Source organism: Cheilinus undulatus, linkage group 21 (assembly GCF_018320785.1).
Source record: "Cheilinus undulatus linkage group 21, ASM1832078v1, whole genome shotgun sequence".
Lineage (NCBI taxonomy): Eukaryota > Metazoa > Chordata > Actinopteri > Labriformes > Labridae > Cheilinus > Cheilinus undulatus.
The window spans coordinates 18,907,854-19,052,032 of NC_054885.1; the positions used below are offsets into that span (position 1 = coordinate 18,907,854).

The 144,179-nt window shown below is 39.9% G+C and overlaps 4 protein-coding genes across 5 annotated transcripts; 1 reads left to right on the top strand and 3 right to left on the bottom strand.

Moving 5' to 3' along the window:
* Window positions 1-3,175: 3,175 nt before the first annotated feature.
* Window positions 3,176-7,522, bottom strand: odad4 (outer dynein arm docking complex subunit 4). Its single transcript, XM_041778254.1, has 11 exons — window positions 7,347-7,522; window positions 5,521-5,652; window positions 5,234-5,387; window positions 5,119-5,156; window positions 4,771-4,930; window positions 4,397-4,612; window positions 4,117-4,324; window positions 3,945-4,031; window positions 3,659-3,855; window positions 3,419-3,519; window positions 3,176-3,331 (listed from the first exon to the last, which is right to left on the bottom strand). The coding sequence occupies exons 1-11, from the start codon at window positions 7,470-7,472 to the stop codon at window positions 3,296-3,298; spliced, it is 1,455 nt and encodes a 484-aa protein (XP_041634188.1). The 5' UTR covers window positions 7,473-7,522; the 3' UTR covers window positions 3,176-3,295.
* Window positions 7,523-7,703: 181 nt separating this feature from the next.
* Window positions 7,704-16,214, bottom strand: dnajc7 (DnaJ (Hsp40) homolog, subfamily C, member 7). Its single transcript, XM_041777950.1, has 14 exons — window positions 16,120-16,214; window positions 13,474-13,562; window positions 13,229-13,353; window positions 12,364-12,477; window positions 12,017-12,091; window positions 11,785-11,903; window positions 10,652-10,805; window positions 10,327-10,491; window positions 10,003-10,094; window positions 9,779-9,852; window positions 9,554-9,700; window positions 9,307-9,459; window positions 9,095-9,157; window positions 7,704-8,975 (listed from the first exon to the last, which is right to left on the bottom strand). Exons 1-14 carry the CDS (start codon window positions 16,191-16,193, stop codon window positions 8,938-8,940), a joined length of 1,482 nt encoding a protein of 493 aa, XP_041633884.1. The 5' UTR covers window positions 16,194-16,214; the 3' UTR covers window positions 7,704-8,937.
* On the top strand, window positions 16,215-19,925 carry nkiras2 (NFKB inhibitor interacting Ras-like 2). Its single transcript, XM_041777951.1, has 4 exons — window positions 16,215-16,269; window positions 16,680-16,796; window positions 17,647-17,888; window positions 18,021-19,925. The coding sequence occupies exons 2-4, from the start codon at window positions 16,703-16,705 to the stop codon at window positions 18,261-18,263; spliced, it is 579 nt and encodes a 192-aa protein (XP_041633885.1). The 5' UTR covers window positions 16,215-16,269; window positions 16,680-16,702; the 3' UTR covers window positions 18,264-19,925.
* A 10,296-nt stretch (window positions 19,926-30,221) lies between these two features.
* Window positions 30,222-111,800, bottom strand: znf385c (zinc finger protein 385C). Of its 2 annotated transcripts, XM_041817046.1 has the most exons (9): window positions 111,674-111,800; window positions 75,001-75,143; window positions 63,279-63,389; window positions 53,653-53,866; window positions 41,403-41,789; window positions 41,104-41,291; window positions 38,359-38,457; window positions 37,728-37,817; window positions 30,222-34,587 (listed from the first exon to the last, which is right to left on the bottom strand). In XM_041817046.1, exons 1-9 carry the CDS (start codon window positions 111,681-111,683, stop codon window positions 34,357-34,359), a joined length of 1,473 nt encoding a protein of 490 aa, XP_041672980.1. In that variant the 5' UTR covers window positions 111,684-111,800; the 3' UTR covers window positions 30,222-34,356. The 2 variants fall into 2 exon arrangements, with proteins under 2 accessions (XP_041672980.1, XP_041672981.1); XM_041817047.1 differs by lacking the exon at window positions 37,728-37,817.
* Window positions 111,801-144,179: the final 32,379 nt, after the last annotated feature.

A 144,179-nucleotide genomic window follows, 5' to 3' on the forward strand; every position in this document is an offset into this window, starting at 1 on the left:
AATGCAATGATTTGCAAATGGCTTAAACCTATATTTTACTTGCAATAGAACATGAATTATCAGATGTTGAAATGAGACATTTAACCATTTCATGAAAAACATTAGCTCAGTTTGATATTGACAGTGGCTACACATCTAAAAGAGTAGGGACATGGCAACAAAAGGCTGGAAAAGTAATGTTACTAATGAAAAACAGCTGGAGAAGGTTAATTGGAAACATGCCAGTAACATGACTGGTTACCAAAAAAAAAAAAAAAGCATTTTAAAGAGGCAGAGTCTCTCAGAAGTAAAGATACACAAATTCACCAATAGAAAACCTTCAGAGCACTATGAAATGATATCAGACAATGAAGACCCAGCCCTGTTTAGCAGCTAGAATATCACGGTAGACAAGAATGGGACAACATTCCTCTCCCAAAACTCCAGCAAGTGGTCTCCTCATGTCCCACACATTCACAGACTGTTATTAAAAGAAAAGGGGATGTTACACAATGGTACACATGCCTCTGTCCTTACTTTTTGAGATGTGTTGCTGCCATCAAATGTTCAACAAGTTTCAAAATCTGATATGCTATTTTAATTAATTATTATTTCCAGGTCTCCCCATTATACCACTTGACTATTGTAGAGGAGACTTTCTCAGGTCATGTTTTATCATTTAATCTGAAAGAAGCTTAAAGAGGATGTGACTTTAAGTCATAATTTTAGTGTTGTGAATCAAACAAACTGACATAAAAACTGATAAAAGAGTAAACCCTGCAGCTAGCTGTCATCACTAAGTAAATCATACCATGCATGCTTGGCAACAAGTGTAAACATGTGAAAGGGGGAAGTTCCCTGCAGCAAGTACACATTTGTATGGGGTGCTTTGTGTTATTAAAAGGCAAAATCAATTCACTGACAGGATGTATTTTATATCAAAGTCATTGATTAAATGCCTTCTTATTTTTTAATCCTAAGTGTCCTATCTTCTCAATAATTTCTTGATAAAAAATACATTTTTTATAGAATTCTCAAAAGAAAAAATTTAACGCAAGAGTGAAACAAACCATATTAGTGATAGTGAAAATAACAGCATCTTTTGTTCAAAGGTCAATCTGTTACTGATGTCAGTCTGATATGAGACTTCCCTTCAAAGAGATCTTTAACAGTTCAGGGAATCTTTTACTTGTTTGAAAAGTCCTCTGTCTATAATACTGCAAGACTAATGCCACTTATATGAAATTCACGGTATGACCTCATAATGACTCACTTGAAGATCTTGTGCTTGGTTCATAACTGTGTTTCATAGTGGACTGTTAAATTTTTACCCCTAGGAAATCACAGCTAGAAACATCTATCTGTGCACATAGACCTATAGGCAAGTATGGTTTAATGTATTATCCAATGTCTATTTAGAACAAAATTCTATAAAGGAATTTTACACCAGCCCCCCAAAAATGCAGTATAATACATACATATAAAGAAGGAATTCACCATTAACATGACTTTGTCATCTTCCATTAAATTTTAACTGATTTTGTTTCACTCTCAGATAAACTAGTGTTAGTTGTTCTTTTCTTTTTTCAAATTAACCTCCTAACATCCTGCATGTACATATGAGGACTTAACATCTTGGCTTTTCTATAACAAATACTAATTTCTGCTGTTACAATTTGTATCTAATCATCTGGAATGTCCATTAAAGTTTCAGTAATTTGCTTGAATTGCTGGAATGATCTGCTTTGAAGTTTTCAGGAATCTCATGGAAATTAGCATAAATTTGTTCATATATTTAAGGGAATTTGCTTGGAAATTTTCAAGTTATTTTCATGGAAATTTTGGAGATACGTTTGTATATTTTGCAGGATTGGAAGCTTTGGGGGATTTTGCTTGATTTTTTTTCTGCACCTTCATATGAATTTGGGAAATTTGTTTGGAGGAATTTGGATATTCTTAGGAATTTCCATGCAAATTTAGGAAATGTATTTGCTTTTTTTGGGCATTTGGTTTAAATTTTTGGGGGGAATTTATGTTTAAATTTTTTTCATGTATTTTCATGGATATTTTTGAGTGTTAATTTTAAATTCAAAGGAATTTGATTGGGAATGAAGCAGGCTGTTGACCTTTGAAATTTCAAATAAATTCCATTGAAATTTCAGTGAATTTGTTTGGACGTTTGGGGATTTTTTGGATATTTTCATGAATACTTTTAAAATTTATCTACATTCTTTCGGGACTTTACTTTGAATTTTTTAAGGTATTTTCATGGAAATTTCGAAAAATTTACTCGTTAAACATGGAAATTTCATTTCATTTCATTTCATTTATGTATGTGACTCAGACCATGTTTACATAGTATAGAGCACAAACAGAACATACAATACAAATAACAAAAAGATAGCACACGGCATATATATCACAAAAGTATTACTTAAAAAACGGAAGAGTATTAACTGGAATTGAGCACGTAAGAATTTTCATTGAAATTTCTGGGAATACATTTGGATTTTTGGGAGAATTTTCCATAATTTTAATGGAATCTTGTGGAATTTATTTCAAATTTTGAGGAATTAGCTTGAAAATTTCCAAGATTTTTTCTATGTTAAGACTTTATGATTAAGTTTTATTTAAACATTTGGGGAGTATTTTAATAAATTTTGGGGTACTTTTTCATTAGATATGTTAAAAATATGTTAGGAATGTTGTCAGACATTTTAGGGAGTTAATGTGGATTTTGGAAAAGAAATTTATCGATATTTTGTAAACTTATCAGATCAAATGAAATGCGTTGATATGCTCTGGTCTAAGGAGTTTAATCTTTATTAATTTGGTAAATTCTATTTTGATTTCTAGAAGTCCCCATATAAAACCCTTACACTATTCAGTGTCTTCTCTAAAGGCTCTTAAAACACACTTGGGTGGTCTTTAATACCTTTTGATTGTTTTTTTTTTTAACTTTTTATTCAGGGTTGTAGGTGAAGAAGTCTAAGAGTCACTTTTACTTAACCCAGAGTCTGAAATTGGCTTCATGTACTCTGGTTAAATAATGTACAGGAAGAAGAGAGATCTTGTGTGGCCAATCTCTTCTAACTAGCATCAGTGTAAGTCTACAAGAGAAGCCACTTATAGTTAAAATATTTAACATTGCTTTCAGAAATGAATGCATCCACTTATTAAATGTTTCTATAATATTTTTACTAGTCTTTTTATTCACACAAAAACTCAAATGACACAACTAACCATTAGAGGAAGCAGACTTTACCACAAACTGCATCAACTTTTTCATTCAGTAACTGTTTTGTGATGGTCATCCTCACTTTTGCAGGTGTTGTTTAGCTTCATCAAGAGCCTGAAAACAGAATAAAAATGTCAGTGATCGAAACTATAATTATATGGAACCAAACAGACAACAAAAGAAAAGACAACACAAGGAAACCTTCTGAATGGCGTTCACAGCAGAGTGGTCATCTTGCAGTCTTGCCTGGGTCAAAGCCCTCTCAAAATGCGAGACAGAAGTTTCAAAATTTCTGAGTTTTACTGACATAAAACAGAAAGAAAGTCACATTATGAGTTCAATTATGACAGCTATGCAGTATGAAAAGGCTCACTGAATATCACACAAATAAGCTGATTGTATGAAGACATTTTCTAATTATATTGCGAAAGGAAGACTTACATTCTGACTGTGCCACCAAAACATTGGCATTTATCTGCCATTTCAAATCTGCAATTTCATCAGCTGCAGTGACTGAATTGATGCCGTAGTCTCTTGCTTCGTTGTAGCGTTCCAGCTCCAAATAACAGCAACCAATGTTATGGAGCAACCAGGTCTTCTCCAAACCATCACACACCAGGGGAATCTTCTTCTCCCAGCTTAAGTTTGAAGACAAGGAAAAGGGAACTACCACTTACTACACACATTGTAATGTAAACCATTGCTAAATAAGAGGGCTGGTACTTACAAGCCAATGGCCTGGTTGTACTGTCCAATCTGGGCATAAATCTGCCCGATGTTGTCAAGAGCTCGCGACATTGCCTCTGAGAGTTTGCTGTTGGCAACAAAGATCGCTGAGCATTTGCTCTATTACTGCAAAATACATTCACTCCTGTTGTGTCATTTCTAACGGTTCTTACCACCCTGAAGCCAGCTCCAAGTCTTTTTGATGATGTTCCAATGCTTTGTCCAAGTCTCCCAAGTCAAACAAGGCATTCCCAATACAACTGTGCAGGCTGCCCATAACCTCTTTCTTATCTGGCATGTCTTTCTCTGACCACCCCTGAACGATATTCATGACCTCCACTGCCTTCTTCAGACTACCCTCCGCATTTCCAGACGTCAACTCTAAGACAACAAACATAACTGAGCATTTTTAAGTTCAAACAAAGTGAGAAGGTAAACAGAAGCCTGTTTTACCTGCATCAATTTCATCCAGACTTTTCAGCAGAAATGGAACAAGATCGTAGGATGGGCTTCGATGGGGCTTGGTACTTTTTTGCTTGCGCTGCCCCTCTGGTGAACAGATTGGTTTCTTTTGACTCAAAAACTTGGTGCAAGTGTCGAGAGATGTGAGGCAGCTCTGAATGACGTCTTGCAGTCGTTCCCCACCTTTTGACTTACTTTTTGTCAAATCTGCAAATCATTCAGTCAAACAGAATAAAATGTTTATGGGATTAAATGACCATAAAGAACAGAAAAGCCTGAATAAGAAACTAGTTGATTTTGAACTACATCAACAAGTGAAGAAAAGACAAAGATAAACAAAAACATACTACTTTACTGCATACCACCTTCATTATTAAGCAGGTTTTCTAGAAACTTCTTGTCGCTGTAAAACTCTCCAAGCAGTTTCTTGGTCGTCTTCTCACTCTTTGGGATCTTCTGGTTTCGCTGTTTTTTCTCTGTGGTCAGATGCTGAGTAGCAGTGACAGGCTGTTCCATCTTAGTAGTCTGTTGATCAGACACATAACAGGACTGAATTTCACATTAAAACAACTCCAGAACCTGCTTTTTAAAAGAGTGGGAAGTGATTACAGTACCAGCACATGATTCATATCTGTTCTGTTGAGTCACTATTATCATATAAAATGTTCCTTTAAATCCTGATTTATTGAAGTTAGAAACAACAAGAGGCTTACGTCCTCATTCTTAATCTCCAATTTCATAGAAGAAGGACCTACAGGAAAGCGAAAAATGGATTAGATTGTAAGTAAGAGGAATATCTAATTTGCTGCAACAGACTAAAGTACTTACTGCCAACAGAATTTTCAATGGCTCCCTCTGCTTTCTGGATACCTAGTTTGAACTCCTGCATTAGAGGACGTAGCTTTTGTCCTCTGTGGTAAAACACCAGTGCAAATTCAAATTTTCCCATATAGTACAGAGCTTCTGCTTTCTGGTACAACCCCTGAAAAATTACAATGAAATAATTAGTCTTACTTTTTTAAAAAATTCTGAAGACTTGATAGTGGTTTATTTGGTAAAACAGGAAAAGTAAATGGTGTTTTTTGTCTGTGTGGTGGAAGCAACTAGCAGTGTACCTTAAAAAATGTCTTATCTTCTTTAAGGGAAGCTTCAGCATCTTTCAGCGCATTTTCAAACTGCCCCATCCTCAGGTAACACTTGGATCGGCCGACAAGGCATGTCTTATCGTCAGGTTTCATAGACAGCGCCTAAAGAAAACCAACAGCAGTGCAAGCTTTTAAAAGCAGTGTTGACAAACATGAGCCATATTCACATTTACACAGAACTCCAGACAATTTCCTGAATTTGATTTTCCTGAAATGTACCCATCCAGACTTTCCTGCTAGCCCCCTCAATTTTTCCCTGTCCCTACCAATCCATTGCATTGACAAGCAAACTGCAGTAAAATTACCAGCTGTGAGGGACCAGTGAGAATGAGCAGAGGCAGACTTTACCATTTGGCAAAGATAGGCAATTGCCCGGGGCCCCTGTGAACACATAATTTAGATGACCCCTTTTCCTTGGGAATCTCAAGGAGTTAACACACTCATTTAAAAGTTTGAAATTTAATGTTACAGTGAAAGCTTTGTTAAGTAGGAAGTGTATCTAGCTAATCTAGCTTCTTTAGCCCTAACTGTGGCTATGTTAGCTGCATTAGATTTTGGTGTCATGGAGAACAATCTTTTTTCCTGTAAGCAGACTGTTTGCTGGGTTTTATCAAATGTTTTGTTAATAAGTTTTTCAGGTAAAGTTTTGGCATTTAACTTTTGGTATCCTATCCCTTACCCTAAATGGCAGAAGTTTAGATTAACTTTATTTTGACACTTTTAGTATTTACGTCCGTTCTGACCAAGGATGTCTGTGGTCCGTTTCCTCGTGTTGTCTGTCTTGTTAAAACATAACCAAAAAAGAAGGAAAGAAAGAGAGAAAGAAGAGAAAATCCAAAATGGAACAAAGATCTTTTTCTTTGAGTTAATTGTAATTATTTATTAAAATAAAGATGCATATTTGTTATTACATTTCTCTACTGTAATTTGGTTGTCGGGTGTCGACTAAGGGTCTCCAAATGGACATTTTGAAATAGGCCTTGACATTTCTACACCAAAAATAAATAAATAATAATAATAATTGCCAAAAAGTATTTTTTGGTTGGCTTTTACATCAAGTAACAAAAACTTTCTCTGATAAGAATTTCAAAAAGAGGAGAACAATTGATGTGGAGGACTCCATGCCTGTGTTCACTTAGGGCCCTAAAATTGCTAAAATCTGCCAATGGAAACATGAAAGTAAGAGAATTTTAAGTTACCAAGAAAATGTCTATGTAAAGGTTGCATTTGTAGGAAAAGGCTATTGAGAAAGTATTGCATTTTTGTCACTAAGGGATGATCAACTTGTGTCAATACAATTATCATTCATTTCCCATTCTGCAGCAGCTGAACCCAACAGCATTTCAATGTGCACTTCAATTTTCTGCTGTAACTATGTGGGCATAAAAAACTGTTTAACTGCTCACAAAAGTACGGAGCCCAGGAGGTGACATGAACGTGTTTATTTTTATAATACGCGCGTGCGATTTCTCTGTATCTCGCATGCGCGTTTTACTTATATAGTATAGACTAATTCGCGCGAGAAACTGTAAAATAGCGCGCACGGCATACGAATAAAACGCGCGCGCGAGACACTAAAACGCGCGTGCGTATTAAAAAAAATAAACATGTTCATGTCACTTCCCGTGCTCCGTACAAATAATAAATGAGTAATGAGCACTTAAACGGTTGTTATAATATGCAGTTCGCCGTCATAAAACCTTAAAATATTGTTTGAGTTGGTATTTTAGATGTGTGGGCCTTGTATCAGTACAAGGTTTAATGCACAGCTAGCTGATTATTAGCTCCTAACTTACCGCAGTGTAGCTGTCTATCGCCTTGTTGTACACTCCTTTAAGGTACAAACAGTCCCCAACAGCTACGAGAGTGGAGAAGACGTCCTTCGGCTTTTGAGCTTCGTTATCCACGTCTGTGTCTGACATATTTTAGTATTTTTGTTACACCACCTGCAGAAAGTTTAACTCGGGGTTTTCAGCTGGTATCACAGCAACCCCTCTAACAAACCGTGGGGGAGAAACAGCGCCACCCTCTGCTCAGCCCTGGATAATGCGTCTTAAAATTTCAATCTCAATTGTGATTGTAAACTGCCTAAAATGTGGATATATTTCTTTATGCTTAAGTTATAACGCAAAAAGAAGACAAACAGCTTAGGGGAAACCCAGAGGAGGCCAACTTTATTGACATGGCTGGTACTTTCCAAGGGCAAAGAGAGGATGATTTCACCAGAAGGTCAGAAACGATGAGCAAAGATGAGGACACTTTTCTACATTTAGTGCACCAACACAACTGAACATTACAAGTTTCCATCATTGCACAGTGCTTCACCATCTAGGACAACAGCAAACACATATCATATGTCATATTTGCTCTATTCTTATGCCCACCTGTTGCAGTCAGCCTGCATCATAGCCATTCAATTTCTATTTCTGTCTAAATATCAAGAAAAACATCTCCTTTATTTCCATCCTAATAGACTCTTCTTCACAAAAGAAAAGTGTCCTTATCTTACACCAATGGTTCTATCAGACAGCAAGTTTACAATAAATATACATATCAAATAAAAAAAATGGAAAAAAAAATATTCAACTATCATCACAAATCAACACTTTACATTCCAGTAAAATGTACAATGCAGCAATCTGTGAATGGCAACATCAAACATAAAACCTGTGACAACAAGAAGGAAGAGGACTTTGCTGGCTCTAAAACCAGCACAGCGGTCTCCACGGTGGTCTTTCTCCTGTGCTTCAGATGTAATGTTTGTGGAGGTTTAAGCTCCACCTGTAAATAATAAAAAAGGCTCCTATTTGCCTATGACATGGATGCAGTTTTCAGTGCGGATTCACAGCAGCCAACTTTCTGTCTGACAGATTCTTCATTAAGAGAAGGAGGCTGCTTGCTCAGTGATTTTCATCAAAAATCATTAAGCAAGGGACTCACTCTCATGCAGAGAAAACCTCCTCAGCAGCAAGTTGAGACGAGCTGGGTAATAGCTTGCTAAGTTGCGTCTCAAGAGTTTCCCCAGGGCGTCACTTCCTGCATGGATCCCTATAAGCTCTGATACAATAGCTGCACAATCTCTCCTATCTCAGACAGAAGAGAATATTTGGACCAGTTGCTAGCCATTACTGACTTTCAAGTTTGTTTCATCCTGCAGAGAAGAAACCCAAATCAAGAACCAGTAAAACTATCAACTCAGTCTGAGCCGTCTTGGTGCTGTTGCTATACGGGATTGCTGCGTGTGGTCATTGGGTTGCATTCATTCAGTCAATGGCATAGACAAGAATCTGACTTGCAATAAGTCAGTCATTAAATATGGATGGTGAGTCAGGGGGTTGACGTTGAAAAGTCCTGATGTAGTATCTTTAAGGTTGAGGAATCCTCAAATTAACCAAATTGGAAGAAGAAATTTCCTGGTCCAGATGCTGAAACAAACAAAAATCAACAACAATGACAAGATTTAATCAATAATCTATACTCTAAATCAAGGTTTTATTCTAACCAGTGAAGCAGAAAGGAGTGCATGTTTCTTGTGTTACTTTACCTTCAAAACTGAAACCTCCTGGACCTCCAAAGAAGGCCTTGAAAATGTTGTTGGCATCAAAGTCTGGTGAAAATTAGATATGAAAAAGGATAAACATCCAAACAGAACATATTTTAGCCAGCTACTTGTAATCAAAGCAGCTTTTTAAATATAACAAGTCAGGTATTTTCAACCTTGAGACCTCCTACACCAATGCTTTCCCGTATACTGACCTCCCATGTTCATGCCGTCGTCCTCCAGATCCTGACCGCTGTCGTAACGAGACTTCTTCTTTGGATCTGAAAGCACGCTGAAAGCCTCACCCACCTCTTTAAACTTCTTCTCCTCTTCTTTCTGCACCTCAGGACTAGCTCCGCTGTGACGATCTGCAGGGAAAGAGAGGAGAATAAACAGAGTATAATCATCTGGAATGGGAGAAAACTCTAAGCATAATTATGTAAAATAGCACAATGTTATCACCTGGATGATGTAAAAGTGCACGTTTGCGGTATGCTTTCTTGATCTCGTCTTCTGTGGCATTTTTATCCACTCCGAGCACTTTGTAATAATCTTTCCGCTTGCTTTTCTTCAACTCCAGCTGGGCATTTTTCAGGAGGTGCTTGTGTTCTAAACAAAAAATGTTTTAATTTATTAAAACACTGTGTGGGAGTCGAATATATGCTGGTAGTTGAACCTAATTCTCACCCTTTGTCTTCTCTGTCTGGTAAACCTTCTCATAGTCACGCACAGCCTCTTCATACTGCTCTGTGTCCATGTAGCTGCAGCACAGAATGCACAACTCTATGAGTGCCTCTCTCTCCAGTATGATCAATAAAGAATCAGTATGATAATGGCTCTTATCTATCTGTACCAAAATACAATTCATTTACTTTGTATGCTAAGAACCAAGTTAGAGAACCTGGGCTTACCACTGCGCTCTCCGTAAATAGGCCTTTATGTAGGTCTCATCCAGTTTAATGGCCTTGGTGCAGTCTTCAACGGCCTGTTCTAGTTTCTTCAGCTTTCGAAGACAAAGAAAAAACATTGATTGTGCAAAAAACAGAGAGATTAACAGTAACCTAATTCTACTGATTAGCATGGCAGCTGGAAAAACAACACTACTACACATTTATACAGTTAGTGAGATAGCAGGAGCCTGTATAAATGGATGTTTTATGCTTACTTCAGAATCTCAAAGTTAAAAATGTGCAAATAATGCCCAAGTATTCCAGCATACAAACTTGTTTACTCACCTTTGATCCAACAGTGGCCCTGTTACAGTACAGCTTAGCATTAGTCTTAATGTTGTTGGGGTCTATTGTTAGTGCTTCAGAGTAGAGCTCATAGGCTGCATCAAAGTTTCCTTCCTTGAACGCCTTGTTCCCTTCCTCCTTCTTTGCTTTTAAAGCTTTGGCATTCTAAGACAATAAAAAGGAAAACAACTGAGTTATTCTGACCTAACAAGGTGAATGGCAGTTCAACAGAAGAGAACACCTCACAGTTATGTTTTAGATAAATTAAACTCACACTCTACTAAAGGGTTAGACACTTTTGGTACTTTCATTCTGAGTTACTCACTCTGCACGCGAGTCGGGCCTTGTCATGATCAGGAGCCATACGCAAGGCTTGGACGAAGAACTGGACCGCTTTGTCGATGCAGTCCTCATAGTACAGGCAGAGACCACGCACATACAGTGCATCAGCATTAGTGGAGTCCATCCGTAGAATATCACTAAACAGGAAAAAGTCATTCATTTTAATGCCAATAAAGCAACTATGGGACATCAAAATAAAACTCTACGAGGGCTGATGTCCAGCCATGATTTATTCCCGATGTTCAAAGGTCTGTTGAGATCCAGAAGATAACCTAGAATATCTACAAATTAAAGAAATGTCAAGTAACTGTAATGTGTAAAAAAAAAATCACACTCTGGTGAATAGATAATAAAAAAATTTTGGCAATCACTACCTTCTCTAGATGTCAGCATACACTGATTTAGTGGCTTAGTAACTGGCGGTCAAAGTTATTAATTTCCTCTTTTAAACTAAGAGAATGCTTACATATTAGACAATAATTTTCAAATGATGACAGTTTTACATATACAGTCATGTACATAAGTTTTAGTCATGTAAGGAGCTAAGGATTCATTATGGGGCCTGATGTGCTACAACCCTGGACGGGGCAGAGTCAAGCTCGATAAATGTACACACACGTGTGGCTCTTGGCAGCCAATGTCAGATTCAACATAATTTTTCTAGTTTGAGCCTTTTCACCTCTAGTGATACGCACAGAGACCTTTTTCAGGATTTTGGGGCATCCACAGCATGACCAGGAGTTTGTGGCAACCTCACTACCTACCCCAGGCCATGCTTACTCACCACATCCACTCCCTACTCTGCCAAATTATTTTCACGGGCCCCTGATAACATGCAAGGACATCCAGAGCATGACCTGGGTTGTGTCAATCCTCCTTTCTGTCCTCAGGAGGGCTCTCCATTACATGTCTTTCTTCAGCCTCAATTTTTGGCCCAAACATGCCTTAAATTTCTGCACAGTACTGTATGCCAGTACAGGTTGAGTTGGTGTTAGGCATTACAGCACATGCACTTCACCTCATCTTTTTCTGCTTTCACCTTGAACTCAATTTGACAAATTCCAATATGGTTTAAAAAATAAGTTGATATCAGTACTTTGGTAACTGATGTCTTACCTGGCAACAGACTGAGCTTCAGGGTAACGTCCCAGCAGGGCTAAGCACTCTGCCTTTAGTATCTTGAATCTGTGGCATGCCGGGGCGGACTCCAAGGCACGATCCATGCAAAAAACCACCTGAAGACGACCACAGCACACTTTCACTTTGTGCTAATGGACATGTCTGTCCCTGGTGAAATGGATTTCACAAAAGTGTCAAAATACAGTAATGTAGCCACTATACAGCTTACCATCCTGTAGTCTCTCTTCTCAAAGCCAATCTCTGCCATTCTCTCATATTCAAGGATTGAATCTGCGTTCTTTACCTGATAAAGAAATTGCAGTTGTTCAGTATCTGTGAAACACATGGGATTTTTGGTTTAAAAACTACCATGTTCTCTGTGCCAAGTGTACTGCTCATACTGTACTGCTTTTTCCATGAATAGTCCGATTAGGAATTATCATAAACTCTAGTTTATCTCTTCTTAAACCACTCAGTGTCAGATCTTTTCACTTTACTTGCACCAAAGCTAATCTGGTAGTGGATAATCTGAGCCATGTTGTCAGATCATGCTCTGTCAAACTGAGGTTATCTCACCTCCTGCTGGACTTGGCTGTTGTCAGGCTCTAGCTCCAGAACCCTCTGGAAACAGCGGCTGGCAGCCATGGCATTACCCAGCGACAGGTGGCACTTGCCCTCTCGCAGATGTCCCTGTGTGTAACAGACAATGAGTTCACACACTGAAGTGAGACTGTGTCTTAATATACTCTACTGGAAATCATACTTCAACTCTTAAAGATATGGTGTAGCTCTATCTAAAATCTAAACAAAGCTGGCATGTCAATCGGTTCTACCGGGCATTTCTTAAAAAGGTGGGACATATGAAATGCAAATATAACAGAACAGGGTGATTTTCAAAAGGGCTGAAACCACATATTTCATCAAAATAAAGCACAAGGACTATGTTTTGAATGATGAAATTGAGAGAAAGCATTGATTCTGGAAATTTATATTTCCTAATTGAAATTTGACTCCAGCGACAGGTTTCAAAAAAGGTGGGACAGTGGCAACAAAGAAGGGAGAAGCTGTGAAATGCCAAAAGAAATATCCTGGTGAGACATCTCATGATGAATCGGGTTAACTGGTAAAAGGTTGGTAACATTTTGGGTGAAAAACAAGCATCCTAGAGGGGCTAAGTCTATCTGAAGTAGAGATGGGGAAGGGGAAAAGCACTCTGAAAGACTACACTGGAGGTAGGTTGGTAGGTATAATGTTACATACAACGATTAAGGATCAAGGCTGTGTCCAAAAAAAAAAAAAAACTTTTAATTGTTTTAATTCATTAATGAATGAAATTTCACATGCCAGATGAATAAAAAAGTGAAGATAAGAATTATTCTAAAGCAAGTTTCGAAGAGTTTTCCTTCTCAGAGAAAATACTGTCATGTCGCCCATAACCTGCCTTCATGAAGGAGTTGTCTAGTCGGACTGCTTGCTGGCAATCTTCTAAAGCCTCTCTGTACCGACACAACATCATAAGTGTGGCTGCCCGGTTTCCATAGTAACTTGCATTCTTCGGACACATGTCTATAAAAAATAAAATCAACGTAGAGAAGGAATTCAAATTTTGAGATCACATCAAACATTAAAATAACATCATCATATCAACTGGCAAGAAAAACACACAGTTTCTTAGGTGATGATTACCTATGGCCTTGGTGTAATAGTTGAATGCTTCTGCATAATCCTTCTTGATGTAAAAGGCATTGCCTTGCTCTTTGAAGCCTTCTGCTTCCCTGTAAAAGCAGAAAGCAAGAGCAAAGGTTAATGCAAACTTGGAAGAAAAGAGTCTATGACAAAACGTGTAAAGTCACAGGGGTTAAAGCTACCCGACTATTCGACAGTGAACTTGTGGGGGGGGTGGGGGGTGGGGTGGGGGGGCACTGACGTAGACTAATTCATGTCTCTTCTCTTACAGACAGGAGTTGTTAAGTTCTATTTTAGATACAACTGATAAAAACGTAGCACAAAAAGTACAGAAATTTGTGTTTGGTAGAATATTTCTCTGTTGTAACATTGCTTCTTGACAATAAATTTTAGCCTGTTTATTTTCCTCTTAAATGGTGCCACATTTGTAAGGAACATGCATTTGTGGGATGAGCAGCAGAGCTGAGTATGTGGGTTGTGTCCGTGAAAAATTAGCCAAATCTTCTCTGCCAGTGCCAAACAGCTTATTCTGCCATTGACTCTTGTTTGGTGGACTGGATGATTGAAGTTTGAAGAAATAAGACATATTGGCAATTTAACAATTTATTAATTTACCAAACAGGAGCCTCAGTAGCGTGTGAAAGAACCATACACAGCCACAACAGACTGGCACCTCCTCCTCATGCTGGTCACCAGCCTAGTCACACACTGCTGTGGGATGGCATCCCATTCTTCAACCAGCATTGGTCACAAGCCAGCCAGCGTGGTTGTGTTGGTCTCTCTGGCATGAACAGCACGACCAAGCTGATCCCACAAGTGTTCAATGGGGTTAAGGTTAGGAATGCTGGCAGGCCATTCCATCCTCTCCACTCCCAAATTCTGGAGGTAGTCTCTGATGAACCCCACTCTGTGGGGGCAAGTGTTGTCATCTTGGAGAATAGAGTTCGGTCCCACACAGTGCAGATATGGGGTTGCCACTGGTTGCAGAATCTCATATCCATATCTCTCTGTGTTGAGATTGCCTCCAATGATGATAAGCCTCATTTTTCCAGTGAGGGAGATGCTGCCCCACACATCACACTGCCTCCACCAAAAGATGTTACTCTGTCGGTGCAGCAATCAGCATAGCGCTCTCCACGCCATCTCCACACTTTGACCTTTGATCCAACTGCCATAGGCAGAATCTGGACTCATCGCTGAACATAACGTTCTTCCACATGTTCAGGTTCCAGTGCACGTGTTGCCGGCACCAGTGCAAACGGGCCTGACGGTGAAGGGCAGTCATGGCAGGCCTCCTGGCAGCCCCTTGGAGACTGGAGATTGGCTGCGTGCAGTCTGTTCCGGATTGTCTGGGCAGAGAGCCATCAGCCATATCGTCCTAAAAGCTTGACTTTGAATCTGTAGAAGACAGGCTACGGTGCCTAAGTGCTGATAGGGTGATGAAACGGTCTTCTTGGGCTGTCGACTTCTTGGGACGCCAACTTCGTGGCCAGTCTCTGACATCGCCCGTTATAAGGAACTTGGCCTTCAGTTTGGAGATGGTACTAGGGTTCACTCCAAACAATGCTGCAACTTGGTTTTGCGGAACACCAGCTTGAAGTTGCCCTATCGCATGGGCCCTATCCAGATCAGTCAAACGTGGCATGCCAATTCTTGGAGCAGACACCTACTGACCACTGCTGCCAATCAGGTGCCTGATTGGCAACATCTGGGGGTACCAGAAGCTCAAAATAAGAGTCAACAGCAAAATGAGCTGTTTGGCACTGGCAGAGAAGATTTGGCTAATTTTTCACGGACGCAACCCACATACTCAGCTCTGCTGCTCATCCCACAAATGCATGTTCCTTACAAATGTGGCACCATTTAAAAGGGAAATAAACAGGCTTTCCAACGGTATAAGTTTTATTGCCAAGAAGCAATATTACAACGAAGAAATATTCTACCAAACACAAATGTCCTTACTTTTTGTGCTGAGTTTAGAAACTATATAGTTTTAAACATATATAATGGGAAAAGTACTGACACATTTGGCAACCTTACTCAGAAGGACAGTCATGTCACATCGTTACATTTGTAATAGTAATACTAATGTAGAGGGCATGTCCAGGATTGTAACTGGCAGTGAGTAACAGAGCTTTCTGGCCCGAGTTAGCTAAACATAGAAAGAGTCAAAGCAGCAGAGCATGAGTGTCTACTCCAATCAAACACGAGGCTATTTTGTGAAGCAGGCCGGGGGGAAGAGCCAGGAACATATGACACCATGCTGTGGGCTACTGCCATGACTTTTTTTGGAAACCTTTCATGTTTTACATCACGACCACACAGTGAGTGAGTGATGTCAGCTTACTAGCTTTGTATTTAACAGTAAAGCTATATCCTTATCCCAATTGTTTTGACACTTGACGGTTTATGAAATATAGTGGCTCTAATTAAGCTGACAAAAACCCAAAAACCAGGCACAAGAGCTAGCTAGGTGGAGGACAACCATGCTAAACGCTCTCTGAATTTGGCTAAACAGTGAGCGGCTAGTTTTCAGACAGAGACGAGAATTTTAACACACTAAAGACCTTTTAGTAAACATGTCAGTACATGACATGGTTACAAGTATATCACATCTGCTGACAACAGAGCCTGGATTTTCCGTACCTCTCTAATTCTTCGTCACTAAGCAGGTCCATATCAGGGTCCATGTTCACAGAATCACAGCTCTCCGTCGCCATTTTGCCGTTAACGGGGAGGGGCGGGGCTTCATACTGCAGTAGTTACGCGTACTGTAAACAGGAAGTAGTTCACGGGGTAAGGAAAGCGTTTTGCTTACATGTTATAACTGTTTTAATAATATTTACCGCTCAACTTACATGTAACTAATACCAGTTTATTATGTATGAAGACATTAGTTTCATTTGAATCAGCCAGTTTTATTTTTATTTAGCTGTCTTCTTAGTGACATCGCTATTCTGTATCTCCCGGAAAGCTAATGCTAAGCTAACCTGACAGACGTTAGCATCATTGACAGTTGTGGATACTGATAAAAGCATGGCAAGCATGAGCTCTTTCATTTTTTATCGTGGTTGTTTATCAAACGTTTTCTACAATTTTAACAATGTTGATAAACGGAGCTCTAACATGGCTCTGCTATGCTCCTTCACTGTGAAATTAGGGTCGTGCTTGACTCAACAGTTTCTTATTTGTGTCTCCAAATACAGATTTTCAACCCTAAGGCGGAGTCATGGGTAAAAGTTGTAAAGTGGTTGTTTGTGGCCAGGCTGCAGTTGGTAAAACTGCTGTATTGGAGCAACTTCTGTATGCCAATCATGTTGCAGGTATGCCTGATCTTGAGTAATAACACTGATGTTCACTTATGTAACACTCTTAACCTGCATGGGATGCACCTATATGAAAGTAACTGTTGATTGGTAATTATATGATTTCTATGGAAGCCCTTGAAGGACACGCACCTAAACATTTGATTTTACTCACAAAGAAGGAGTCTCTTGTGCTGTGAGGTCAGTGCTCTGTGGGGACTAGTAACAAACAAAAGATGTTTTAATAGATTCTTTCTCAAAGGCTGATCCATGCAAGAAACTACTTCATCAGGGAAGAGGTACTACTACTGTTTGACTCTGATGAAGATGCAGTAAGCATCGAAACTTTAGTCCTGTGCACCTGATGAAATTGCTAAAAGTAACTTGTGTGCTCCACTTTCTTCTTTTGATTTGCCTGTGAGAGAGCATCCATTGAAATCTATTTTGTATATTTGATTTTACTCCTTTTTTCCTGTGATAAAGAGCACATTTCACTTGCTTTCATAAGATCTCAACTGATTTATGTCTTTATCTCAGGAAAGCAATACGTCTTTCATGATAACATGTTAATATTAATGCTTTATTCATGGAGTAATTGACTCATTATCACTAGAAAAACAGTGTTAATGAATTGAGATCTTGAGATAACGCCCACAGTTTCTCAGTATCATAGCAAAACTGAGTAAAAATACCCAAAGATGCATCTCTTCTTTGGGCTTCCATAGATAGCTTCATTTTTATGCTTTAAATCAGGGGTTGCCAAACTTTTCAGTCCAGTCACTTTTCAGTGACCCTTTAAAATACAGGTCTGCTCTAGAGGGCATATCTACCATTGTCCCAGCATGTGTGTTTGTATGTCTAATGTTAGGCTCAGAGCCCATGGAGACCTTGGAGGACATCTACATTGGCTCCATAGAAACTGATCGCGGCACACGGGAGCAGGTGCGTTTCTATGACACCCGAGGACTCCGCGATGGGATGGAGTTTCCTCGACATTACTTCACTTTTGCAGATGGCTTTGTGCTTGTCTACAGCATTGACAGTAAAGAGTCGTTTAAGCGGATGGAAGCCCTAAAGAAAGAAATCGACCGTCACCGAGACAAGAAAGAGGTGAGGACTGAACCCATTTGACTAATGTTCAATGTTAATTCTCTTCAAGTCACATGTACTAATGGCACTCTGATGTGGACAGAGCCAGAGTTAACACCAACTGGATTCTAATCTAGTGATCCTGATCCACAGGTGACCATTGTGGTGTTGGGTAACAAACTGGACAGGCAGGATGAGAGGAGAGTCGATGCTAACATGGCCCAGAACTGGGCCAAGAACGAGAAGGTGAGGCTGTGGGAGGTGTCGGTGGTGGATCGGCGCACGCTGATTGAACCCTTCGTCTACCTGGCGAGCAAAATGACCCAACCACAGAGCAAGTCCACCTTCCCTCTTAGTCGCAATAAGAACAAGGGAAGTGGTTCAACAGACAGCTAAATGGGCAGATGCTGATGCTACACTGAAGTCAGAGAAGGAAGGAAGGGAGAGGAGAGATTTTAGAGCTTCAAACCTATTTGTACATACTGATGTATAGAGGTAAAAGGAGCTGGTTTCAGGAATGTAGAAAGAAAGTGGGATGATTGTATGGATTTTTTCATAGAATGGGTGCTCTTGATGTTACAACGGCATCTAGATTTGATGCTTTTGAGGAATAAGACATTATCTTAACTGAGAATGCTGATCATTTTTTATATCAGCAAAGAAATCAAGGAACTTAATGCGTTTTATTTTTCAGTCCCATTTTATTTGATTGGGATTTGGTCCAACTATTCACATGCAGTCTTTGAGGTGATGCTAAGTTCTTGAACTACTGACAATCCACATTTCGAGCTTAGTTTCAACAAGACATCAGACTTTCACTGTATAAAGAACTCATCTCACATGTTCACTGCTGCAGTTTTATCTACATGAACACTACACGCATTCTCAAACAGAGTTCACTATGTTAACTTATGGTTGCATCTCAAAAATGCTGAATATTCATGTTGTAAAGATACAAAATATGAAGGGATTTTATTGATAGAGTTTTGATGATGTACGGTAACTTTACTGTATGTTGATCCAGAGATTTGTCACACCTTTTATGTTTATCACTGATTAACATTCCTTCGACATGTATTGCCTTCTGCACAGTCTTTATAAATGTATATGTGGTCATATGAATCGATGTTTCTGCAGGCACAGGTGCTACGTTTCTGGTTGGAACACATGAATGACATTGAGGGTTTTTTTTTTTTTGGTTGACGAAAATGTTAAAATTAATCCAAATGTTCTTCGTCACCAACCACTGAGCCAAAATATGTGCAGCTTTCAATGTTTGTTTTTTAAAGAGACATCAACATTGTGTTTGTGCCAGAGTTAATCAGAGTTCTGTACTGTTTATGGAACTTTTTTGTTGTATAAAGTGAGGCTTTTATGCCAAGAATCAAGCAAATGATAGTCACTGGAGTTTTGTTTGCAGTTCATGTTCCATCATTGTCATATTTTGTAAAACTAACTCACTTAAAAAAATGCATATCCACTTTATTTTAGGATGAAATGTTATTAGGCATTTAGAAATTTAAGGCATCATAACAGAGAAAAACACATTACTTTGGCCAACCATTAGGGAAACTCGACGAGATGGCGTAAGATAAATTGTTACACTCGGGGTATTTGTCCCCAAAAATGGCAGCAATACATAAATGACAATACAAATAATCTACATGAATTTCTTCCAACTCTTTTTTGCTTTATTTTTTTTTTAATCAAGTGTAGACCAGATCCTAAAGATCAATATGAATTGATTTTTTTTAGGAATTTAGCCCTTTAAATGACAGTGTAAGTGCAAACCCCTGTGTAAAGTAACCATGTTATTAAACATCCCATTTTTTTTCATTTACTTTTATGCAAATTGAATTTCCTTGACTACAGCCTTGAATATGTTAAGAATGAGCAGCAACTTTGATTTATTTAGAAAAAAATAACTTAAGATTTTAATAAATTGTTTCACTCAGCGTGTAAGTGACCAAAAATGAACACCATACAAAAGTAGGAGAAAAAATACTATGCATAAAAATAGAAACAACAACCTTTTTGTATTTATTTTTTAAACAAGATTGGACCTGATCATTAATATGAAATAATAATTCTTAGGAATTTAACATTTAAAGTTTTAGTTTAAAGCAAAAACCCAGAATTTTTGTCACAAAAAGTAAAATATTTTTCATATACAATTAAGATTATCTGCGTTGTTTTTTTTTTTCAACTTTTTTTTCTTTAATTTTTTAATCATGATTAGACCAACTCATCAATACCATTTATATATAATATATATATATATATTTAACCCTTTAGATGCCAGTTTAAATGCAAAGCCATGACATGTATAATGGAAAAAAAAAATTAAAATAGACCTATTTTTCATATACAACATACAAACTGAATTCTTTTGACTGGGATTATCACAGCCTTGAATATGTTAAAACCGTGCAATATTTTTGATTTGTATTACATTCAGGGCATAAGTGTCCAAAACTAGATACCATACATAGAATGGAGTTAATATATTACACGTGTAAAAAACAACAAAAAAGACCTGGTCATAAAAATAAATTATAGATGAATTCTTATAAAGTTAACCCTTTAAATGTTTGTTTAAAAACAAATTAACAAAAAACATTTTTGTATATGGGTATTTCAGTTTTCCTCAAAGGAGATTATTACAGCTGTGGCTATGCTAATAATGAACAACATCTTTTATGTATTATTGTGTAAAATTGTAAGATTTTAATAAACTGTTAAAATAGTAACTCTATTGGAAACCCAAAAAACCCCATGCAATTTCCCCTCATGGCAAATATATGAAAATGGCTGATATTTGATGGCGAACAGGAAAATCTTCAAATTTGAAGCAAAGATGGTGGTTTAAATGAGTTTTAATGGGGCATTTTTGATCACAAACACCCTGAGTGTGTACAAACTACAGACAGTAGTGCATACAGATGTTCAAATGTTAATTTATTTTGAAGGAAATTTCCTTTTCTAGATAATTCTGGGAAAAAGAAGTGCAATCATATCAAGTGGTAGCAATGTAAGAGTATAGTATGTTGATGTCCAAGACAGACATTAGAACTTTTGATTCAGACATTTTTAAATTAAGTAATCCCGTTTATGTATTTACTAATCTATTCTACCATGTTTACTTTTAAAGTGCTTGCCAAAAGGTTGAGTTACTTATCTGCCTGCCTTGTCACTGCAAAGAACATCAGTTGCCACCTGCTTTACAAAGAAAAGTTTTTGTCCTTTTAAAATAAAACAAAATACTGTTGTGAAAAAAAAAAGAAGGAAAAAAAATCCACAGTAACAAAGTAAGACTGTTTTGGTCCATTCACTAGTGTGGTAGCTGCTTCAGTTTTTCCCCTTTTGAGGTGTTTAGAAATAAGTGTACACTGCCATCCAGTGGTCACAATAGGAAACTGCAATAGCATACGCCAGCCAGCATCACATTAGACCACATTAGAATACTTTTCAACACATCCGGCAAAACCCTTCAGATTAAAAGTACAAAAGAAGGTGGAGATCATAGGTGGAGAGTCAAAGTATCTATATTTCTTTCAGTTGTTGTTAAAGTAGAAAGGAAACTGTCACATTGATTAGAAATCCAGGCGTAAACGGTCCTGCAACTCTCTCAGTTTATTTATTTAACCTTTATTTTAGTACTTTTTATACGGTGCCAGTACCTAAATGGCTCTTGAATAGATAGCCTACTTGTGAGGGGACAAAACGCATGTTGAAAGTCAGTGGGAGAATAAAAGCTGTCTAGGTATCTTAAAGGATTTGCAGAAATATCTTTATAAGAGGCCAGTAAAAACACGGGATATAAAAGGAAACCAATGTAACTTAACACATAAATCACAAATTACATAACATATTTCTTGCCTCTCATTGGGTGGCAGGATATCAACATGAAGTTTAGATGTCTGTGTTGTAATTCGGTTCAGTAGGTATCAGATGTGCTGGTACCAGTACCATGTCTGTACCGGTTTTCAATACCCATCCCTACATGAAAGAAAGTCCTCTGCAGCCATCATTGGAAATAAAAAAAGAGAAAGAAATTGTTCATTTATACTTAACTTTACTTTGTTTTTTGTTAACATTATAACCAAGTTCAAATACAATCACACTGTGCAAGCACAACACAGAACAAATCAATACAAATATACAAAACAAAAACATTTTGCCAGAGAATAAAGTTTAGTTTGTATCAAAGTAATAGCTTGCTTAGGAACTCACAATCACTGTTGCTTACAGAGGTTTTCTGCCTTTTAATTGAACAATTCAAATTAATTTCACTGATTAAGCATTCAACAAACAATAAGAGGAAATTCATAAACTAGGTTACGTGTCTCTTTTGAATATATCCTCTGATTAGAGTCCATGGTCCATCTAAGCCATCACTATAAAGGCCCCTGCAGGGGGGAGGCTGCACACTCCATCATCATTAGTTCTATGAAGTCCTTCAATCAGTTATTAAAAAAAAGAAAAAGAAATCAAAAGGTGAATGCCAATATTAACAGACATTGTGCCGTCCACTGTAACTCCCACAGACACACTTCTGAACATACTGGAACAGCTTCATTTAATATTACACTTAACACATTTGGACTCTACCAAAATATTGTAACTTCTGTGCAATCCCATGACATAGTATGTTTTAAGGAGCCTCTCTTTCTGCAACCATGCCAGTACAAATATGACAAAAAATAGCAAATTTTTAAAATCTTATGTGGAGTTACATGTGCTCCGTTTAAAATCTCCATCTGCATGAGTTTGTATCATGCACATTTTGATAGGTAAAATGTATTAGTAACCCACTGTTCAGGTGGTAGGTTTTAACCAAATCATGCTCCCATTTTTATTTTACTTTTTCCATCCTTAGTAGAAAAGGGAACAAAATCTAGACTTTTTCTTTTTTTCTTTTTCTTGACTGCCTTTTTTTTGTTACTATTTCCCTCAGTTTATTATCAGTGTCTTTATTAGAGGCCAGTAGAAAGATATGAGTTTATGTAGTACAGATTTCACCTCCAGATATTCCAGAAAACATAAGGTGTTAAAATTGAAAATAGCTTGGATTTCATTAAATGACATTACCCTATTCTGTTTTATAATTTGCCCCAGTTTTTTAATGTTATGTCTTTTCCACTCCTTATTAAAAATGGTCTTCCCACCAGCAGTGAACAATCAGTTCTTGACATGAAGGAAGCAGCCGTTCATTAGTTGTACTTTTCTTTTGTATCTCTTTGGTACTGTACCACAAGGAAGATATTCATATGTTCTTTGGATTCCTCTCAACAATGGTCTCCTCCAACCAAATCCAGCTTCCAACCTCACATTGCTCATGATAGGCCCAAAGCAAGGGGAATTTACAATTAAGGCCAAATACATTTCCCTTTATTCCTCTGCCTTGTAAGTTTATTTCAGTCAGGAACACTCTCGTCATACATTATAGATCATACAAAATAGATATACAGTTTTGTTTAGTGGAGAAGGCTCTGCTCAAAAGATCCCCGGGTTAGTCAAGCAGCATACTTTGACTTTCTAGGAGCGCATAGCTAGAGATCTCCATATGGATAGATACATTGATGGCAATGCATACTGAACAAAATAAATCAAAAGCAAGTAATCCATAGTAGCATGAATCTGAATATGAGGGTGAAACAAGCTATCTGCTATATAGGAAGAGGCTGGGGTGGACGAGGTTAAGCTTTGCCAGCTGCAGCAGCATCAGCATAAATCCAAGAAAGGATTAGTGAGATAGATAAGTATGCCATATTTAAATGGACCACTGTGTTGAGAGAAAGGGCTGTGATTGGCCCAGGTAGCTGGGAGGTGATAATTAGGATCAGCTGGCTCTCGGATGGCCATGGCTGGGCGAATGACAACAGTGTCCTGCATGAACTAACACTGAGCTTCATGTCATTTTTTTGTTCCCCCAAAGAAACAACTTAAACATTTTGTTGATTTATTTGAAGCAAAACTCAGGGATTTTCAATGGGGTTGATGAAATTATGTAAAAGTAACCTAGGAAAAACATTCATTTTAAGTATTTCTGCTCAACCCCACATAGATAATAGGAGTGGTCCCCATCTACTAAGATCTTCTCTTTTAGATTTAATGTTAGGTCCACTTATTTAAGGTGAAATTATATTGATAACCAAGGTATTTCAGTCCCTCCTTATTCCATATTTGTCTAGAGTTACTTCACTCTTGGTCCAGTTAGCTTTATACCCTGAGATACTGCTAAAGTCATGTAAAGTTTAAGCAAATATTCACTGACTTTATTGGGTCTGACAAGGTTAATAATATATCATCTGCAAATAAATGCATTTTAGATTTTTGAGGAATGCTTCCAACACTGTTTTGAAACTATGCCATGAATAATCAAGGCAGTCTGAAGGCAAAGGCAGGTTCAAGGTGTACCTAATAAATTGGCCAGTGAGTGTTGATCCAAAGCCATATTTCCCCAATGTATAAAATAAATATGGCCATTCAGTCCCACTAAATCTAGTGATGACATTACTGCTGGATGCTGAAAAAGTGAGGTAGCTTTGTACAATTACCTTCTCATTCTTTGAGCTAAGGCAACCAGAACAGTGTTTAGTTTGTGAAAGGCATACAGTAGTGATGACAGATAGCATGCTTATTAATTAAGAACTCAAACACACTTGGAAACTTCTTTGAGCAAAAGCCAGATTAATCTCCATTAATATAAGATCATTTATTCATCTGAGGATTTGTGACACTTTGATTTAAGCCAGACAGTGTTTGTTTGATGAAAAGTAATAATCAGGATTAAATTGAAAGCCTTTGCCTCCCTCTTGGGAAAAACAACAAAGCCATAATTGTCTGAAAATTGTCCCAAGACATCACTTAAACATTAATAATGTTAGCTCTGTATTTCTATTAAAAAGTCAAACTGATGAGTTGTTGTTCCCGGTGTCAGTGCGGTTGCAGCAGTGAAAACAAGGTGACCCAGGTCTGAGATGATCAGGCTGGGGAAATGATATTCTATCTCCATGTGGAGACCTTAACTTGAGAGGTTAATGTCAGATAATGAGAAAACCTCAAGTGGAACCTGAATGAAATGATATTACCCTCACCTTACTTTCCCCAGAGGGTGCTCACATGTACCATCTCATTTCAATCATGTTCTTTTTAATGACTAGAACTGAGCTACTGTAGCACACATTTGACTACATCTGCACATCCTGATGTTCATTTTAGCTCCCAGTGGTGTAGGAGAGACTTGTACTTTGTTTCTGTATTGATCCACATAAGAATCAGAAGACACCACAGTGAAATACAGAGGCCAGAGTGAGAGGATCGATTTATTACTTTGTCTTTGATTCATGAGGTGTCCTATTCACAGAAGAGAGATGATCACTTCTAGTCACTGTTATGGGCCAACAAGGTGATGCCTTAGTGTTGCAACCAGTGATGCTTTACTGTTGCGTGACAGTGTGTATTATGACTGCAGCCGAGCATCCCAGAGGACTTATTAAAAGGATAGCAGTTTACTGGAGTACCTGCAAAGATAAACTAGACTAGAAGCTGCTGCAGTGACATCGTTTTCACAGCCAAGAAGTGTCAGATTAACAAAAACATCCCACACAGGAGTGAGCACATGCAGTCTTAAAGCCAGGTCTTTCTTTTTTTCTCTAGGTGTGAAATATCAGCTGCCTTAAAGTCAACAATGATGTCAAATGTTAGTTATCACGCTGCTTCCCACAAGCCACATGACCAGGATGATTCAATCTGGGATAAATCAAGCCTGAAGTGTGCACAAATTGGATCTTTCTCATAGTTTGTGCATCCAGGCAGCGTGCTGAACAAGTTTGACACTCCTGATGAAATCCAGAGGGATGTGCTGATACATTGTCTCCTACCAATCAATAAAAAGACAATTTCAGCTCAGTGAAAAGATTAAATGAAGTCTCAGTAGAAGCTGAAAAACCACACTGATTTATTTTACTCCTCAACTAACCTAATCTGTCTTTCTCTCTCAGCCCTTTTTATTTTCAAGCCTTGATTTGCAGCATCAGTGGAGAAATATTGACAGCTCTGTGTTTTACGAGACTGTCACTTCCTGCCCTAGCATTCTTAAATCGAAGTTCACACTTGGCCATTCACACAGTGATGGTAGAGAATGCTATGTAAAGTAGCCATCAGTACAGTGCTGTAAAAAGGTATTTGCCCCCTTTCTGATTCCAGATTTTTTTATGTATACAGTGCTTAACAAGTTTATTAGACCACCTGTCACATTTGTCTCAGAGACCATCCAGTACCATGAAGTGCTTTGATGCGGACTCTTTCATTTTCAGTGAGCTCTTGACGTTTTACAATTTTGAACAGGAACGAGGGAGTTCAAACTGAGTTCACCTTTTTATACCCAAATTTGAGCCGGCTCACTGGGCTTCTCTGAGAAGTCAGAAATTAATCAAGCATAACATTCAACTGCTAAAACTATTTTTTTTGTTCAGGAATGCAAGTAAATACCTATAATTTGACATATTAATCAAGAAATAATAATGTGCTTTACTATTTTTTCAGTTTTTTTGTAAATCATTAAATTTGAAAATTCATGGATAACAATAATAATTTTATTTTAGCATAAAAAATATCATTTGGGTTAAAGAGCTTCTACATATTGGTGTATTAACCATTGCAGAAACATAAAAAATGATTTTGGTAATTACCAATGCTGTTAATTTAGGGCAGCTGTGGCATAAACCTGACTTTGGGTGGTGGTCTAATAAATTTGTTAAGCACTGTATATCACACGTGTGTCTCATGTTTTGGATCATCAAACCAATTTTAATATCTTACAAACGCAACCCCAGTAAATAGAAAATGCAGCTTCTAAATGATGATTTTTATTTAAGGAAAAAAAAAATCCAAACCTATCTGGCCCTGTGTGAATAAGTAATTGCCCCCCTGAACCTAAAAACTGGTTGTGCCACCCTTGGCAGCAATAACTGAAATCCAGAGTTTGCAATAACTGGTGATGAGTCTTTCACATCGCTGAGGAATTTTGACCCACTCTTCTTTGCAGAATTATTTTAACTCAGCCATATTTTGGGTTTTTGAGCATGAACTGCCTGTTTAAGGTCACACCACAGCATCTCAATTTGACATAAGTCCGGACTTTGACTTGGCCACTCCAAAACCTTAATTTTTTTTTTGAGCCATTCAGAGGTGGACTTGCTGGTACGTTACGGTCGAATTCGTTGTTCCATCAATCACAGCAAGTGGTCCAGGTCCTGAAGCAGCAAAGCAGCCTCAGACCATCTTGTTCTTTTTATCAAATGCTGGATGTAACGGGCCACGCACCTTCCAAAAAGTTCAACTTTTGTCTTGTCAGTCCACAGAATATTTCTCCTGAAGTCATCAAGATATTTTTTGGCAAATGTGAGATGAGCCTTTGGATGTCATTTTTGCCCATTGTCTTTCTTATGGTTAAGTCATGAACTCTGACCTTAACTGAGGCCAGTGAGGCCTGTAGGTCTTTGGATTTCGTTCTGGGTTCTTTTGTGACCTTCTGGATGAGTCGTCATTGCACTCTTGGAGTAGTTTTGATTTGCCGACCACTCCTGGGAAGGTTCCCCGCCGTTCCCAATTTTCTCCGTTTGTGGATAATGGCTCTGACCGTGGTTCACTTGGGTTCCAAAGCCTTGGAAATGGCTTTGTAACCTTTTCCAGACTGACAGATTTCAATCACTTTGTTTCTCATTGGTTCTTTAATTTCTTTGGATCGTTGCATGATGCGTTTCTTTCTGAGATCTTGTAGCCTACTTCACTTTGTCTGACAGCTTCTATTTAAGTGATTTCTTCATTCAGCAAATCTGGCAGAGATCATGCCTGGGTGTGGCCAGTGAAACTGAACTCAGCTTTCCAAGAACTGTGGTTGTAGAAGAAGAGGATAGAGAAGAGGGATCACTTTGGTATTTAAGAATCCTGCCCAGTTATTCATGATAGTGACTCCAGGAGCTTTATAGTCCTTGTTGGTGTAATGGCCAGATAGACTAATACTTTTGTCCATATAGTATTTGTAAGAAGCCATTGTTGTAGCTTATCAGTTGCAGTGGTTCTCAGCAAGTCTTTATAGAAAGTAGACACATCATGATGGCGTTTCTTTTCCATCTTATAAAGTGGTTTTATAATTATTATTATTTATTTATTATTATAGGGCTTTTGTAAGCTCAGTGCATCACTTTAGCTCTGTTAGCCTTAGCTAATGCAAACATAGCTAATCAGCTAACATAACTACGTAAGGCAGTGTAGCTACATTTAGGTTAAATAGCAATAGTCCAAGCTATTGAAAGTTAAAGAGAGTCACTGCTAGCTTAAGAACTTCTAAAACAGGTCTAGTTTTAGCAAACATAGCATAAACTAACGTAGCTTTGTTTCTTTAGCTTTAGCTTCATTATTTATGTAGCCATGCTACACACATAGCTAAAAAAGCTCTGTTAACTTAAGATTTAGCTACGAAACATGCATATCTAATGTAGCTAGCAAAGCTTTGTTAGCTTTAGATTTAGATGTATAAGCTAAAAAGCTAAATAAGCTACTTTATCTACTTAGCTAACAAAACTTGGTTAGCTTTGGCCTTAGGTACGTTAGCCGCGTTAGAGTGTTTTCATAGAGGACAAGCTTTTTTTTAAGATCTGATTTTGGGCTTTTAATGACTTTATTTAGATGAGGAGGACAGTTGATAGTCAGAAACAGGAATGAGAGAGTAGGGAAAAAACATACGGGAAAGTAGCCACAGGCCAGACTTAAACCCAGGTCGCCCACGAGCATGGGGCATGTAAGCAGACTGTTTTACACACCTGTAGCTATAAAACATCTTGTAATCAGGTTTTGCAGGTCAAGTTTTTGCCTTTGACTTTGATAGCGTAACGCTCACCCTAACCAGAAGTTAAATCCTATTTTATTTTGAAAGTTTTAGTGTGTATTTCTGTTCTGACAGATGCGGTGTCTCACTGGTCTGCAGGGGCAGTGACAGAACTGAGGTCTAGAGCCAGACTGTCTTGTACAATCCAGCTATGAAGCTAATTTTATCACATCGATTTCACACAACAGACAACTGCTTAAACAGGCCCACAAAAAAAGTTAACAAAGAACCTTCATGATGATACTTATAAGCCTTTACCTTTAGCTTTAAAAGAGGCCTTGGCTGTCACTTACCTTCACACACACACACACAAGGCTGCGAGTGTGTGGGGTCACCCTTGAGAAGAGAGAGGGGGCAACCACCACAGCAGGAGATAAGGATGTCACTCAGCCAGATAAGATGATGGATCAATACAACGGATACGCTGGTGTCACAGCACAGCAAGGTCATCGTGTCCTCCCACCTCGTCGTCTGCTTTTTCAGAGCTGGAGGATGCCTGCCTGTCTTTGACTGGCATAGCAGGAGGGGCGGGCCTTGATGCTGTGCTTATCTGCTGTTTTTACAAAGGACAGGCCGACTTGATGGCCTATGGCGCACAGGACAATAAATAATCCGAGAGGAAACAAGGAAATTATTACAGAGCTAACAGAGATAAATACATGATTATCCACAGAGGTAGACAAAAACACTGAGGCACAGCTTATCACTTCTCTGCTGATTACACACTGGTAAAGCTGCTTTAAGACAATCCAGGAGGATGCATTGTTTAGTGCTTAATCTGTCTGCAGAAGGAAAGACCAAATCCAAAGTAAAATGCACCCTAATGTTTCTAAATATAGGAGATGAAGCTGTGTCTAAATTGCATCAGGTGTGTTGTGCCATCAGTCCTCCGTGCCACAGATGCAACAGCGCCCGGACGCAGCGGTCTTATCTCATTTTTGTTGTTTCCACCATTGTACCCTGGCTTAACTCCAGTCCTGCTGTCACATGTTGTTTCCTAAAATGACTGAAAATGACTAGCTGTGTTGCCTCATTTCAGCTGGTGTGTGGGAGCCAGAAAATTCTGCACCTGCAAACTCCGGATTACGTATAACGCTGTTTCAGTTTCATCAGAAACAGGGCTAGATTTCTCTTTTCTTTATGAGATTTTTGTACCAAACATGATTTAATCAAAGAGTGAGTGCAAAAACCTCTCTGTAAATGTGAGCATTCATGTTGTCACTGTTTATTCATAAGCAATCATCTGCCTGAGCTGTTTTTTTCCTTTTTATCGCACACCCACGCACATATTGTTACTGCAAAAAATGTCAATCTGAATCAAAGCAATGCCTTCTGGGATGTTGCTGTTTTTCATTTTCACTCTTGATGCAGGAGAAACATACACACAAACATCATTAAAACCATTTTTACAAGTTCTAAAAGCTTTATTTTCCAAAATCCATCACTTTGACTCCCTATGGTACAGCACTGTAAGTTTTTTTGTCACTCCATCCATGCGTACAGTGTTTCCTGCTCTCTTGAGCCATGGAGGGATACCCTGAATGGATGGTCATGTTAGCATTTGCTCAACCTGTCACCCCTGAGAAGGCCTGGCTAATGTGACTTTAGGATATTGTCTTAAAAAGGCCTTGAATTATATTATTAACCAACAAGGAGAGAGAAAAAAAGCTTTTAAATATCGCCTCTTGTACTTAAAAAAACATATTTGTAAAACCACGTAAATAAACAAAGAAAGAAATACTTTTTCCTCTTCATGTATGCTGCACAGAGCCTACAATAACATAATCTACCCTCTTCTATGATAGCAGTTATGATACAGATAACAATAGTAACTCTGATAAAATCTCTATAGTTACTCTATGATTCTACATATAATTTGCCTTCTCTAGAGTCTTTATTTTAAGAAAGTTTCACTTCTTACAGTCAGAGTTCCCACTGAATGATAGAAACAAACAAACAGTGAAGATTAAAGGCTGGCTGGTTCACTGAGTAGTGAGACTGGGGGGGGGGTCACATCAATATGGCAGATTGATTACCCAGAAACACTTAGGGGATCCTTAAACAGAAATATAGATCTGATGAGATGTTCTGCAAAAGCACTAGCACTGAATGGCAATAACAGGGTTCGTACGACAGATGGCACTGCTGCATCACAGACGAGTTTACATATTGCACAATGAGAGATGCATAGGATTGCTGTAATTTAAGAGAACATGATTTGGTATGACGGGAGGATGATGCCTCAAGTCCTTATGAGACCTTGCCAAGAGTCCGATTTGGCAGAGAGGGGGGAGGGGAGCGGGTGCAGTCGATTTCCTGTGCGGGAGAGGAGGGAAGAGAGACAGCACACGGCATGAACAGCGATATGACAGTCGATGTTGCACTTGTGACACTCAATCCCAAACACTTGTCTCTGACGTAACAATGTTTTGCTCAGTGGAAGTCGTACAAAAGTTTTCTTCCCGCTCCATTTGAAAGGGAAACAACAATGTCATATGGCGCTGAAGCACCCTTTTTCTGGGAGCAGCTGCGAAGGGAAACTTGTCAGCCTGGAGTCCCAACACTCAAGACTGACTGCAAGCGTCGAGGGCGGCACTGTCAGACATTTCAAACGACTCCCTGCTGACTGTTCAGAATGGCCCTTGGCTGTGTTGAAGTACATCATACATTGTTACAGGTGTGTACAGTATAGAATAGATAAAGCCATTGACACACTAGAAACACATTGTAAATAAAACATATCGAATGTATTGCTTTAAATGTGGGACTTTTCTTAAAGTGAGCATTTTCACCTGATTGTTTTTTTTTTCTCAAAGCAAAACTCTCACCGACATTGGATTGGGAAAAATGAACACACACCTACAGCAAAAAAAGGTGAACATTAACACAAATTTTCATTGCTTTTGTAAGTAAATCAGTTTTAAGGTGCTTTTAATGTGGTTGCCATGGCACTGTGCTTTGTTACCTCCCACGCTGTGTCCATACTCTGCAACAGGATGTCAATCAAGCACCAGCTGAGCAGCCGCCCCACCCACTGTCACCCAAACTTTCCCTCAGAAATCCCATCAAGTCATCTGTTTTGTTTATTGTTTGTGCGATTATCTCGTAAGAAAGGGGGTTCTTGCTCTTCATCATCGTCTCATGCGCCACAGAGAAGGTGAGGACAGAGGGGGGGAAGGAGGGAAAGAAAAAGAGCAGTCACAAGGGGGGATAAAAAAACCCAAAAATGTCATTTTTGCAATGCGAGACATATGAAACTGCAAACATGTTGTCATGCCGCCAGCTTGGCAGGAGCAGAGCGTCGAAGCAGCACTGCACAAATGATGCACTGAAGCAAAAGGAAAAATCACTCCAAAAAGAAGACAGATCTGCAAATTGAAGCAAAGGCGAGCTGACAAGTTGACCTTTTCTAGACCTTAATGAGTGCTTAATCCTGAGGATACAGGAGCGGGAAAGTAATCTGACTGTGGCAGTGACTCAGAAAATAAAGAGAGCAAGAAATGTTTTAATTATGTAAGTCAAGGGCTCAGGGAAGGAGTGTTAGGGAAGGCAAATATAGACTTTATAAAAAGATGGACGACATAAAAATCCTCATGACTGATTCGCTCCACCTCCTCCATGTTAACAATTGGGAAAAGAAGAAAATAAGGCTATCAAAATACATGTCAAATACATATTTATCAGACATGGTGTCTTTATTTTGAGCTAGCTCTTACAAAACGATATCATGTCCCAGAGTTATTTTTTTATATAAAGGGTATAATACCATAGTTGACAGTTCAGTTGACTTGTGTGGCTCCTGCTGTGCTATGTGTTCTGGATTAGCAGAGGGGAGAAAGGACAGGAAACAAAAACTAATAAGATTGCTACAAATTGAAACAAGAGTCTGTTTTGCTCTGGACAGTCCTGACTTCTATAAGCCAATCCCTACAGCACCCAATAGCTGGTATTTTGGTTTCACATTGAGAGGTGCATGGCTAAAGACCGTATATTTCTGATGGTCACTCTCAAAGAACGAATTGAGACATCATGTATCTCACAAAAGGGAGTGCCAAAATTGGCTGGTACAATGCAGGCGCAATGTAGATAACATAGATACCTAGCTTACATAGCTGTGTTGTGAGTTTAGCTTTAGCTATGTTGGCTATGTAGTTCCATTAACTTTACCTAAGTTAGCTTTAGCAAATGTAGCTAAAGCAGTTTTGTAAGCAACATAGGTAATGTAGATATGTAGCTTACAAAACTGCTTTGTGAGGTTAGCTTTAGCTATATTAGCTACAAAGTATTGTTATCTTTAACTAAGTTAGCTTTATCATTGTAGCTTTAGCAAACATAAATAAGGCTAACATAGCTACATAGTTAATATAATATGTAGCTTACATAGCTGCTTTGTGAGCTTAGCCTTTGCCCAGTTAACTACATCGTTCCATTATCTTCAGAAAAGTTATCTTTAGCAACGTGAGCTTTATTGAATATAGTTAAAGCTAACTTTGCTACACAGAAAACGTAGATATGTAGCATGCATAGCTGCTTTGAGAGCTTAGCTTAAGCTATGAACACTTCACACATTTTCTAGGTAGCTCATGCAGCTAACGGAGCTGTGTAAGCTATGCTGGCTGCATTGCAATGTTCTCATGGAGGGTGAGCTTTCTTCCTTTGAGTGTTTCTTAAACATTTTTGAAATAGGTTTATCGGGTAAGCATTTTGACTTTTTGGTTTCCTAACCCTTACCCTAACCCTAGATGGAAGTTTAATCAGGTTTATTTAGAAAGTTTAGCATGTATTTCTGTTCTGAAAGTAATGAATGGTCTGCAGCCAGACTGTCTTGCTCACGTTTTTACTAGGAGGTGGAGTTGCATCGTCCATCTTTTATACAGCCAACAGTTTAAATGATATGAATTAGGATTTAGAATATGGTAATATGTGTGTATGTAGATGTTTTCATGTAATAATGGCTAATAATGTTAAAAGCTGACATGTGGTATTTGTCCAGAGTTCATATTTGCCATACAAAGATGAAATGTGACAGGATTTGACCTCAGATGCCTCTTAAACTTGTTGAAACTCTGATGAGTTAGACTACCTGTTCATATACAGATGAATGCCGCCTCTTCAGCTGCTTAAATGGTCCATAATCCTCCCACCATCCATCAAACCCCCGCACCAATAAGTTAAAAACATTTGAAAAGAGCATCAAGTAAAGGGACCTTATTTTGTGGCAACCACACTAAACATACATCTAGACTTGTCTATATTTGATCTCTAATAAATTACACAATAATATCCATAATCTGAACCATGATGACCCATAAAATGGCTATAAAAGCGGCCTCTGTGCACCAGTCACTGTCTGGAGGCCGGTCCTGCTCCTTAGGTCATGATAAGAGGAGCAGAAAGAAGGCATGATGGGGGATCTTGGCCTTTAGGATAAGAACAGCTCTTCACAGAGCATCAGGACTTGTGCACTTGTTCCGGTAAGTCAGGCGGGCTGCATAGTTTGCGTGTGGCCTTTGTCATGTAGGTCACACTTGAGGAGGGCCTAGGGTTTGGTAAAGGGACAGGGGTGGATCTTATGTGGGTAAGGGGGTTAAGTCTTTAGTAAGGGGAGAAGATGATGGGTGTGTGTGTGGCTCGCAGCGGCCCAGGGGCGGGCCGGAACAGTGCGGGGCCCAGGAAGGGGGTCTGGATGAAGGTGGTGGTGCCCACTGGGTGGCGCAGGGCCAGTGGGTTAGTTGCCACTGTGCACAGAGTTGGCGGGGTGAGGGGGCTGGGCAGGAAGCCAGTTGTCAAGCTCTTGGTCAGCTGCTTCTGCAAGGCCAGTTTGGTCTGGAGAAGACAGGAGGGGGAGCGGTGAGAAGTGAGAAAAGAACACAGTGAGGGCAGAGCAAACATGTCACCCAAACTTAGGGGCCGTGTTTGCACACATAGAGGAATGCATGTTATACATTACTCTGTACTAAATACCATCAACAACTGGTTTCCTGATAGACTGTTACATGAACACTCATCAGACAGATTTACACAGATTAATGCCAGGTCTACAGCGAAAAGAAAAAAATATTTCCTTTTTCAGTCATGAAAAGGTTTAAATGACAGCCATTCATTCTAAGAGATGCTTCAGGTGGTTTTTCTTAACCCAAGGTAAAGGCTGCTCTCACTGACCACGACATAAAATAAAATAGGTGGATCAGTTTGGATGAAATTTGCCAATGGACAATTTCTGACTAAAAACAATAATGCAGCTCTTTTGACTTTTAACAGCCAAATAAACTACATTTTTATTATTTTAAACAAAAACATCAGCTTTAGTTATGTATATCAGTTAAGTATCACAAACAGTTTCTTCCCATTTGCATTTTAAACAAATGGCAAAGCCAAAATTTGCTTGGAACAATTAGCTTGGGTGTATACACACATATAAGAAGCTTTGCTGCGAAACTTTAACATCTTATTCTTGCTGTGTTTCAGGGCTGCCAGTTTAATCCAGTGTATCTGTTCTGAACCCAAGCTGACTGCAGCTGCTTTTTTCTGCAAATGAACGAACCTTTTCAACCTGATGAGGTTGAAGAATTTGATTCACAATGCAGACCTCTATAGCATGAAACTAATAACAAACAAATTGTTTCATGCAACAAAGAGGTCAGTGAGAAGAATCAGACATGCAGGTCGCAGAACCTTGACTGTACAGTCTTTGAGTAAATTAACTAGGTTAATGTCTGTCCACAGAGCTGTGAAGTGGAGGGAAAGGTTTTGCCATGTTGTTAGCCTACAATCTCTCTTTCTCACATATTTAATCTGTTTCCCCCTTTTTTAAAACAAGGTACTTTGTAGCAACTCAGCTAAGTAGCCTTAGCAAGGCCAGCTAAGTAATACTACTGCACCTCAAGATGTAAGTCATAGAAATGCCTGGAAACTTGAAATTTATTATCATTTTAATGCTTCCAGATTTATTGGTGACTAAAAAACACTGAACATCCTGAGGAACAGAACACTTTTAAGTTCAGCAACTTATTTGACAACCTATAAGCTATTGGTGCTATCGCTAGCTAAGATAACAGTTAGCTGAGAGATGACTGAATGCTAAAGTTACATTTTTAAGTATTGCATGCAGCTCATATGAGCGTTAAAATAATTCCCAGCTGACGTTACAACTAGCCAAAGCATCTTCAAGACACAAAAAATGGTTATGAAATAAGCTAGCAGTAATATTAGCCAGTAAGTGGTTGAACGCTAACATTAGTCACTGAAAGAAACTTCTTTGTTGACAAATATACCCAAATGTACCACAAGATTTTTGTCCAATGTCTTTAGAGTTTTTTATCAGTCAACAGATGATGAATTTATGATGATAAGGCAGATTACATTCTACGTACAACACACAACTAACAACATTTAAACAGCTTTTTAGCCTCCAACTTTCAGTGAGATGTCAGAGGAAAACTATATTTGGCACATGTAAAACTAGAATGGGAAACCTCCACCTAAACCTACAGGCAGTAGAAGTAGATCCTCCCAATTCACAACTCCATGTACTATACATCATCACCAGTGAGTAAACAGAGCTCAACAGTGTGGTTCCAGAAATAAAAATCCCATTCATTTTCTCCATAACAGATTTAATTATTAGCCATAATGTCATGTTTAGTCAAGATAAATGGTTTGTTCCTGTTGGGATGTTCCTGTAGAAGATGAAAGTTCATGCGATATTAACTTTGTTTGTAGCTAGCTAGCTAACATGTTATGAGTGGCAGCAGCAGATTTCAAACAAGAAAAGGGCATTTAAGGCAAAATACATACTAGTTGAAATAAACTGAAAACAGCCATCAAACTTTGATAACAATTGCTTAATGTCTGTCTATAACTTGCTGTTTAAAAAGAAGCAAAGGAAGAAGAACTGTTGTCACTTCCTGTAAGTGCAAAACGGAAGGGCACAATTTGAGACAATACACTGTGATTAAGTGCTCTCTACTGCATTTACGTGTACAGGATTACAGTATTTTGTGTGCGATTTGAGACACACTGTTAGGGTGTCACAGTGACCTATCTGCTTGGTGGACCCTGCTGTTACCATCAATGCTTGCCGTCTCCACGAACATTGGCTGTCAATGATGGCATTACAGTATGATATTTGGCAACATTACTAATACTACAGGTGTTAACATTAATTCATTAATTGTGACTGCAAAGGTCAATAATTGGTGAATAAATTTGTCTAAATTGCAATTCACTGCATGCTTTATTGTGCAGACTTTACTTAGGCCACTGCAACATTACCCTCTCAGTTTAAAAAACTCCCAGACAGATTAGCAGACAAGTCAAAAGTCATCTGCATGTTGTGTTATTAATTATCTCTTACTGTTCCCTTATTTCTTTTTTAATCCACAACAAGTTCCTTATTTTCTGTCAAAACAAAGCAGGTCTGTATCCAAACAGAAAGTTATTACCCTTAGTTTACATTGGGGCAGAAATATGTAATTAAACAAAAACAGTTTGTGATTAACAACAACATTTCTGAGATTAATTAGGATTAAAAAATATTATTTGTTTGACAAGCCTAATAATCTTAAATGAAGATTGCTGTAGAAAAAAAGGTCGTGAACCTTTAGAGAGTTTGGAAAGCTATAAATTTGCAGTGAATTGCTCATCTTTTTTCAGTTTTTGAATGCCATTTTTTATGCCAAGGCAGATGTCTGGTCTTGGTTCTCAGATTAAAAATGTTGATATAAGAATCTTGCTGAAGTCAATGGGGGATCTGAATGGAGAAATTTACTCCTGGAACCAGAGCTGCCTACAAGGTGGGCAGACACAGTTGAGCTCAACAGAGTTAAACTTCTTTTAAAAACAAACAAAGACACAAAAATCAATGATTAATTCATTATCTGTGCTCAGTCCCCTGCCCGTGGCCAGGCCTAAAGTTCAGCCATCTCTAAAATCCAACCCCAGACTCGGCCTCTCCTGCCACTGACCTGCGAGGAGAGGGAGGTGAGATTGTACTGGCTGAATGCTTTCTTCATGGCAGACACAGCCACGCCTGCATAGCCACTCCATCTCACGTTCTGTAGGATGGAGGAGGAGGAAGAGGAAGAGGAGGATTGTGGGGAGAGGGAGAGATGGGGAGGTGTGTATATGACAGGAGCAGAGAAGTGATTAATCTGGAGTGCTGATTCAGGCTGCTGTTGTCAGAGCTGGTCAAGGGAGGGGGCTGGAGAGGGTAGGACTATTTTAGACCTGTCTCAGGGGTAGGGGACTCACTGAGTACAACAGTGTGCTTAACCTCTATGACAGCAGGCACACAAGAGCAAGACATAGAGGCCCCTGAGAGGCATGTAACAAGATCTGTGTTTGTGTGTGTTAGTAACTGTTTGTCTACTGGGACTGGGGTCAAATCAGTTAACTGTAACAGCACTAAATGAAAACTGTTTAAAGATGCATTATTTCACAAGCTAGGCTGGATTTATTCCAACATGTGTACAGCAAGTTCAAGCATATTTGCTGTAAGAGAAAGGCAATTATGACTTGTTTGTCTCCTCTGAGTGAGGGTGTGTGCGTGCATATTTGCAGAGTTTTGTTTGTCTGTGTCTTCATGCTGAGACTTACCGCTAAGCTGGAGCTCGGCTGGCTCTTGCTGTGGGGGGTAAATTTGGGTTTGGGTGGTTTTCCGGCCAGCCTATCCTTGTGCCTTCTGCTGTTCATGTGCTGCCGAAACCAGCAGAAATACCATCAGAGGGCTACCATGTATCTGTGATACCACAGTGGAACAACTTCAAATGTTATCTGCTAAATAAATAATGGCTACACATCGAGTATGACTGAAGAGCACAGAAATTACATCACTTTACTTTATCCTCCGGCTGCATCATCTTTTTCTGGCTGCAGCCCTTAAACAGGCTTATGTCCTCCTGGGAGAGGGGATGTTTGTATAAGACCCGGTGGAATGTGTCTAAAGCTAAAGCTGCCTGGGTGCTCTGCTCACACATCCCAGCCTATCTGCATCATTTTCACAATCCACTCCATGCATGTTCAAAGCCTCCAAGACAATCCCCTCACTCAGATGTAGCATTTAATGAACATAAAAAGGGGGAGAAATTACTTCACAACCTGGTTTGAGCCAGTGTGAGCATTAGTAGCTTGGGATAATGAGCGGTTAATACGCACTTGTTCAATGGAGAGCTTTACAGTTAGTTACAGCATCAATATTTGTCTAATGTGGAAAATGTAGCTGTAAATTTTATGTTGGTGTAACTGCTGCTTTGGATTGAGCCATGGAAAAATAAAGTGATATAAAAAAGGCTTAAATTTGGTTTACCATACCATTTACCACACCAAGGACTTAACTGGGATTTCACTGTCACCCAGAAGTAAAAAGTCAGTTTCAAAATACATGTCTGTGTATCGGCTGGCATCTTCTACTCATCACTATATGATTTCCAAATCTTAAAGGTTTTTTAGACATAAGGACCAAACACCTGCCATCTGTAATATTGATCTCATTGTGAGAATTCCCAGCACACAAGATCTCACAAAATCTGGTGTGATTAAGGTCTTGCGGGCCACTGCCGCTCCATAAGAGACGCAAACCTGCTGCAGATGTCAGCGCTTCTGTGTAAGACCTGGTTTGGGTTGGTGGGGCATTTAGAAAATTGCAGGACGTTGTTGTTCTCACTGAATTAGCTGGATTTGTTTATAGAAATAAATAAATAAATCCTCATAGACCTACCACTGCTGTTGACATAACTCCTTGCAGCTTGTATAAATGTGTTTCCATGTGGCTGAAGATGTTTTAAGTGTATGTGGACTGGATTTATTGTGCTATATAACCAATTATCAGTGTCAGAGGATGATCAGAGCTACTTCACCTTATTTAGATTAATTGGTGGCATTGCCTGTTTATCATTAGGACAAATTCAGATCACTGGGTTCTTAGACTTCAACACTACTTTAAATCACTATTTGATTTGTTACTTACTTCGTTTCCATCAACCACTGAAAAAGTATTGTAATTTCTACAACATTATGAATACATTTTGACTGTAAATCAAGGCTGTTGGCCTCCAAGACCTTAGGAAATAAATTGCCTTGTGCATTGAGAGGGGTCTAGCTGCAGATCATAGACCTCATCTCTTATAGACCACTACTGTGAGATCCCACCTCTGTCAGAACAGAAGGAGTGTAATATGTAAGTGCAAAGTTTAATTTTTATAATTATTTTTTTAATTTAACTTTATTCACAAAAAAAGTCTGGCAGTTACATTCATGAAATAACCACATCGCAAAAATGAGAGACTATGCAACATTTTATAGTTACATAAAACAGAGAAAAGGTCTGATGTCTAATACTGGATTGAAATTGTATAGACTCTTTTTTAAGAAGTGTTTATGCTCGCTAGCTTTAGCGAAAGCTAACACAGCTTTGCTAGCAACATAGTTACCACTGCTACGTAAGCTAATGTAGCTACTTCGGCTATAGCTGAAGTTAATGGTGCTGAAGCGAGCCACCATTCACATTTTACTTCTGAAACAGGGCTAGCTGTAGCAAATGTAGTATAATCAAAGCTTCAATTACTTCAGCTACAACTACATTACCTTTATTGCTAAACTACCCATGTAGCTAACGTAGCTTCATTGGCTTTAGAGCTCATTAACTTATGTAGCATATGCAGGTAAGCTAACAAAGCTACATAGTTAGCTTTGTCAGCTTTAGATTATCTATGTATCTAGCGTAACTTGTAGCTGTAGCCTTAGCTACATTATATAACATTTTGCAATCAGGTTGTGCAGATCAGGTTTTTGACTTTTAACTTCTGGTCACCTTACCCTTACCTTAACACTTACCTGAACCTAGACCAGAAGTTTAATCTGATTTTATTTTGAAAGTTTTACTGTGTATTTCCATTCTGAAAGATGCTACGTTTCACCATGATGGTCTGCAACGGGTGGCGTCTCCTCCAGTGTCATTAGAAATGCTACAATGGCCCTTTAAATGCCATTTTAGCGACACCCTCACTTGGCATGCCTTTACAAATCTGTAGGACATTTCTGAGCTCTCTCTCTTGCCTGCTCATCTTTCACTTCAGACAGCACAGGAAACCTTTTGTAGTGTGAAAAGTTCACCTAGTTCAAAGGCGGTCAAAAGTTTAGCTGTTCAGTTCAGTTTAAGTTTTACTGTCAGACTACATTTTAGCATTTACTCCACACCAACAGGATGATGGTGTGGAGTAAATGTGAATGGTGGCTCGCAACTCTCACCTTAATATACAGAGGCCGATGGCAAAATCCACAAATTACAATAAATGGTCTAAATATTTATGTTTCTAAATATTTATGATCTGTTTTGATTCTTACCTGGCTCAGCTGTGTCTCTGAGTTGACAAAAATCTCACACACTTCGCACTGAAAGTTCTTGCTGGGCACCCCCACACTGCCTTTGCTGCCCAATCTCTTGCTCTTGCAGCCAGCTCGAGCTGCCACCACCTTCCCCCTGCGCCGTGGCTGAACACTGTGACCCTCCAGCATCAGTTTGTGCTTTGTACCTGGTGGACCAGGAGGAGATGTTTGCAGTAAGTAACATGCATTTGATTGTCAGATCACCAGATTTATTCAAACGAATGAATCCCCTCTAAAACCCTTTAAAAGCCTTTTACCACTGTTGTGTGCTTCCAGTTGGGAAAGTGAGTTGACAGTAACTTTACAGACAGGACAATGTAGGTGAGCCTTGCTCTTCTTGGGGTCCTTGTCCTCGTCTGAGCGGGACTCCCCATTTGTGCTAGATGAGTCTGCGTGGCTGCCGGACTCTGTGGACTGGCCTGCGGCCTCAGAGGCCTCTGCTGCCTCCGCTGCCTCAGGAGCTTCAGGGGAGCTGGTGTCTGAGGCCGTCTCTGAGAGGTGAGAGGACGGGGATATCTGGGAAGAGGACATGGTGACCAACTCTACGGAGGAGACCTCGGACACCAGGGTCAGCATCACAGAGCTCCTTGGACTCTTCTCTGGCTTCATTTCTAGGTTGTCTGGTTCCACATCAGACTGAGGACCTGAGTGTCAAAGGTAAAGTCAGTGGTTATAGTTCAGTTAAATGCTCATTAAGTGATAATTTGTTTGACTTTTGATTCAACTGACCACAGAACAGTTTTCCATTTCGCCTCAGTCCATTTTAAATGAGCTTTTGCCTTGAGAAAACAGCACATGTGCCTTCTTATTTTTTGTTCCAGTACAATTATTCATCACTATGAAGTCTTTCCTGCTTTTTCAGTCTTTTTTCATTAGTTTCTAAGTCTAAAAAGACCCACTGATTTTTTACACCAACAAAGATGTCAACAAATACTGATTAATAAGCCTAAAACAAAGAGCTTGCATGCTTTAGATTGGCTTAATTTCCTAAGTACAAACATAAAGTCAGCTGAATTAATCTCCTAACACTCTCTCTTTTATCAACATACAGAAACAGACTTTAACAGTGCTTTTCCACTGCTAGCTTTGTGGTATTTTCTGATAAAGTATCAGCTTTCGTTTAAACCTTGTGAAGCGGTGATTAGAGCTGGTTTAGGCAAGCAAATATCATCATTCTCCTCCCTCCCTCCAACCTTCCTTCCTCCCTTCTCTCTCCCTCCCTTCGACTCACTATTTGAATATCAAGTGAACCAGAGTCTCAGTCAATATAAACAAACCAATCGACTCCTGAGCCCGGCCGATAAGTCACCAGAGTTCCATTACACGTCTCCCCTTCACCCTGCTGCTCCCTCGGGGGAGTCACACACTTCACCCAGGAGCACCTTGTGTGACGCCCGCTAAATATCTCCATTTTATTTAGTGCACACACACTCTGAACCCTGCACAATGCAACAGTGCTCCATTGATTTTTCCCTTGAACGTCTTAGAGTAAATTCATCATTGGAGATAAGGGCTTTCCTCTCTCATTCCTGTTAGAATAAAAGAACCTATATGGCACTGAGATTAGACAGTCCCCTCGCTGTAATGAGAGTGACCCCTGAGGGATTTGGCTTCCCCTGCAGGGGCCCTGGGGTGTATATGATCCTTAGCTCATGTGAAAGACAGGGCCACCTGAGAAGCCTCTGGAGGGATCTGATACAGATCAATGGATTAAGCAGGAGCCTTGGAGAGGAAGACACAGTAGCAGAGGGGGAATCAAAGTCCTAAGAAATCTCAAAGACTTAGATCATGAAGGATCTAATTTAACAAAGAATCATTTCAGCCATCTTCACTGAGTTTAAGGTATCCCCTCTTTCAAAATAAAAGCCTTTATCTAAACAGCCAAGAATAAAAGGAGTGCATTCTATACTTACATAAATGATAAAGACAATGATTAAAAAAAACATAATAATTTCAGTGCAAGCCTCAAAAAGGAGAGAGCCCCAGAAAAGAGCTTTTTGGACTCTTATCAGTGTTTTTATGCCTCTGCCACAGCCCTCTGATTTTCATAAAACTAGGTCTCATAAAAAGGTCAAAGGATCTGATATCTTACTACTAAAATTGGAAAGCTGTCTGTCTGTCTGTCTGGATGGATGGATATCTTGCTTTGCAAACCTCCCTGTTGCTCCAATTGTCATTCATACCTCTCAGAGGACTTCTTGGGTAAATTGGTTTCAAACTGGAACCATGACAAAATCATAAATGTGTATAGATTTTGTATAAAACTGTAATGATACATGTCCATCACATCCTCCCACTTTGGTTCCACTTCAACTAGGGTTTACGCATGCTGGTTTGCCTGAAAGCACCAAGGTTCTGAACAGAGCCAGAACCAGAACCGTGTCCGTCTGAAAGCACCTGAGTTTGTGGAATCAAATTGTGTCTTTGTGTAAACTTTGAACCTCTGAGTAAAATGAAGTGTCTGTCTCAGTAGCCCAGAGGCATAGAGGACTGCTTCAGATATCAAAGATCCTGTGTTTGATCCTTTGGGGGAATTTTGCAAGTCCGAGACCAAAGGAAGGTGAAAAAACTCTTGGAAACACTTTCTATTGTCTGGTTCAGTGGTGAAAAAGACTACCTGGCAGTCTGCAGGTTGTGTGACTGATTCTTTTCACGACTGGTGAGTTTGAAAGTCTAACATCCAAATAAAACACTGAAAGCTTTGGAGCAACTTGAGCGAGTGTCTGATCCTATGGCTGAATGTGATAGAAAACTGACTGGCAATTTAAATGGTCCTAACCTGGCACACCAGATGGATTTGTTTCACACATCCATGATACATGTTATATTTTTGCAATATTTTGAAATGGCCTCTCAGCAGCTGAAATTAATTTGGCCCCAAATGGCACTAGTTTGGTGATTAAAATATTCTGTTCTATTGGATTTTTAATAAAACTGTATGCAGAAAGTAAAAATCAATATTAAATTCAGTAGTTTTATTTTGAAAAGGACTTCATTCAATCTTTGACTAATAAATCAAAAATACATAAATCATGAAATACTCTGTATTTTACAGCGGCGTGTTGTGTTACTGCTGCCGTTATCTCGGGGTCATCTTGCTGTGTATTTTAACTAATACCGCTTGAGCTTGACCTCCTCCTTTTCAAAACTGACGACTGCTCAACGCTACAGATCCAACGCTGTTTCTCATTATTAGTCTTTGAAGGCATCTAAAAGAGATCTAAGTAGCCGCTAACTTACAACGCCGCTCTGTTTACCTTCCTGTCCCCTGCTTCTCTTGCCGCTGATACAAAAACGCGCATGTGTAGAGTTTTTCGGATGGCCAGTGGAGACAGCTCTCTGCTGTGAGAGATGCATTCAGGGACAATGGGAAAAGCGAAACTCCAGCGAGAAATGCACGCTGGCGGCTCAAAACTTCCACATAATTTATACTTGGATATTCGCGATATAGTCATTTTTCGTCATGCTGCATTCGCAGAGTGAGGGCGAACAGGTAGCGCCAAAATCTATTTGTGGCAGGCCTAATTTATTTGTGGCGGTCCGCCACAAATAAATGAATGTATGGGACACACTGCAAAGCTTGTACACATATTAATCTTAATTGGAACTCCCAGTTAGGGTAAGGATAGCAAAAGTTGAAAGTCAAAAACCTGGATACAAAACATTGAATAAAGCTTGTGAACCTTTTACAGTTTTGAAAAATCTCATAAAACCATATTCTATTTACGTAAAATAGCTACGTAGCTAACCTAGCTACATCTAACAAAGTTAAGATGGCTTATGCTAGTAAAGTTAACAGCATAGATAGTGTTGCTATGTTAGCTTTAGCTAAAGCTAAAGGAGCAACTGCTTGTGTTGCTGTTTCTAAAACGGTACATATAACTTAATACCAGATTAGATCTGTCTGTTGCACCAGCCATGAAGTTTTATCTTAAATGATGACATCACGTCCACACTTAACCCTATGTTGAAACAGGTTCATTATTTGGCTGTGCCACAGAGACATAAGGTCTATCTTAACTCGTAGAGCCTTACATCCAAACTAAACTAAATATTGTCACAGATATGTCAGTTTTGCTTTAACCAATCCAAAGCATTTTAAACCCAGGGTTTGTTCCAGTGCTGCCTCTCAGGTTTAGTTGTCTCTAAACAGGCTAATGGACTAACTGACTCATGCTAACTGACACTGATCCTCAAACAGCGGCGAAAGTGTATGAAAAATATGACAAAATATTTCGGATAAAGTTGAATTACTAATCACTTCTGTCCTGACAGATGCAACGTCCCTCAGAAGTGGTCTGCAAGAGGGGGCATCTGAAATCTGCAGTCTGCAGCCAGACCCCTCTTCCTGACTCAAAGATGAACTGGAGATTTTGAGGTTATAGGTCAGAAGTCAAGGTCATTGGGCTTCATGAACATCCCTTACTTTTGAACATGATATCTCAAAAACGCTTTGAGGAATTTATTCAAACTTTGCACAAGTGTCTGCTCTGACTCAGGATAAATGGATCAGATCTGGAGGTCAAAGGTCATTCCAGGCATCAATTGACTATATAGTGCAAAGTACATTACAAAACATGAACCTATATATTTTAAGGAATGAGATTTCAAACTATGACGCCTTCAGAAAACCCACTTCAGTCCTACTTCTCACGTAATACTTATAAAACTGTGGATAGACACAGAGTCTCTCCTACCCTCTTCTCTCACGACAGTCTTGTGTCTGCTTGTCACTTGTCCCATTTGCTCTCCGACCGTCTACATGATGAGAAAACTGCCACCAGCATTGGCAAACTGTCAGAGCAAAGGCCAGCGTATTGGCAGTAGAGTGCCCGCAGAAGACTGTGTGGAGAACTACACAGCAGCGAATTATAGATATCTGGATCAATGTGATGCTGGCAATCATCAGTTTTCTTTCACATGAAGAGAATGTAATCCACGTTTAACAGCCCAATTAAATTTGACAAGCTTTAAGAGAGTAAACACATCCAGAGAAATATCAGTTCAGCAGATTGATCCGTAGTGAACTCAAAGTAAATGAATACAGGGTTCATTATGCACACACAGACTCTAGTCTAGCAGTCGAGTGCTGATCCAGAGACTGCCTCAGAACATCAACACCTTCCCTGGGGAAAAGTCCTTGCTTTAAATCATCATTACAGCGTGACAGACAGAGTCTCTGCGTCGCGGGTTTCAACAGCAGAGTCAATCAGAGCTGAGGGTGATTGATGGTTGTCACAACTGATGCAGGCCCTCTGTCTCGAAGCACTGGCCTGCAGCTCTCCCACTCACTTACTCTCTCCTCTTTTGCTCTGTGACAAGGTTTACAGGCATCGATTGGACTCGTTTGTGGGATTGAAAAAGCCTCTGCCCTTCCCTTTTTATTCAATCTTTATAAATTGTTGTGCCACATTAAAGAAAACAATCTGCAGTGAGTTATGCATGTCTACTAGAGGGGTGGGGCAAAATATTCGTATAGAAAAAACAGCAATTTCTAACTCTTCTAATGCAATTAGCAAATCACTGGTACTATATATGGATATTAAAATGCATAGCTGTCAGTTTGTCTCACTGCATCACCACTTTATAAGTCCTCACAGTGGCACTTATGACATAAATGAGGGTCTAATGGGAAGTTATTTAGTTGAAGAAGATTTCAGCAGAGAGGTGAGAATGAAACAACATTGCAGAGAATAAATACATTAGCGCCTGTGTTCATAAAAGCCATAATTTGCACTGGCAGTGCCCATTTTCTTAAAAAACAAAACCCTTTCAGCATATCAATTTAAAATATGCCCCTTCACATCGGCTGTTTTCTCTCACTGCCCTCACAGTTGAAAATAAATGACACCGTGCTCGTCAGTGTCACTTCTTCACAGACCAATCAAAATGAAGAAGGGGTGGGACTTTAGACATCAGCTCTGTCAACAACAATGCTGCATGAGAAAATGATCTGATTGGTCTTTTTGTATATGTACAAGTGTTCTCATGCTGGCTCTGAATATTTTGGCGTCCTTAGTGGGATACGAATTTTGGGCAATACCACACTACCACACCTGTATTACCTCGTCAATAATGAGGTCCAAATTTTCTATATTTGATATATCTCTTACTATAATGTTCTTAAATTTGAGAATTTGATTCCCAGCCTGGGGTGATTACTCTTGCTGTTATTCATATACACAATCCACAATCCATTTTACTGTAGTCATATCCAAGTAGATGAAATTAACACTGTTTTGCATGATATAGCAAAAGTAATGATACCACTCTAATTGCATAGTTTGTTCAAATGTCTGTAGAAAAAAAATTGTACCGAGTGCAAGTTTTAAAGTTTTAAGTATAAAAATCATATACCCAGCCCTCATGGGCTTACATGACAACAAGAATTAATCATATTCCAGGATCAGAGTGCTTAGTGGGTCTTTTCGTTGTCATGGAACAAAAAGGGAGAATGAAGACAAACTAAAGGCTAATTAAACAGACTATCACATCTTCTTTTCCAGGCTTCTGAGACCAAATTATCAAGCTTAAACACATCAGATTTAAACAGCCATATCAGCTTTTTCTCATCAGGTCACTACAGCATTTAAGGATTTTGACAAGCCATTTCATGAAGGAATAACTTTCCTGGATCATCAAATTTTACACATCCAAAGAAAATTGGATCCACTTTCCATTTCAACCAAACCACTCAACTCACAAAGTCTGGCTTCTCTTGGAAATTTCTGAATCGACCAGCCTCAACAGTCAGAGGAAGAAGTTCCGATCTGACCTTTGACCTCTACATAAATGAGAGGTGACACAACTCAGGTTTGAAACTGAGGTTGATCTGCGCATATGTCCATACTTTTGATGTTTAAAGAAACACATTAAACAATATGTTTCTTCACAAAAGTTTCTTTCTTTGAGTCAACATCAGTGGCAGACTGCCCATCTGGATTTAGGCAAATACCAGAAGGGCTGCCCAACTATGGGGCCATTTGGGCCAATCAGAATGGCTCATCATTCTACTGATTTAAAAAACAGGGGAAAAGATGTTAAATAACAGATTGCTCTGTTTGTTACATGTACTTGCTTTTTGAAATTAATTGTCCCAGGAGAGTTACCACAGCTGCCATGAAGCATTTGTTGTTACAATCTGGCTCACCACATGAGTTAGTTGAAAGAAGCCACAGTTGGAGACACTACAAGTCTTTGTGCCGTTTATACTTTTCTATTTGATAATATCAGTTAGGCAAACCTCCAAAAGCTTGGATACACCTGTAATAAGAATTTTCTCAAGAGTATTTTTTTTATTAAGAAAATGATTTTGTTGAAGCCAAAAAAATTTAAGATAAGCCTAACTTGATGTTTTACCCCATTGACCACACCAGACTGTATTCAGGCTGTTTGGAGAGACGGACAAACTCATGCTGCCTGAATAAAGAATCCTCATGTAATCCCATAAGTCCACTGAATGAAGAAATCTATAATAAATGCACAATGCAGACATAGCTTAAAGATTTTGTTTAGCTCAGGGGTATTTTCTATATTTTGACAACTTAAATGTACATCATATCATGCATCTATAGCACAATTTAACACTCTCCTATCCTGAGGGTGAGCGGTCTGGTCGTGACAATTTAGTGCATGTAGGAAGAGATAAGTTGTTATTTTCTGCAATTTACTTTGAGAGGGAAGAAGGGAATTGTAAAGCCAGAAACTCAACGTGGATGAGTTTTACATTAAATCAGTATGTCAAGAAGATTAAAGTAGTGTCTGCGGAGGATGATGGAGATAACGTTGACAGCAGTGTGGAAAATTAAGTCTAAGGGACGTTTAGTTTAGTAGCATCATATAAAGAAAGAAAGGAGGCAAAGGGATCACCAATCATGGGCCGTTTGAGCCTCCCAAAAAACCCAGACAAGCTCACATTTTGATCTTTATTCTCTGCTGTGCTGTGACATCTTAATGATTAACTGGAAGATTTAAATAGTTTGGTTAAATGAGTGCTGATATGATGCTGTCCATGGTGCTGGAGACTGAGACTGACAGCTGTCAGAGAGAGAGTGAGGGATTGATAGGCTAACTGTAAATAGCTTATTCCACGCTTCTCTTCTGTACATTTTGTGTGATTATTGTGACTGCATTGGCAAAACATTTATAGGGCTAAATGCATGGTTTGGACAGGTTTTGAAAGGTTTTCGGTAGATAAAGCATGATCAAAAAAATTTAAGCATTCAGTTCTATGTTTGATTTTTCATGTGCCTCCATATGGATTATATAGCATGTTGGTTTATTTGGCTCTGTGTTGCTCATTTATCAGTCAACTCAGTCTGTAAGGGTTCAGGTCAAGCTTGTTTTATCATCCGGTTGGTGGTGGTTTTGGAAAAAAAAAAATGCCAGAGACATTTTTTGATGCCAGTCTGTCTCTGCTGAACATTACACCAGATAATTACTTCTCAAAAATCAAGTAAAGCTCATTTTCTCCTGGAGACATTTTGCTTCATTTCCAGTCATCAGTCACAGAGTTACCCTGCTAACCACTTAAAGGTCGCATATTATGCAAAAGTCACTTTTCAGGCTTTTCTAACAAAATATGTGCCCCTGGCCTGTCCACAATCCCCTGAACTACCAGAAAAATCCATTCCCTGCCCCCCTCTCTTTCTCCACCTTTCAGAAAATGTGTGCTGTAAAAGCTGTTCTCCTATTTTCCCTTCACGATGTCATGTGGGGAGTAAGCACCGCCCACAGACTCGGTTGGCCCTCCTCAGTGGGAAGAAAGTTCCGCCCTCCTCTCCTGAGGATCCTGAGGATCAGGAGAGCCACATCCATTTTCTGAGAAGGGTGTAGTCAGGGGGGGGGTCAGACAGCTCATTAACATTTAAAGCCACAGACACAGAAATAGCTTGTTCTGAGCAGGACTGAAACAGAGGGTTTTTTAGACATACAAAAATCCAAAACTCAAGTGTTTTTTCAGCAACAGACTTCACAGGAGTGTTTTGGGGACTTCTGAGACCAGTATAAACTTGTCTTAAAATGGTAAAATATGTGACCTTTAACAGTCAAATCAGGACAAACCTATGAGCCCCTTGACAGAATTATGTTCATGTGATCCATTCTCAATCACCAAAGGGAAGACATATCATCAACTTTTACCCCATTTAATCCACCTTCTGAACTGAATTTACTCTCAGCAGGCTATATGCTCCACACTCATTAGTTAGATAAAATATATAAAGATAATACTTCCAGATGTACTTTCAAGGTATGGTTAAAATTTCAGAAACAATTCAACTCAGCAAAACCACAGAATTTCCTTTGAGTCACCTTTGTCCACTTCAACATCCCTCTCATCATGTTTGGACACTTGGGACTGATCATTTGATCTTGTGTTCTTTAGAAAAGGGTGCATTCTGACCTGCAGCCCCACACTGTGAGTGGTTATTATTATATGAATGATTGCACCCTCCTGTGTCTCCATGTGCATTAGCAGCTAAAGAGCCTGACCTTGTTGGTTTAGAGTCTGTTTATTCAAAGCCAGACAGGGTGCTTAGGAAGGGAAAGGAAGAGCCGACAGATGTGTTATTGGTTCCTGATGGCGGACAATGTGGACATTAGCCCCAGACAGCTCCCCAGCAGCCCTCAGCATGACACACATAACTCATTTCAGAGAGTGTTCATTTGGAGTGCTATTCCATTTCAGGTTGGCATTGTGGTGCATGCCAGCACCGGCTCGCACTGCTGCATTTCAATTTCACATTAGGCCAATCTCACAATTGGGCTTATTAAAGAGTGTTCCTTCTCACAAAATTGCTTTGGAACTGTAAAATTATTCGCAGCATAAAAACCAGCTCAGATTTATCTACTTTCTCTCTCCAATGACCCCCTCTCCTCTTTCATCCCATCCTCTTTTTCTGTCCCCCTTCATTCATTTCATCTTATCTTGCATTTTCCACTCATCATCTCATTTAGTCTCCAATGCCGCTTCCCTCTTTCGGCGCTCCCTTTGCAATGGCGGGATATTAAAATGAGATTTGATGAGAGCGTTATCAGGCTCGCAGTCTTTTGTCCACTTTCTCCTTTCTGAAGGAGACTTTCAGAGCTTGAGGCAAAAAGTGTGTGAGAATCCATGTGTGTACACGTTTATATGGGAGGGTAAAAGCACAAACTGCCTCCCTCCTCTCTCGGTAGCTTCATATCTCTTCTCTGATATTTCATCTAGCACTGAAACGCATTTTTTGAAATTCCACTCAGATAGAGATCTTCTTGTGGGAGTGGGGGAGGTTGAAGGGAGGATGAAGTAGAATAGAGAGAGGGGGGAAAGTGCTACAGCGCTCCTCCACTTCCATCACCTCGGATAGATAAATGAAAAGTGTGGACCTAGACGAGTGCAACATGAGAAGGTAATGGGATGGCTCTGCAGTCAGAATGCCATCAGAGCAATTCACGCTCCCTGAGCTGAAGCTGTGTGTGGAAGAGTCAACATTCATCATCTAGTGAGAGAAAAACAACACATGCCACTCTCTTTCTTTTTTAAAATGTTAAAATATCTATATTTAAACCTTCAATGTGAAAACGGTTGAACTGTTTGAAAGACGATGAGTGCCTTTGATTTCTCACAGCTTTATTTTCTCTTTTGAAAACTCTCACCACTATTCTGCTCCCTCTCAACTCAGCTGGCATGATGTCAAGTTCTTTTCGTGCCGCACATATACACCAAATCTGATCCTTCAACTCTAACCGAGGTAGGAGCCAGCAGGGCCGAGTTGAGGGGAGTCAAGCAGTGGATACTAACCTTTATATTGTACTAGGGTTGAACTTGACCTGTTTTAATTTCTTTTTATAACAAATATGTATTTCTTTGATGAAACTGCCTAAAAACAACATGGATGATTCCCGTCAACACCCTAAATACCATCATGATCAATAAGTGCAATGAATTACAATGCAAAAAATAACCTAGGTAGACTATGATCATAACTAGAACCAAAATAGTTCACAATTTCCACTAAATTTGACACTAAAACAAGGTGAAATGTCATATAAATTACACAAATTGCCTATTAATTGCAAAAAGAAGTGAAACAATTGTGTTAAAGAGAACTAATCTATTCCCAAGTTGTGGGACTTACCAGACAGTTGCTTAACTTTAAGGGCTATAATGCACTAACATAGAAATGGATATGGCTTAATGGATGTGGCTCTCCTGATCCTCCTCTCAGCTGCCAGCTAAGAGGAAGATCAGGAGAGGAGGGCTAAACTTTCTTCCAAGTGGGGAGGGCCAACTGAACCTGGGGCGGAGCTAATTCCCTACATGACATCATGAAAATCTGAGTACGGCTTGTTTTAGCATATTTTCTGAAAGGTGGAGGGGGGGTGAATTTTTCTAAATTCTTGGGGGCATTGTGGAAAGGCCAGGGGCACATATTTTTGTTAGAAAAGCCTAAAAAAGGGTATTTTGCACAATATGTGACCTTTAAGTGCCCTTTCTGGAGCCTTCCCAGCGGAAAAAAACATAGGGATTTAAACATGGTCAAGAGCACTCTGATGCCCTTTTAGAGGACAAAACATGGTAAAGTACCCCACAGTGCCTTCCCAATGCCTAACACATAGTAAAGTGCCTTCTATGTTTCACTCCCAGTGCACAAATAATGATTCAGTGCCCTCCACAGTGCACTTTTAGTGGAAAAAGTGTGGCAAAATGCTCTGCAGGGTGCCCTCCAGGAAGACAAAACATGGTTAAGTACCCTCTAGGGTACCCTTCCAAGGGAGACAGCGGGGTTAAGTGCCTTCTCTTTGGCGCCCTTCCAGAGGGCACAACATGGTTTAGTGCCCTTGTCAGTGGCCTTTCGGTGGAGAAAATGGGACAAAATGGCATGTTGGATGCCCTCCCAGTGGTCAAAACATGGCAAACTGTCCTCTAGGATGCACTGTCAGTGAACAAAACAAGGTGAAGTGCCCCCTGCAGTGCCTTATCAGTGCATAAAACATGCCAAATTACCATATATGGTGCCCTACTTGTGGACAATTGCCCTCCAAGTTGCCACTCAAGAGGGAAAAACAATTCATTGTTCCCTACATTTCCCTTCCTGTCAACAAATCATAGTTTAACGCCTTCTAGGGGCCCTTCCAGTGGACAAATGATAGAATGTCCTGCTTAGTGCAACTTCCCTTGCATAAATGTCTGACTAGTTCATGATTATTCATCTGTTTTATTACAGAGATATCAAAGGTATATCACATGATTGAAAAAAAGATCCTAACCAGGATTTTATACTATATCATTTTAAATATATGACAGCTTTTGTGTGCTGCTGGCCCACTCTATACAACAGGCACCCATTCTATCATGCCCTCCCCTGCCCACAACCCCACAGCTACTGAGCTCTACATCAACCACAATGCAGTGGGACAGAAGGCCAGGGCAAGAAAGGTTTTGGAGAATTTAAGCTTAAATGAAACACAGATAAGACGTTAAGTGATAAGAGAGTTGTAAGTGTAGGAGGAAGCGTGTTTACGTACCTGTACCTTCCACTAAGCTTGTATCCATTAGAGCGGGAAGTGTTGCCTCGGATGTTGACGTCTTGCTCCGGTCTCGATCTCGATCCCGCTCTCTGTCTCGCTCCCTCCCTGTGGACGAGGCCTCCCCGGCTCGTCGCTGCCTGTTCTTCTGGGCCTCCATGGCTTTGAGTTTTCTGGCGTGCTTGTGGCCCTTGTAGTGGGCCTCTGCTTGGTTCTGCAGGAAAAATGGGAGGATATCAGGTTGAGGAGGGAGAAAAAAAAGCAGAAAGGAGTGTTGGATTTTATGCATTATCTGCTGGAGAGATGGGAGCCCACGCACTTTAAATGTTAAAAATTCATAGCTGAATATTCTGTTGCAGACATACACAGCCTGAAAACAGGAGAGTCTGTTTCCACCTGATAACAGCAATGGCACATTGGGAGGCCAGAGGTATAATTGCATGTGTTATATGCAACAAGAGAGAGGATCCCATCTCCACCAACTACCCTATTAATGTGCACTGTGAGAGCCAGCCTCTGCAAGTCGTAGACACGTGAATATTGTACTAATGTCAGATGAGCACAAATCAGGCCAAAAACACATTCCTACTGACGGCAATAAACACTTTCATGCAGATTCCTCTCCGGGTGGTGGATCACAATTTACCTTTGCATTCTCAACATTCTCACGGCCTCATTCAATCCCAGAACAAAGCTCCTGTTGTCAGGGCAAGCGTGGATACATAAGAAAAGCAGAGAAATCAATACAGAGATCACTCATTAAAAGCTAGAACAAACTCTGGGGGATCAGTGCTCATTGGCTGCTGCTTGGATAGGACAAGTACTAGAACTAGACGCCTCTACACATTATGGAAAATTATCATCATCCTTATTCCTGACCTCCATGATACCATAGGTGAATACTGGGGGTGATTTCTACTGCCTCGTGTTCTTTTTTTCCTGTAGTAATGAGACACTAATCCTGATTATTAGAACGATTCAGAGAGAGAAATGTGTGAAGGTCATCTATTAAACCTGTTAGGAGTAGTGTGAGTATTCCTCTACCTCCTGTTATTGATGGATGAGAGGAAAATATGAAGAAATGACCTCAGATAATGGACAGAAGCATATTTAGCTAACCCTACTGGTAAGTAATAAGGGTGACTGTGTTTTGTTTAAGGAGGTGGGACATGACCTTTTATATTTTAGAGCTGCCCAGTCAGGGCTGTAACACTTCATCAGGCCTGGCTTTTTTTGTAACTTTCAAAGCATGGAAAATTATGGGGAATCCAAAATTTCCCACGGTATACAGTATTACAGTCATGTGACTAAAAAATCACCTTGTACAAGCAGATTAGACCAACATCAATCAACATTGCTCAATCCTTTGAGAAAATACTTCCTTTACTGAGTCTAAAGACACAATAAGTACATCAGACAAGATAGTGGCAAGATAACTTTTTAACCGCCTTTCTCCCTTGTTAGGCCATAACCATTCATTTAAAAAAAACAGGGAGTATATTGCAAAAAAAAGAAAAAAAAAAAACATTCTAGTGTGCTGGTTTGAGCTAAAAAACTCCTGAGTACGGACAAGAAACAACATGTGGAGGAGGGCAGAGGGACTCACAGGCTGTAAGTCTGGCTTATCTCACAGGCTGAGAGCTCAGCTCTAGCTAGTAGATGCGCAAACTCCATATGGTGAAAACAGATGGTAAAATACATAGTGCCACGCCTGCACGGAAACTGTAAGTTGTGGGCTTTCCCAAACGCAATGAGAGTCATCACTGAAACATTTTTTCCCCGTAGGAGTTCCCTGAAAATAGACTTTGGCTTATACTGAGACGACTTATATCCAGGATTTTATAATGCCAACTATCTACTGCTTGATTACTGGCTGACCTCTGCTACAGTGTAATCAATGAACCCTGAACTGTTTCATGTACATCTATATTACAAAAAAACAATATATGGACATAAATCTCACGGACAAGACAAACGGAAACATATGAACAAAAGTATTTGGCCACACCTGTTAATTATTCAATTCAGGTGATTCAATCAAACCCATTGCCGCTCGGCCATGAAATCAAAGGCCATCTAAAATCACAGAGTGGGTAAGGCACATGGTGGGTAAAAGTCCCAACACTCTGCTAATTCCATTCCACCATTTCACTGGCATTAATGTAAGCACAAAACTGTGTAGCAGGAGCTTCATGGAATGGATTTCCATGGCTGAGCAGCTGCATGCAGCCTCATATCACCAAGCCCAATGCCATGGAGTGGTGCAAAGCACACGGCACTCGACTGTGGATCAGTGGAAACGTGTTCTATTGAATGAATCATGCTTTTCTGTTTGGCAGTCACATGGTCGAGTCCGGGTTTGCAGGGAGAACATGACCTGCCTGACTGCATTGTACCAACTGTGAAGTTAGTGTGTAGTGCCATCACAAGGCACTATAGAAGAGTGTGCTTTTACTGCATCTTCAAAGACAGGAAGTGATGCTATTGCTGCTACTGCCCAGTATTAGCCCTCAAAGTTACATCTAGCCCTCAGGAATAAGCCATAAGCAATGATTTAGCACAAATTAAATCAGAAAACATGAACGCCCTCAAGAAAAAACTTGGTGATGTGGACTTTTTAAGCCCTCAATATTTAAGAGAAAGATGGATTAGGGATGACAGGATTAAGCATTAAAAAGCCTTTTCCCCCCAGAATGGTGTCTGTTTTGACATTCAGAAGCCAGGTAAGGCTCTCATCCTGTTTTACTTCCTCTGTAAAGGAGTAATGCAAATCCTCAGACACCTTAAGCAGGGAGACTGGACTCTGCTTTGAAGTCCTAAGTGATGATTAATAAATAAATTCAATGACTTGCAAACACTAAAGACTTTTTCATTACCAGGAAAATGTGGAGCGTTCTGATTACCTGAGCATCAGCAGTAAATGAAGTCCCAATAAACAAGATGAATGCATGTGCAGATACAAGGTTAAAGACATACGCACCGCCCGTCTCATGTGTTAGCTCTATGTACACAATGGCTCTCTGGGGATGAAGCTACACATGCACACTTCACATTAGTGAGCCTAATGGTGTGATATAGTAGAGACCTATAAATAATGCGGCTGTCAAAGCACCTGCTAAAACAAGTCGGATACTTGAGCGCATCGTGTGACTGATCTGCTGTGAAAAGGCTTCAGAGATTAGCGTGATGAGACAAATTCAGCCAGCGCCTTCTCCACCAGCCGTCTCTCCATCCAGCTAAGTCTCAGCGGAGGTGGAGGGACAAGGTGTGAAATGAGCTTTGGTTTTCACATCAGCAGCACAGCCAGCAGCATACAGCACACTTCTAACTTGGCATGCTTGGCTGTCCGGTGATTAAGCAATCCTACCACTAAAAAGAAAACACTGGGCTATATCTGGAGCAAAGACATTTGTAAGGTGGGTGTGGAACAACTTCCAGAATCCTCTCTGCTTATAATAACTTACTGGAGCCAAAAATAACAATGACATGAAATAAAGTTGGTCTGCCACATGGTTTGCTTAATTTAACATTTGCTGAGCTGTAAGTAGTGAATTTGAAGGAGCATGAGGCGGAAAAATTTCCTCTCAAGTCATAAAAAATGTGGGTTGGTGGTAGAAAAATATTGCTTTTACTAAATTTGTCATTCTCAGTGGTTGCTGTGGTATATCTCGGCTCTGTGCTGTAAAAATAAGTACCCTAATTATGTTCTGTTGTGCCGAGACAATGTCAAATCTGAAATAGGACGAACAAGAAAAAGACATAATTAAAAGATTAATACGGGAACACACTGAGAAGTTCTCATATACACTCACATGCACAATCACACTTTTAGATTATAATCATACACAAAACTGCATAATTATACAGAAGGTGCTTATTGATCTAGGAGCTTTATCAACCTCTGTGAGAAACACTTTCAAACAACCTCTAGTCTCCTTCAAAAGCCACTGACAGAAAGAGAAAAAATCTTCCCTTCTCCTTGGTAGGTAATTAAAATAAACAACAAGAGAAGAAATACAGCAGAAATGTCACATATCCATAAAAAATACAGTAATAGCAGCATTGTTTTTCTAATCATATAGTCTGCTATGTTTCCTTTCTGGGAATCAAAAAAGGATTTTCACTTCACAGCAGAGGGCCTGAGGGTACAAAGCTGAGAAAGAAGCAGTTGGACAGCCACGTAGCACCCAGGTGCCGAGGTGATCCTCTGGAGTGACATCAAAGGAACATTTGAAGAAAAATGATTTTTCTTACTATAGCTTAACCTAGCACAAAGGAAGGCGTCATGTAGCCAAATGGCTAAAGGTCAGAGAGTGTAAGCTAGGCTAGGTCTCAGTGAAAGCTCCTATGTATGAAATCAAAGACAGCATTTAGCATTTGAAGAAGTTAGGAAGCTTATTTAGTTAGCTTAGCATAGTACAAAGAAATAAAATAATATAGCAGAATCTGTGTTGAACAGTTTTAGTAAGGCTACATCTCAGTGGTAGTAGATTGGCTTGAAATCAGAGAAAACATTCAACATTTCAAGAAAATACTACTTTTCTTCTTACTAAACTTAGCTTAGCCTAGCATTAAGAAAGGGAGTCATATAGCAAAAAAGACTAGCCTAGGCTGGACAGTGTGAGCTAGGCTACATCTTGGTGTTAGTTTCTTGCCATGAAATTAATAAACCACTCAACATTTCAAGAAAATACTATTATTCTTTTTACTAAACTTAGCTTAGCCTAGCATTAAGAAAGGGAGCCATGTAGCAAAAAGACTAGCCTAGGCTGGACAGCGTAAGCTAGGCTACATCCCAGTGATAGCTGATTGGCTTGAAAGAAAAGAAAAAAAATCAGCATTTCAAGAAAATACTATCTTCCTTCCCCTAGGCAACATCTTGTTGTACAGTATGTTTCTGAGCATGAAACCACTCCCAGCTGTGATTGGGTGAAAGCCGGGTACACCCTGAACTGGTCAGCGGTCAATCACAAGGCTGACATGTAGAGACAAATGAGTCACATTCACACCCATGGGCAGTTTCGCATCACCTGTGAGACTGACAAGCATGTCTTTAAAGCCCACATGCATGTGGAGGAACCTGACACGCCAGATGGATGTGTTTCACACATCCATCTGGAAAGGTTCAATAGGAAACCTTTGAGAGCCTTTTAAAAAAAAACTCAGTGTGATTGGATGAACGCTCTGTCAATCACATCTCTACGGGCTAATAAGACCAACAAAACATGTGACGTAGCTGCTATCGAGCTGCGTGTGCACAGCTACTGACGAATAACGTGAAACATGGCGACTATAGACATGTAAGTACTCGACTTTTGTCATTTTGAAGAGAAAACAACTCACTGCTGTTCTTTGTTCTTCTTTTAGAAATGCTGTCAAGTTCTGATAAAACTGGCGCTTTAGCAGCATCCACGCTAATCTCTTCCTCCTTAACTGCCCCAGCTCTTGCTGCTGCTTGTTTACGTCATGAGTCTGCTGCGCCTGAAATTACTGCCCCTCGTCGCTGATTGGTCCTGTCACTTTCTAACCAGACCCAAACAGTTCAGATGGGAGCTTTGCAAGATGGATTCGCCAGTGAAAAACAAGGAAACAGGCAGATCCATCTGCTTTGCAAGGTTACATGTAGAGAACATGCCAACTCAACACATAAAGGCCCTAGACCAGTGGTTCACAAATGGTGGGCCAGGGCCAGAAAATGGGTCACAGAGCTGTTATCAGAGGGTCACAAATGTATGCTCAGGAAAAAAGCTAATTGTTGAAGAAGTTCTATCATGTACAAATGAAATATCAATGGATGATTTTACTTTCTTTTGTTGTGATGATAAGTTAATTATAGTTTTGTTTTTATTTTGGCTCATTTATCTTGGGATTACAAAGCTGGCTCTCCCATGATAATGTGTTAATGTTTTCTAGATCTAGAAAATGATTCAAATATCCAGGTTATAATTTCTTCCCAGAGAAAAATAAAATTCAAGGCGCACTTTCTCAGAGCATCTGTACCAATGTGCTTGTTTTTCCTTACTCTTTGTTCTATCATGGTTTTGTTCAATCTCAGATCCCAACTGTGATACTGTTAACTGAAAATCTTAAGTGGTGTGTTTTTAAAAATCGGTGTCACTGTCTTCTGAGTTGGTGCAGGTGGGTGCTGAGGCCCTACACAGCCAGGGCAGTGGTTGAACCTTCTTACTGTAAGGCAACATCAGTAACAACTGTGCAGCCCGCACCAAACTGCAACTATGAATCTCACTAATTACACATTAAAACTGACAGATAATGATTTCAAAGGGGTTCAAGGCATGGCTATTTCTTGACCAGGCACATCTTTTACTCGTAATGGTTGCCTGTCACTGTCACACTTGAGCATGAACAGTAAAGGTCTATGAGGGCATCCAAGGCCTTGTTCACAGGTCTTATTATTTCTGAGACATTACATTTTTTGCCAAGAAAATATAACAAATTAGTAATTTACAATGTTATTATGAAATGATAATCTAAAATAAATATTTAAACTTAATTTGATTGTAAAAATATTTCATCTTAAGATAAAAAATCAGAATTTGATGCTGCCTGTGCTTCTGTCTGCCATGAATAAGCCATAGGAGTTTGGATAGGGCCTTTGGCCGCAGTTGTAATATAATAAATATGAAGTGACAATAAAATTAACCAGTAATGTGGGGATAGGAACAGCCCTGAGGCCTTTCAGAGTGCTCCCAATGATGTCATCAGTATCAACCAATAAAAATGCCTGTTTTATCTTGCTGTGGGCTGTAATGCTTAACTGCATGTTTATAAAACTGAGAATAATGCCAGTGCCAACATTGTGGCTGATTTGCTTTAGAAACCATTTACCAGGAGAAGTTTTTAACATAAAAAGAAATATGTGATAGAGAAAGAACAAGGCCAAAGCTGGTCAGGTTCATGCAGGCAAAGGCTTTGGATTTTGTGAGGGACAAGTGTATTTACAACTGTATTTCTTATTTATTATTATAAGGTTGTCGATAGCAATGGACAATGCCAGCCTGGGCAATATGTCTCAATTTCTATCTTTCATCTTTAAGGCTTATAATGCACAGAATATTTCTGATTTTGTTCTACTTTGTCCAAGAGGGAAGGCTTTTAGTTCACAGCAGGCAAAAATGAAACAGTGTTAATTGTTTCAGCCTCTTGGGTGCTGGTTTAACTCAATTGGTAGAGTAGGAGCTCATATGCTGAAGTTTTAGTCCTCAACGCACTGGTTGCATGTCTTCCTCACTGTCTATTTCTGTGTTTCTTTTCCCTCTTCAGTTGTCCTATCCAATAAAAGCAAAAAGCACAAAAAATGGTTTAAAGAAAAAAAAGTTTCAGCCATTGGAGCTGAGGAACATCTCTGATGGCCCCTCTTGCAGACTGTTCATTTGAAAGGGTGTCCCTGTCAGAACAAAAAAACACGCCCAAATTTTCAAAAAAAAAAACAAATTAACTTCCATATAGGGTTAGGGAAATCGGTGAAGGTAAGGGTTAGGATACTCAAACCACAGAACTTCTAATAAAGTCCAGTAAACAGTCTGCTTACAGGGAAAAAGCCTGTCCCCCATGAAACATTCTAACATGGCAAATGTAGCTTACACAGCTCAGTTAGCTACATAGGCTACATAGATCATATAGCTACATAGCTAACATAGCTAGCTCTGCTAGCTGTGTAAGTAAAGTAAGTAAAGTAAAGTAAATCTAATTTCACTACACTGGCTTATGTAGCAATGGTAAGTAGCTAGTACAGTTGTGTTAGCTTTAGCTAATGCTAAATTGAGGCAGTGTTCATGCAACAACTTCTTAAATTAGCTGACACATAATCTAGTCACATATTTGACCTATGACCTTGTCTCTGTTTTATTTATGAAATGTTGCTTAGTCTGCAGTGTTTGCAATGAGGTTATTTTACGATTTTTTTTATGAATAAAGTTGAATTGGAAAATATATGAATCTAAAACTGATAATATGTTGTACTGGCAAATTATGGCACTTCCCTTCTGACAGAGACAGCATCTTACATGACCAGGGCTTGAGAGGGGCCCTCAGAGTAGTACGGTCTGCTGTTAGACTACCTTGGTGGTTTCAGTCCAAGCTAGCTAGTGTTAAAGGTCGTTTTGTCTATGCGGAATCACTGATGCATTTTACACATAGTTCTGATTGTATATTGAGGCATTGAGTTTCTGATAAATATTGCTCATAGCGTAGTCAGTATCTGCAATCTGATCTTTAACATCCCTGTGTAAAACCCCACGGTCTGCCACTGAGTTTAAAGGTGTGGTGAGAGTTGGATTAGCCATAGTCATTTCCCTGTGTTTTTATTATTTCTGCTAAGCTAACAGGGCATATCATGATCTTGATCTTCTCATTCTTCTCTTACTTCTCATCTGACCCTCAAATGTTGACATATGTCATCAGGATCCCTCTTTTACACCTATAATCTCCCCCAAAGTGAAGTCACAGCACGCTAACACAACCCTGAGTGCACCTTTCCATCACTGCCGACACGTAAAATGTTGAACCACTTGAGGTCAGCAAAAACAAGATATCCAGCTGGTTTTAAGCTGCTCTTTAAGGTTAATTTTGTGCTAAAGTGAGCAGCAGATGAAGCTTGCATATTTCCCCTTTGAGCATTATGTAAAAGGATAACTGGGTTTAATATCTGAGCAAACTCTGCAGAGGGTGCATGGGAGTGTTAGGAAAGTATTCATGCTCTCAGAGAGACAGATAAAGCTACAGTCAGACCTGACACTCCTCTTTAAGTCGCTGTGCAGAGGCAGGGAATGGGATTTGCTCTAGTGTGTGAAGAGCACGTCTGAGCCTCCTCTCCCCCCTCAGCTCCCCGTCTACTGTGCCTCAACCCGTCTTTGAAGATGGAGTCCAAAAAAGAGTGTGTATTTTTGTGTGTTTTTTGGTGCCCGGACAGGAGATGTCTTCAGGCTTTCCAGACTATTATCTATTTGTTTATGTGAATATGCATGAAATGTCACAGGATGTTTTTTTGTGCATTCGTCTGTATGTGTGAGAGTGCCTGTGCATATTTGGAAGTATGCAGCCTGTGCGTTTGTCCGCTAGAGGTGGCAGGGATAGGAGAAATGGAACAAGGAGCCCAGACTGCTGCTTCCTGCTGCGGCTGCTGATTGTTTCTGCTCTTTGCTGATAAACGGCAGCTCTCCCTGCTGTCTAATCCCTCCACCACAACAACACATGAACACACAGACAGATCTCACACTGAGGAAAACAGAAGAAACTTTCTGTAGACGTAACTACAGAAAAAGAACAACTTCCTATTTCAAGGTACAAACATCTGTTAAAAAAGGATAAATAAATTTGTTGTATGTGGCCATAAAAAGACACATGCATTAGCCACATATATTATACAACGACAAGCCCATACAGTCTTACTGAACAAAGTGAGTCAGCAAGGATGACAAGAGTGGAGGTAATTTAGGAGAAATCTTATTTTCAGTAAACATCACAGAGGACAGCAGGGACACGAGACAAAGAGATGTTGTACTCTGAGGCCAGTCTTGCTTTTACGAATGGATTGCTTTAAATAACACAGTCTGGTTTGATGTCACTTTCTCTTTTTCTGTGCCTAAATATGCTCTCTGTCTTACCGTCGAGTTAAAGCGCAAGTGGCAAATGTTGCAGGAGATGATCTGTTTCTTCTTGAGGGGCTGAGGGACGCCAAATGTATGGTTGATCACGGCCTTCTGGACCGGGTCCATCTGAGGGGGAGAGAGTAAACATAAAATTTAATTAATCAATTAATTTGTAATCAAATGTGATCTGATCAGCATCTAAGTCACAAGTATAGAAAAACTCAATGTGATTAACCTAACACCACGCAAACAATTTGAATATTTGATGTCTTTACTGAACATAGTCATTAAACATTCATCGTGCTGCTGGACAAAGTGAGTGAATCCTTGGCTGAACCTCCTTTGGCAGCAACAACCTCAACCAAGCATTACAAGAAAATGCTGTTCAGGTCTGAGTAACGTTCAGGAGGAATTTTAGACCATTCTTCCCTTTAGAACTGCTTCAGCTTTATTCTTGCGTCTGGTGTGAACGTCTCTTTTGAGGTCATTCTACAGCATCTCTATTGGATTCAGGTCTGGGCTCGGACTGGGCCAAAAATGTGGATCTTCTTTTTTTAGAAGTCATGCTTTAGTAGATCTACTTCAGTGTTTAGGGTCATTGTCCTGCTGCATCACCCAACTTCTTCTAAGCCTCAGCTGGTGGACAGCCATGCCTGACATCATCCTGTACGACTGGTTTCCAACCAGGGGTCTGGGACCTCCCAGGGGGGGCACCAAAGATCTTAAGAAGGGGTGCAAGGCTTTGTCTGCTCTGAAGCTGCCAAAATTATTGACTAAAACCATGATAAAGCAGATAATAGTTTATACATAGGTCTTTTGATCAGTAAAGCATGCATAGGCCTTTTTTAGGGTTTATCAGTGAAACAATTAAATCTACGTTGATTTTTTGGTGGCAGTGTGTCACTTTTTCATCTCTCTTGGGTCCTAGGGGGACTCTGCTTTTCTGTGTAGGGGGGGCCCAAGGAAAAAATAGCTGGGAAACCTTGATAAACCTTGATAAACTATTCATTTTTACCTCAGTGATGGTGAGCAGCCCAGGCCCTGAGGCAGCAAAGCAGCTGCAAATCATGATGCTGTACTGTCCAGACACAACAACTGATAACTAAATGTGCTTTATCACATGCCTTCTCTCAGGTTACAAGAGCCAATTTGTGAACAATCTGGAATGAAAAATATAAGAAACTGTGAAAAAAAGAGATTTAAGTAGGAAATTTTTAGGGATGTGTACCTAAAGTACACAATAGTATGTAACAATATGCAGGCATGATCAAGTATTGTGTTACATAATAGTGTCTTTTCTATGTTGCACAGTAAAATAGACTCACTGTCCTCATAGGAGGACAGCAATTGTTTATGAAAATGATTTTTTGTTGAGATACAATGTTTAGTTTTTTAACCTATCAGGTCCTATGAAACCCAAATAATTGAAGATATATAAAATGTACAACAACTAAAAGCGCTGACCTTAGTATGTTGAAAAACTGAAGTAGTCATTTATCGATTAATGTAGACATTTCAGTGCAAAAATTCAAAGTTCTGTTCCTTTAAATCCTGTGTTGGAACTGTTTTGTTAAGGTTTTGTTCAGCTGTGTGATGATTTTAGGGTTGCAGCTTACCAAAAACTAAAAACAACCTGCGCACCAATATATCAACTAATTATGGTGCCTGCATTGCTAGAGCAATGTTTCAATGATCTAAATTAAAGTGAGAGAGAAATGTTTGATTGCACTGTAGAAACTTACCATAGAACAAACATAAAAGAAAAAGTCATGCTTCTGGAGGCTTTTTAAATAAATCATTGTGGTTAAATGCAACACAAAATGAAAAAAAATGCAAGGGTATAACTGAGGAGATGGAGTCAAACAGCCTAAATTGTTCATGCAGCCGGGATAAAGGCTTTTCTATGCTTATTCATTTCAGTGCAATAGTGATGCACAAAAAACATGTGAGGAAAAAACAGGCACAATCAATAAGGTATTCTTATGAAAGAGAGACGACCTTGACCAGTAAAACATTTTAACACAAAAGTAAAGATGAAAATTACTCAAGGTTGTAGTTTCTCATATTTCTGTGGTAACACAAGATCTCAGTAGTAGCATCATCACTTCACAAAGAGACAGCCTTGATTTGAGCACTTAATATACAACAACCGATGAAGCTCTGGAGGAAACCATCCGATATGTAAACCTGCCTATCTGGCATCTATGTGCAAGATATCTGCTACTCCCATCATTCACAGAATCGTCTTTGCCTCCAATAACTAAGAAGAACATTTTGATTTTTTACTTATTTTCCTGTTCTAACAAGGTTGTGATTGAAAAACTGGATATTATGCTTCACTATTTAGGTAACCAAAAATCACAGCTCTATTCAGGCACTGAAATCTGTGCTTTTGGTTGTGTACCTGAGAAATCTGTTAAAATATTTTGATCCCAGAGATGTGTCTATCTAATCCCACACAGCTGAATTCTGCTGGTGTAGGATCCTTTCTTCGCTCTACATGACTGGTCACTGTCTTTAGATCATAATTAAGATGTATGTCACACTCACTCTTAATGCACTGCAGGCTAAAGCAATCATTAGGACTGCCCCGCTCTCTCAAAGCACACAGAGCAGAAGACATTAATGGCTGAGTTCCCCGCCTTCTCATCTCCACCAAAAATCCTTATAATTTAACATCCCAGACCTTGAAATGAAGCCGAATGGAGACAGAAGTTCTAAACTGTAGAGAGGTAGAGAGGTGGAGCATGATGCACAGGATAAGTGATAGAAATGCAAACAAAAGTGAAAATAGTTTTGTAAATGAGAAAAATGCTCATCTAGAAATCAGGAATTCATGTAAGCTGAAGGAGCATTTAGTCCTGCTGGATGCCAATAATACTTGCTGCAGCAAGCTTTTTAATCAAATTTTCAAACTTTAGTGCAGTGGGGAATATACACTACATAAAAAAATGTATTTGGCCACACCTTCAATCAACCTTCAATCAGACCTGTTGCCTCAGATGTATAAAATATCCCACAGCCAACTGTAACTGATATTATTAGGAAGTGGAAGCGTTTAGGAACAACAGCAACTCAGCTTAGAAGCGGAAGACCACCTAAAATCACAGAGTGGGGTTGATGACTGCTAAGGCGCATGATGCATAAAATCTGCTGATTCCATAGCTGAAGAGTTCTGAACCTCCACTGGCTGTGGATCTGTGGGTGGAAATGCCAGGTGAGTGGCAGGTATCATTATAATGACTCCCAGTATGACACAGGACTGTCAGATTGCGTTTTCTTCAGACCAGGAGTAAAGGACTAAACTGGGCAATTTTCCATTTTGAGTCGGAAAGATACTCTGCATACAAAATGTATGGACAATAATACTGATGAGTGTTTTTTTCATGGTTTGTTTGATTTAAAGAGATGTGAAAATGTCAGGCTTATTCACAAACACCATCTGTGGTTTGCAAAAATTTAAGTTCTTTTAACTCCAGATGCTTCTTTTTAAGCTTTAGTGCTTGTAAGGTTGTTAAGAGTGAAGGAAACATTAAAGAAAAGTAGACCTGTTAGCACTCTAAATAAGCACATACAAGCAAAATTTCCTTTTAGTAATGAGCCACTGCAGAAGGACTTTAGAACTTTCTTTCTGTTACTGCTCTCTATCAAAATATCAAGCTTACACTGATAAGTGCGGCAGGATACAGCCTGATTATATATAATCCTTATGTCTCATGATGTCTGTGGATTGAATCAAACACTGTGTTTTTCTCCCTGCAAGCTCTTAAGGATAAGTATGATTGTTCTAAACTGACTTTATTGCCTTTTAAGCCTCGCTGCAGCTTGTATTTTGATGCAGTTAGAGTTTATTGTAACCTCAGAAAAATGTGCCTGTCTAATACATTATGAGTCATTGCAGCCCACAGGGCAGTGTTTCAGCTGATTGTCTTGGGTCGGCTAATTCAGTTTTAACTGTCTGTGAAAAGACTGCAGAGGGTCCCAGAACGACATGCTATAAACAATACAGTGAAAGCTGGGACATCATTAGAAAGTCTGTGAGCTATGATGACAGCTGATTTCATAGCTGCACCCGATCACATTACAATCACCTTGGATCTCTACCCAGGCTGGCACAGGGCCTTGCTGGCTCATTCCTCTGCCGGGATGGTAGAAGGGAATCTGGAAAGAGGAATGAAACCAGTTCACAAACAGCTGAGTTGAGCTAGGATTAAAGCTCAATTAGGCTATTTAACTGGACTACTGTCCTTATCCCAGTAAGGACTAGGGATAAAGTGATCTATTGAAGGATGCATGTCCAACTCGATTAAACTAGTTGACGATGTGCCCCGTTTCAGTGAGTTACTATTGGACCTTTTCTGGTTCCCCATTACATCAGAAACCAGACATCAAGGAACATGCTAGCATCAACCAACTGGTTGACTGTCAAACATGGGCAACTTTATGTATCTGTACATTTCATATCATTTCATTTCAGTGTCTTGTTGCAGATAACACATAAACATGTAGAACCTGTAGACAGAGGTTGAGATGCTATCCATGCCAACCGTCCTTTTTTTTAAATCCACAAAAAATTTAATGTTATTTTTTTAACTTTATATGTGTAGTTAAGACTTGATTTTATTGGATGTGCTATTGCTGTAATTTTTAAGTTTTTTTTTTCTTTTTTAAGTTACAACATCAATGAAGTAGCTGCTACATCGTGTTTAAATCATTCTTTACAACTAGGCCCTCACAGAAGTCTCAATTCCAAAACACAGTGGTACTGTTTGACTAGTGTCCAAACAATTGTGGCCATGACATTTTAGGACATTCCTCTAATCCCAGCTGCAGTTGGCTGTGGCTGGTGAAATGTTTTAAACATCTCGGCTGCTGAGTAGCAGCTCTTTTCAGTGGCACAGAAGAAGAAATTTAGCGGCACCGTCCGTTCAAGGAGTAGAATAAGGCCCCATCCACATGGAGAAGAAAACGATATATTGCCGTTTTGTTTTGAAAAAGCTTTCCATAAAGACGGGATCCTTTCAGGAAATATCCGCGCAAGCATGGAACCACAGAAAATGACTGAAAACACTGTAGTGCATATGCCAAGCCTGTACGTGGCGCTGTATTGTTGCCATGGAAATGCACCAAAAGAGAAAGGAAGATCACAGAAAACTAACACAAACTTTCTTCTAGTTGTACTTCTGGTTGTTCTCTGTGTTGGATTCAAGAACATATGGTGTATGCGTTTCACGGTGGAGATAAAGGAGCATCAGATTTTGCTATAAAAGCCATAACAAGCTCAGTAGATTCTGCAGCACGAACACAACCGTGTAGTCCACCATTGTTGTTTTGGCCGGACCTGCACAGGCATCTTAAGAGAGCTACGCTATTTGTGACGTAATCGTTTCAAGAAAGATGCAGTTGGCCATCCACATGGAGACGAAACGGTAGTAGTTTATGGATTTGTGCACTCTGGGACCCGTTTTCAAAAAGTATCGATTACAGTCACCCAAAACGCCATTTCCGTGTGGATGAAACACCAATACGACAAAAAACTTTTGCATAAACTCCTGAATTCGTCTCTGTGTGGACGGGGCCTAAAAGTGGGAGGCCACGGCAAGGTAAACAATTTCTCAAATACAGTAAATACAGCATTAGATAACATGTTCTGGTAGATATTCAACTACTTCGAATGAGCAGGATTGGATGGGAGTGAAAAAAAGAGGAGAGGGAGTTATTCTACAGAGAGTGGGATGGGATTTTTTTTTAATCTGGTTTGGGATTAAGACAGGACGTAATTATTTCTGGGGAATGAAAATCCTCTCCCTTGTCACCCTCTAGTGGGGAGTTTGACAGGCGTCGTGCTGCTGGTGTGTGCTTGAGGCAGCAATTGTGGCTTGTCATATGCTGCGATGCAACCCTGTGGTACTGGTGCATTTTGGGCTTCAGGTGTCAAGGGCTGGGCTCAAGCTTCAGCTAAGCCCATGCAATGAAACACTATTGAGTCCAAGCTGTACTGACTCATTACATTTTAGTATGCTTCGGTGTATACAGCCAGCTGTTAGAGAAAATATTCATTACTTTAGTGTGGAAGGTGATAAAAAATTTATGGAGCATTTGGCCACACCTGTAAATGATTGAATTCAGGTGTTTCATTCAGACCCTTTGCCACATGTGTAAAATCAAGCACCTAGCCAAGCAGCCTCAAGTATTTGATATAAATTGGTCTGTGTGAAAAACAACAAACAGGTGGAACCTTATCCTGGGGGCAACTATAGCTAAGTAGGTTCAAGATGATCATCACAAAACCAGAAGGTTGTGGGTTCAAACCATTGGGCACACTTTGTTAGGCCACTGCATCCTCTACAAGTCTACTGCTGCTCCTTAATGTCTCATTTCATTTTTTCCCCAATCTTGGGAAGGGACTCAGCTTCTCTACGATACAAGTATGGGGGCTGAAAGGAAAAATGGTTGTAAACCCCCATATTAGATGATGATAGATGATTAAAGATGAGGAGAGCAGTGATTAAACATCATGTAAAGATAGCTGAGTGGAAGCAAACCAGTGGCACTAAACGATAAAGCCGTGTCTGTTTAGTAACAGAAGCAGGAGGGCACACTTTCTTGCTTTTTTTCTGAGCCACAAGCCTGAACAACATCAGATCTCTTCGTACCACACAAAGAGCTTTCCCCTCTGCAAGAGTGGAAACCATTTACTGCGTTTTCCTCAAGGCCAGGTGTGAGAGGGAATACAAACACCCCTGACACTGAAACCTCCACAGTGGAGGTGTGTTTCTCCCTCAGGGCCACCTTTGTCTTTTTGCTGCTTTATTTTGCCCTCTTCTACATGACTCAAAGCCACCTCTGGGACCAGTCGACTTTTCTCTTCATCGGCCAAAGCCTGAGCATAAAACCGAGCTCTCCCACTCCTGTCCACCTCTGCAGGGCAGGCTGCACACAGCTATTTGTTTTAAGAAGCGAAGAATGTGGCCATTGTCTGTCTGCAGTCATCCTGAACCAGCTACTATAAATGCACCTTTTGTCCAAACCCTGCGTCCTCCCCCACCGCGGTGGTGCAGACAGGAGTTATCCTGCACCCGGGCGGCTGTGTCCGTGATGGGGTTTCAAGGTAGCTAGAAAGAGACACACAGAGGCATGAGGGTGGGGGTGGGGGGTGGATACCTGGAGGACCGGAGGATATTTAGTTTTGGAGACAGGTGCATTCATCTTTCCCCCCTCCCGCACACGTCTGGGACAACATGTGCCTTATCATGGCTGAGAGAACCTGGGGCTCCGTGTTGAATGGACTTTGTGATTAATGCCTCAGCTGCACTGTCAGAGTGTGTGTTATGGGGGCTAATCATCTCCTTTTGAGACTGAAGTGACACTGATTTGATGTGACTTCCATGGTTATCATAATGTCTGCATACTAGTAGATTCTACTTCTTCATGTGGGTTTTGGATTTTATTGAACAATGGATCTGAATGTCACTATGATCCTGTATACCAGTAGGCCTACCAACAGAATTAGCTGGGCTCCTGAAAAAAACAGAGAAAGGGCCCTAGCTGTGATTTATCGAGGATAGCCCTAGCTAACAGTTACCTTATTTTGGAGCTGAAAAGTGTGTGGAGCTATTATTGGGTTTATATGTTGGCATCATTTATTTGTGCCAATTTTTAATCAATTTTTTTGCCACTTCTTTTTGTCATTTCTAACCCCTTTTTGCTCATGTTTGCTCATTTGCCACTTTGTTAGCCAGTATTAAGCCATATTTGCAATTTGTTTTACTGTTTTAACCCATTTTTGCCACTTTCTTTGGAACTGAAACCCCATTTTGGCAAAATGAACCAATTTTAGCTTCTTTTTGGCCTGTTTGCCACTTTTTTTTTTTTTTTTTACAATTTTTTGCCTTTTTTTGTAACCTGTCACAGATATTTGCCACATCTTATGGCAAGTTTAGACCTAATTTTTGCAACTTTTTGCCCTATATTGCTACTTTTAATCCATTCTAGCCACTTTTTGACCATTTCAACCACTTTTTGCCTTTTTTTCACCCATATAGCCTAACACTTCTTTTTGCCAGTATCAACCCATTTTTGCAATCTCTAGCCACTTTTTTGGTAATCTACACACATTTTTGCAACTATTAACTAATTTGCCATCTTTTCCCCAATTTTTGCAATTTTAAAACAATTTTTGACACTGTCCCTAAATTTTATCTCTTTTTTTGGTACCTCAAACCCATTTTTTCCACTTCTTGTTGCCATTATTTACCAATTATAAGCCCATTTCTGCTACCCATTGCCCACTTTTGCCAATTCTTTTGCCACCCTTTCACTAATTTTTTCAGCTTTTTGCACATTTTTGCCACTTAACACTAATTTTTGCCACTTAAAGCAAATTTTTTTGCCTTTTTTGGTACTACAAACCTATTTTTACCACTTAAAGCAAATTTTTGCCATTATCAACTCATTTTTGCCAATTTTTGCTCACTTTATACAATCACTTAAATGTTTTCTATCAAAGTTGTTTTAGTTTCTTCTACTTTATTCTCGGGCATCCTGACATTTGTGCATATCATGGCCTAGCTCTGAAGAATAACATTATTTTGTAATGGTTTATATCAGTGTGCCCATCTACATTGTTGACATGACCAACAAAAGGTAAATCCATTTTAAGAAAATAGTTTTTTTACCTTTTGAAAAAGGCTATATTGTTCCCCAGCATAAATAAATATAATTCATCTTCACTTTGTTGTTGCTTTGGTAACAGTGGTTATTCATGTAAAAATCACATATGGTTATCACAGCTGAACTTAACAATGGATTATGATTATGCTGACCTTCATGAACCCCTAATCTGGCTGGCCCCAGAAAACTCTCCCCTCTATACCACCTTATGGGTGGCTTTGATACCAGCACACTACATTTATTAGTAATCTACAGCTTTTTTCTTCTAAAATGACTGCTAATGGATACCTCTGTTACTTATAAAACCTGAGCAAAATGCCCCAGAATAAACTGTGCATATTTGCAATGGCTTCTCAGAATTATTTCAACAAGGCACCATAAATGCTCGAACAAAGCTGTGGGCCACAGACATTTGTGTGAGAATAGAAACAGCAATTTCCCAACTGAAACATAAGCAAAACGCTGACCAGAGACCTGCCCTGCTGCCTCCACCTCTAATATAAATACATGAGGGTGTCAGACTGTTCCCATGCTGCCTCTGCTGCCGAGCTACCCAATCCTCCATAGGTGGGTATAGGAGACACCGCAGCCTAAAGCAGTGGGTGGCAGAATGAGCGAACAAACTGCACTTTTCAAATCCCAGGTTGGAGACCCCCCACTCATATATAAACATATCACACAGAAAACGTTTATGTCTCATCCACCCCCTCCCTTGTGTCCTCAAGAACGAGTCAACCAGACGTCTGTGTGGCCAAATTCCCCCTTCCTCCTCCTCTCATCCTACTTTTATTCGCTTGGTATAAAAAAGGTGTAAAGTGCATGCTGGAGAGAATGCTCTGGCTTACGTTTCATTTAAACACCACAGAACTGGAGAAGGTTTCACTGTGTGCACACACATGCTACACGGTGAGTGTAAAACCAGGATCAAAGAAACCTCAAGTGCCTGCACTCATACACACGAAACAACAATGGGTGTAGAGCTGGTAAGAAAAGGATCAAAGATACAAGCTTTTAATTCCGGGTACCGAGGAAAGGTAAGCAGGGGGGCTAAAAAAAACCCAACAGTTTGGTAAAAGGGTTTAAGACAAATTCATGAGGGTGTCATCAGCAAAGATGCTGATGCTCATGTGACACCAGCTTATCTGAAGGGTGAAGCAAAGCCTGCATTCAGATCAAGCAGCCCTTTATATATGGTTGTAGAGGTGTGTCAACTAGAATGCTATCAAGTGGAAGAAAGTTATTTGGTCTGATGGGACCAAAATGGTGCTTTTAAGCCATCAGGCAACACCTTATATTTAGTGGACACTAGACATTGCACATCACCACATATACACCATCCCCACTGTGAAGCACGGTGGTGGCAGCATCATGCTGTGGGGATGCTTCTCTGCAAGGCTTGTAAAGATAGAGGGTAAAATGAATGCAGCAAAAAGCCAAATTATTTTGACCATGATAGATTTATAAAACCCATAAGGAGGTGAATTTTTTTAACAAGTACTATATGGTTGCAGAGGTAAGTCAACTAAATAAGAAGTTGGATTGATAGATTTTGTAGATTTATTAGTCAATACGAAGTGCAGTCTGATTATCTTGGAATTTGGAAATATATCCATATATTTAAGTCAAGAATTAGAAGGTATAGTAAGATAAAGACAGGTTTGTAAACATACAAACAAGCATGGGATTAGCTAAATGAGTTAGCTTAGCCTGTTTAGCCATGCTACTGCCACTATTGCTACATCTGAGCTAACCGCCTCATCATTTTTTAACATCTTCAGTACAACTAAACTACACCTTTAGCTACCACTTAGTTCTTCTCAAATGATGCTGATTGAACTGTCCAGACCTGGCACAAACTTGATTTCCAGTTGGAGCTTTGCAAGATGGATCTACCTGGAGACAAACCTTGGCTTTGCAAGGTTAACAGAGAACTGCTCTGCAGGAGACACCATCTGCCTACTGTGCTGGATTATATCCGTAGTAGAGCATTTTGAATGTACAGATAGTCAGTTCAGTCAGGATAACTTTGTCGAGAAACACCCTTTTTGCAGCTACAAATTTTCTTTCTGATGCTTTTCTTTTTATTTGGCAATGTGGCTGTTCTGGGATCTCTGTGCCCTTCCACGAGCCGACGTAGAAAGCATCAGGCAGGAACAGCACATGTTCCTGCTCTTCCTATGCCTACAAGGAAAGAATGAGGCAGGGAAAGGAGCAGCAATAATCCAGAGCAGAACAGGCATCAGTGACAACAGGATTTCACTGATTAAGTCAGAAACAGAATAAAGGAGGAGCTGGGATGGAGGAGGGTTGCAAGAGCAGCTTGCACAGAAAGCGGCAAAGCATAGCCAGGCAAGAGCCGTTTCAATGAGGCAGCATGAGAGCGATTAGCTAATAGCGTGCTCAGAGCAAATCAGCTTGCTGTCAGCTGTTGAGGGCGTCTCAATTATGGCAGCTCTTGACTCCGTGGCCAGCCTGAACTAACGCTATATGCTTGATTTATATGCTACTATCCAAGTTAGCAGTTGGCGGCTTTGCTACAACTTAGAGATGACATTGGATTGTCTTGCAGGGTGTTATTAATGAGAAAAATACTAATTTGTCTAACTTAATTGTAATTACTGTTTTGACTATCATGGGGCGACACAGTTTAAGAGTTAAGACATCTATTATGAAAATCTAACACAATTTGGATGTAATTTTTTATGAAAAGGTTGGTGGTTGTTCCTGAGGCTAGGCCAGTTGAGAGCCACTGATTTACTGTAGATCACAACCATGACTCTTAAAATCAAAGATTCCATCACCTTAGACTACCAAATATTAACATGTTGAATTTTATTTAGCTTTTTTAAGCACCCTTTGACTTGAAGAAGAGTGCAAGAAAGTGTCAAACAAAGAGCAGCTCTTGGTTTAAAGAAGCAAGTCTCCAAACAGAGAACAAATTATTTTGCTGATGGGAAATGATTCACCCACGAACATCATATTCCTGATGGAGTAAATAACACTCGTAGTATTTACCAGCCTGTTAGGAGCATCTATTGTGGTTGAAATTGTTAAATGTGCTCACCGTGTTAAAGTTAGGGAACAGGCTGAGCGGAGAGGAGCCATTGAGTCTGAAGGGCAGCAGGTGTTTGAGGTCAAGCTGGGGCTGCAGAGGCCGTCCTGGGACAGGGAGGGAAGCCAGGAGGGGGCTGCCCTGGGCTGACGTACCTTGACAACACAGAGAGATAGATGTTACATGTGAAGAAACAACAGTGAGTGGTGCTGACACCAGGGAGCATTGCTGACCCAGTGAGACTGAAGGGGTAAAGTAGCTTTCATGGTTTCCAAGAGGGCAGGTGCTACGCTCAGAGGAGGCCCGACTGATTTATTTGATACCAGAGGCAGTGTTACACCTCCACCTAGCAAACACACTGTCCTACACAACTGAGCAAAACAGTGTGTTTTCAAGTGGGCATGCTTGTATCTGGGGCAACAGTGAAGGCAGGTAGGTGAAAGAATGTGTACATATGTGTTTGGGGGAGGGGATGCTCTGCTAGAGTCTTAATACTCTCATTACCCCGACTGCCCCGACTGATCCCCCAAGGACATGCACCTGCCCTCATGTGTATACACACACTCACACACACATACGGAGAAACACATCATTTAATTACTGATTTATTGGCTGAGAGAAGGTGCTAGTGCGAGGGGAAGATGGAAGATATCGGATTTCAAATGGACCAGGGATGAAGAGATTTCTAATTTTCCGCCTGGCTGCGTTTCAGTGGACCGGTGTGCTCACCGGTGCGCAGGCACTTATCCCGGCACCAGGATCAATCATCGGTGTCAGCTGCAGGTCACTGTGGTCACCCTAAACTACACCTCTCATGGAAGCATTTGTGCCACAGGCTCACGCTCTGTGAGGTGATTGTATTTCTGTGTAAAAACAAACTTAAAACTGCAGAATGAAAGCAACAACCTTGAAATAACGGCAGCCACTTAGAAGACAGAGTTCAATAAAAGCTTCTTCTCGAGGGAAGGAGTAGCAAGGATGATGAAAAAGAGAAGGAAAGATTAAGAAAGATGAAATATTCAAAGATGGGAGTGTAGTGTATTTTTGTTTCAATGTGCATGATGAAGAATAACATCTGTAGAAAAAGCTATTCTAAGCCTGGCATGTATTAAAAGATCTTTAAAATCTTAAACAGTTTTGTAAATGTGCAAAATGTGATAAAAATACAAAAGGCATCTGGCTTCAGACTGTAGATTTCAGCGCCCTCTTGCAGACCACTACTGTGAGATGCCGCCAAGAGTTGCTATTTGTCTTGCAATTTTTTCCAGTTTTTATTTAATTTCTATATTTATTTATTTTTATATATTTCTAAATTCATCTTTAATAATTAGTGCAGTCTGGCTGCAAATAAAACAGCCACATTGCTAAGATTACAGACTACGCAACACTTCATAAATAAATAGGAAAAAAAGGTCAGAAGTGTAATTTGAGATAAATTTATGTATAGACCAGTTGTAGAAACATTTATGAGAATGGTGGCTTGCCTTAGCTTTGTAAACTTAAGCTAACAAAGCTACAATGACTAGCTTATGCTACGTTTGCTAAATCTTTTGTAGCTATGTAGCTAATCTTACTAACATTGGCTTTGTTGCTTTAATAGCTTTAGCTATTTAAACCACACATTCACATTACCTGTGCAGCTAACATAGTTCTGTGAGCTTTAGCTACATTTGCAAAAAGTTACACTGCCAAAGCTGACGCTAACATAGCTACATTGGGTTATTTAGTAATGTTTACTAAGTAGCTATGTAGTTAGCATACAAAATATTCTTACTCAATAAGCAAATACAGCTACTTTAGCAAATGTAGCTGACATAGGTTTTCTAGGTCAGGTTTTTGACTTTTAACTTTTGGTACGCTAACCTTTACCCAAACCCCAACTGGAAGTTTAATCCAGATTTAATTCTGACAGATGCTGAATCTCACAGCAGAGGTTTGCAAGATTGGAAGTCTGAGAGCTGCGGTCTGCAGCCAGACTGTTTTGCAAATTCCGACCGATTTTTGTTTTTGAGGTATGTGATTTGTAAAGAGATGATCAACACAGCACGCAACAAAATCAAACATATTTTGGCTATGAACAACCAGTCACCACTCTTGGAACTACAAATCTCACCGTTAAATGTGATCTTAGAGTAAACAAGCCAAAAGCTGTTAGCTACCTGCATCTATTGGAGTAGCAAGTCCACCTCTCTGTCAGGTTGACTATCACATTTGTTAACAAGACATGTTGGATAAACACTCAGGTTTTTGACCGCTTCAGGAAGCCGGTCCTCCATTTCTGACATCCCTCTAACTTTATGCTCTTTGTTTACTAACGTTACCATAGTTATATATGTTGTGCTTCCTCTTTCAGTCAGCTTGTGTCCTGATTGGCTATTGCTCCATTCCATTGAGCAATCCTGCTCACACTTGCTCAGCTGTCCTCAGTGTTCCTCCCACACAACAGATCATAAATATTTAACATCATAAATAATTACGATCTCAAGTGGCTCCAGTCTTCTTCTGAGCAGGGTACTATCACTCTAAACCAGGGTTCCCCAATCAAGTATTCCTGAGCACCAATTTGATTTGGACACCATTAACATTCCCAAGGCATAAATGTGCTGTCCTTGTATCATGCGGCAGTTTTTTCACATTTCTAACATTTTCATGACCCACTGATGCTAAATAACAAGACTGGAATATTCATTACAAATATACATTCAACATAACTGTTTTTGGCTTTAAAATGGCAACCAATCTCTGATCTGACCCCGAGATTATTTCACCCGACCTGGGATCAGTGCACAGAGTCTAGAGACAGAGAAAGAGAGATGAGGATCCTGAGGAGATATTTCCCAGACTGCTGCGCTATTACTGCTCATAAAGCCGCAAACTCTCACCTACTGAGTGAAAAATTGACTTTTAAGCACATGTCTGAGCCCCCAGAGTAGTTCTTCTTCATGTCTGGTCTGTCTGTATCATCTCTGAACATGAACTGGCTGATCTCCATGCATAATTGTGATGCCTTTTAGTGCTGCACCAAGACTAAAAATGTTGACCTCTCATGTAACAGGACAGCCTGTGTCCAGATTAGGATTAAATTTTCAGTTATTCAGAATTTGTTTTATCGTTATGAGAGGAATTTTTACCATTTGATGAGACGTGGAGTTAAATACACCACAGGATTTATAGACAATGTCCCGTTCATGTGTAAGTGATCAAGGCCATAATTGCACCACTTGTTGACATAAAATTAAATTGAATGTAAATAAATTTAGTTGATATTAGTTTAGCATTACAGATTTTTTATAATGAGGGGTTAAATCAGGCTGACATTGAACTGAATCACTCACCAAAGCGAGATACGATGCCTGTGTTTGTGGCTGATGGACTATTACGCAGGGAAAGTATTTGCTATCCTGAAAGCAGCTGTTTTAATTCCCAACAGGTATAGAAGTTTTGTTTTACAAGGCAAAAACCTCTGATATTCATCAAGACATAAGATGCAGAAAACTAGTCAGAGGTGAGGGCAGGGCTGGACTCTATGAGAGTCTGTGCAGCTGCGCACTGTGGTTCAATTCTACATCTTACAAAAAAAAAAATCAAAAGTAGACCAATAAATCCTCCTTCAGTCTTAAAAATCACGCAGACTGTATCAGCCTGTTGTTTTTGGACAGCATGTATGCAGAGCTGAGATGATGCTGCAGCTGCAAGCTCTGCCATGCGTCTTTTTGCGATGCTCCTCCCTGCTGTGAAGGGAGTTCAATGTGCCATATTTAACCCATTTATTGCATTGTACTACATCCTTTCCTTGCTATGATTATAGAAAGATCATGATAAATGAGTGAAAATTTTTATTTGAAACACCTAAGTAAGTAAACATTAAAAACAAATATATTTTTTAAATTTTCCATCTTTTTTCCCCAAATGTCTTGTGGGCCAGATGACACCTGCTGGCAGGCTTGGCCCATGGGTCGCCATTTGGGGTTGGCTGCTCTAAACACACTTCACAGCACAGGAAAATCTGGCAGGAAAATCTTTACAACCATTCAAACCTTTGCTGACTTTGGTCAGAAGGGGGGTAATCTGACCCAAAATGATTTTATGATTATCTGGTAGTGTGGACCCTGCTTTAGTGTGATGACAAAATAAAAGGAATTCATTGAGTCACACTGAGATTTTGAAATGCTCGGTTGTTTGTCAGGTCCTGCAGTCAAAACCCACACAAAAGACTCACAGGGACTACATTTCCCTCCAGTCAGTGAAAAATTCAACTCAGATCTAGCTAAAACACGAAAATAAAGTAAATCAATATACACATTTTGGAATTATTCTTACGGATGTACTGTTATTTAACAGGATATTTACAACCCTTGTACGCCTTGTCTGTGATGTGTAAGACACAAAAGCAGAAGGTTGGGGAGACGTTTTCCTCCCTTTGAAAGAGATGTAATGAAAGGAACATGAATGTCAGAGCCATGTATGCCTGATTTGTCCGTATGTGAAGTTCCACACTGTGTCTGCAACTGCAGATCCAAATGTGATTACTGTCATAACCCAATCTATAACCACAATACTTTATGCTGCAGAGATGCAATGTGCAAGTAAAAAAGGTTAAATGATAAGGGATGGAAAGCTTTAATCTTTCATTGATATAAACTTGTCTGCTGCCTTTTTCACTACAGGGTTCAACATCTGATTCATATTTGTAACCAACAAGACTTGTTACAAAGATGGTGAGCACTTTCCTGAATATAAAAATTACCAGCTGAAGCAAGTAGTATGGTTTCATGTTACTCCCAGGAGTCTTTTTTTCTTCATGCTGACAGTTATTATTAGTGCAGCTTGGTTCAATTTGATGCAGAGCGCTGATGTGTTTTGAGCTTATGTTCCCCCAGCAAGAACAAGCGAGTAAACCTGCTTAAGGGCACCATCAGGTGGGAAGGAGGACTGGCACAACCTTGGCCATACTCTGGATGTCCTTGCACATTACCCTGGGCATGAGAGAATAATCTGTCAGGAAAAAATCCACACCTATAGGGCTGAATAAAGGATGGATGCGATGAGTAAACAAGCCCCTGGATATGCTCTGGATGTCCCAAGAGCCGGAAAACCTCTGGTACTTTCCAGATGTATTACCAAGTGTGAAAAGGCCCGACAAAAGAGATACCGTTGAGCTTGACCTTGGTACATGTGTGTTGGCATATGTTGAGCTTCGCTCTCTAATCTGTTGAAAAAATAACAACGCCACACCTTAAGGGCAGGAAAGGGATGGATTTGGTGAGTTTGCATGGCCAAGGTTACCGTCTGAGTGGTTAGTAGGGTTGCGGGACTAAAGATATGCCATCAATCTTGACCTTGGCTGCTGAGTAACACATGTCAGCATATGTCCAGCTTGACTCTGGCCCCCTTATACCCTTCTCCAGCTCTGTGATGGGGCACATCAGGACCTGCAATGAATCTTTAGCAATCTACATGCCTAAAACTTATGCACATGACTGCATGTTTTTGCAAGAGTAGTAAAATAAAATAGCAACCTCTCACAGAAACTGGAGCCTCAATAGCAGTATTGATAAACTAAAATGTTATTGGTTTGAAAAATACGGAACCAAGCAATTTCGTACGCCGGTTTCAATCTCCATGTCTCAATCTATTTTTGACTCTTCTTCACAATTTTTTTTTTCATTTCTTTGCCTAATTGACCCTAACACACAACTTCTTCCAGCAAAATAACAGCAACACACCTTTCTGATGCTTTATTTTTTCCCTTTACATCAAGGACAACACTCCTTCTCCCTTTATTCCAAAAATAACTAGAAGTGTGCACATGGATTGGTAGAAATAAAAGGCCTTTTAAGGCTGGTTTTCTTGGAAAGACTGCTTCATTACAGTCAACAAAATGAGGTACAGTTGTTGCTTTCCCTCCATGTTATTCCTCTTAATTTCTTTGTCTTAGCATTCGTCTTAAGGCTCTATTCTATGCTGATGACGGTCCTATTTTTCCCCTATAAAGTAAAGAACAGAATAACAAAGTATCAGTCTTGTCTGTAGTGCGGCCCGTGTCTTTCCTCAGCTCGGCAGGATTGGCAGCTATGACGCAGGGTGCGTGTGGATCTATTTGTGTGGATACTTGGAAGCTTTGAGCATATGCTCCCCAGTGCTGAGCTCAACTCTGCCTTAGCCATGTGTGGGCTCTCCTCTGCTGTCTGTCTGACACCAAGAGAGAGGCAGCTCAGGACGGACGTAGCCCACAGACACGTGGGCAGCAGCCGGCGGGGGATCGCTCATGCACACACAAAAACAATCTGCACACACCGAGAGAGAGAAAAGGAGGAGAAGCTGAGTCTACTCTTGGCAGGGTTATCAGAGGAGGACAGTTATCAGCTGATCGTGCTTCCCCACCTCTCTGAGGCTCCCTAGGCAACTTATTAAATCAGAGGCTGGCTGTTTGCCTCTTTGGATGATAACGCTGCCATAGACGCACAGCCTGAATCCACCCGTGTATGCCAGAGAGCGAAGGAGTTAGTGTGTGTTTGGCTGGCAAGTATTAGACAAGTATCAGAGGGAAACACACAAACGCATATACACAGAACTGCCTACGTGTGTCTGAAAACAAATAGCTCCTAGGGAGAGGGGGGAGTCGATAAAAAACAGTCATATAAGGTATACATACACACACACAAGCACAAACAAAGGAATTTATACTTGGAACAAATTGAGTGCGATTCCAGTAGGAAGACGATTTAAATCAAAGAAACATACGTTTTTGAGTGTTCAAGCACTTTCTTTGTATTTTGTAGTGTATGTGCTGGATTGTGTGTCTGTGTGAATGAGTATCAGGCTGTCTCATTTCAGCCTGCAGCCCTTGATAACCTCCTTCTATCACACTGCGTCATTTTCCACTCATTTAATGATGTGTGCGTGTGTGCATCCCCGCACATATGTATGTGCTTGCATGTATGCATGGTCGCGTGCACATATGTTCTCTCCATCCACTGTCCTGTCTGCATCCAAGGCTCAGGTTTATTTTTATTTACGCATCACTTGTGGTCCGAGGTCCAGACAACCAGCGGTGGATGAGCAGAGGCCTGAAACCAAATGTCCAGCCTCTTCCTCACTCTCCCAGATGACTTTGCTAACGGATCTGACGGTCTCCGCCAGTCCGTCCCTGGGCTGGCCTCCTCCTCCTCCTCCTTCAACCATCACAACAGCGCATTCCTCCCTCTCATGACTCACAGGGCTTGGTTACACAACAGTCACCGTCACATCGCATCTACTTGGATGTTTTTGTGCTGCTCTCCAGCCGTACAATTCAAACATCCATTTTTCAATTATTTTTTTCTCGCTCATCTGAGAAAATAATGGATTCCAACATGCGCAGGCAAACACACCGAGGCTTTCCTCCTCATTCTTCTCCTGCTATCACAGAATTAACTGTTCAACCCTTTAGTCTTTTTGCCGTTATTCTCTTGTCATCACTCCAGTGCTCCCTAAGGTTTTTGACAAATTGCCTTTTCTCACATCTAAATACCCCCGCTCCGCCCCCGCGCTCTGCATCTCCCTGCAAACTGCTACTGAGCGGCACAGGAAGGAGAAAAGGAGAGAGAGAAAAACTGCCTTTCTATTTGTGTCCCAGTGTAATTATGTGGGATAGATGCTGGCACAGCGGGGTCTTTAGGGTTGGGTGAGTGGCTCTCCGCCTTCTTTTTCCTTCCTTCTGTTGCTGTCTGGCCTCTCAATGGTAGCCCATAATATTGCTCCAGATGAACCTTCTTAAAATGGGACTTTCTTTATTTGAAAAACTAGGACCAGGAACCCAAAAGTAATATTCTGTTTGAGTCCTGTAGCGGCAGTAAACAATCAAACAGCAGAAAAGAGGAAGTAGGGTGAGATTAGTTTGGAGCGACAAATGTGGACATTTAAACATAATAGATACAAAGTGGACTTAAACCTCCATGGGGTTTGTTGTTCTCAACTCTGTGTTAACTATAATGGCATGGCATTATCTACAGCTTGTTTTGTGCATGCCTTGAAGTTCTGCACAGTACTCTACCTGTATGTCAACATCACCAAAGTTGATTTGTTGTTCAGACTTTTCTGATTTAAGAGCTGTAGATATTGTCCCAGATGCTGAATGAGGGTCAAAATGGCAAAAAAAAGCCTGTTTTAAGTTAAAATTTCCATTTTTCTGCAGTTGTCAGGTGATGTTAGACTGCATCATTTTGAAGAGATGTTGAAAAAAAGCCCAGTGCCATGGTGCCACATAGTGTGTAGTGAAGCTGTCGCTAGCTGGGTTTCCATTGCAGTTTTTCACAAAATAAAAGCAATATTTCTTAATTTTTGACTAAGTACAATGGTACTTCAAATTTGTTTCCATTGAAGGGAGTTTTGGGCTTTAGCCTCACAGTTCCCGTAAAATCTCATCTCGCGAGACTCTGCTGCAAGGGAGCCGGATGTTCAAAACCTGTTGCTTGTTGGTACGGTTATGATTACATCTACAGCAGTTGCCTTGATCATTTTGAAAAAAAGACGGAGGCAATTGATGATAGTCCAGAGGTAAAGTCCGTATGTATGGCAGAAGCCATGTACAAGGTTATAAGTATGATGTTAAGAAAAGTCTTGTCTCCTCTTTGTCCGCACGTACCGTGCCATTTTACCGTGAACTGGTCATGTGACGCTGTATGTCATGTCCTGTGACTTGTAAATTTGGATAAAGTGTTGCCATGGCACTTTTGCAATTTATTTCTAGATCAAAACATCTCAAAAACTTTCTCTTGAGAGCATAAAAACTTTTCTTGGTGTTTCCGTTACCAGTTTTTTATTGCACTATTAAGATTTTGTACATTTCTAAGGGTAATGGAAATGCAGCTACTGTTGTACTATTTTCTACCTCCAGGCCTCTGCATAGTCATGTGAAAAAGCTATTAATTTTTCCTTTCATCTCAAGGCTTAAGAAAGATGACCCTACCCTTTCAGAGATCCTGTCTATAAATGCACAACTCCAGACTTTTTGAAACAAAAGAAAAGATTTTGTTTGGCCTAAATCACTTTGTAGAAACTTGTGCATACTATAATGAACCAAATCAACGTTTTACTGCATATCTGAATGGAGATTAGCCCTTCAAACTGTTGTACTTGGCCAGAACACTAGGGTAGGAGGCGGGGAGTACACAGTGAAGGTACAGCCAAATAAAATCACATTTTATACCTTTAAATAGTTAACAACTGTTCCTTGTTTGCAACCACAAGTCAACACCATATCATTTCAATTTTAGCCATGATTGTTTCCTTGTCCTTGCCACATCTTTATTGCTGTAAATGAGGTGAAAAAGAGCTCATTCTGTTCCAAATCATAACACCTAAGTGCCTTAACCAAACCAAATCTTAACCATAGCACTGGCATGTCATAAAACTGCTTATTTAAACAATTATTTAAATGATTTTAAAATAGCACAAATAAGTTCCATTGTCCTTAGATCAGGAGAAACTTCTTTTGCTCAGTCTGGAGGGGGATAGATATAGAACATGTTTATTTATTTGTATAATCTTGCATCTAACTCAGAGGACTGTGGGCCTTTTCATGTATTAGAGATGAATGAGAAAACATTCGTACGCCACTAAGAGAAAAACAAAGGAGACTGTACTACAGCTAGCAGCGCACCCTCTGACCCCTCAGGACACTCTTGATTACAGCTCCTATGTAAAGGCAAAATGCTGCTTGTTGAAGGAAAATACACACAAGATCACTCCAACTTCAAAGTCCTCCAGTAGAGAAAGAGTGACTTTCATTATGCAGTTTCCCACAGAGCCTGTCAGAAAAGAAAACATGATTAAATTATTTTTGTAGGAGTATTTTTAAGAGAATACACCAGAGAGCAAGTTGACTGCGTCTGGTTTTGTCTTTGTTGATGAACGTAGAGTTTGAGGGTATCGTGCGCCATGTCTCTGCTGCTCAGCCATGACTGCCTGCTGGGTAACAGTCAGACTGTCACTTAGACCTTCGCCACCGGGGCCTCTGATCTGATTATCCAGCTGTGATAATGAACATCTACACATCTCAGCGTGAATGTGTTGAATGGGAAACTACTGACCAGTGAAATGATGAGCGCTAAGTGCCAACAGAATTACCCTGCACCATGTGGACCTTATTTTTTGTCAGCTGCCAAGAACGTATTACAGCCTCTTTCTTTGATGATGCTCATGCACAGTCCTCATACACGAGGACCACAGTTGATCTCTGGCACACACACTCAGCCATAGCATGATGCTTTTTGTAGATGTGACACTGTTGCCATGCTGTTTCACCATTCCCCAGCCTCCCTACAAACGTATGAGCCAAAGCTGATGAGGCCAAGAAACCTACTACATTTTGTAAAAGTAAACCAATAGGGCCCTTCTTTCAAATGAGGCAATATTTAACTCAGATATAAATGGCCTCCTTTCACGTGCCATGCTTAGATATTGTAAATCATCCTTATGGCGTATAAGATCCTGAAATGACATTGCACTGCCTCTGGATGTCCAAATGCACTCCCCTAAGAGAGACACAGACAAAGAAGAAGGAGAGAAAAGTGACTCTTAACGGCCAATTAGCTTCCGTCTGATCAGGAGGTGGTGTGAGGGCCACCGTGGGAACTGTTTCGGCGTGGTCGGAGAACATTAACCGCAATCAGTTTTAATTAAAGACCGCTGCTTTGTCATCCCCTGCCATTCTTCCCCTGCATCTATTCTCCACTCCCCCTTCAAGTATGATGATAATATGCAACCTGATTTAAAGACTGGATGTTACTAGATTGATTAGATGAAGCAGTGCAGAGACGGGGGAGCTTCAATTAGCACTCAATTAAGGAAATTTGATTAGTTCAGTTACATGAAGGATTCTGGCCTTCTATTATATCCGATCATCTTTCAAATATAAAACCATGAAGTGGCTGAATGAATTGCATGGTTCAAGCTACTTTTGCTTTGAAATGGGCCATTTTTCAGACTTTTATGTCTGAGAGTAAATTCCTAGTTTAAGCAGAGAAATGTAGAAAACTATTCTCAATGGCATGTGTAATAAATTTTTCTCAATGTCTCTCAGTACCTTACTTTACCTAGAGTTTTAAGTTGTGTTTCCATCATAGTTTTGCTCTTTTTCATGTCTTTTTCCAGGTCATTCAGCATGCCATGATAACTGTGCTGTAACTAAAATTGTGTACTGGAGTGTGGAAGTTATGGCTTTGTGTGCATATGGCAGTTTGTGTTACAGGCAGACACAATTTGTGTTGTAAATACTCTATACGGACAAAAGTATTGAGCATCTATGACTTAAAGTGAACTTTAACTTCCTTGGGGTTTGTTGGTCTCAGCTCTGTGTTTACAGCGATAGCATGGCATTACCTAGCCTTCTTGGAAGGCTAAGCAAGATTTTGGAGTGTTTTTTGGAGAATTTGTGCCTGCGTTCATTCTGTATAGCATTTATGAGGTCAGGCACTGATGTTGGATGACGTCCCAAAGGTGCTCAATGAGGTTGAGGTCAGGGCCAGTCAAGTTCTTCCACACTGAACTCATCAAACCATGTCTTTATAATCCTTGCTTTGTGCACAAGGGCCCAATCATGTTGGAATAGAAAGAGGCCTTCCCCAAACTGCTGCCACAAAGTTGGAAGCAGCATTGTCCAAAATGTCTTGTTATGCTGAAGCATTAAGACTGGACTTCACTGGAGATAAGGGGCCCAGTTTAAACCCTGAAAAACAAACCCATACCATTACCCCTCCTCCACAAAACTCCTCTGTTGCAATTAGGCAGGAAACGTTCTCCTGGCATCTGCCAACCCCAAACTCGTCCATCTGACTGCCAAACAGAGAGTGATTCGTCACTCCACAGAACACATTTCCACTGCTTCACAGTCCAGTGTTGGTGTGATTTACACCACTCCATCCATTTGGCATAGGACTTGCTAATGTGAGGCATACATGGACAGTTTTTGTGCTTAAATCAATGCTAGTGGAAGTTTGGAACTCTTCAGCTATGGAATCAGCAGTGTAGTTTAATCTTACCCATCATGCACTTTAGCAGTTGTGACCCCGCTCTGTGATTACACTTCCTGGCTGAGTTGCTGTTGTTCCTAAATGCTTCCACTTTCTAATAATATCACTAAATGTTGACTTTGAAATATCCAGAAGCAATGACATTTCATGAAACTTCTTTTTGCGAAGTTGGCATCCATCACAGTCATCAGAATGATGCATTTTGTATCACAAATGTTTGCAAATGGAGATTTTATACACCCATAGCAACAAATCTGATTGGAACGCCAGAATTCAATTATTAATGGGTGTGGCCAAATACTTTTGTCCATATAGTGTACTTTGCATGCTCCAACAGTCAAAAATCTGGTCATCGTCTTCAGTTTGCAGAGATCAAATATGATAAAATTATAGCAAATTAGGTCATTTACTAAAAAGGTTGTGAACATTTTCTTGTTATAATCTCAGCACTTCCACTTCTATTTTAAAACAAACTTCTTTAATCCCATCATCTCATGTGTAGTCCTGCCCTCCTTTTTCCATCTTCTCCCTGGTTAGCAGGAGGTAGCAGGCTGCTCCATGTGGCCTGATTATATGCAAGGCTAAGCACAGTTTGACCCACCACTGAAAATAGACTCTCAGGAAGGGAGGAGGACTTCATACCTTTGCCTCACTTTAAATTTTAGAAAAATTTTACAAAGTCAGACACTGAAACTGATGAGTATACATCTCTGTCAACAGTAAAACTCAACCTGTGCTTTATCAGCTCCCTGCTCTGCAGATGGTTCGGGTAAAACCGACATCATTCTGGTCGCATGAGTGCTTCATTAATTACACAGCACCAAATGAGAAGAAGCATGAAGAGAGATAAGTGTGCAGGAGATTTATAAGCAGGCTCGTCCCTCAGGCAGCTCATCACAGAGTGGATAAAGGTGTTGAGAGGCTAATTTACACCTGATAAATAACGTATGACTGGACACCAAAGTTTAAATAAGATCAATAAACAGCCTTAAGCTTAGAGGAAGATATCAACCTCAGTGTGCTGCTGTTATCGACCAACATCAAGGTAAGGATCAAATTCAGTTATGAAAGGCAGACAATGAAAGAGAAGTCTGGGTGACCCTGGAATAATTCTGCTATTACAATCTTGAGTCAACATTGTAATAGTGCTTTCTAAAGATTGTAAGTATTAACTATCCACTGGGTGTCAAGGTATTTCTACTGAACTGTTTTGGAACAAGACTTTTCATGTGGTGCAGACGTTAACCGATACAGGTGGAACGAATGTATTTCATCTGAGCCCCCACATAGAACTGGAAAGCGTGAGCACAGCATTCACAGCATGACTAGACAGTCATGGCAACTACATGAGCATGAAGGTCCATCATCAAGGACTCCGTGACTTTGGAGACCAATCGGACATGTTCATCCTGCCGTACCGTGTGACTTTGGGGGTCTTCATACACAAGTAGCAAATCCCAGTAGCAGCTACACCCTCCTTCTCACTCAGTGTGGCCACCAAGTAAATTTCAAATTGTAAGAAGAAAACAAAACATAAAGTTCTCAGAGGCCACACGCCACTGCGAAGTGTTGGAAGAACAAATCGTACAAACATGTATTTGTATTTCTTAAATTCTTGGTTGAAACTAGTGGCTATAGTCGGCTAATCTAAGTCTACTCTTTGAATTTTCCAAAAAAGAAAAGAAATCGAGAATTTTTTTATGTTGTAGACATTTTAATTTGAAGTATAAAGTTGACCTGGTCTTAAGATCATGTTTTGAATGCTTGGACTTTTTTTGGAATTAAGGGCATTTTTTTCTCAGTCTTGTCTTGGTCTTAGACGTGGGACCAGTTGAGGTCTTTAGCAACCACACCTCTGTTTTGTTTATTCGTGGGGGTGAGCTTGGATTTTTGAGTATTTTGTTACTGAATTTTGCTCAGGCTGGGCATATAACATCATTTTCAGTTGGACTGAAGTGGCTTTTTAATACAAACAAGTGTTTATTTTTGACGAGAAGTTAACCGAAGAAATTTGCTAAGGTTTGAGATTTTGAAAATAGAGTTGAACATACCTTGTTTTTTGCTGTCAAAAGCAAACTGAAATAAAAGCGAGAGTGTTCTTTTACGGTTTACCTTATGATGTTTTTTTAAATAGCTTTTTATGGTCTTGGTCTTGCCTCAGTCTTGACTGGGTCCTGACCCACAAAAGTCTCAGTCTTGTCTTGGTCTCGACATGACTACAACACTACAACGTATCAGGATGTACGACTGCTCCATGAATGACATCAGAAGTGCAGAGCGAATTGGACGGTGCTGTTAGGACAAGAAGGTGTTCTAGCTGATGCTGCACTTTAGATGAGTAAAAGGGAAGTTTTCAAGTTCCCAGAAAAGAAAAAAAAAAAAAGTTTTTTTTTCTTTGTTCCATAAATGTTCTGAACTGTGACTTTAAAAGTGAAACATACCAAACTAAAAAAATTGGCATATGTCCCTCCCCTTCCTCACCCAGTAAAAAAGATTTGAGCAGCGTGTCTGGGTTGACAGTTTTTTCGTTCAGTCGTGTGTCGTGGCAGTTTGGCTGTGGTAACAGGACCTCGTGGAGATGCTTCTTCTCCTGGCGAGAGGCTATAATGAGTTCTGTCAGGGTGAGCAGCGAGCGTCGCGTCGCTACAGAACCCAACCTGAGCAGAGGAGAGACCCATCTGTCAGGCAGAGACGACGAGCCCGGAGCCATCCAGAAACAAATTGCTCAGTTTCCCCCACTGTGAAGCCCATGTGAGGCGGCGAGGGCCACAGGCAGGCGACACAGATACCGCTGATGCCTGATGCCACGCAGGAAGGAGGAGGAAATAAACACATTCATCTACGGTTGGTCGCTGCTCTGCAAAACTTCAGCGTCATTACAAACAGCAGAGAAAGAAGTCAAACTAAAAACTTAAAGATATTTTTGGAGTTTATTTGCTTTCCAGCCTGAGGGTGACTGGCTTCAGTAAGTCACCCACACTCCTCCTAATCTCCTCTTTTTGCTTTGCCGAGATAATGACGGCTGTCGCACTTCTCCCTCAAGGTAGAAACAAAATTAACTTCTTTAACTCATACATTGATGAAAAAGTGGGAGATGATCAAAGCTAAAAAACTGAAGAAACAGATTAAACATCTGTCTGAGTTTCATTATTTTCACTAGCACTAGCATAGAAAGCAAATAATTCAAAGCTGTGCCCACACGTATGCAAAAAGCCTGCTGGAGGAATTCTGCAGGATTGACAGGAACTCAGATGAGGTCCATTTCCTCGGCAAATTGAGTCATTTATGGAAGTGGCATTAAGTGCGACACAGTTTTTTACATGAATAAATATCAGGCCAGTCAACCAAGCATCACTCAGACATGATGCCAACTGTGACAACTCATTAGATATTGATTAGATATGCTGGCTAGTTGGATCCTCAAAGCCTCGCGGGGAAAAGACGCTGAAGACGGAGGTTGTTTTCTAATTTTAACTCGTCAGCTGATGAGAGAGGGAGATGAAAACGCTCCCATAGATGCTGAGAGGGAGACATAAAGGTGGTTATGTGGCTGAGACGGATGTGCAATGAAAGTGAAGTTGTAGCTACGGAGCGGAACTATTCTCTCTTCTCACAGAGCGGAGAAAAGCTCTTTACAATTAATGGTTCATTTACACAGCTGCAACTCGTCTCTGAGCTGCTTCTATATCCCGGGTGAGAATGTTCCCTTTATTTATATAAACGACACTTGCAAACTGCCTGCTTAGAGAGAATTGTACTGTACATCACTTGTGTGTTATTACAGTCATTGTTATGCAAAAGAGCGCCTGGTAAGTTGGTTGTATTCACAGCGATCTAGTAAATTACCTCCCTGAGCAGATTTTTTTCCTCGCCTGCTGATGATCATCTACTCCCATTCCACCTGAGTTTGTTTTTCACCAAATGTCTCTTTCCTCTCTCTTTGTTTTAGACTTTTCTTATTACACACTTAATTTCAATCTTGCTTTCAGCCATGTGTCTATGGCCAATTAAAACTTCTTAATGGAAATTTGCTCTGGCTATAACAAAGGCGAAGCTTTTCCCTTCTTTTAAGTCCTAGCTGTAGGGCCGTTTTTCCCTCCACTTTTTAACACATAGCAGGGAATTGGGAGACAGCTCTTATATTATTCCAGCAACAGAAACGTAGTTACAAGAGAACTATGGCGCGGTGGTGATAAAAGTCCCCCAGCTGTGAAGGTTGGTGCAGTGGTAATGCATAAATCACTTTCTGTAATATACACTTCCTGTTTAATGTTTCTGAGTGGGCTAGATGAAACGGATATCACTGAAATTGGAAGAAATTAAGAAAAAAAAAAAAAAAGAAATTCCATTGACATGTTTTTTTTTCACTTACAGAAGTGAACCACTTGGCTCAGATAACAGTCTGTTTTTATCTTGGTACAGGCTTTGTAATGCTTCAGACATAGCTTTTGTAAACTTGATCAGCAAAATTTAGATGTCATTCCCTTCTGAATTTGGGCAACATCTTTGGTGTTAGCATAAAAAGAAATGAAATTTGTGTTTGGTAGATTATTTCTTTGTTGTAACAATGCTTCTTGAAAATAGATTTTACACAGCCAGAAAACCTGTTTATTCCCTTTTAAATGGTGCCACATTTGTAAGGAACATGCATTTGTGGGATGAGCAGCAGAGCTGAATATGGAAGTTGCACTCATGAAAAATTTGCCAACTATCTTATTCTGCCATTGACTCTTCTTTGGTGTTTGGTGGATTGGATGATTACTAAAGAAACAAGACATATTGGCAGTTTAACAATTTGTTCAGGAGCCTCAGTAGCATGGCAATCAGTTGATCCCTTGTGTTCAGTGGGGTTGAGGTCACGACAGCTGGCAGGCCATTCCATCCTCTCCACTCCCAAATTCTGGAGGTGGTCTCACTGTGGAGGTGAGTATTGTTATCTTGGAGGACAGTGTTGGGGCCCAGACTGTGGGGATACAGGATTGCCACTAATTGCAGAATCTCATCTTGATACCTCTGCATTGAGATTGCCTCCAATGATGACAAGCCTCAATGTTCTTCTGAGGGACATGCTGCCCCACACCATCACACTTCCTCCACCAAAAGATGTCTCTCTACTGGTGCACCAATCAGCATAGTGTTCTCCAAGTCTTCTCCACACTTTGACCCAATGATCCAACTGCTGTAGGCAGAATCTGGACTCATTACTGAACATAATAGGTGCCAATCAGACAGCTGATTATCAGCACCTGGGGTACCAGAAGCTCAAAACAAGAGTCAGTAGCAACAGCAAAATAAGCTGTTTGGCATTGGCAAATTTTTCATGGGCGAAACCCATATACTCAGCTCTGCTGCTCATCCCACAAATGCATGCTCCTTATTAATGTGGCACCAGTGAAAAGGGAAATGAACCAGATTTCCAAGATTTACTGACAAGAAGCATTGTTACAAGAAAGACATAATCTACTAAACATAAATTTCTGTACTTTACACATTAAGTTTATGTAAAAAAAAAAAAAAAAAAAAATTAAAGGAACTTTTGTGAGGTGTTGAGGGGGAGATGGAAAGTCTCTTAACTTGGTTTGACATCAATAAATTGTCTTCAAATACAAATAAAACAACTACATGCATGGTTTTTGGAAACCAAAATGGTAATATTAAATTAAAAATGTATAATGTTGCCATTGAGTTTGAGATTGTCTATATATTAACATGCAAAAAACATGTTAACCATATTAAAGCAAAAATTTCAAAGTCAATAGCAATCCCATATGATTCCATTAAACACATTTAACTATAAGGCCTTACATTTAATCGTTTTCTCACTTAAAAATCCAGAATAACTATTTTAACTTTATTTTACTGAGTCAATAGAAAACACATTTTTAGTTTTAAGCAAACAGTACCGGGTTACTTTCAAAACATTTTTTTAATCACTGTACTGAAATTATTTGACAATCATCCCTTAATCTTCTGAGTTTTCCCATAGTACCTATGCGCATTAGACACTTTTGCACTATGAGTGAAGTTACCCACTCAGTTAGAGAAGTCGAGTCTGTTGGGAGCAATTTAAACATAGCAATGATGATGTACTAAACTATGCAGAGTAATACTTTCTGGATCAAAGTTCCCTTTTCAGGCTTTTAAAATTGAAATAAACGAAATTAGCTTACTTTGAGTGGCATGATTGTTCGAAATTAAAATACATGAAGACATAAGTGGAAAATTGCAGTGGATGAGAAACATGAATTATATTTTAACTTAAGTCATACTTAAAAAAATGTATTTAAATTGTTTTTTTTTACATGACTAGCTAAAACAAAAATTTAGAGTATTTTCAACTTGTTCGGTTTTACAATTTACTGTGAGGATCTACCCAACTATGAATTAAGCAGTTGTACTTCAAAAGTGAGCCATGTGTTAGCAATAAGACCAATTGTTATGCTCACACAGATCAACTTTTCTTTAAAATTCCCATGTAATGACATTTAATGACTTGTTTTATTACGAATTCACGCAAATATTGAAGAGACGATGTGATTTTAGAGGTGTTTCTTAGTTTACATTTAAAAACCTAAAAAAGGTCTGAGAAGGAGATGCATTGTTGAGGTTTATCTATGAAATTAAGCCAGGATAAATCTGAATATGTTATTGACTTTTGGTGTCAAGACAATGGTCTGTAAAGCTATTTTTGAGCCTTATGAGAACAATTGATTTATCTGTTGTTGGTTTTCCTTTGCACTTAGCTGGGGGTTCGGTTTGATATGAGTATAGGATAGGCTTATATAAGCAGTTTGCATCTGCCTCTGTCTGTTCAGACTTTGTTATAACTGTCTATACTGTGTATGACTTTTGGATTATGTGTGATGACTAAAGAGAAACACTTCTACAACTATAAGACAAAAGCACAGTCCAAATACATGTTTTGAAAATAAACCATTTATGCTACAAAAAGCTTGTCTAATATGAGCAAAATATCAAGAATATTTAACCCTAAAAGGTCCACACTGAGGTTAAAATGTTGGCTGGAGGTTGTGCCAATGTTAAAAACCAATTACCCTCTGTCTCTTTTTCAAATGTCCTCACACTTAATCATCAGCAGCAGCTTTGGGAAAACGAACGAGCTAATTTTGTCCAACCTGGGCTGTAATTGTTTCAAATCAGCCTCATACCACAGCGTCGCTGCTAGAATAATTGCCCACGAGCGTGAAGATTAATCTGCAGAAGCACATCTGTGGGACTTAATTCACGGGTCGCAGTGCCATGCTTCGTGGATCCATTAGACTCATTTGGTTTCCAATCCATGTAAGCATATGCAGCTAAAAATGCTGGAATAATGGAGGGGAAATGAGTCAGGAAACAAGCAAACACAAAGCACAAACTACTCGATATTTGTACACAGGCGCATGCTTCCTGCTCCCTGTGTAAATACACGCAGAGATATAACCCCAGTCATGAATATTAGGTGTGTGTTTGAGAGTGTGTGCAGGTAGTGCGCTCATCCTCCCTGAGTAATCGGTTTCATATCATCTCCGCCTACACACCTGTTAACAGAGGACAAACTCAGACAAAGTCAACAGTTTTAACATGCAGGAAAAGTGCCACTGTTTGCCAAACTGGCTTCCAATCAGCGTGGACTGAAAAAATCAGTGCTTGGATAGTGAGCCACATTCAGGAGGAGGCTGTCGGACAAGCTTTTCTGAAGAGAAACAGCTGCAAGCTGCAAATTGGAAAGTGTTTGTGAGGTGCTGCTCTGCCCTTCGTCTTCTTCCCTCTCTCCTCAAAGTGCTGGCATGCAGATGTCTCCTCTCATTCCTTGTGTGTAATCACAAAGATGGGACAGCATAAAGAGATGATTCTTGATTTGAGGCATTGTACTTAAAGTAAAAAAAAACTGCAGCACAGGAAAGGATTTAACACCTCCACCCTCGCCTTCCTAAATGTAACATTACAGAGCCGATAATGTGCTTAAAAAACAATCAACATGGTCACCCATGGTGGTGTTTAACACCCTTCACTCCAGCTTTACGGCCCCTCTGCTCCGCCTGGGTGTAGGGAGGAGACACAGGGCTGAGGTGATAAGGATTCTTATCAGAGGTTTTGCAGGTGTTTGGAGGAGTGAGGCCGTAACAGGATTCCTAAGTTACTCCTGCGGTTTCACTCGATGCGGATTGAGTACGACGAGAGGCCAGGAAAGATGGATGAGTGGAGGTGGGGGTGTTGTGCGACGGTGGCCAGAGTGCTATAATTGTGAATCCCCTCAGAGTGCCGCAGTACAGCACGTTTTAGACACCTGCTGGTGTGGCGATAAGGAGCGAAAAAAGCAATCACTCCAGCTTCCCTGCAGCAGCAAACGGCATCTTACCGCTTCTCAAGCTGCTACTTGGGTATTTCTCTCAAATATAACTGGCTTTCTGTTGTAGGTCAGCTCCCTCAGTGCGCCGCTACCTCAGGGAGGAGAGGAGAGAAAATAAGGCCAAAAGAAATGCTCCTTCCTTCATGGTTTAGCCGAATTAAGAATGCAAGTGGTCCTACAGCATCCACACAATCCTGCTTAAAATGCAAAGCAGTGTCCGTGGCAGAAGTTTCTCGTGCCAGCACGGGCTGCCATTTCAAACTAACTTTATCACCCGCAGAGGTCAAGGACATGCGGTCTGGCTGCGAGTGAGTCCTCAGACTCTCCGGAGAGCGTTTCTCATTAGTGTGATTCCAGCAGAGGATTAGAACGTGAATCCTTGGGATAAATCTTTGCTCGTCACGGAGAGAACATCAGCTGTTGCAGTCAACCAGCGCCGACTCCTGAATAATTCATTTCCTGTTTACAGCAGGCGACAGGTGCGTGACCTCTGTGATGAGTGCCCAGGGCGTCTGGAAGAAGTGGTGACAAGGGAAGGAGGATGGGGCGGGTGCCTCAGAGGGACAGGAGCGGAAGCTGCCAGTTTGTACTCAGGTAGTGAGATTTGGGGCTAATTTCAACTTTAATTGTAATTCTGCAGCAGGGAGTTTTGCTTTTGGGATGTCTGCACGGAAGATTTTTCAAGGGAGAGGGAGGATGCTGCAGAATTTGGAGGGGGGGTGTAAAAGCAACTAGGGTGAAATCACTGTTCTCGTAAATGTTAGAGCGAAACTCGGGGTGTCAGGGGAGGAAAGGTCTGCCAAGCTTGAGCTGCCCGTCAGCTGAGTGGCATTTACTGTAACCTTTCCCCTGGCTTTTAATAACTGCCGCAGAAACAGCAGAAACACGGATCACTGCGATTCACTGGGGAGCACTGGGAATTGCAAACGAATCTCCTACCGTGCCTCTCAACGCAGAGCCCATAAAACCCACGCTTAAAAAAACTTTCATATGAGTGAGGGCTTAAATGAGATGTAAAGAAAAAAGAAACAGATTGATAGAGAAGCAAGAGGCTAGAGATAGATGGATGTTGTCAAACACCAAAATGAATCAGAGGAATTCAATCAGCTCTGACACCTGATTGCACCAATTTATGCACATGTCTGAACATACATAAGGATGCATGCAAATAAAAGCACACACATTGTACGTGAGTAATGCACAAGCTTCACCTTCAGGCGGCCACAGAGACAGACGCGCACCTCTCTTCGTCCAACTCCAGCTTCAGACAAAATAACAAATGGCTGAGTGATGTAGTGAGCTGTCCCCTTTGGTAGCAGAGTGGGAATGGAACCACAGTTCTGAGACAGCAGCAACAAATGGCCCCGCTCTCTGTAACCGCCCTCTCCTTCTTTCAGCGGCGCGTCCACAGAGACCTTGGCAGATCTCAAATACAGATTAATCACGCCTGAAAGTTGCTGAAGTGTCCTCAAGCGTCAAAGCGTTACTACTTACTGTGGGAGAACATGCTGGAGATGAGCCAATGAAAAGACAGAAAATGAGCTCTTGGGTCATTTGGGATGGACGGTCACCCAGTGAGCAGGCGGCACTGTAAGTGCACTTTCGCACTAGATTAAGCTCTTGTAATGTGAAATGTTGATTTAACAGACTTCTTCCAAGTCTGCAGGTGGTCAGTCTCGAACTGCTGCTGTTGGAACAACATGAATCTGCTGCTTTCAAGTTTTTCCTTCAGAAACAAACTTTTTGGCTCACAAGACAGCAGTGAAATGTTTATTTCTGAGTCAAATCATCTCAAAAAACAGCTAAGATATGTACTGTAAAGCAAAAGCACACTGTAAAGCCCCTGTTAGGAATTCTTAGCTGGTTATGAGACAGACTGAAATGAATAGTGATGACAGGACGGTCAGTAAAAGGTGGACTAGACAGTCATTTTTGATGCATGCCTCAGCGTAGGTGTTAAATGAAATGATAGGCAGTGTATTGAAGACAATGCTGTTTTACATAATGAAGCTTTGTGTTCATGCAGGACAAGGTGAAATTATACACCTCACCGTGATCAGCTGACGGCCAACTGATCCTTATTATCACAACGGCCAATCACAGCTTTTTCTCTAAATACAGTAGTGTATTTAAATATGACGTACTTCTCACTAATCCCTGCTTGCATTAATGCCGATGCACCACACTGCTGCTGGTGGCAAAGCTTAACCTCCTCCACCCCAGCCTCCTCCTTTATAGCATAAAGCTTGTTACATGCTAAAATTCAGATTCTGCTATGGATTTATTGCTTTTAAACTAGTTGTATCATATTCACTATGCATTGTCATAAATTTATCTATCCATATGGGGGTTTCTAGAAAAGCATGCCGCTTGACTAACCCCGGGAGCATTTGAGCAGAGCTCTCTTCTCCAAGTAAAACTGTATATCCATTTTGCAATGAAACGGTTACATGTATGACAAGAGTGTTCCTGACTGAATAACTGTTTATTTCACTGTGATTGTATTATCATTTATTATTTATTATTTATCATTATTCTACACAAAGCACAAGTTCCAAACAGGAGATTTAAGGCCATAAAAGTGACCACCACTTATCTTACTGCTTTTTCAATGCAAGTCCAGGAATGACTGCAACTCTTTAAACATCTGTAACATCACACAGCTGCCATCAAAGTTAAAAGGCATCAGTAAGTATTATTTATAGCTGAGATTAATCCTCAAAGAGATGGCTAATCTGCTTCCTCAGGACTAGGCGGGTTTAATGTGTTTAATCCTGATTTGTGGAGAGAAGTTGATCACATCAACTTTTGTAACTAATTCCCTCCCAATTTGTGCCAATAATAGCACATGCATTAAAAACAGTTCCTTTATGAATAAGTCTTGACAGTTCTAGGTTGGGAAGTAGACACAGAGTTGATACAGGAACCTATCACTCACTCACTGGAGGGAAAACTGTTTACAGTCTATTTAAAACCACATTTCTAATCATAAGACTGTCACTTTTTATTGTTGTTTTATCCATGTCAGATCAATATGAATACAAAAAATGATAACTTTGACAGATGTGTGAACTTTTTGTTCATTTATATTGTAAATGCCTATGTCACATGTATTTGAAATAATAAGTGACTTGCCTTGGTCACTTTTTCTTTAATTTTTATGCCTCTGCACCGGTAAAAACTAAAGGTCATATTTAAGGGTCATTTGTCCGTCATCTGACCAACATCTCAGGAAGACTTTGAAGCGTTTTCCTCAAACTTTGCATAAATGTTCTCTGACTCAAGGATGACTTGATCTGGTTTGAAAGGTCACAGGCAAAGGTCACCTGGGCTCATGATCATACCTTGCTAGCAAATGTGAGGCTTGAGAAAGCTTTGAGGCTCTCAATTCAAACTCCACTCTGAGTGAAGAATGAACTGATGTGATTTTGGAGGTCTAAGGTCAAACACTGGGCCTTGTGTTCATTCTTGAAAGTGGAAGCCTGATCTAAAGAAAACAGGGTTTTTTTGTTCTTTTTCTGCAAGAATGTCTACTATTTTCTAAGAAATAGATTTTGGCAGTAAAACAACCTTTTCATCCTGTTCCTGTGAACATCATATCCTGTGTTGGGAGTAATGCGTCATTAAGTAACGCGTTAGAGGAACTCTGTTACTTTTTATGGTAACTAGTGGTGCAGTAAGTTTCTTTTTAAAATCATTAACACTGTTACAATTACTGAGAATTTAAATCACTCCTCACTCGTTACTTTTACAACTGACAACTCGTTGAAGAAGGTTAGTAAACATCTGGTTCAGCGGACAACGTGACGGGACGTCAGCACATCAGCATCCTGAGGGAGAGAATAGCCTCTGCAGAAACACACAAACACAGGCACTGAAGCGCGCTCACATCATGGCTAAGCACTTGAGCATGAGCTCTCTGTCTTGGAAATACGAGCATTACTTTTCCATCCTCAGGTTAAAGGAAGAAAAACAACTAGGAAGTAAACTTGTCCACCACCAAGAACAGTTTATTCCAACCTCATGAAGTACCAAGTAAAACAACACGCTTCAGCTAAACTGGTTTCCAGACAGCCGGACGCTACAAACCCAGCTACAGCTCACGTTAGCCCGGCAGACCAAGGAGGAGCCACTCCATGCAAACAACCAAGACTGGATTTTAAAACACCACCATCTGCAGAGTGTGTCACTAAGAAAGCACTAAACAGACTGATGGCAAGGTATGCTGTTGAAGACATGCTTCTAATATAAGCCGTAGAGTCGCTACCTTCAGAGAAATAATGACAAAGCAAAAACAGATAAGAAGAGAGAGAGGACCGTCATGCAGAAAGACATTTAGACAGCAGCTGGGGTTTAATCTGTACACTGTCGATAGAGTACATCTATTTTAGACTTCTTAAACAGTGTAAATGCTTTAACAGTGTCAAAAGTTGCTAAACATTTCTACATTATTCTATTGTTTCACCACTTTCCAACATAATGATAATGGCTACAATGTTAAATGACATTAGCTTATTCCTCTCACACTGCCACTACAACACAAATTAATGTGATGTGCACAATAATGATTGAAGCAAAAAAGTAACACCTGAGATACTTTTCAAAGTAACTAGTAATTTTACAAAGCAGTAACTCAGTTACTAACACAGTTACTTTTTGCAAGTAGTAATTAGTGACTGTTACTAGTTACTATTCTTCAGTAACTTGCCCAACACTGATCATATCTCAAGAACACTCTGAGGGACTATCGATGTACTTGTTGGATTTTAGCCTCATTTTCATCCGTTGCCTACAGAATTGCTAAATACGTGTTACACTACCACAGCCCTTCTTCTCTCTACCCACCATCCGACTTTTAATGTCCAGAAATTGAGTACCCTGAAGGTGCATAAAACCATTAGGTTGTAGTTTCACTTCCTACTTTTATCTATTTTCAGAGACTGAGGCAAGTAAGTTATAATAGAGTAAATAATATGTTTAAAGTGTGGACTAAAGTCTCTTTACTTAGCTGTCTTGGTAAATTTAAGTTAAAGCAAACATTGTCTTTAGAATCACTGCTGCAAACTAGTCCAATATCAGGCTATATCTTTTCAATGGAAAAGAAATGAAAGGATGTAGGAAATAAATGGATCATTAAAAGTGAGTCATAAGCCCTTTTCTTGCCTTCACTATGGATGGAATTTACATTCATCAGTTCTCATGCAAATTTTAAACTTGATGACCATTTAACACGCTTTACCCTCTGATGTCAGCGCACTTGCCGGTGCGCTTTTGCTATGTTTTTATTAATAACTTTGTCATTTTACTTCGTAGAAATGCAGTGCAAACACTTCCATGAATGGGGGAATCTCATCTTTCACTTCCCCGCTTACTTGCCATCCCATGTGATTCACAGCCAGTGTTACAGGGCATTAAGAAAGCAATGGACACATGTCGTCACCTCTGACTGTGTGAATTTGGATGAACCTTCTGTCCGTCAACTTGTGCATACATAATTGGGTGAATCCTTCTTTTGCCAACCAATTGACGCTCTGGAATCCCTAAGGCCCTCCCTATCGCAGATTTTGCAGGAGAGATGAGGCGAGAGACAGGAGTGAGAGGAGGGAATTAGACCTGTTGATCTCTGATGATGACGAAGCGTTTGAATGTTGCACAAGCCTTGGAACAAATACTGAAACAATTCTTCCACATGAGCGAAGGTGTGTTTTCACAAGAGATTTAAAAGTTTTCAAAATAGGATTTGAAAATTCAGAGATTGGGCTAAAATAACTCTTTACACAGTCCTCAGTATCCATAAAGCTGAGATATTTCCTGAAAGTTTTGAAGAATTGTACCAGAAAACAGTACATTTAATCCCCAACTTCTGTCTCTGCTCTAGCACAGAGCCAGGCAGCTGCGCTCTTATCAGAAGCTTTTTTAATAAATTATAGATGATCGTCTTTCTCATGAGTGGGCGTGGCTTCAGCTCATTAACCAACATGCCCACACCATAAGCTTCCTCATTTCTCATGATTTTGAAGCTTAATTTTATATACTTAGAGATGTTTTTCATGACTGAAATTTGGCCTGGTGCTTAAAAACATAGAGGCCCGTCACATAACAAACCTAAAATAAAGATTTCTTCAGCACTTAACAGAGACTTTGAGTTAGCAACTGCAGTTGTTAATGGACCTCATCCAAGAACAGGTATTGAAAAAGTCCCTCAAAGCTCCCATTGGAAAAAAATCATCCTGAATTACATTCATCTTTTTACTTGCTTTTGGAAACACATACAAATTTGCATTTCCCTTTGCTAGATGTCTAAACATTTAGAAAGAAACCCACTATAGCAGACCATCAGCCATGGAGCCAATACAGTAGGCTATATATATGCATAAATATAGATATACTAAGACATAATGACAAAGTTTTGCTGTTGCAGAACTGCACAGTGAAAGAAGCTTCTAGTTATAACATTCAGTCTGTATTTGGCACATTGTGAACCACGAAAACCATCCACGATTCTTTCTACATCTGTGATGACACAAGTGTTGTGTATTTACAGCTCTGTTGACCTTTGGCTCACTCGCTGTAACCTGTCTGCCTGTGAAGGCCTCAGTTAACCCACTGTGGTCGGTCTACTGCTGTCTGCTGAGACAAAGAGGATTAACAGTTAATCTGGCCCTGACAACAGGAGAGCTTGTTCTCCACAACAACACTCAGGAGAATAGGACTAATCAGGACGTCGTGAGGATCAAACAGGGACAATTACCTCTAATAAAATCAATTGTGTTGACTGACTGAGGAAAGCGAGAGCTGTCAGACTTATTTGATTGGACTTGATTACATTTGAGTGTTTTGTATAAGATTACAACCTAAAAAACAATACAGGATCTGAACGGGCTTGTAGCAGAAATATACAATCCTGTTTTATCTTTGGATAAATGTTCCACTGCATGCTTAAAAACCTGGTTTGATCTGTGCAAAGATAATTGCAATTGGTTTTAGACTGTCAGTTAACAACAGAAATCGGTGAATATTTTCACCCAAATGAGAGGTGACACATAAACTTAAAAAAAAAAACACAAATTCTGAGCCCCAGGAGGCTGCCTATCCTGACAGGAGGCATAAAAATACTAGTAGCTATGAATAAAAGCACAAAGATGCCTGATGAGGTGACAAAAAGGGTTTGATTGTAACACAGAACAAACACTGGATTTGATTGTGGAAACTAAAGGATGGTTTGAACAGGTAGAAGAGTGGAAGTGAACAATCCCCCCTCATTAGTAAGCAAATGAATTCAATCACCTCTCTTTGGTAAGCGGCTTGATAAATCCCTACAAAGTCGAGTCTGGCTGCAGCCACTGCGAGCAGCTTTATAGATGCAGAGCTGCTAATGCATCACTCCCATTGACTCCGTGCTAGCCCTGAACACAATCGTCAGCCTTGAGCAAACAAACCCCAAGTCAGTGGGGTTGTGGGACTCCATGGGGAGCATTAAGGAGTATTTTTCCTGTGCTGGCTCCAATAGCTTTACAAATGTATTCATACAGTATGTCCACTGAGAGAAGCCTCTGTAGAGTGCTCATGCTTGAGGGGAGTGCAGGAGATGCAAACTGGTAGGGCAGTGAGGGAAAAATGCAGGTCCAAGAGGACAAGTGGTGTGGTGGTGCCATAGAAGGTTAAAGAGAGTGCAAGATGAGGAATCTGAGGAACACCATTACTAAGACCTGCTCCACCACATAATGGACTCTTGTTACACAGATTACCAATCACAGCCACTCTGATTACCAATCAACAGTCAAAGAGTGACTATGATGATTCAACAGTCACAGAGCTACTCTGATGACCTCTCAACAGTCACAGAGTGACTCTGATGACCACTCAGCAATCAATAGAGTAACTCTGATGACCTCTCAACAGTCACAGAGTGACTCTGATGACCATTTAACAGTCACAGAGTTACTCTGATGACCTCTCAACAGTCACAGTTACTCTGATGACCATTCAACAGTCACAGCTTGTCAGAAAATTGAACTTTCATTTAGCAAGCACCCCAGCCCTGCTTAATTTTAAGTATCATGGACTATCTCTTACTACTACTGACTTGATGTTCAATTCTGTAAGAGCTCAAGAGTTCAATTTCTGTAAAAGCCTAACCCCATATTGGCATAAATGAATCTACTATGTACTAATTGCTAATTAATCTATTTACCATTTTGTTGTTGATAATTAATCTACTCACTGTAACTCAAATATGGTAAGGAGGCACTCTTGTAAAAGCCTCACCTCATATGCACATTGCACTAATCAACTTTCTGAAATGATCTTATCTACCTCACGTAAATTTTACAACATCCCTGTTTGTTTTATACTTTTGATCATGTCTCATCAGCATCCTTGCGCCCTTTGCATATTGCAACTATATTATTAATGCACATGGACTTATCTAGAAGAAATACCTACACAAGCTTGTACATATTCAAGTCTTAAATTTTATAATCTTTTCATTTTTTTTTTCTTATATTTAATGGTTATTCCATTCCATTGAGAACAAAGCTAACCTGAGTCAAATTTCTTGTTGCATAAACAAACTTGACCAGTAAAGCTGATTCTGAAGGTCCAGGAAGAAGATGTCACTCTACTGCAATTAGAGAGCAAATCTGACACAAAAGATTGAGTAAAACTGAGCATAATACACCTTCAGTCTTAATCATGACACTTAAATGGAACATCTCTACCATCGAAGGCCGATCAATCAGCCATGATTGAGTCAAACACGGACATGATGCATCCCTCAATGCCCAGAAACAAATCCACTCTCCAGCCCTAATCAATTTTTCAGACAGCCTCGTCTTGAACAAATCCACACACACACACACGCACGCACATGAAACCACATCACATCGATGATTAGCTTGTCCCACTTAATCACTTCCTATTAGAGACACCTGCAAGGCTGCAGCAGTCTTGTGTGATTATGTGCAATCATAAAAATGTCACATTTGAGTGACAAGCAGCATGAGAGGATGCAGATTTACACCCTGGGAAAACAGCTATTCTCTTACATTTAAGAAACTATTTGTATAAGTCTTACAAATATGTATTTTAAAAAATGTTCACACAAGACTCAATTTAATCTCTCTACATAATTTTGCATATGCTACGCAGGCGTATGAATACACACCAGCACCCACACTGGAGCCTATCTGCGGTGGATAAAAGACATCCCTTATCAGCTTCCTCATAGAGGAGCCGGGAATGAAGGCATTTACTCAAATGAAAGAGGCAGCTTTTGGAGATAAGCCGAGAGAGACGGAGCTCAGCTAAGCTTTCAGATTGGACTGGGCCTTCAGAGGGAACAGAGGAGGATGGGGGGAAAAACAGAGGGAGAGGACGCATGGATGTACGGATGGATGGATGAAAGATAGGTGGATTGCCGATGAAGTGATGGGAGGCTACGCAGACTGTGTTGTGCTTTGAGGAGGAGTTTGTGGCTTTTGTCTGTGATGGAAGTGCTTATATAAAGCCTATTTAGATGATGTGGGTGTGAAAGGTATTGTGTTGACCCTGCTACTTTGTCTGCTCGGGCGTGCACAAGCCCGTCTATGCCTCCTGTCTATCCGTGTGCTCGTCGCTGGCCCCGTCTGCACAGAAAAGCTGGCACGTCTTCTGCACCACGCTGGGCTGCGAGCCGAGCTAGAATAACCCACTTCAAAGAGAGCCATTGTCACACACTAATGTGGCGAACGGCAGCTAGCGCCGCAGAAATCAGCACACGCTGAGACTGGATATTCCCTCTGAGTCCCTCTGAGACAAGGGAGAAGAGGGTGGTGTGGGAGAGCAGGGAGAGAGAATGAGGTTTGTTCACAAACACACCGCTGTGCCAACATTAATCATGTAGACTCTCATAAAATCATTAGAGCTCATCATTCGCAGTCAGGCGCTCTCCTCTGACAAAAAGACGCCAGAATGCCAATTTCTGTCAGCTAACACACACGCGCTGACACTACACACACCTTTGTAGTGCAAAATATCAACACAGAGGAATAAGACATCTGATCTAACAGGAGGCTAGATGATAGGAAATGTATTTATGTTTACAGCTTGTACACAATCTACACTTTTTATATATAATTATGTTTAAGAGCCACTTTATTTCTGTACCTGCTGCTCATTTTATCTACTTATTCCTGCATTTTCACTTACAGCACCCACAGCAGGCCTGTTACACAATGCATTTCAACTGTTAATTGCATTTTTAATACATGTGTGCAAGCCTGCTAGAATTTATGCCTCTGTAGCGTGGATCCTCCTTGATGAATGTGCGTCATATATTGGCTAAGTAGGCTTTTTAAGTGCAGGCTCTGCCAGTTATAGTGTGGTTGCGTGAGCGTGCACAGAAAAGGCTTACTATATTAAGGCTTGCATCTTGTGTTTGTTTGCACTGAAAATGCAAACCATATGTTCTGGTGATTGCATTTCATCAATTGATTTATGCATATTTCTTTGTTGTTGTTGAGGCAGAGCAATTCAGAGCTGAGCTCTTGTGTGTGGTTGTCCAGCTGTAGGCTATAATTTATGAAATGTGATGCATTTTTCCAATTAATTATAGCTTGACCATTCTGAGTTTTGCTATGTGTATTGTGGTTTATATTTCTAGCTGCTCGTGCATGTTAAAGCAAAGCTTCCCACTCCTCAAATGTGCAGCTTTCCCTTTTTTCTCTTGTGCATGCACATGTGCATTTACTTTAAGGATGGGTTGTGATTTTCTAACCGCTGTAATTAATTGCACCAGTGGAGGGATGTTGTGGTACAGGCTGAGATCAGAATCCTGACCACTAACAAAGAGCCGGAGCAAAGACAGCCATTAGAGCTGGATCACCGCTTCTTCTGTTTACACTCGCCACGTTTACACACTAGCTGCACTCTATTATGTGCGTCAGACCCTGGAGGATTGCAGATCGGTGGAAGGGGCAGCAGGTTGTGATGGCTGGAGTTGACTGTAAAATCGATGCCCTTTGCTGCTCCCCCCCCCACCTTCTGTGTTTGGAAGGCTGGTGCGCTTTTATACACCGTCTGCTTTGACGTCTTAGAAATGCACTTGAAACCGCAGGGGAGTTCAGCAGGGGGATCTTTTTAGGTTATATTCTCTTTGTGTTTCAATCCTCTCTGTTTCCACCTGTCTCCAGCTTTTCTTTCTGCTTCTTCTCATCTTCAAGCTCCTGCTCTTAAAGGCCTTTAACTCTTCTCTCGCCCATTTAAGTCAAGGTCAGAACATCAAGTGGAAGACCGCTCTGCCACTTGAGCTCAAAGCTACATCACAAACATACAAACAAGCACATACAGGCGGCACTGGGTGGTGATGTGTTACTGCTTCCTGTCATGGCCTTCATCTTTAGCCTCAGCACCCGGGGAACAGGAGGCTAAGTGGCGAGGTTTCTGTGCCGATTGCGGTATGGGACCATTTCTCATGTTGTCAGGGCTCCCGCTGGGCTTCACATATGCCTGCAGCTCTCAGCATCCAGAAGCCATCAGTTCAGCCGGCAGGCCAATCAAACCCACGCTGTCACTTCAGTGGAATAACTCTGACTGTCACTCACAGGCGGATGTTTTCCCCACGGGGGGCCTAAGGGCAGGAAGGGGCACGTACAATCCTCGCATGCTAAAGCTGTTATGTGCAAAAGCAGACACATAGTTTCTGTCACAAGACAAATCACACTTACATATTAATAGCCTCTACCTCAAAGGGCATACAAGTGTGTGTGTATACACACAAAGAAAAGATCTCATGAATATCTATGGAGGTCATGGCAACAAACATGGAATAGGTGATTTTTCAGTAACTCAATTAGCATGTGACCTCTGCTCTTTGCTGCCCTTTCAGTCACAATCCAGGCAGAAAAATCAACTCTGAACACTCAAATTAACATAGAAATGTGTGTTTGCCCTCCATTTATAAAGTGTAGTCTATAATGCCCATACAGTCAGCAACAGAGGAGTACTGAAGAGACACAACAGTGGCAAAGTCCAGGATGCTATCAGACAATGTCCCTCTTTAATGAGTAAAAGAATAAAATTGTAACAAAAATCAATGAGTAAAATAACATTTAAGCCCTTCACTGACCTAACAGTGTAGTCTGTTAACAGCTGGATTTACAGCAGACAGATGTCAAAATCTTCTCCTTGTCCAAATCCAAGGCCTACATATCCCACAATCCAACTCTGATAATGTGGGGGTTATAAAAAAGTGAAATCAATGCAACCAAATGAGAGGTATAAGAACTTTTATCTCATATGGCGTTCCTCCTAGTCAAAATCTGATGCCTACATTACCCACAATTCAATTCAAAGAGTCTAATGCCTTAAAAAAGGACCAAAATTTATGTAGTCAAGCCAGTGATACAGTTGTTTTCATTTCATGCAATCTTTTTGTCCAAATACAAGGCCTATGTTACCCATAATTCACCTCTGATACTGTGGTGTTATCAATGCAGCCAGTGATATAAGCAATTTAAATGTACACTGTCCTTCCAAGTCAAAATCTGGTGCCTACATTACCCACAATTCAACTCTAATAGGGGTGGTTATAAAAGCATGATATCAGTGCAGCCAAACCAACAATATAAGCACTTTCATCTCATACAGTAGTTCTCCTAATCAAAATCTTGTGCCTGCATTACCCATAATTCAATTCAAAGACTATACTGCTTAATAAAAAGATAAAACTGATGCAGCCTAGACAGCGACCATGGTTTTCATTTCATGGAATATTCTCCTTGTACAAATCTACGGCCTACACTACCCATAATTTAATTCTGATAGTTTGGTGGTTATTAAAGGATGAAATCAATACAGCCAAACCAGCGATATAAGCACTTTAAATGTACAATGTCCTTACAAGTCAAAATCTGGTGCCTACATTACCCATAATTCAATTGAAGAAGTCTGTTGCCATGTAAAAGTATCAAAATGGATGCAGCAAAGCCAGTGATATGGATATCTGTATTTCATGCAATCTTCTCCTTGTCTGAATTGAAGGCCTAGATTACTCACAATTCAACTCTTATAGTGTGGTGGTTATAGGGCATGGTAGATTTAATTATCAGCTATATGATCTGATGTATCTGAGCTAGCTTTACACAAGCTACCTGAGTGTGAAAAGATGGTATATTTAGTCCTGTAGAAGAAAAAAAATGCAAGATATCAATGTTGTTATAAGAAAAAAGAGGTAATGTGCAGTCTCAGCCACATATACTACCATACCAACAATCCTTGAGTGTCCCAACCACGTGTCTGATTTGTGGGGTTTCCACTTATTGTGGAACATGTCAACCAAGATGGCCAACGAAGGCTAGACTGTTGGTGATGACAATACTGTACAAGCTACAGCAGAATGAAGTGATAAGTGCTCAACAATTCAACTGTAGCAGCCTGATGCTGTGTTAAATTTGAAGCGGCTGTAAAAGTGATACATTTGTTTAAACTTTTTACTTTTTAAAATCTGGTTCCTACATCACCCAAGGTGTAACCTGACAGGAAGAGTTAATGATTCAGGTGTTAGTGTAGCAGCAAAAGTGAAACCTGAAGTTTGCTTTGAAACAGTTCAATCCTGAAGAAAGAAATACTTTAAACATTCTCCACAATGGCCTTAAAATACAAGGGTGATGCTCTGTGTCATGAACACAAGGTGTGACTCATGTTCTATCACCAGCTCTTCATCACAAACCGGCTCCTGAATGCTCTTAAACATCAGGAGGTCGATGATAACTCACAACACTAGAATCCGTCTTTAAGCTCACATCACTCCTGGACCGATCTCTTCAGGGAAACATGAAACGAGATCAGAAAGAGCTCCTACAGCAAGAAAAGCACAGAAAGTTGAGTGCTAACCCACCCTGTTTCTATTAGTCTATAACGCAGCTGCCTACTGCAATGAAACATCAACTTTAGTATAAAAGTGACAGAACACCAGTGGGAGAGCATAAAAATGCAGGTCTATGAGAAGCAATAAATATGAAATAATGTATATAGCACTTTGTGGCATTAGCAGACATTTCTTACGTTCTTACTGGAGAGTTTTCAGGGACTAATGAAAAATTTTAAAAAAGTCACTTTGACAATGCATTTGTCATTTCAAGTGGATGTTTGTTGGGCTAATAGAGCAGTGGGTTATTCGTTTCTACTGTGTGTGTGAGAGGGAGAGAGAGCAGGTAGAAATGAGCCGAGCAGGAGCTGGAGGGCTGCCACCTTCATCCCTGCGGCCCACGAGGGATGAACAAAGAGACAGCAGGCTCAGGGAAGTCCATCCATCATAATGTCTTGTAGCCTCTCACACTTTGCTTTTATATGCATGCTCACACGCGCTCCTGACACAGACCCAAAGCTGCTTTAACAAAAAATGACAAAAGCAAATCACACATGAGACAAGAGGACGGTTTGATGGAGAGTCCACTAAAGCCTTCGATTATTCCTTTAGTTAACCCCGCCATTTACACCCCCCTCCACCTGCATCAAACACCCCCCCTTACTCCACACTAAGGCAGTTGGACGCTTACATCTCAAGGTCAAGGGCTGCCTTACATTAAGCTCAGTCTTTAGAAGAGGAAACCAACATGGCTTTTTAATACCTTACCTCTAATTTCCCAAAGAGTGACCCCCCTCCTCCCCACCCACCTTTTAATGGCTAGACTGTAACCCTAACCCCATGTAATTAGCCCTGATCAAGCTTGGGACCCTGTTTAGCGCAGATTAGCCCTGCTTCCCATGCATTCCCAAGCCACCCCCACCTTCAGATCCTGCAGATAAAAAAGCAGTAGAATTGCACCCACTCCCACTGGGGACAGGCCTGTAATCAGGCCTCCTACAGCCCTGCAACCTGTCTCCGGCCTGGGGGGACAGCGGGGGGCCGTGAATGGATGGGAGATGAAGGGAGACAAGGTTAAAACCCTGACACCAGATGATTTTCCTCCACGGCCCAGCAGACGACATTTTGGTTGGCGCTGATTTCTTTGGTGCCCAGTCTGGAGAATTGCTGATGCGGCATCCATTTGCATGAGTCATTGGCCTGTACGCCGAAGCCATTTTAAGGGTAGCGACTTCTCAGATCAGCCACACAACCTTTCTTATAGCTGGATCCACCACATCCAGAAGCCCGTGTTTGAATAAAACCATTACATCCAAGTCAGCAAACAAGGCTATCAGCATATTCCCTTTGGTTCTTTCTAATAATCTCATCCTTTTCATTTCCACACTCTAGTTTTGAAATGGCTCAAAGCTCGGTGCAACCGGCGGAAATGCTGATGAGGGAGAATAGTTGCAATTTGGTCAGAGAAAGGAAAAGAAGATTGAGCAGCAGCTATAAAGCAAGGGTTAAGTATGGTAGCACACAGCAGCAGAGGTCCATCACTCAGCTCAGCCTACACACAAAATGTGAGCCTTCATTCTCCCATGTAATCAGTGCAGACAGAGCTAAATATGCAAATGAAGATCTCTGTAATCTGGATTTAGTGATGGCATCAAATCTAGCCAAGTCTTAAAAATGCTTTACAATCCTTTAAAACTTCAGTATTCAAAGAGTCAGTGTTGGAGATAAAACATTAATTATTCTAGTGGAAGGCTGAGCATAAATATCATTTATTGTTTAATGCTTGGTCAAAAAATGCGCACAATTCCTTGAGATTCCTCAGTGACCCTTTACGCATAACCTACCATAACCCCCTTTACACTGTCAGATCAATTCTGCTTTACAAAAAGCCAATAATTCCACCTTAATCAATATATATCGAGAAAGGAATCTGCCGTCTCTTTCTGAACAATATAATCGTTAATTTCCATTTAAATCTTGACAGATAGGCTCACTCTGAGGGGGCATGCAGGTCATATCTCTGCGGGGTCATGTTTCTGAAAGCTTTTTCTGACATGAACACTTCGATACAGATGAAAAAATGTCATCAATTTCGATGAAGCCTTGATCTTTTATTTGAAGTTAAATTGAAGCTGTCGTCTCAGCGCCACTCACACTTTTGGATTATTTTGGATCTGAGCTCCACTAAACTTGATCAAGACTGTTCCGGATTCCGCTGGCGTAAAATGAACCATTAAAAGACGACATAAGGAGGCTGCTGCTCATTTCCACTATAAACTTATTCTAAAAATGCACTCTTTGGATACTCAGCGAGAGCGCGCGTTTCATTTTTTACCTGATTGACCGCGTCTTTCAGAGCGCCTATTCAGGGTTTTGAAAGACATTTTAACATTTTCTGAGCTCAGTCCTTATATTTCAGCCATCTCTCTAATTCTCCAAAACGGATGTCTTCACATCATGATCAATACTCACCGATCAGCATCGTGCGTCCGGCAGCGTATCCGCGTCTCTCCAGCTCTGCTCGTGTAACCGTGCGTAAAAAACTGTCAAAATTTTACGCACTTTTATCCCCGCTGACACAGTCCATGCGCGACGCACATGCAGGTGCGATCGCCTCTAAAAGAGCCTAAAAATCTGTCAGAATTCGCTTGACTTGGATGACAGCTCTTTTTTTTCAAAGCGATACTGTATCCCCTCTCTCCTCCGTCTTTGGTGACCAATCCCCGAGAAATGTCAGATCCTTTGGATGCGCCTTATCCTCAGTTAGAATCCCATCGCTCGTGCTGCTGCTCCGCTTGGCCTGAAGGAGGCGAGGAATTGGGCTGTTGTAGAAGGGATGGGTGTAATTGCCTGCTCTCTCTCACTCCCTCTCTCTCTCTCCCTCTCTCTCTCTTTCTCTCTCCTCCTCTAAGTGAGCACCTTTTTAACTTGACACACAGATGGGGAAATCAGCTCCTACTCTTTCTAGTACTAGTGCAACTTCTTGTCAAAGTTATTGTTTTAGAGGTCAGCTGTGTTGGAACTACAGCCACAGAGGAGAGTGAAAAGACAGAAAAAGGACAAGAGGAAGCAGTGAAAGGATTGGAGTGGCAGCAGTACTGTAAACATTAAGGAAAGAGAAGAATATAGTCTGAGACAGGTTTCCATTCGTGCTCTCATAAGGATGATTTGTGTGCTCTTGTCAAGGCAGCTGCCTTGTGTGTGAGTGAGAGCGACTGTGAGTGATGCCTCCTCACAGCCATCTCTCTCTCGCCAGTCTGCTCCCCCTTTGTGTCTCTTCTTGTCGATGCATCATTTGGTGAAGCTGACACATATTCCGGGACTCGGAATTGGCTTGAGAGCACACGGAGCCTGCTCGTATTAAATCTCTGTTTGTTGAAACGGTGTATGTGCGGAGGCATGGATTGGGTTGAAGAGCCTCGGTGCAATGCTAAGCTGTCCTGGAGCTACGCCAAAGCACATCTCCCAGGGTGCTATCAGGAACTTAATTACAGCATTAAATTGCTCCCTCTCCGCCTTTTTCTCTCACTCTCAGTTCACTTCTTCTTCTTTTCCCTGCTCGCCCTATTCCTGCTCCCCTCTCTCTCCTCAAATTGTGTATCCATCTTATCTTACAAAAGCTCTCTCTCTCTCTATCTCACTGTTTTCAATCTCTTGTTGCTCTTTTTCCCTTCTTGCATTGGCTGGCTGAGCAGAAACACTCACTGGTGCTGCTGCTCTCATACCAAGAGTGTGTAAATGTTCCTGACAAGTTCCTCTGCTGTCTCTATTGTGCATTTAAATTCCTTATTTACTTCTAAAATCAATTGATAGCGGTGATTTTCAGTCAGTTTGTTAGATTGCAAGTGTGAAAACAGAGCATGAAAGGCCAGAGCTCAGATCCCAAAAGGAGACTTTCCTCTAAACATGAAATATTGCCTCTGACAGAGTGTTATGTGGGGGGTGAACTACCTTTCCCTTCCGATCCAGCTTTTCTGTTTCCTCGCAATTCACAGAGGCAGCAGTGGACTGAGCCGCTTTTCTCCCCCGGGGGGCAGAGAGGAGGACACAGGGGCAGCTGGGTTCTCCCGCTGCCTCATGCCAACCATCAGCTCGGCTGCCTGCATGGCACACCAGAGCTGCGGCTAATTAGAAACGCGGGAAACACTCCAAGCTTTACATCAGGTCTGCTGCAGCCAAGATGATTTGTTGATGCCAGTTTGTTGTATAGGTTAAAAGATGTTGTTGAGTGCATACAGGAAAACACGGTTACATCTCTCAGTGGGGGAAGTCTTAGCACTTGAGGTCAAATTTTCCCCTGCAGCATGGTTAACTTGTGCAGTTACTATTTTGAGTCTTGCTGCCTTGGAGAATTATTTTACTAAAAACTTGCAAGTATGAATGTATTTGGAGTACTGCTGGGTGTCTGGAAATATTACAGAACACACATCAATATATTAGGTCTGCTAAGGGTTGCATCAGCTATGTATAAGTCGATATTGAATGCAAGGTGAATGTTTAAATCAGACCTGTTACCACAGGTGTATAAAAACAATCACCTAGACATGCAGTCTCCATTCACAAACATTTTTGTGTTGCAAAATGTGTTGTTCTGAAGAGCTCAGTACGTATAGTACTTTGATGGATGCCACCTTTGCAGTAAGACAGTTCATGAAATGTTATCCCTGCTGGATATTCCACAGTCACTGTAAGTGATATTATCAGAAAGTGGAAGCGTTTAGGAACAACAGCAACTCAGCCACAAAGTGGTTGACTGTGTAAAATCACTGCTGATTCCAAAGCTAAAGAGTCCTGAACTTAAACAGGCATTAATGTTAGCACTAAACTGAGCGGTATGAGATTTATGCAACGGGTTTCAATGGCTGAGCAGCTGCAAGCCACACATCACCAAGACCAATGCTAAGCATCAGATGGGCTGGACTGTAGAGCAGTGGAAATGTGTTCTGTGGAGTGACAAATCATGCTTCTCTGTTTGGCAGTCAGATGGCGGAGTCTAGCTTTGGTGGATGCTGGGAAAACATTACCTGCCTGACTGTGTTGTGCCAACTGTGAAGTTTGGTGGAGGAGGGATAATGTAATGGGAATGTTTTTCAGGGGTTGAGCTTGGCCCCTTATCTCCAGTGAAAGGCAATTTTACCCCTCTGAGCCCTAAGCTATTTTCTCCCTTTTTGTTTCGCCTTGTCTTATTGTCTTAAAAAGCTTGTAGAACACTAACTCTGTGGTACAAATTTAAGCTCTAAACATCATTATTTTCAGGACAACCTGGACTTTAACAATATGTGTACTGCAGTAATGTCACCTGAATTTTTAAGAAGTTACGAAACTATAAAGATAAAAGAAAAAACTTTTCACATGTGGCACACATTAAACAATAACAACCAAGGTTTTGTTGCTCAAACTTGTTTTTCCATCTCTTGGGGACCAAAAAATGAAAAAAATAATCATTCTGTGCCAAAAAGTCTTTAAAATATTCACAAAAACAGGTCTAGCTAAGGCAAACATAATGCAATCTAATGTAGCTTTGTTTATTTTAACTTTAGCTATGCAAGTTATATAGCCACGCTATGTAGCTAACTTAGCTTTGGTAGCTTAAGATTTAGCTACATAAACTATGCATCTTATGCAGCTAATGTAGCTTTGTTAGCTTTAGATTAAGATACATTCACTAAGTAGCGAAATTTGCTATACTATGACATCTACGTAGCTAACTATGTAGCTTCATTAGCTTCAGCATAAATGCTCTACAGAATGAATAGGCATAAATTCTCCCAAAAAGAAGACTGGAGGCTGTTATAGCTGCAAAGGGGGAAACACCATATTAAATATGGTGACTTTTTTTTTTTACATCTTTCACCACAAGGTGAGTTTGGCTTTATCCTGTTCAACTGAAGAAGGCTGAGGAACACTGTCCATTTGTATATACAGTCTATGATGCAGCCACATGTGGAAATAAAGGCACAAATGCCAGTCTTTGATGTCAAAGTTCTACTCCATACAAAAGGGATATATGACTCATGTGGAGAATAACATTTCTTTCTGTTATCTTGAGTCTTGAAACAGTTTTGTCCTTAAAAATACTGAACCAAATTACAGTGAAAAAAATCAAATGAATGAGTAACCTTTAACTTTTTTTTCAGGTGTCAAGAATAGGAATAACTTAACACGTGTGACTCAGTGTGGGTTACCACTTAAAAGTTCAGAATGAATTATGATGAAAATTTTTGGCATCTGCAAAGGTTTCTGTGTCTTTAGAAATGTGTTTTTTTGTTAATACCTTATTCAAGTGACTGTGATTGACATGAAAACTTTTATTTGCATTTACTTTGACCGTTATGACTTGCTTTTCAAACTGGCAGAAAGTTCAAGACTTCCTGACTAAAAAAATGTGTCATTGTTAAAAAGAATCACTTCCATTAGTCATTTCTAGTTGCAAAAGTGCAACTGCTGTAACATATTTCCTCTCATGAGTATCTGGAGTTAACACTGTTGGACTTTCTTAATACACACTAATGATATTTACTGAGTCGCCCAAAGCCCCGTATCTATGGTGATGAGTGACGGACCCTGGAGAGAAGAGAAGGTCAAGCTGTCACACTCCAGTCTAATGAAATTGTGTTGTCTTTGGACAAGTCTGGCTGAACTTCTCTGCCAAAGCCTCCTTTTTAATGAAAACCTGCCTCTGAGGGTGGGAAAACAGACATTTTAAATCTGCTTGGGAGCATAAGGAATAAAAAATATGATCATATGGGCATTTTTGTTTGGAGATGCTGAAAGTGCATTGTTGTTTGTCTGCTAAGGTGGAAACTCCAGACGAGGTGAGTGCTCAGTGATTATTATGCAGCATCTGTTCGCTGTTGTACGCCGGTGCTGTCACAAAGGTTGTCTAGGTTGGTTTGGGGTGGATAGGCTGCAGTATAGTTGAGGTGGGAGAGAGTGCTGAGGGTGTTGGGTGGCCTTGGGTACAAGATTTGAGTGAAAGGAGGGAGTGCAAGCATAAAATATGGTGAGAACAGCTGTTACTTGGAAATACAACTATTCTGTGCAAGCCTAACATCGCTGCATGGAGGAGTCTCTACAGAATTCCTCCTGACAGCCCCCTTTCCCTTTTTCCCTTCATAAATCCAAACATGCATTCACAGATGACAACACACCCCCGAAAAGCCTCCCTCTCTCAGTAGGACTGATTTGAATTTCATCTTTCTGTCTCTCAGGAGCAGCTTGATCAATACCTCTCAAAATGCGACAGCCCCATAATGGCCACCGTTTTGTTTTCCAATCTGGAGCAGGTGACAACGGTGTGATGAGAGTGACACAGCTGGTTTTGATGAGCGGGTGTGGAAATGTGTGTTTGGGCGTTGTGTAGTCTGAGCTGAATGAGACACTCGTTTGAGTTAATAGATTTTGACACATAGCTGTAGTTTATCTTCTTTTTCTGCTGTAAACAATCTTATTTTTCTGCTGTAAACAACCTACAGAATGATGAGAAAACTGCACCAAAGACTTAAGTTGCATTACTCAGAGCAACAGCGCCGAAGAATTTTACTTACTTAACTAACTCATATCACATTGTAACATATTGTACCAGATCACACCATATCATATTCAAGGTTATAATAGTTTGCGATTTTTTTAATAGTTTTTATTTTTGTTTGGTTTTTACTTTTCTTTTTAAATTTCAGTTTACTTTTTATTAGTTTTTACATCTGGTTTGTTAGTTTAGTCGAGTTTTTATTTTGAAAAAATGCTTCATCTTAGTTTATTTTTTATTAGTTTTAGTGTTTTAGTTTTTTTTTTGGTAATATGAGGAACTTGTCAGGGGTGAGACCCGAAAGGGCTCCTCACTTTTCTCTTTATTCATGACATTTTTATGTTTGTATACAATTCAAGACGCAAAATTACCATTGTATGAAGTATTTCCAATCAAAATCAGGTGATTTTACACTCTCCATGCATGGGTGTCCATGTCAGTCAGTCTGCTGCCGTCAAAGAATAAAACTACAGAGATTTTGACTCTAATTTTATTTATTTATTTTTTTTGGTAGGTTTTGGCAGCACAGACCTGAGTTTCAGTCAGGTTTTTTTTGGCAAAGCTTGTTTTTTTTTTAGTTTCAGTTAACTAAAATGATTTTTTTACATTTTAGCTTTAGTTATTTAGTTAGTTTTAGTTTTAGTTATATCTGATCACATCAAATAGAATTGTATTGTATCATATCATATTCATCAATTGAACTGACCTGTATCACATTGTTTAATATCATACGGTATTGTGTATTGTATCAATATGTATCGTTTTGTAACAGGTTGTATCATTTTATTTAACCTTTATTTGATCTCTTTTCAAGGTAGATCTGACCAAGAATGGCAGCAATAGACAGTTTCAACAACCAAACAACATTGTATCATATTGTATCACTTTGTATTGTGATCATATCACATTGTAATGATCTTTTAGATTACATTCTATCGGATCAGATCAGATCAGATCATATTGTCTTATCAGTATTGTATATCACTTTGTATTTTATGGTATCCCATCAGATTGCATCATATTGTATTGAATCATATATATTGTATCATATCACGTTGTATCATATTGTTTAACATTTATTGTATCATATCATATAACACTGATTTGTATCCAATCTTGTAGTGTTGTTTTGTATTGTTTTGTACGGTATTGTAATGTATCATATCAGTTTACATCGTATTTTATTGTATCGTATGATATTGTTTTGTGTAAGATCATTTCATATCGTATCACATTGCATTGTTTTGTACCATTTTGCATAGTGTCTTATTATATCGTAGAGTATCATATCAATCACATCACATCTTCAGTTACATCACATCATATTTAAACATCCAGTCTGAGGGCTTTCCACAGAGATATGGAGTAGTCAGCCATTGAGAAGAAGCCATCCTGGCTTCTCCAAAAGCTTGTTCCTCTGAAGCATAAAGTTCTTGTTGATGCAACTCTGTAATTTTCCCTATGGTCATTTAAAAAACAAGTACTTTAATGTTAAAGACAATGTTATTGGAGAATTCTATTAACTGCTAAAGTTAAAAAAAGACTTTCAAACTTCAAAACCTAAGTCACAAACCCTTCATTTTAACAAAACCTGAATAATATGCTGACTAATTTCTCCAAAAAAATGACTTTTGTTTTCTGTTCATGTTGCAATGAAGCATTTAACTACTTCTTTTCAAAAATGACACACTGTTAAAATGAACCTAAAATGTAAAAGGAAGTGAACGGCAACACATTATACTACATGGTATCATATCATATCATGCTGGTCATGCTGTAACACATTGTGTCATTTCAAACTGTGTGGTATGGTATTATGGCATCATATCGTATTGTCACGTCTCTTCTTGTGTCCTGTTGTTTTATATGTATCGCATTGTATTATATCCTATCGAATTGTATTGTATTGTTGTGTCATATGCATTCTATAGTCTCTAATTGTGCTGTGTCATGTGGTACAGTATCATATCTTATCATATCGTATTTTATCACATTGCATGGTATTGTATTACAGGTTTTTAGGTTATGATTCCTTCAGTGTTTGTTAGTCAGATGTTTCTTATCAATCTATCCACTATTTTTTTCAAAGAAAGAACTCAAAATAAGGCAGTTACATGTAAAAGTTTTTACACATTTTATAGGACTTAAAACTTACTGTGACCTGCCTCTTATTTCAGCTTATTAGCTGACTGAAATCTTGATCTAAGTTCATAAATATTTGTGTTGGCATCACTTAAAACACTACAACTGGAAATGTCCGATGTCCCATTGTAAGCGCTAATAAAAATGCATCCTATAGGCAGATGCATGATTTTGTTGTGACTCTAAACAAACAAACAAACAAAAAAAAAAACACATTGCTGCTTGGTATTGGATGGTCCTATCTGTTTAAACTGACAAAATTCAGAGTCAGAACAGCCCTGATCCTCAGTGTTCACAGCTAATTCAGCGAAATATTCAACATGCACACAGCCAGGCTTTATGAGCTTTGGCTTTATAGTACTGGAACTTGTGACAAATGCAAATGTGTTTGAAAATGGTGTCGTCTGATCCCGGATACATGCAGGAGCGTAATGACTGGCAGGCTAATTTATGAACAGGCAAAGAGGAAAGCTAGCCCTGCCTCGCTCTCTGCCGTTCCGAGCCAGCGGCCTCCTCAATTAGAGCTCGCTCTGCCAACCTGCTGCTGAGGCCGACTAGGTAATGACTGGCAGAAGAGCAGGATGCACACAGCTATCACTCTCTCTTCTCTCTCTCTAAACAAACAGTTTTTATTTCTCAAACTCTTAGTCGCCCCCTCTCTCTCTCAAAACTAAAAGCTTTGTCTCCCACCTTCTCTCTCTAACCCATCAGCTCTCTCATTTTCTCTGGCTCTACAAAACCATCTGAAGTAAACTTTGCACTCCTTTTCACTTCTCTTATGGAAGTCTAAGAATGCACCGTCTTAAGTGACATCTTTCCATCTCCCTCTCTCCCTGCTCTATCAATTTGCATATTTCTTCACACTTCACTGTCTCTCTCTCTCGTTCTGTCTCCATGCACCCCCTTTTGGCCTCTTTCTCCGAAAACAAACAAATGAACTGAGGAGCACTGGCAGAGAACACCCTCGGAGCGTAGCAGCTCAGCTGGCTACCTGACTGACTGACTGACTGACTGACGGAGACACTAACTAACTAAGTGACAGAGAGACTGACAGGAGGTTGGAAGAGCACTGAGAGGACTGATGGTGAGGAGCTGAAGTAATTCAAAGATGGGCAGACAAGAAGCACAGAAGCTGATAGGTGGCACAGCAAGAAGCCCCATCATGTAGCCGGCCCTGAGGGCAACACTTCATGTGTGAGATTAGACCAAGCTCTGATGATTAACGTGTTGGTTCACATGAACATGCAGATCACTAACTTACTGTAAAAGAAATGTAATTTTAAAAAATGCATTAAATTCTTACATTGTTAACCCTTTACTTTTCAACATTTGTCACATTTACTGAAGGTAATTTGATACAAATAAACAGGGTTTGATTAAGGGGGTGGTAATGATTTGGACACCTCAGCCTCCAAAACAAAATCCTTATTAACGACCAGCCATTTCTCCTGTCACAGGTGGGACTCATGTCTAAATCAGCTGTGTTGTAACTTTCTGTAAGGACTAATATTACCTCTCTACTGTTACTTTTTAAAATAAGGAGAGAAGGAAGCAAACAGTCTGGAAAAAGCTTGTTCTCCATGAAAACATACATCAAATGAAGCTTCGTTAGCTGCATAAGCTACGTAAATAGCTAGAGCCCAACTCACGAAGCAATTGCATAAGCTAATGTAGCTACGTTATCTATGTAGCTACATTAGCTAAAGCTCACATTGCTTGAGCTAACTTAGCCATAGTGGCTAACGTAGTAATGTTAATTATATAGCTAGCATGGCAATGTTAGCTTTAGCTTAAGCTAATGAAGCTAAAGCGAGCAAGCGTTCATGTAACTACTTCTAAAACAGATTGATACATAATTCCATCCTCAATTAGACCTCTGACCTTTTACCATTCTATTTTTTAAATGTTTTCTAGTCCAGCGGCTCTCAACTGGTGCGGCCTCAGGACCCAAGAGTCTGTCTTACAACAGATTGCGACCGAAGTTTCCAAAAATTTTTCAACAAGGCATGTTCAGTTAGTTTAGTTTATTACTTTATTTGACAGGGGCCATGCAAAACAAAACTGTTGAGTTAACTATAAAGCTAATTTACATCTGTGGTCCCTGGGCAGAAGGAGGTAAAAAAATATACAATACACACCTGATATAGAAAAGAAACCGAACAAAACTGACTGATTTTATACCCTCTTTCCTCATCAGTATGTGTCAATTTTTGCCAGCTTTTACTGGCTTTGCCCACTTTTGGGTCCCGTCCCACCAGTTGAGAACCACTGGTCTAGCCTACAAACTGGAAATCAGGTACCTTAAGTCAAACACCAATGCTAGGGGTGGAAAGTTGCAGTGACTCACATTAGAAAGCAATTTGTAAATTAGATAAACAGGAAATTTTAAAATGAAAGCTTATCTTCCATCTTGCTTATAAATCATTTACCTCATTTTTTAAAAGACAAACAGTTCAGTTAAATTTAACATCCAGGCAAAATCCCTCAGGCAGCTTTCCCCAGCCTTCTTTGTCTTTTATTTTTCTCTGAATCTGTCACGAATAGCAGCACTGCTTAAAAGCTACACAGTAGAGACCATAAGTACATCTATAAACAAGTTCAGGGCGACATTTACAACACAGAAGTGCATCCTGATTTTTAGGTATCTCACTATAATATTCTTTCACAGCTTGGAAATTTAATACAGCAGTACAAAAGCTGTTGATGTTCTATGTCTCATGCTCTACTTTAAAAGGAAATAAGTGGCTAAGGAGACAAATCCCATTCTGCTAAAGGGGTTCTTCGATATTTTCACAACTTACCAAGCCAGACATTGTCATTATAAATGGTTGAATCTATAAAGGATTTATGAGCTTTTAATAAAACTATTAGTGACCACTTATTAAGCTCCTTGTAAAGTATGCTGTTAGAAGATGGCACCTTATTACAGAGAGTAACTTTAAATGAAACATGAGCAGGCCTGTCACTTTGGTTTATGAATAAGATTTAAGAGGCAAAACTCCAAATGTTAATGCTGGGGCTGAGACTGCAAGCACCTTACAGCCACTGTGCAGGGATTAATGCATTATGTGCCAGCCAAATAATAAGACAGGTTTGGCTCATAATATTTCACAGGGAAAAAAAAGATTGAAATATATCCAGAACCACAAACATTTGTATCTTTTGTAACATTTGTCTCTTGACTGTGAAAAATAGAGCAGATAGCGGCCGTGTCCTAGACTACATTCTTTCACACAATTCATACTAAACGTAACATCACATTGGGTGGTAGTGAGATCCAAATTCATAGTATGCAATCTTACTTCTATAACTGGTGACGTGCCTGTCTGTGTCGATTTGCACGCCACGCCGTTGCTCCAGTTGTCCTTGATACCTCTCAGAAGACTTCCTGGGTGTATTAAAAAAATCATAGATATGTATAACCTGACACGCCAGATGGATTTGTTTCAAACATCCATCTGGGAAAGCTTCAATAGGAAACGTTTGAGAAAAGGCAGAGGATTTGAAAAAAACTCGGAGTGTGATTGGATGAACGTTCTATCACATCTCTACGGGCCAATAAAAGCAACAAAACATGTGACGTAGCTGCTATCGAGCTGCGCAGCTACTGAGGAATAACGCGAAACATGGCGACTATAGACATGTAAGTACTGTCGTTTTTGAAAAGAAAACAACTCACTGCTGTTCTTTGTTCTTCTTTTAACGAAGAAATGTTCTCAAGTTCTGATAAAACTGGCGCTTTAGCAGCATCTGCGCTAATCTCTTCCCCCATAACTGCACCAGCTCTTGCTGCTGCTTGTTAACGTCACAACTCTGCTGCGCCTGAAAGTACTGTCCCTCATCACTGATTGGTCCTGTCACTTTCTAACCGGGCCCACACGGTTCAGATGGGAGCTTAACAAGATGGATTCACCAGTGAGAAACACGGAAACGGGCGTATCCATCTGCTTTGCAAGGTTAAGATATGTACAGATTTTCAATGAAAAACAAAATGGTTGTGCCTTTTGCTTCAGGTTCCTCTCGTCTCCTGTTATGGGACTTCCCCTGTATAACACGCTCCGCCACAGTGACAAAGAGGAGACAGCCATTGCTCTCAATACACATGCTTAAAGACAGAAACTACTGAGTATGAGTATGAAATTTCTGGTTTTGGAAGTAAATATGGAATTCAAATCTTCCACCAACATGTCTCAAAATCCTTATAACAGCATCTTGAATCCAGGTACAAGTCAACCAGCTATCTGAATACTCATCATGACTATACACTTTCTACATTTCATAGTTTTGGTCTAGTTTTAGTTGACGAAAACTAAAAAACATTTTTGTCTAGTTTTATGTTTTAGTCATGAAAAGTCCTTACCTTTTAGTCTTAACTTTGAGTCTAAGAATTTATTCTCTTGCCTGAATCAGGTACCAAACTGTTTTCAGGCTTTCTATGGACCCTGCCAAACCCAGGGTCCCTGCTCTTTACAGCTGAAAGAATAGCTTGCATTGTTGATGCATTGTATTTTGACAAATTTATCCACAGTGGAGAAACATCATGGATTTTGAATGTCTAATAAAAACTAAATAACATTTTAGTTATTTTTAGTCATCAGGATCTATTTTTGGCTAGTCTTGGTCTAGTCTTTCTTATGGAAAAAGGCTGGGGACAGACATTTTTAGTTATAGTTTCAGTCGACAATATTAACACTACTATGTGTCAATCCATTACTATTCCAGGTTGTGAACAACATGCTGCTGTAGACCCACATGACTCCAATTTCTAAAACTTATCAGTCTTCTTCTTCTTATTATTATTATCATTATTTGTAGTAACAGTAGTAGCGTAACTACTACAATTATTTCAAATCTTAAAATGAATCTAGGAGCTATTCAACTTGCATTGCTATAACCATCTTTGTTTATATAATAAATCTTTCTCTTCATTGCTATTATTTTTGCTTGTATTACAATAGTCAGTTTACACGACTGTTCCTGGTCCTGTTATCATACACATTGATGACTTGCTGCTGTGGATACACCCATCTACAAATGCTTCATCTATAAACATCTTACCTTAGTTCTATTATTATTACTAGAACACTTAAGAGCAATGCTCTAATAATTAATGATAGTTCACTCTATTTCATTTATATTCTAGATGCTAACACTAACATTGCATTGTTCTATCGAGTCAGGTTGTTATTGTTAATTCTTCACATATCATTACTGACATTATAGCCATATCCTACAAAATGAGGGTGAACTAGATTTGTCTTCCGATTGTTGTTTTGTTGTTTCTCTTTTCCCTCTCCTCTTCCTGCTTTCTCCCAGGGCTGTCAGCATGAGTCTGGTTATGTTTGAGATTCCTAGCCATTAAAGGGATGGTCTTTTCTTGCCACTGTTACAGGGCTAAATACTGCTAGTGCTAAGCTAACGGTGATTAACGCTGGACTGTAATAGGCTGCAGTGGAAAGTATGGTCTAGACCTGCCCTCTTTGAAAAGTTTCTCCAGATAACTTCAATTGTGAAATGGCACTATAGTACAAACAAAGATTGAATGTTAAGAACCACTTAAGTGATGTAAAGACTTTAACTCCTGGTGCCATTCTGTTTAGCCTTATGGTTGTAGCTCTTAGTGGAACTTGTTGGCTAGCCAGCATAGGTTAGTATGCAGCAAGCATGTTTGATTGTGTGGTATTAGTCGTATGTAGTATGCTGTTTCAGACACAGCTTGCGTCAAATATCAAGATCAGAGGTTAACCCCAGAGGAGGGAGAAGCTGTCATCTCAGCATGACAGGGCAGAGTGTATGTGTGAGTTTCTGTGTATGTGCTGTAAGCTCTGCCACCTGCACATTTCATCTCATCACAACAGGAGTGCGGACACCCCATTTAGCATCACTGTCACATATGGTTTCACAGACAGACAGACATGAGGAGAGACGCAGCAAAAAAACTGTTTGAGAGTGAATGAGAGGGATGTAAGTAAAAGAGAGGAAGGTGGCTTCTCTATCATAAATAAATCATCAATGTGTTTCATTGCCTTTGCTGTGTTCACAAGTGAAGGTGAAGGAGAAGAGTTGGAGAAGGAAGAGGAGGAGGATGAAGAGGATGAGGTGATGATGTTTGAAACAGATCAGGTGGAGCAGAGGGAAACTGCTGGCTGAGGGACACAACAGGCTGGTGGGAATTCTAATATCTGCTTCTTGTTCAACTGCAGGAGAAAAAAACACAATTGCATCTGGAGTCAGACTGACGTAAATGCTTCCAAGAATAACTGGACACTCTGGCTGAATGGAGGAACAGTGTGAAAACTCATGCACACATTATAATGGAATTTTTTTTTCTCCCTAAACACTGAACTTGAACTCCCGAGAGGGTGAGGTTAAATGTTTAAGTTGATGTTTTAAATGTTGGAGCTCATTCCACAGTGAAGGGGACATATGAAGAGCCTACTTTTTAAAGCATTTTTGCACAGATACTTTTAGGATCCAGAGTGTCTCCTGTCTCACAAAATGTGAAACGAGCCAACTCTATGCCTGTTACGAAACCAGCCTTCGTAACAATACCTGTCCCTCATCTGGTATCTCCACCCATATACCCTGTTTCATATTATAATGTACCCTATTGTTGATCCTCATATCTCACGTTATATTTAGAAAGACTGATTTCACTCTAGTGTAACAAATCAAATCTTATCCTAATGTAATGTAATCTTACAAAAGAATATCAGTGATTGTTTGATTTTATTAGTTTTGTACTGTACCGTATTATTTTGTACCGAGACACATCAAATCAAACTGTACTGTACCATGTTGTATTGTGTCATATTTTATCCTATTGTTTTGTACCATGTTGTATCGGATCAAATTGTATTACATCATATTATATTGTATTATATCATATCATGGTGTACTGTGCCATACCAAACTGAGCTGTACTGTATTCTATCGTACCACACATGTCGCGTTGTTTGTGTCGTACTGTACCGAACTGAATGGGACTGAACCATGCCTTTTGGTACCATATTGTACAGTATCATACTGTATTGTATCATATTGTTTTTTATCATTTCTTATCATATGGTTTTGTATTGAACTGAATGGTATCATATCAAATTGAATTGATACATACAGCAGAGTGGTAAGTTTCATATAGTATTGTATTTTAGGGCGCATTCACACCAGAGCTCTTTGGTCCACTTTAACAAACTCTGGTCCATTTTCCCGGATAGTCCGGTTCGTCTGGAGTGGTGTGAAAGCTCACACGAACTCTGGTGTGGACAAAACAAGTGGACTCCGGTCCTCTTGAAAACTGGGGGTCTCTATTTGCTTCCAAATGAACCTTGGTGCAGTTTGTTTGGGGTTTGAAAGCACAGTGAACCAACTTGTGAACCAAAGGCAGGAAGTGGCATAAAGTGTTAGGATTTATAGATTTATACAGGTGATTTAATGCACTCAAGTAGATGTCGGTACTTCGCTTGGCATCTGTGAAGCAATATCAACACTTCGTAGTCTCTTGCCCACATGTTGGCTCGCGTTTTTCTTCAATGCTGATCCATTTGTCTCGTTTAAAGAATGACATGTTGAACAGCTCATTGCCTCACTGGCTGCTCATAATGACCCAATGCAAAAGCAGAAACCCCAAGACAGTGTTAATTCATAGTTTTTACCTTGTTTATGTGGGAAAAAAGACCGGCTGAAAGAGATGGGTTTTCATTTTTATCTTCTTCTACATCTCTTTTTCCTCTTCACTTCTCTTTCCTTGGGATGACAGTGCCACAAATGTATGGTTTGGTTCATACAAACCAAAGAAAAGTGCAAAAATGTTGCAATTTCAGTTTCAAAATGAACCGGGACTATCAGTGTGAAAACAACATTATTGGCCCAAACTGTACTGTATAACATCATATTAAATGGAATCAAATCATATCATAACATATTGTACCATACTGTACAGTACTCTGTCATACTGTATCATATCAAATTATATTGCACCAGAGATGTCAAGTAACCAAGAACAAATACTTTGTTACTTTACTTAAGTAGAAATTTTGGGTATCTATACTTTACTGGAGTAATTACTTTTCAGCCTATTTTTACTTTCTACTCCTTACATTTTAAAAATAGCCTTGTAACTGCTATTTCATTTCAGCTTGTTTTCATTCCGGCATGGCATGGTTAAAAAAAACACAAATAAAAAACCCCCCAAAACAATCCAGATAAATCGCGCCATCTGGATAGAGAGAATTTAATTGTGGTTGGATGAGAAGTATAAACATAATACCATTCTGACACCCTATTGGTTTGTACACAATCCATTTCACCTTCGGACATGACACAAATCACGTCACACTCCAGCAAGGAAATAGCAGACATATGTAGCCTAGTACAGAAATGTCTGTGGCAGAGACTCAAGAGAACTGGAGCCAAATGTCCCAACCAAGCACCAGCGAGGAGGTTGGTAGTACACATACTGTATATGGTTCTTGAATGTATTTGCATTGTACTAAAATGTGTTTATTTTCAATGGGCAGAAATACGGCTGAAACAGGTGCATCCCAAATTTGATAACATTTACATTTTAATATAACATTATAGTCATTATGGCCTTTAGAAAAATGTTTTTCTGGGGAGGTGGCGTAGTGCACTATGGTAGAATGGAATGCAGTGGAATGGTAGAATGGAATGGAATGGAATGGTAGAATGGAATGGTAGAACAGAATGAAATGGTAGAATGGAATGATAGAATGGAATGGAATGGTAGAATGGCATGGAATGGTAGATTGCAATAGAATGGAATGGTAGAATGGAATGCAGTGGAATGGTAGAATGGAATGGAATGGTAGAATGCAATAGAATGGAATGGTAGAATGGAATGGTAGAACAGAATGAAATGGTAGAATGGAATGGTAGAATGGAATGGAATGGTAGAATGGCATGGAATGGTAGAATGCAATAGAATGGAATGGTAGAATGGAATGGTAGAACAGAATGAAATGGTAGAATGGAATGGAATGGAAAGTATAATGAATTGGAATGGTGGAATGGAATGGTGGAGTTGGAATGGAATGGTAGAACAGAATGGACTGGTAGAATGGAATGGAATGGAAAGTATAATGGATTGGAATGGTGGAATGGAATGGTAGAATGGAACTTTTACTTTTGTACTTTGAGTATTTTTGAAACCAGTACTTTTATACTTTCGCTTGAGTAAAAAGCTTGAGTTGACACTTCAACTTCTTCAGAAGTCTTTTTAAACCCTAATATCTATACTTCTACCTGAGTAATGAATGTGAATACTTTTGACACCTCTGTATTGCACTATATATTATGTTTATTGCATCACATCCAACAGCATCACTATATACACTCGAGTATTCATATCAAATCATACCACATATAAAGCATCATGCTGTATCATACTGTTTGTTTGATTTTATTAAGATTTGTATGGTATGAAACTGCATCCTAACATATCTTAGAGTATCTTGAAGTATTAAACTGAGTCATTTATATCAAATTATATCATATCTAGGCTATCATATTGTATCATACTGTTTGTTGTCCCCAGTGGTGGGGAAAGAAAGGGGGGAGGGAATGGATTTTTCTGATTCTTGGGGGGGGGGGGGTCAGGCAAGGGGCACATATTTTTTGCTAGAAAAGTATATTTTACATCATGTGTGACTTTCTGCCCTAAAATTCAAAGTCTGCTATAAAAGGCTTAAAGGGACTTCAACATTAACAACAGCTACACATCAACCTAATGATTTTTTTATTAAAAGTGTACATCTGGGTGCTAAACTGTAACTCCTCTTTTCCACTGTGTAGGCCAGTTAGAGTGACTCGTGCTGCATGATGAATTAATAATGCTGGATTGTACTTTTATTCCTTAATTGCTGCCTTGGCACTCCAAACTGTAATTAAAGGGGTGATACATTCACACAATATCCTCAGAATGAGTTCAGCTCTGTCACAGCCATATAAGCAGAATGTAAGGGAATGAATTCGTGTGTATTATGCTTGTAGCTCATTGTCTTAGAAGGTGTATTTCTAAAGGCAGACATAGAAGACATTTCTCTGTTATGTCAGGTTGATGCAGAGCTCCTATGAGAGTCATTTGTAAAAAATAGGGAAGATTAAAGAGCCAACAGACAGATTGAGTGATGTTGAATAAAGGATCATCTTCTGCTTTGGTGCTCTGCTTTTACAACAAAAGCACTGCAAGAGGCCAAAAATCTATCTCTTATTTATTATCAGAGAAGAGGCTCCAGGCTGTGCATTACCACACATTAGACTCTAGCTTTTGTTTTGGCGGGGTTGCTCATGTTCGCACATACAGATTAGACACCTTAGTTTATTTTGAAAAAAATTAAAAACCTACACAAATGTCTGCAAGCTTTCCAATATTATCACTTCTATTGCCTGAAGGGTATGTTTAAAAACTCATAAAACAGTGTTTTTCACTTTAATTCACATTTGGTAATCAGCAGATTAAAGCAAAAACAACATGCTTAAATTTCCAATGAATATGATTTTTTTGTACAAAGCTAAATATTAAGGGTGAATTATACAAGCTTAGAGCGCACACAAATGTTAGTATATTTTGGTGGTTTTCACCTTAAAGAGCCATTTTTTAAGGTTCAATAAATAATACAATAAAGCAGTCAGAGGATGTGAGTGTGCTCGTTGACTCAGATAAAGGAAAGCAGAGCTGTAGCTGTGGCAGAATGCTGCTTTGTACGCTGAAGATAAGGCTATTCAGAGTTGAAAGCAAGGACTTCCATATAAAAAAGAGGCGAGTAACCCTCCTCAAAACTGTTTAGGTCAACTTCCATTCATTCTGGTAACATGAAATGACATAAGAGAGACATATGAGGTATTTTAGACTCGATGATAAGCAGTTAGTGTTGTATCTGTTAGGAGCATGTTAGTGAATGGGTTGAGGTTTAGAAGACAGTCAGTGCAAACACTCCACTTTAAACAACCACAGTGCAACAACATGGCTGTAGAGTTGTAATTGTGTACCACAAACCAAAAAATGTTGAGAGGAGTATAAAGATGAAAGGATCTCAGCCTTGCTCTGTTTAGATTTACACAATGTGACAGAACTGAAACAGACCATCATACAGAGGATGAAAGAGAAGAGAAGCAGCTGTTCTTAGAGATCAGTCAAAAAGGATAAGAGAGGATATTGAAGGTGAGGGAGGAAAGAATCCACCAAGTCATGGATGGCCCAGTCAGGTCTGTCTACAGAGTTAGCAGGGCTCCTGAAGGACTCTCCCCAGGGATGATATCAATGCCTGTGTGTTGGATCATTTACCACTGGGGGTAGTGTCCTGGCTAACAGTTACCTCATTTTGAAGCTTAAAGGAGTGAAACCATTATTGGGACTGATGTTCAAATAACTTACTTGAGTCATTCAAACCTCTTCTCATCACTATTTCCCTCCATTTTTTCCACATTTGACCCATTTTTCCCCATTTAGCCATTTTTTTTGCCACTTTTTGCCCATTGTAGCCCTTTCTTGTTACTTTTTAACCCTTTTCGAGTACTTTAGCCACACATCTTTTGACACTTTTAAGCCATTGGTGCCACCTTTTAGCCACATTTCACCATTTTTTGTACCCTTTTTTTCTTTCTTAACCTGTTTTTGCCATGTTATACCCATTTTTGACACCTTTAAACCCATTTTACCACTTTTAAACCACTTCTCACAAGTTTCCTTCCATTTTTGTTCTGCTTTTCCCTTTCTTAACCAACTTTTGCTGATTTTATCCTATTTTTGCCACATTTGACTCATTTTTGCCTCCTTCTAGCCAGTTTTTTGCCACTTTTTGCATATTTGTAGCCTCTTCTTACTACATTTTTACCCCCTTTTTTATTACTTTAGCCACACATATTGCCACTTTTAAGCCATTTGCGCCACTTTCTAATTGCTTTTCACCATTTTTTACCCTTTATTCCTATTTTTAACCCATATTTGTTTCTTTTTATCCCATTTCTGTCACGTTCTACTCTTCTTTGACACCTTTAACCCAATTTTCCACTTTTAAGCCACTTTTCAGTATTTTAGCCAACCATTTTGCCACTTTTTAACCACTTTTCACCAGTTTTACGCCAATTTTTGTCTTTCTTCTATTTTTGCTGCTTTTAGCCTATTTCTGTCATGTCAGTCTTTTGACACCTTTAAACCAATTTTCCACTTTTTAACTGCTTTTCACCATTTTCCATCAATTTTTTTCACCTTTTCTTACCTCTCTTAACCCATCTTTGCTGCTTTAATCCCATTTTTGCCACTCTGTAACCACATTACACCACTTTTTCCACCAAGTTTTGCCACTTTATGCCCAGTTTTGCCAATTTTCACCTTTTTGTGCACCTTTTCACAATTGTTTAATTCTTCTCACTGTAGGTTGTTTCAGTGTCCTCTACTTTACTTTGTAGTACTCTGGTGTTTGTGCACATTGTGGCCCAGCTATCAAATTTGACATTAGGGTTTAATTCAGTATACCCATCCACATTGTTAAAATGACCAGAAAAGGGTAATTCTGTTTTGTTAAGAAGAGGGGTTTAAATGTTGTACTAATACATGAATAAATAAAATTAATTGTTTGTATCTTTGATAAGAGTGATCATTATTCAGGATAAATATAAAATATGTTTATCACAGCTTAACTTTACACTGGACAATGATTTTGATGACCTCCATGAACCCCTCATCTGGCTGGGCACCATAAAGCTCTCCCCTTTATCCCCCCCCCCCCCCCGATGGGCGGCCTTGGGCCCAGTGGAAACACTTATGGTTCACCCTGCTGGGGGAATAAGAGTGTCTGACCCATCTGCTGGTAGCCTGGAAAATCAGTTAAAAAAGGGACCACAAATATGAAAGGCTATAGGGTTAGGGCACTGGAAAAAAGCCTAAATATGCTTTCTGTGTGCTCCCCGTCTTCCCTCCTTCATACCAAGGCTTTACAACCACACCCAGCCCATAACCTCACTCTGCCCTGTGTGTGGAGGACTGCTGGGAGGAATAGCTCCGCATGCAGACTGAGGAATAAACACTCAAGGCATTTGCACACGGAGTCCGTTATTTTTGGACGTGTTTTTTGGATGCATTTATTTTTGTATTCATTAAGAAAATTTGCAGTAAAAGACAAAATGGTCTCATAGCTGTGAAGATGATTTTTGTCTCTTTCACTCAATGAAAGGAAGAAACAAACACTGAACACTGATTTCTCTCCTAAAAGAGACCTTCAAGTATTTAGCTTATTTGGGATTCAGACACTTTTTGTGGTTGTGAGGACAAATTTTGGTCTTTATCACATGTCCACAAAATAGATGCACAAAACTCTTTTTTACGTGTGGAAATTTTGGACCTTAAAAAACTGACTGCTTCACCTGTTCAATTAAGTTTTGGCTACTTTAAAATACACTTTTAACACTTAAGCCCATCATTTGATACAGTCATATGTCCACGATGGTGTTGACACGCTTCTGTTACTGTGATATTACAACATTAACAACATCTCTAATTGATATCAATTCAAAATTTTAAACAGGTTTTGAGCATATTCAGAAAAAGTCAGCGTAGTCTAAAGCCAGCAGATTTTAAATTCGAAATGAGAAATCTGTTCCGTTCAGTTATAGTATAAAAATATGCAAACAAAACACAGATTAAGTGTCGCAAAGAGATGGATTTACATTTTTTGTCTTCTATTTTGATAATCAAAAACTCTGTATTTGTTTTCTGTTAAAAAAAGAATGAATGGAAAACTGTTTTTCATCCAGTCCTACTTATCAGTTTGACCTTGTGCGGGCCCAGTAAGAAAAAAAGAAACTTGTAGCCTCATAGATGCATTTTTGATTTTCCTGTCTTTCATTAGAACACAAGAAGAAAAAGATGAAAAAAAAAGATTTTTATTTATTAATTTCTTTTGAGGGAAAAAAATCAGAAAATGTCAAACAGAAAACTAAAAACTGTTAATTTTTCATTCATAATGTTTGATACTCAGTTTCAAATTGACTGCCTAAAACAGCCAAAGGCACTTTTTTCTGTGTTTGCTTTCATATTTATTAAGAATAATTTAGGAAGGTTCAGCATATATCTAGGTTTCATCTCCTAGCTAAAATGAGCTTTTAAAAAAATGGCAAAAACTCTCATTTTTCCATTTTAGACACAAAGACAGAAAACAAAAAGACACAACTTCAAATGTTTTTTTTACTTTTATTTTTTGCTTTTTTTTAAATTCCATTTTTTAGTTTTCTTTAAAAAAAAAAGACTTGAGGAAAAGGAAATTATGTGACTCAATGGGAAAGGTGAACATTTCAAAATAAAAGCTTCCATGTCAAAATTAACCGTCCATTGTGTACAGTATTTATACTCCTCTGCCTGTTGTTTTCTATTTGATTTTTGCTTTGATTATTTATTTATTTACCTATTTAGTTTGTACACACAATAATAAATAAACATTTCCACCAAATAATACAATCATGAATTGCAAATTTGACTCCTGATGTATACATGGAAAAATAACTAAAGCGGTCCAGGCTTATTTAATCATATGAATTTATTTTCCTCCTATAAACATAATTCATTAAATCAACAGTTCTTTAACCACGGACACTATTTTTAATACACTCTATAGGGCAAACAGGCCTATTATTACACTGCAAAACACACTGGATGGTTGTGTATGCTTCAATTTTGACATGAGGGCTTTTTATGTATGTTCATCCTTCCCACTGGGATGCATTATTTCCTTTCCCCCAAGTTTTTACTTCAAGTAAAAACAAAAATTTAACCAATTTTTTGGAAATTTGTGTTACCATTTTTCTCATTTTGTGACTGTGTTGAAAAAAAATTGGAAAATTGGGAAAACATCTTGTTTTCAGTTTTTCTGATTTATGTCAGACACACACAAAAAAGAAGAAGGCTAGTTTTTCCATCTTTTCTATTTTCTGTCAAAAATGAAAAAAAAAAAAAAAGAATAACAAAAGCTTCTCAGGATTTCTGAGGCTGGTTGCAAACAGGAAATGGAACTGCAAGAAAATATAGTGACTGGGGGTCATCAAGTGATTCTTTATTGGTTTTGGAGTTCTCATTTCAAAACAAAAAACGATTTCCTGTAAATTAAACTGACCAGAAAAACATCAAGTCTTATTTTGAAGGGTTTTTTTGTCTTTTAAAAACAAATACTTATAACGGACACTCATCAGGTGCTTCTGACTTTTTGGTCATTTCTTCCTAATTTTGGCCTTGTGTTTTGCTGGATTTGTATTGTTTAAATCTGTGATTGTAAAGTATTTTTGTCGACTCTTGGAATTAAATATATTACGGGTTATAGGGTTGATTCAGTTTAATGAGGTACTCTGCACCTAGGATGGACTGAAAATCAGTCTCACTCTATGGAGGCTGCTTCCTTTGCCTGCCATCATCAGATTGGGCCCACCTGTGTGTCCATGTGTGGCCGTGTATGTGTGTGGGCTTGTAGCAGCTGAGCCATGTGGAGCTAAAGACAATGGCACGGCCCTAAAGGTCTAGAGCCAGCCATGCTGAGATTCATTTCACTGCTACTCAAGTGGATAAAATATCACAGCAGTCATGGCCTGTACAGTGTGGCTGTTTTATAAGACTTGTGTATGTCCGTGTGCGTGCTAAGGTGTTGTCCATTGTCTGTGTTGTTCCATGCTGGCAGTGCTTTAGTTTCTGTTCGTGAGGACACATCACCTCCCTGCCTTTCTTTTTTTTTTTCCTTCACCCAGCCCCCTCCGACCTCCTGTCTGCCCACCCCGTCGCTGAGCGCTGGGTCACATGGGTGCTGTGGGCTGTTTCACGTCCCATCATTTCCTGTGGCTGCCTGTCGGGGTGGATCAGGATGCCACGCGAGGCTAATGCTGACGAGCAGAGACAGCTCCGCATGACTGGGGAGGTGGGGCGGGGGGTTCCACTGGACCAGGCACAATCTGCAACCATCCCCACCTCAGCATACAAACACACACAAATAAATAACATGCATAAAGGAACATGGAAGTATCCACATAGCAACAGAGGGGCAGAGTGTGAGCAATGCTGTGCAAATATGGAGTGTATGCATGCGTAAGTGTGTCACTACATTACAAATATGAGTCATAGCAGAAGGTTTAGTGGTGCATTATAAAGCTAGCTGTCTTCATAAGTAGAAGTAACGAGTTCTAACTGTTAAAAAAACATTATTTAGGTGGTACAAACTGAAAACCAGTGAAAGCTCAGTGTTTTATTTTGAGTGCCTGTTGTCCTGCTATCCATCACCAGAAACAGCACAAGGCCCAGCAGCACATAGACACAAATCTACAATATCCCAGAGAGGATGAGGGAGAAATATAGTCCACTCTGAGAAGCAGAGAGCGAATGAGGCATGCCACTGGAATCTAGCCTTGGCTGTTTCATGCTGGATGCAGACTGGAGGAAACGATGTCCTGTTATCTGGACTATGTCACATCTTACACCTGTGCACCATCTGTGTGTGTATATGGAAGTATGCGTGCATGCTGACGTGGACTTTGTGTGTGCCTGTGCTAGCACGTGTGAACTCATCATCAATAAGAGACAGGACAGACACTCGCCCCAGGGCGTGAGCACGCACAGAGACAGATGTGGTTTATATACAATAAAAACGCCAGTTTAAAGAGACGGGGCAAGTGTCAGAATAAAGAGCGGAGGCCAACGAGAAGAAACAGAAAGGAAAGATAGTTTGACAGAAACAGGCTAACAGTGTGAAGGGGGAGAGAGCGCGGCAGGGAATGACAGAGAGAAGAGTTTAAATAATAGATAGAGGCAGTGACAGAGAGTCAATGTGATGGCGAGACAATAGACGGATAGATAGTATCTGCTAGAGGAAAGAGGCAGAGGGAAAGCATGCCTTTTTGTTCAAAGTTGCAAAAGAGTGTCTAAAGTCCTTAGTCTGCCTGTACAGAACACTTTAGTCTTAATAAGAGAGATGGAGAGATACTTTACACCACCATTAACCTGTCACTACAATAAATCACTGCTACTGACTATTGATTAACTGCTGTGAAGAGAGGACAGTAAGACAATGAGGTTGACAATGTTAGAGAGAAGCCTTTATGTGAGAGCTTTTGTGCCCTGGGTTTGGCCTTTCAGACTCTCAAAAATATTGACCAAATACCCTCTATCCATAAATGCAGATATCAATCCATCAATCTACAAATTAATTATTCCATCCATCTACAGTATATAGCCATCCATCTTTGAGCCACCCATCTATCCACCTACCTATTCACTACTTTATCAACCTATATATTCATTACTTCATCCATCCATCCATCCATCCATCCATCCATGTTTCCATATATCCTTGCATTCATGCATCCATCCATCCATCTATGCATCCATCCCCACATCCATCCATCCATGTGTCCAAGCATCCATCCATGTGTCCATCCACCCATCATCCATTGGCCCATCTCCATCCATCCACTGACCATCCATCCATCCATGTTTCCATATATCCATGCGTTAATGAATCCATCCATGCATGCATCCATCCATCCATCCATCCATCCATCCATCCATCCATGCATGCATCATCCATCCATCATCCATCCATCCATCATCCATCCATCCATCCATGTTTCCATATATCCTTGCATTCATGCATCCATCCATCCATCCATGCATGCATCATCCATCCATCATCCATCCATTCATCCATCCATCATCCATCCATCCATCCATGTTTCCGTATATCCACGCGTTAATGAATCCATCCATGCATGCATCCATCCATCCATCCATCCATCCATCCATCCATCCATCCATGCATGCATCATCCATCCATCATCCATCCATCCATCATCCATCCATTCATCCATCCATCCATCATCCATCCATCCATCCATGTTTCCGTATATCCACACGTTAATGAATCCATCCATGCATGCATCCATCCATCCATCCATCCATCCATCCATCCATCCATGCATGCATCATCCATCCATCATCCATCCATCCATCCATGTTTCCGTATATCCACGCGTTAATGAATCCATCCATGCATGCATGCATGCATCCATCCATCCATCCATCCATCCATGCATGGATCATCCATCCATCATCCATCCATCCATCATCCATCCATCATCCATCCATCCATCCATTTTTCCGTATATCTACAGTGCTTAACAAATTTATTAGACCACCTGCCATAAAAAAAGAAAACATCTATATTTTAGAAATCTTTCAAAAACTTGTTTAAAACTAAAAACTAAAACTAAAAATGTTTTACCATTTTGAACAGGAATGAGGAATTTCAAACTGAATTCACCTTTTTATACCCAAATTTGAGCCGGCTCTCTGGGCTTCTCTGAGAAGTCAGAAATTAATCAAGCATAACATTCAACCACTAAAACTCATTTTTATGTTCAGGAATGCAAGTGAATAACTATAATTTGACATATTAATCAAGAAATAATAATGTGCTTTACTATTTTTTCAGTTTTTTGTAAATCAGTCAATTTAAAAATTTGGATAACAATAATAATTATACTTTAGCATTAAAAATATTATTTCAGTTAAAGAGCATCTACATATTGGTGTATTAACCATTGCAGAAACATAAAAAAGGATTTTGGTAATTACCAATGCTGTTAATTTAGGGCAGCTGTGGCATAAACCTTACTTTGGTTAGGGTTAGGGTGGTCTGATAAATTTGTTAAGCACTGCATGTGTCCTTGCATCCATCCATCCATCCCTTACGCATGCATTTATCCACTGTACATATGTCTACCCATTGCTCCATCTGTTTCACTCTACAGTTAAGTTTTTGAATCAATATTGAAGCAATATTGAACCATAAACTCAGAACCATGCATGTTCATACTAATGCAAAAAAACAAGAAACTGTGGTGTATAACACAACAAAAAACCTGCCCCTAAATCAGCCACTGTATTATACAAATGTACACAGTGAAGCACATACAGTGATGTAAAACACTACCAGTAGTTATTATATATGAATGATAACAGAACTCACCTATAAATACATTCTAAATTAATGACAGTGCACCTTTAGTTATTAAGCATTCAACTCTGAAAGGTTTAAATACCAGTGAGCAGTAAAGGAGCCTAATTATAGCAAACTTTCAAACAGAAATCTTTTAAGGCTGCAGAGAGGAAAGACTGTTCAATCATGACAAGTGATCTGAAAAGAAAGCTCACACAGGATCTTTTCTCATAGTTTGCATATGTAAAGACAACAAGTATATCACTTGGGGTTTGAAAATTGTACTGTATATATCATTCTTTTGCAATTTTCTAATTACAAGTACATGGTAAGTAGATTTTTTGTTTCTAGGGAGAGACTGTTTTCAAGCAAATAAAAGTAAAAATCAAAGATTTTAAAGCTAGGGTTAGATCAAGGAAGCAGAAAATAGCTTACAAGGATGTGGCAGCAGCTGAAGCAATTTTTTCATGTCAGGATTTGGACTGGAACTCTTTGTAAGACTTCCTGGATACACTGCATTTAAAAAGTATGAGGTCCCCTTTACTTTTATCAATTTTGTTCTGTTGTAGTCTGACACCACAATTGTTAAAATTCTTTATTTTCTCTTATTAATACTCAGGACCCCATCATGACAAATTGAAAGAATTTAAGATTTTTTTTTGCAAATTTATTAAAAAAACACTGAAATATCATATTAATATAAGTGCTCTGCCCTCCATTGATCTGGGTTTTATGTGGCTAGACGCCTATCCTCTGTGCAAAACACATGAAAGCCCGTATGGAGTTTGTGAAAAAGAACCTGAAGGACTCTCAGACTGTGAGAAACAAGGTCTCTGGTCCGACGAAACCAAGATTGAACTGTTTGGCCTTGATTTTAAACATTATGTCTGGAGGAAACCAGGCACCACTCATCACTATCCCAACTGTGAAGCCTGGTGGTGGCAGCATCATGCTGTGGGGTTGGTTTTCAGCAGCAGGGTCTTGGATGCTGGACATGGTTGAGGTGAATGGAAAAGTACAGAGATATCCTCAATTAAAAACACTGTTCTGCAGTGCTCAGGACCCCTTCCATCATGACAATAACCCTGAGCACTGAGCCCTGACTTGAACCCTATCAAATATCTCCGTATAGACCTGAAAATGTCTGTCCAGCGACAGTCCCCATTTAACCAACCTAAATGAGCTTGAGAGGATTTGCAAAGAAGAATGGCAGCAAATCTCTGGCTGCTGTTTCTCCCTGAAATGCGACTGCTAAAGTGACAACTAAACATGTTATTTGTTGGATGGCATTGATTAAAACATCTCAGAATTTAAATCTTGCATCCTTTAAAAAAACAAAGGCATGAGGACTGGTGTTTCATACATTTATATATCATCCATTCTGTATGTTGTACAAGCTGAATACTGTGATGAGCGTGGCCAGTATGAAGGCAAGAATGCTAGCCTGAAGGGGATTTGGATTAAACCTTCACCATCTTCTCTGCCCATCCTTCAGCTCAGCTTCTGCTAGAAAGCATTAGAGGAAGGCAGGGTGACCGGCGGCCTCTTTTGAACACTGTCTGATTAATCTGACTGGTGGTGAAATGAATGGTGCAGCCTGACACAGCAAGTCGCAGTGACACACTGTATACGCCAAAATCACCACACTACAGCGTGGCATCTGCCAGACATTTTCAATGCAAGTCAGGTTGGAAGAGGAAACGACAAAACTGCTTTTTTCTGTGAAATAATTTTCACGGCACCACGCATGTCACTTCCAGCAGGGAGAGAAATGGCAGCAGGGGGAGGGTGAGAAACTGCGGGTATGATTGTGTGTCATGACTTGAAATCGCACAATAGCTTCATCTTTTAAGCAGCTGGAAGTCCTTTTCCTGATTACGCTTCTGGAAGGAGACCGGATTAAACAGGCAGCTCGGAGAAGAGAGGATGGGGAGTGATCTGTGACTGACAACTCGTTTATTTACTCTCCTCTTTCACACTCGCTGCTCCGTGCTGAGCCACTGAAGGAAGCTCACATATTTCTCTTCCTCTCCGCACCAAAGGTCTCACCTCTTTGTCTGACATGGAAATGCACACAAAGGTGGGAAAGGCACACACAGTAAACCAGGTCTCACAAGCAGAAGTGAACCGTTCCTACACTTTTAATCCAGAGCGCTGCCAAATTCCTGAATGGAGTGGAACCGAACAGATCAGCCAGTGCCGGGCTTGGCAGGAATCTCACAGGAGCTCGAGCACTTTGGCAGGTTTGGGAAAGGGGGGTAATGGGGATACATGTATCCCAGGGGGGAAGTCAGGGAGGCTGGGGACGTTGTTACCATGCTGCTGTGAGATTTCCAATGTGTATTCTGAGATTTTGCCCTTCCTGTGCTCCTCTTGCATTTCTACCAGGTGCCAATCGCCTTATCGAAGCATCTCCCAGAATTTAAGCATAATTACTAACCGGTCTTCAGAAGTGATTCACTGATAAATGACTCAGAAGGCCCCACAGCAAACAAAAAGGGATTATATTTCACTGATGTGCTTTCATGGGGTCTTATCTAGGAATTAAGCTGTACCTGCTTCTCTGACCCTGGCTATTATCCCTGAAAACCATGACCTTGTGCAATGAAGGTGAGGAGAAGCATGTTTGATTCATGATTGACACACTGCTGGACCTTGAAACGACCTTAAGTCCCTTGGTCATGATAGTATTTCTTGATTTATGTCCATAAAAAGGTCCTGAGAATACAGTGCCTATAAAAAAGTATTCAGCCCCTTGGATGTTTTAAAATTCATTTGAGTTTATAAATCAATCATGGGCAATTTAATTTGTCTTTTTGACAAAAAAATTTGCAAGCATACCACCCTAAAAGTCAAAGTGAAAACAGATTTTTACAAAGTAATATTAATTAAAAAAAACCTATCTAAGGTTAGATAAGTGATTGCATAAATATTCACCCTATTTAAAGTGAATGGCCTACTCAACAGTTGGTGCCAATTGGTGCTAGTAGTCTCACTATTAGTGAAATGATGATCACATGAGTGCAGTGAATGTGTTTCAAATAATTGTAGTATAATGACACCTGTGTCTTGAAGGTCCAGTTACTCATTTATCAGTATTGATGGCTACTATTACACCATGAAGACAAAAGAATACTCCAAAAAGGTTATTGCAAAGTATAACCTCTAATTTCCACATACAGCGACTGCGCCGTGATCTGCCGGCGAATAGTACATCGGCGCAAATTGCTCCCTCTCTAATCAGAGCAGTTCCACTGCCCGGGCTCCAGTCCAGTGCACCAGCCCCTGGAGCGCCAGTCCACTCTGCTTCTTTTGAGATATGCTGCAGGTCTGTTTTCAGCCCTGCTGCCAAACCACGTCAATTCCTGTCGATCAGAAAGCGCCAAACAGGAAGTCACAAGCGTAGAGTATTTGGTTCTTTCAAAATACAACACAATGCATGGACTCGAGATCATAAATCCTCACTATATCAACATTACGTCTCATCCTGCAGCAGGAGCAAAGGGTCACCTAGAGGTCAGTGGGTCACAGAGCTACAATGGCGCCAGTGTTGAGAAACAGATAACTTTTTAGGGCATTTAGCCAAAGAATTTCACATAAAACCACAGTTCCTTTAAGCAAACATTAACCCTTTAACTTCCTAATGTACTCACCAAATGGCGGAAGCAGTAATATCATGGACTAATACCGGAAAGGATGATAAATTAACCCCAAAAGGTAAAATAGTCCGCTGTTGACATACTATTCCTGCGTGAACTCACAGTTCTCCCGTGATCTCTGCACGCTGATCAGGGCTGCACGGTGCAGCACTCTAGACATGCCCCAGTGGGCGAGGTTGCTCCTCTTTGGTTGGAGCAATCCACTCAGACTCAGCGCTGTGATAGCAGCCAAAGATGCATCTACTAAATATTGACTTGAAGGTGGTGAAAATTTATGCTGTCACTTATTTCACGTTATATATTTTTATTCAATTGACATTACTTTGTAGAAATCTGTTTTCATTCCTAATTATATTAAACAAGATTGATTAATAAAATCAGTAAGAGGGTAAAACATCCAAGAGGTTGAATATTTTTCTTACTGGCCAAGTGTATGGGATCTATAAAGTTAGGTGTTGATAGAGGAAAATATGAAATCATCTGCTAGATGAGAAAAGGATGAGAGCTGCTTCCAGACCTCTTTTACTGTGGAAAACGATCCCTGACAGGATAGAAGGGATTGACTCGGAGTTAAAATTACTTTCACATACACATACAGACACACACACAAACACTGCCGCTCACATGTATGAAATCATAGGCCTTTCTGGCTAATCCAGGCTCGCTCCAGCCAGCCTATAGGGGCCTGGTCTAATCCTTTTATCGGGCCCAACAGATGCTGTTGACAGAACAATACACGGGCGGCCAATATGGCAGTGCGGCCCTGAGGAGGTCATGAGCCAAACTCATCACAGCAGCAGCAGGATCACTGGCTGGCTTGAGCGAGCTGGACTAAGAGTCGGTCACACACACTGGCTCTCACAGGCTGAGCAGCTCAGCGCGACAGCCGTTCACAATGATTGTTTTCCTGGTATGCAAAGCACATTTTGTTTTGTCTGCAGTGTCAGAGGGTGTAGAGGGTGGCACGTCTAATGCTGGGAACTGACCTGAAGAGAAAACCAAAAATATACACTGAGCCAACTATTCCAGTCATCCACATTCATATTCAACAAAACAGATCATTTCAGTGGGACAATCTGAAAGTGATTCAATTTAGAGGTCTCCCTTTAAACAATACTCTTAATCCTGCAAATTTTGAAACGTGGAGCCCCACTTAAAGCTCCTTTGAGGAGTTTTTAGCTTGTTATAAAACTGAAACTGAAGCTGATATGAGCTACAAAAGCAAACAAGACCATCAGTGATAAGAATGGTTACTCTCACATTGCTTGTTATGCCTGTGGATGCCAGGTCTATTAAGTGTATGTGAAAAAGGAAAAGCATTCCCTTTACATTTTACATAGCAAACATTCTTAACTCTATATTGGGCACTCACTGAAATACTTTGAAATTAAAAATTCAAACCCTAGAATATTATTGGTGGGCTTTTTTTTACTTTTGTCATTTATGTTTATTTTTTCATTATCATAGTGAAAACTAAGGTCAACAAAGTGACCATATGGTTCCTTGTCCAAATAATAAAAATAATAATAATAATAATAATAATAATAATAATAATAATAATAATAATAATAATATAAATTGATCAAGTGTATGCATTTCAAAATGTTAATAATAAACCATCTACCCTTAAAATGAAGCATCCCCACGGCAAGATGCTGCCACCACTGTGCTTCACATTAGGGATGGTGTGTTTGTGGTGATGTGCATTTTTTGGTGTCCACCAAACACTTCTTTATTGCCAAGAAGCACCATTTTGGTCTCATCATTTGACCATGGAGTCTCCCAAATGTTTATAGCTTAACTCTAGTCAAGATTTAACATGAGTTTTCTTCAACAGTGGCTTTCTCTTTGCCACTGTCTCATAAAGACTGGTGAAGAACCTGGGCAACAATTGCTGCATGCAGAGTCTCTCCTATCTTATCTTCAGTAAGAAACCTGGAGAATATCTTCAATAAGAGATTGTTCTGTGCCTTTCCGTCACACTGTTTTTGGTCAGTCAGCTTTCTCTATAAAAGCCGCAACTCAGTGGAACACTCTCCCTGACAGCATTAAGAACTGGGATTCTATCGGAAGCTCCAAGAACAAACTCAAAAATCTACTGAAAGACACTCAACTCTGTAACCACTGATTTTAAGTACGACTGTGTAAATGTGTTTGTGTGTATGTGAGTGTATGCCTGTGTGGGTGATCTAACTCTGCAGCTTTGAGCTAAAGTTTGCCATTTCTCTGTGATGTTTTATAACTGATGTTTTAATTGTGACCTGCCACGGGACTGCAGATGTATATTAGCTTTAAGCTTACTCTGGTGCAATGCATCATTGTACATGGTCCCTTTACAAATAAACAAATAAAATAAATCTCAGCTTCTTGTAACTCCTTCAGAGTGGTCACGTGTCTTGTTGGCCTCTCTCTCTTGTCTCCGTCTCGCACTGTCACTCAGTTTTGAGGGCAGTCAGATCAAGGCAGATTTACACATGTGCCATATTCCAGCCATTTCTTACTGATGGATTCAACTGAACTCCAGGTGATGTTTAGTGGGATTTTCTTGTATCCATCAGCTGGCTTATACATTTCAATAACCTTTTCTCTGAATTTCTTGGAGTGTTCTTTTGTCTTCATGGTGTAATGGTAGCCTCAACCAGTAAATTGACCCTCCAGACACA

Bases quoted from the DNA above. Each gene is read 5' to 3' on its own strand.
- nkiras2 (XM_041777951.1), top strand. From the start codon at position 16,703: ATGGGTAAAAGTTGTAAAGTGGTTGTTTGTGGCCAGGCTGCAGTTGGT. The intron at 16,797-17,646 runs GTATGCCTGATC...GTCTAATGTTAG, and splicing joins GTATGCCAATCATGTTGCAG to GCTCAGAGCCCATGGAGACC. The intron at 17,889-18,020 runs GTGAGGACTGAA...CCTGATCCACAG, and splicing joins GTCACCGAGACAAGAAAGAG to GTGACCATTGTGGTGTTGGG.
- dnajc7 (XM_041777950.1), bottom strand. From the start codon at position 16,193: ATGGCGACGGAGAGCTGTGATTCTGTGAACATGGACCCTGATATGGAC. The intron at 13,354-13,473 runs GTAATCATCACC...TATTTTTTATAG, and splicing joins CTATTACACCAAGGCCATAG to ACATGTGTCCGAAGAATGCA. The intron at 9,701-9,778 runs GTGAGAATTAGG...TTTTTTGTTTAG, and splicing joins CCAGACAGAGAAGACAAAGG to AACACAAGCACCTCCTGAAA.
- odad4 (XM_041778254.1), bottom strand. From the start codon at position 7,472: ATGTCAGACACAGACGTGGATAACGAAGCTCAAAAGCCGAAGGACGTC. The intron at 3,520-3,658 runs GTAAGTCTTCCT...GTTTTATGTCAG, and splicing joins TTTGGTGGCACAGTCAGAAT to TAAAACTCAGAAATTTTGAA. The intron at 3,332-3,418 runs GTTTCCTTGTGT...TTCTGTTTTCAG, and splicing joins CTGTGAACGCCATTCAGAAG to GCTCTTGATGAAGCTAAACA.
- znf385c (XM_041817046.1), bottom strand. The intron at 41,790-53,652 runs GTACGTAAACAC...TTTGACACTCAG, and splicing joins AAGCTTAGTGGAAGGTACAG to GTCCTCAGTCTGATGTGGAA. The intron at 34,588-37,727 runs GTCAGTGGCAGG...TGTCTTCTCCAG, and splicing joins TCACCTCCCTCTCCTCGCAG to ACCAAACTGGCCTTGCAGAA.